The following is a 106557-nucleotide window of genomic DNA, read 5'->3' as shown; positions in this document are numbered from 1 at the left end:
GGTTCGTTTTTGAATGAAAAAAAAAAAGGTTCCATTCACAATAGCAACAATCGCAACAACAACAACAAAAATAACGTAACTAGGAAAAACTCTTAACAAGAAAGATGTAGGATTTATATGTAGAAAACTACAGAGTCATAAAGAAGCATATCCACGTAGGATGAAATTAGACTTCAAATAATGGAGAGGCTTACCATGATCCTGGGTGAAAAGAGGAAAAATTGTAAAGATGTCAGTTTCTCCCAAATTAAATGAATAGACCCAACTCAGGTCTACCCAAAAATTCTACTGGGAACAAAGCTGTGAAGAATGGAAAGGTGTTTTCAAGGCTGCGTGTAAGATTACACCAATTCCTGCAGACATAGTAATAACATCTGCAGGAATTGTAAAAGGCGAGAAATAGAATTTTTTAGACTATCTCAACACCTATAAATCTGTGTTGCAGAATCTCAGAGCGAAAGCGAAGAGAGCAAAAACCAGATACAAAGATGGTCTAGCCGGGCGTGGTGGCTCATGCCTGTAATCCTAGCACTTTGGGAGGCTGAGGTGGGCGGATCACCTGAGGTAGGGAGTTCGAGACCAGCCTGACCAACATGGAGAAACCCTGTCTCTACTAAAAAAATACAAAATTAGCCGGGCATGGTGGTGCATGCCTGTAATCTCAGCTACTTGGGAGGCTGAGGCAGGAGAATCGCTTGAGCTGAGGAAGCGGAGGTTGCTGTGAGCTGAGATCGCGCCATTGCACTCCAGCCTGGGCAACAAGAGTGAAACTCTGTCTCAAAAAAAAAAAAAAAAAAAAAAAAAGATGGTCTAAAGACAACCTGAAAGACAATCTTCCAAAAACTCTCAACATAATACCAAACATAAACTCTTTATTTAGCTTGAGTGAATCACTGAAAACAAAGCTAATACACTGAATTCTGTTGGGTGTGTGTGTGTGGTGGGAGAACTGTGAGAAGATTGTGTCAGTGCATCACTTGAGTAACATGCAAAGAGTTGACCTTTCTTCCATCTTAGCAACCCAGATCTTCACCTCTCTCAGGAGGTGAATGTGAATGGAAAGTGGAGCAGCAAGGCATCCTTCAGAAGGAAGAGCTTCTGTTCTCAAATAGAAATGTAGTTATGTTTCTCTTAACTTTGTATTGAAGTATAACGAATATACAGAAAATTACATGTCAAAAGACAAAATTACAACAAATTTAATTTAAAGATCTTAATTAACTTTTACCTGCTATTCTAGAATCAGGCAACATCTCATTCTATAAAGCAGAAACAGTGTTCCAACAAGCAGAACAATCGGGATGATTTCATAGACAGAAAAGAAACGCAGAGGCCGGGCGCGGTGGTGGCTCACTCCTGTAATGCCAACACTCTGGGAGGCTGAGGCAGGTGGATCAGGAAGTCAGGAAATCGAGACCAGCCTGGCCAACATGGTGAAACCCCATCCCTACTAAAAAAAAATTAGCCAGGCATGGTGGCACTCACCTGTAATCCCAGCTACTCAGGAGGCTGAGGCAGGAAAATCACTTGAACCCAGGAGGCAGAGGTTACAGTGAGCTGAGATCGTGCCACTGCACTCCAGCCTGGGTGACAGAGCGAGATTCCATCTCAATTTAAAAAAAAAGAGAGAGAGAGAGAGAGAAACAGAAAACTAAAAGTAGATTGATTGTTTCAAAGTTTCTTTTCTTGGCCGGGCGCGGTGGCTCAAGCCTGTAATCCCAGCACTTTGGGAGGCCGAGACGGGCGGATCACGAGGTCAGGAGATCGAGACCATCCTGGCTAACACGGTGAAACCCCGTCTCTACTAAAAAATACAAAAAAACTAGCCGGGCGTGGTGGCGGCGCCTGTAGTCCCAGCTACTCGGGAGGCTGAGGCAGGAGAATGGCGTAAACCCGGGAGGCGGAGCTTGCAGTGAGCTGAGATCCGGCCACTGCACTCCAGCCTGGGCGACAGAGCCAGACTCCGTCTCAAAAAAAAAAAAAAACAAACAAAGTTTCTTTTCTTATAAGGTTAAAGCAGAGAGGACTTCTTTATCATGCTGGCTAAAAATGGACTGTTTGCAGACTTGGTTATTATTTCTCTCTCTCCTGGTTTATTGAATGGGCAGATAAAGATTTTAATTTTGGCATGGTGGTGTGGAACTGCAGCATCAATAAACTCCATTTTGGTTTGTTCTGTTGGGCCCAATGCAGTTTAGTCTAAACCCAAGACTTGCTATAAATTTTATTTAATACATGTCTTAAGTATACAGCACAGTAAATTTTCACAAGCCAATCACACTTGTGAAATCAGCACCCAGATCAGGAAGCCAACCCAGAAATCCTAGTTAGTTGTGTTTTTAACATTTTGGGCTAACATTATCTTTTGAAAAATGTATAAATTTAGGCCGGGCATGGTGGCTCATGCCTGTAACCCCAGCACTTTGGGAGGCCAAGGCAGGCGGATCACTTGAGGTCAGGAGTTCAAGACCAGCCTGACCAACATGATGAAACCCCATCTCTACTAAAAATACAAAAATTAGCTGGGTGTGGTGGCACATGCTTGTAATCCCAGCTACTCAGGAGGCTGAGGCAGGAGAATTGCTTGAACCCGGGTGGTGGAGGTTGCAGTGAGCTGAGATCATGCTACTGCACTCCAGCCTGGTCAACAGAGCAAGACTCCGTCTCAAAAACAAAGGAAAAAAAAAATATATATATATATACACACACACACACACACGTGGGGTTTCACCATGTTGGCCAGGCTTGTCTTGAACTCCTGGGCTCAAGTGATCCACCCGTCTCGGCCTCTGAAAGTGCTGGGATTACAGATGTGAGCCACCACGCCTGGCTGGCATCATATTTAATGGTGAAAAGTTGTAAGTTTTCCCACTAAGATCAAGTACAGACGTCCACTATCATTGTAGCTGTTATGAGTCGAATATATTGAAGTTCTAGCACCCAGTACTACGGAGTGTGAACTCATTTGGAAATCAGGTAGTTACAGATGTAATTAGTTAAGATCAGGTCACGTTGGAGTAGAGTAGGCCCCAAATCCAATTTATCTGATATCCTTAAAATAAGATGGTCATGTGAAGACACGGAGACAGAGGGAGAACACCACGTGATGATGAAGGCAGAGACTGGGATTCTGGGATTATGCTGCTACAAGACAAGGAAATCCCAAGATTGGCTACAAACCACCAGAAGCTAAGAAGAAGCTGGAAATAATTCACCTACAGGTTTCAGAGGGAGCATGACCCTGCCAATATCATGATTTCAGACTTCTAGTCTCTAGGACTGTGAAGAATACATTTCTGTTGTTTTAAGGCACCCAGTTTGTGGTGCTTTGTTACAGCAGCCTTAGGAAACTAATACAATATCTATCAGCATTGTAATGCAGGCCCTACTGATGCAATGGGTATAAAAAGAAAGAAAGGAAAAGGAAAAGAGGGAGGGAAGAAGGGAGAAAGGAAGGAGGGATGGAATGAAGGAAGGATGGAAGGAAGGAAGGAAGGAAGGAAGGAAGGAAGGAAGGAAGGAAGGAAGGAAGGAAATAAGTATTGGAGAGGAAGAAACAAAATCATCACTGTTTACTTGTGTTGTGTACCTTCAAAATCCAAAATAATCTATAGGTAAATTATGGGAATTAAAAGATTGCTGGGCATAAAGCCAATATACAAATAAACATGTACATATATAATCTATACAAAGATACCTTTCATAAAGAAACTGAGAAACTACAGAGTACAAGCAAATATTTGTGATGCATTTAACCTGCAAAGGACTCATTTAGACAATGTAGAGAAATCCCACAAATCAATTTGAAAAAGACAACTTATAGGAGAAAAATGAGACGTGAAGGTATTTCACATAAAATAAAAGCTAAATTATCAATACACATGAAAGGAATTCAACCTCAGAAACCAGGGTTATGTGAACTAAAGCCAAAATGAGATACCAGTATATATACAACACATCAACATGGCTAAATTATGAGATGTAATATTGAAGGTTGGCAAGACTGTGAAACAAATGAAATTCTCATACACTGCTGGTGGGAATGTAAATTGGGATGATTACTCTGAAATACTGTCTGGTAGTATCTACCAAAGCCGAACAGACTCATAGCCCATGACCCAGGAATCCTACTCTAAGGCATATAACCAATAGAAATGCATAGATATGTTCACCAGGAGACATAAATAAGAATGTTCATACTGGCAGTATTCGTTCATTTTTGTTTTTGAGACGGAGTCTCGCCGTGTCACCCAGGCTGGAGTGATCACATTGTTCAACGTTTTAATGAAGAAACATTTATTAAATCATAGCATATAAAAAAGTGCACAGGCTGGGCATGGTGGCTCACTCCTGTAATCCCAGCACTTTGGGAAGCCAAGGCGGGCAGATCACTTGAGATCACCAGTTTGAGACCAGCCTGGTCAAAATGGTGAAACCCTGTCTCTACCAAAAATAGAAAAATTAGCCAGGCATGGTGGCACACACTTGTAATCCCAGCTACTGGGGAGGCTGATGCAGAAGAATCACTTGAACCCAAGTGGCAGAGGTTGCAGTGACCTGTAAGCTGAGACAGCGCCACTGCACTCCAGCCTGGGCGACAGAGTGAGTGAACTCCATCTCAAAAAAAAAAAAAAAAAAAAAAGAAGGCACAAATCATAAGTGGTAGAGCTTGATGAATTTTTCGCAAACAGAATGCATCTATTTAACTATCACCCAGATCAAGAAAGGAAGCATAGCCAGAAGTCCTCTTCGCGCCCCTTCTAGTCATTATCCTCTCCCACTACTATCCTGAGTTCTAACAGTGCACAAATATGCTATTTATTTATTATTTATTTATTTATTATTATTATTTGAGATGGAGTCTCCCTCTGTCACCAGGCTGGAGTGCAGTGGCATGATCTCGGCTCACTACAACCTCTGCCTCCCAGGTTCAAGCAATTCTGTCTCAGCCTCCTGAGTAACTGGGATTATGGGCACACACCACCATGGCCGGCTAATTTTTATATTTTTAGCAGAGACATGGTTTCACCATGTTGGTCAGGATGGTCTCCATCTCTTGACCTCGTGATCTGCCCACCTCAGCCTTCCTAAGTGCTGGGATTACAGGCATGAGCCACTGCATCCGGCCACAGATATACTATTTATATACAAGCAAATAGTAGCATGATCACAACTCACTGTGGCCTCAATCTCACTGGCCCAAGTGATCCTCTCGCCTCATCCTCCCAGGTAGCTGGGACTACTACTTACTGTGCACGGCAAGAAGCACAGCTAATTTTTGTATTTTTTGTAGAGGCAGAGTTTCACCATGTTGCTCAGGCTGGTCTCAAACTTCTGAACTCAGATGATCTGCCTGCCTAGGCCTCCCAATTTGCTGGGACTACAGGTGTAAGGTACTATGTCTGCCCATACTGGCAGTATTTGTAATAGTTGAAAATGGAAAAAAACAACCCAAATATACACCCCCACTAGAATGAATTGTCAAATTGTGGTACATTTATACAATGGAATACAAAACAGCAATGAGAATGAGTTATCTACAACTATGTGCAACAATGCAGATGAACCTCACAAATAATAATGAGCAAGAAAAGCTAGAAAGAAAAGAGTTTATACTGTATATGTTCACGTATATAAGGTAAAACAATAAAACTGATTTATACTGTTAGAACTCAGGATAGTAGCTACTCTTGGGAGAGAGGGATAGTGACTAGAAAGAGGAACAAAGGGGACTTCTGACAATGCTCCATTTCTTGATCTGCATGCTAGTTACATAGATACATTCAGTTTGTGAAAAATTCGTCAAGCTGTACCACTTATGATTTGTGCATTTTTCCATGTGATATAATTTAATAAATGTACCTTCATGAAAATGTTGAACAACAGTAGTTCAAAATAATATTTATTATGCAATTAACTTTACATATATTTCAAAAATAAGCAAACAAATTAAAATGTTAGAAGTGAGGGTAGTAGTTGCCTTTGGGAAGAAGGGAAAGAATAGGCCTGGTAGCAAGAGACCTGAGTGGGTTTCTAGGGTGCTGACAATGTTCTATTCCTTTTTACTTTTATTTATTTATTTATTTATTTATTTATTTTTATTTTTATTTTTTTTGAGACGGAGTCTCGCGCTCTCTCCCAGGCTGGAGTGCAGTGGCCGGATCTCAGCTCACTACAAGCTCCGCCTCCCGGGTTTACGCCATTCTCCCGCCTCAGCCTCCCGAGTAGCTGGGACTACAGGCGCCCGCCACCTCGCCCGGCTAGTTTTTTGTATTTTTTTTAGTAGAGACGGGGTTTCATCGTGTTAGCCAGGATGGTCTCGATCTCCTGACCTCGTGATCCGCCCATCCCGGCCTCCCAAAGTGCTGGGATTACAGGCTTGAGCCACCGCGCCGGCGGCGGTTACTTTTATTTATTTTTTTGAAACGGAGTCTAGCACTGTCATCCAGGCTGGAGTACAGTGGCACATTCTCGGCTCACTGCAACCTGCACCTCCTGGATTCAAGTGATTCTCCTGCCTAAGCCTCCTGAGTAGCTGGGATTACAGTGCCCACTACCATGTCTGGCTAATTTTTGTATTTTTAGCAGACATGGGGTTTCACCGCGTTAGCCAGGCTGGTCTTGAACTCCTGATCTCAGGTGATCCACCCACCTTGGCCTCCCAAAAATGTTAGAATTACAGGTGTGAGCCACTGCACCCAGCCGATTTCTTGAACTAAGTGGTAATTTCACAAATATTTTCTTTGTTAAAACTTATAGAGCTGTACATTTATCCCTTGTGCTTTCCTGTCTGTGTACTGTATGTTACAATTTAAAAAAAAATTTTAAACTGGGTGCAGTGGCTCACACCTGTGATCCCAGCACTTTGGGAGACCGAGATGGGCCAATTACTTGAGCTTACAAGTTCAAGACCAGCCTGGGGAACATGGCAAAACCCCGTCTCTACAAAAAATACAAAAATTAGCCAGCCATAGTGGTGCATGCCTGTAGTTCCCGCTATTCCGGAGGCTGAGGTGGGAGGATGGCTTGAGCCCAGGAGGCAGAAGTTCCAATGAACTGAGATTACACCACTGCACTCCAACCTGGGCAACAGAGTGAGAACCTGTATCGAGAAAAAAAAAAAAAAAGTTTTGAAAAAACAAGGTGGGAAATACAAAAAAAAAGGTGATGGTAGTGGAAGACACAGAAAGATAAGATTAGGTGGAGGTGGGTGTAAACTCTTCTCTTTACCTTTTCCTTTCCCATCTGGCCTGATAGCTTACGACTCACAGGTGCTCTAACCAGATCCCTGCCCTGGACACAAAGGGTCTTTCAGCACCTAGTTGGGAGACAGCACCACTGTTGAAACAGGCCCTTTCACATTCCCGTCATTGTTTCAAGATAAAGTTAGGCATTGTGCTAGATGCCATGGGGATCCTATCCCCTAGATTCTTACTCTTTTTTTTTTTTTTTTTTTGAAACGGAGTCTCGCTCTGTCGCCCAGGCTGGAGTGCAGTGGCCGGATCTCGGCTCACTACAAGCTCCGCCTCCCGGGTTCACGCCATTCTCCTGCCTCAGCCTCCCGAGTAGCTGGGACTACAGGCACCCGCCACCTCGCCCAGCTAGTTTTTTGTATTTTTTAGTAGAGACGGGGTTTCACTGTATTAGCCAGGATGGTCTCGATCTCCTGACCTCGTGATCTGCCCGTCTTGGCCTCCCAAAGTGCTGGGATTACAGGCTTGAGCCACCGCACCCGGCCAAATTTGTTCATTTTTAATTTTTTTTTGTTTGTTTGAGATGGAGTCTGGCTCTGTTGCCCAGGCTGCAGTGCAGTGACTCAATCTCGGCTAACTGCAACCTCTGCCTCCTGAGTTCAAGCGATTCTCTTGCCTCAGCCTCCTGGGTAGCTAGGATTACAGGTGTGCATCACCATGCTCAGCTAATTTTTGTATTTTTAGTAGAGATGGGGTTTCACCATGTTGGCCAGGCTGGTATCAAACTCCTGACCTCAAGTGATTCACCTGCCTTGGCCTCCCAAAGTGCTAGGAGCCACTGTGCCAGGTAATTTTAAAAAATTAATTATTATTATTATTATTTTTTGAGATGGAGTCTTGCTCTGTTGCCCAGGTTGGAGTCCAGTGGCACGATCTCGGCTCACAGCAACCTCCGCCCCCCGGGTTCAAGCGATTCTGTTGCCTCAGCATCCCGAGTAGCTGGGATTACAGGCATGAGCCACCTTGCCCGGCTAATTTTTGCTTTTTGTTTTGTTTTGAAGAGTCCCACTCTGTTGCCCAAGTTGGAGTGCAGTGGCACAATCTCAGCTCACTGCAACCTCCACCTCCCGGGTTCAAGCGATTCTCCTGCCTCAGCCTCCCAAGTAGCTGGGATTACAGGCATGTGCCACCACACCCAGCTATTTTTTGTAGTTTTAGTACAGACAGGGTTTCACAATGTTGGCTGGGCTGGTCTCAAACTCCTGACCTCAGGTGATCCACCCTCCTCAGCCTCCCAAAGTGCTGGGATTACAGGCTTGAGCCACCACGCCCAACCAATTTTTGCATTTATAGTAGAGACGGGGTTTCACCATGTTACCCAGGCTGATCACGAACTCTTGATGTTAGGCGATCAGTCTCCCAAAGTACTGAGATTACAAGCATGAGTCACCGCACCCAACCTCCCTTTTAAATTTTTTTAGAGACAGGAGCTCACTCTGTCACCTAAGCTGGAGTACAGTGGTACAATCACAGCCACTGCAGCCTTGACCTCCTGGGCTCAAGCGATCCCACAGCCTTAGCCTCCAGAGTAGCTGGAACTACAGGCATTCGCCACTATTCCTGGCTAATTTTTTAACTTTTTACTTTTTGGTGGACATAGGGTCTCACTCTTTGCCCAGACTGGTCTCAGACTCTTGGCTCCAAGGAATGCTCCTGCCTTGGCCTCCCAAATTGCTGGGATTACAGGTGTGAATGACCACATCCAGCCCAAAAAATTCTTTAAAGGAAGCCTCATTGTTGGTATAATGGTCTCCTCACGACAGCTTAGTAACGTCGACTTCACATTATAAAGACCAACCTAGCCCAGTTTTCAGAGATTAATTTCACCAATTCAGAATGCAAAAAGTAAAGAACAATAAAAATATAAAGTGCTCTGACTCAGAATGGTCTAAAAGATGAGTTAAAGCACAAATACACAGAAGGATTTGTGTGGGAGACCCCAGAGAAGTCAGCTGCTAATTGTCAGCGCTGTCAAAGTCAACTACCATGAGTCTCCTCCAGACTAGGTTTATAACCCAGCTGCATTTCTTACTTGTTACATTTCATTCTTGGGGTTACTAGAGTGATTTGAATGAGGCCTCCAGGAGGACGTGACATTTTATTAGCTAGTGATTTGAGGACATATTCTGATTGGCTCGTGGTTTACATACCATTCTGTGGAATAAAACCTCTGCTAGCTCTTGTAGCTTATGCAATTGGAAACAACAGGATCTAGATGGAGATTAAATGCTATGGGGTCTATCCTTAGGCAGGCATTTCACCAGGATTCTCAATGGATTGTGTCCAGACTCAGAGTAACCTGGTCATATATAACCTTGGCAATATTCATGCTGTGCTTCTTCCCTTCCACCATCAAGGCTCTGGATGCTGGAAGAAACAAGGTTCAACTCTTTTTTTTTCTCCCTAAGCCACTCAATGCCTTTTTAGATATATGGGATGATGGTGAGAGAAAGGTTCTGAAAGAAAGAGCCTTCAGTGCTTCCCTTCAGTTTCTATAGGGAAAGGGCTGGGCACTCTGATCTAGATTCTACTACTATATTGAGGAAAATGTAACATTTCAAGAAAAAAATAAAATTAGGTACTATTAGGAAGAAGGAGTGGATGTAGGCAAGCAAAAACAATAAATATTCACTATCCTGGGGAAGGGGCCTTCATTGTCAGGCAAATGTGTTCAAATACAGGGACATAAAAAGGAATTTGGAAGTATAGACCAAATACAAAAAGAACAGAATCAAAAAGATCTCGAGTTTGGGGAGCATACCTTCTAAGGAGCATACTTCCTAAGGTCATGACCCAGAAGTGATGCATATTACTTTCAGCCACATCATCTTGTCTATGATTTGGTTGGGCAGGCCTAGCTGCAATCCAGGTGAAACTCATCAAATCTGTTATTAAAGGAAGAAGGGGAAAGTAGATCCTGGGACAACTGGCAGTATCTCACACTGACAATACCAAGTTCTAATGAGGCTGTGTAGAACTGAAATTCACATATAGTGTTGATGGGAGTATAAATATATACTTAGAGTAATTTAAACCGGGTGCAGTGGCTCACGCCTGTAATCCCAGCACTTTGGAAGGCTGAGGCAGGCATATCACCTAAGATCAGGAGTTGGAAACCAGTCTGGCCAACATGGTGAAATCCCACCTCTATTAAAAATACAAAAATTAGCTGGGCGTGGTGGTGCATGCCTGTAGTCACAGCTACTCGGGAGCCTGAGGCAGGAGAATCACTAGAACCTGGGAGGTGAAGGTTGCAGTGAGCTGAGATCACACCACTGCAGTCCAGTCTGGGCAATAGAGCAACACTCCATCTCCCCTCTCCTCTCCTCCCCTCCCCTCCCCTCCCCTCCCCTCCCCTCTCCTCCCCTCCCCTCCCCTCCCCTCCCCTCCCCTCCCCTCCCCTCTCCTCTCCTCTCCTCCTCTCTCTCTTTCTTTCTTGATAGAGTCTTGCTCTGTTGCCCAGGCTGGAGTGCAGTGGCACGATCTTGGCTCACTGCAAGCTCCTCCTCCCAGGTTCACGCAATTCTGCCTCAGCCTCCTGAGTAGCTGGGACTAGAGGCGCCCGCCACCATGCCCGGCTAATTTTTTGTATTTTTAGTAGAGATAGGGTTTCACTGTGTTAGCCAGGATGGTCTTGATCTCCTGAGCTCGTGGTCCGCCCACCTCAGCCTCATTACAGGCATGAGCCACCACGCCCAGCCTTACATGCTTTATTTCTTTAGCTAATTAATCCAGATTTTTTCCTCTCAATCATGTTAATTTTTTAGTAGTAGTATTAATAAATTATTACTTACAAGTACATTGATAACAGAAATTGCACTGAGAAACAAAACAGACACAGGCCAAGTTTTTTGAATTTCAAATATGTTTATATTAACATATTCTATTTTAGAAAAGCAGCACAAAGAATATGTCTTCAGTGGTTTATGTAATAAAAAGTCATCTATGGGTCAGTCCGTTATACTTATTAAAGTGTATCTCCCACTTTTAAATTTCTAGAGTGAGCGAACATATTGTGTAATATTTGTGGTGTAACTTATAATACACAATATATAATACACACAATACACACAGTATATAATACACAATAATAATTCAGAGACTATTTAATGATGACCTATTACGAGCTTAGATACCTCAGATTAAAATTTCTAGGGCATTAACATTTTCCTTTTGAAGATGTATTTGCTGTGATAAACTACAGTGACCACTTGGAATACATAGAACTGTGTGTGTCAAGGAACACATAGCATTACATATGAAATAAAGCATAAGTATTTATACATACCTGCAACCTGTGTTTTGTTTGATTGCATCACGTAAAGCCCAATCTTCAAATAATATTGAAAACAGCCTTTAAAATAAAGCTTAGGGAAGACATGGTGTCTCATGCCTGTAATCCCAGTACTTTGGGGGGCTGAGGTGGGCGATCGCTTGAGCTCAGGAGTTTGAGACCAACCTAGGCAACATGGCGAAACTCCATCTCTACAATAAATACAAAAATTAGCTGGGTGTGGTGTCCCAGATACTTGGGAGGCTGAGGTGGAAGGATGGCTTGAGCCAAGGAGGCAGAAGTTGCAGTGAGCTGAGATCATGCCACTGCACTCCAGTCTGGGTGACAGAGCCAGACCCTGCCTCAAAAGCAAGCAAACAAACAAACAAACAAAAACCAATAAAACAACCTTAAATGGATATGATGTTCAGAGCAACAGTTCCTTTGATAATTAAACTTTCATTTCCCACTGTGCATTGCTTTGATCTACATATCTATATTTACTTTTGTGTTTTTTTTAAAAAGATAACATTAAATTTACCATCTGCTATGATTTGAATGTCTCTTCTCCAAAATCTACATGATGTCACTGTGATAGTATTAAGAGGTGGCATTTTTGTTTTTTATTTTGAGATAGAGTTTCACTCTTGTTGCTTAGACTGGAGTGCAATGGTATGATCTTGGCTCACTGCAACCTCCACCTCCCAGGTTTAAGCAATTCTCCAGCCTTAACCTCCTGAGTAGCTAGGATTACAAGCATGTGCTACCATGCCCAGCTAATTTTTTTGTATTTTTAGTAGAGGTGGGGTTTCACCATGTTGGCCAGGCTGGTCTCGAACTCCTGACCTCAGGTGATCCATCTGCCTTGGCCTCCCATAGTACTGGGATTACAGGCATGAGTCATGGCACCTGGCCAAGAGGTGGGATCTTTAAGAGGTAATTAGGCCCGTAGGGCTCCTCCCTCATTAACAGGATTAAGGCCCTTACAAAAGAAGCTTTATGCCACCTTCGACTAGCTTGTCATCTGTTTTCCATGTGAGGACACAGCAAAAAGGCCCTCACCAGATGCCAGTGCCTTCATCTTGGACTTCCCTTACACTCCAGAACTGTGAAAAAATAAATTTCTGGGTTTTTTTTTGAGACAGAGTTTTGCTCTTGTTGCTCAAGCTGGAGTGCAATGGTGCAATCTTGGCTCACTGCAACCTCCACCTCCCAGGTTCAAGCGATTCTCCTGCCTCAGCCTCCCGAGTAGCTGGGATTACAGGCATAAGCCACCACACCCGGCTAATTTTGTATTTTTAGTAGAGATGAGGTTTCAACATGTTGGTCAGGCTGGTCTCGAACTCCCGACCTCAGGTGATCCGCCCACCTTGGCCTGCAAAAGTGCTGGGATTACAGGTGTGAGCCACCAAACTCCCAGTTTATTCCAGGAATTTTATAGTTTTAGGCCTTACATTTAGGTCTTTAATCCATTTTGAGTTAATTTTTGTATATGGTATAAGGTCCAACTTCATTATTTTGCATGTGGACATCCAACTTTCTCAACATAATTTGTTAAAGGGACTGCTCTTTCCCCAGTATTACCCTTGTTGAAAATCATTTGGCCAAATATCCAAGGGTTTATTTCTGGGGTCTCTATTCTGTTCCATTGGTCTACATACCTGTCTTTATGCCAGTACCATGCTTTCTTGATTACTGCTGCTTTGTAGTATGCAATCAGAAATTGTGAGACCTCCAACTTTAGTCTTCTTTTTCAAGATTTTTTTTTTTTTTTTTGCTATATGGGGTCTCTTGAGATTTTATATGAATTTTAGGATGGCTTTTTCTATTTCTGCAAAGAGTGTCATTGGGATTTCTTTTCTTTGTTTTTTTCTTTTTATTTTCTTTTTCTGAGATGGAGTCTTGCTATGTTGCCCAGGCTGGGGTGTAGTGGCGTGATCTTGGCTCACTGCAATCTCCATCTCCCAGGTTCAAGCAATTCTCCTGCCTCAGCCTCCCAAGTAGCTGGGACTACAAGCACGCACCACCACGCCTGGGTAATTTTTGTATTTTTTAGTAGAGATGGGGTTTCACCATGTTGGTTGGGCTGGTCTTGAACTCCTGACCTAGTGATCCGCCCACCTCGGCCTCTCAAAGTGCTGGGATTACAGGCATGAGCCACTGTGACCCGCCTGCCATTGGAATTTTCATAGGGATTACATTGAACTTGTAGATTGCTTTGGGTAGTATAGACATTTTAATGATACGAGGTCTTCTAATTCATGAGTGTGGGATGTCTTTCTATATTTTTTATCTTTTCAAAAAAAATTCTTTTAGCAATGTTCTATAATTTTCAGTGTACAAGTCGGTCACCTCTTTGGTTAGTTTTACTCTAAGTATTTTATCCTTTTTGATGTATAGCAAATGGGATTGGTTTCTTACTTTCTTTTTCAGATCAGTCATGTGATTATTACTATATAAAATGCTACTGATTTTTGTGTGTTGATTTTGTATCCTGAAACTGTGCTGAAATCATTTATTCATTGTAACAGTGTTTTGTGAATTCTTTAGGTATTTTGACATATAAGATCACATCATCTGTGAATAGAGATCATTTTACTTCCTTTCCAATTTGGATATCTTTTACTTGTTTTTCTTTTCTAACTGCTCCAACTCCAACTTTTTAACATATACTTTATCAGTTGGTATAGGCCAAGGTCATGCTGCAGTAATAAAAGCAAACAAACAACAACCCAAATATCAGTGGCTTAAAACAAGAAATGCGGCCGGGCGCGGTGGCTCAAGCCTGTAATCCCAGCACTTTGGGAGGCCGAGACGGGCGGATTACGAGGTCAGGAGATCGAGACCATCCTGGCTAACACGGTGAAACCCCGTCTCTACTAAAAATACAAAAAACTAGCCGGGCGAGGTGGCGGGCGCCTGTAGTCCCAGTTACTCCGGAGGCTGAGGCAGGAGAATGGCGTAAACCCGGGAGGCGGAGCTTGCAGTGAGCTGAGATCCGGCCACTGCAGTCCAGCCCGGGCTACAGAGCAAGACTCCGTCTCAAAAAAAAAAAAAAAAAAAAACAAGAAATGCTTACTTATCATTCACCCTAATGTTACCACCATGAACTGGCTAAGATGTTCTGTGGGAGCCAGGCCAAGTTAAGTTCCATTTCCAGGCTTTCATGATTACCAACTCAGGGCAAAGGGGGCACAGCTGATCACACAATGACTTAAAGCTTCTGTCAAGAAATGATATGTCATCTTCACTTACATTTCATTGGCCAAAGCAAGTCAACTTGCCACACCTGACTTTAAAGGTGGTGGGGAAGAGCAATGCTACCTTGGTCCATAAAGTAGAAAGCCAGAAATACTTGGTGACCAGCACAAGCCATTGCTACACTCTACCCTTCTGTTTACCAAATGTTGAACTCACTTTCCCAATCACAGGCAACGTATACACAATTCCCTCACCCACAGAGACAATCTTAAAGTCCTGTCCAGTAATGGCATCATGCTCAAGGACCACCACATCTAGGTGATGCAGAGTAGAGGTATATGTAGGTGATGCAAGCAAGGGGTATATGTAGTAGTTTCTATATCAGGAGGTGTGGCTTCACTTGATCTAGAGACCTATGCGCCAAAAGGACAAATAATCTGCCTTCAAACATCACATATACAATGGCAGAATAGGAACAGAACATCCACAGTGAACACTCCCATTTTAAAAAAGAAAAAAATCTGGGTGTGGTGGCTCATGCCTGTAATCCCAACACTTTTGGGGGGCTGAGGCGGGAGGATCACTTGAGGTCAGGAGTTCAAGACCAGCCTAGGCAACATGGCGAAACCCTGAGTGCTAAAAAAAAAAAAAAAAAAAAAAAAAAAAATACAAAAATTAGCCAGGTGTGGTGGTGCATAACTATAGTCCCAGCTACTCCAGAGGCTGAGGCAGGAGAATTGCTTGAACCCGAGAGGCAGAGTCTGCAGTGAGCCAAGATCACCCCATTGCACTCCAGCCTGGGTGACAGAGGGAGATTCCTCAAAAAAAAAAAAAAAAAAAAAAAAAAAAGAAGAATAAGAAGCAGCAGCCAGGCGCAGTGGCTCATGCCTGTAATCCCAGCACTTGGGAAGCTGAGGCATGTGGATCAAGAGGTCAGGAGATCAAGACCATCCTGGCCAACATGGTGAAACCTCATCTCTACTAAAAATACAAAAATTAGCTGGGTGTGTTGACGCATGCCTGTAATCCCAGCTACTCGAGAGTGAGGCAGGAGAATCCCTTGAACCTGGGAGGCAGAGGTTGCAGTGAGCTGAGATTGCACCACTGCACTCCAGACTGGTGACAAAGTGAGACTCTGTCTCAAAAAAAAAAAAAAAAAAAAAGAAAAAGAAAACAACGGACACACAGCAGTGACTAGTCTGGAGCACCCTACTTTGGGGATAATGAATTTAGAAAAGGTAAAAATAAAAAGATGGACAAAATATATCAGGCAAATGCAATACAAAAAGAAAAAGAAAAAGAAAGCAGAAGTCCTGTTCTTAATATCAGAAAAAGTAGAATTTAGGCCAAAAATCATTAAATGAGGCAAAAGGATATATTATAATGCCTGATATGGTTTGACTGTGTCCCTACCCAAATATCATCCTGAATTGTAGCTCCCATAATTCCCATGTATTGTGGGAGAGACCCGGTGAGAGTGCATTAAATCATGAGGGCAATTTCCCCCATACTGTTCTCGTGGTAGTGAATAAGTCTCACGAGATCTGATGGTTTTTTGGTTTTTGTGGGTTTTTTTGTTTGTTTGTTTTTGAGACGGAGTCTTGCTCTGCCGCTCAGGCTGGAATGTGGTGGTGCAATCTAGGCTCACTGTAAGCTCTGCCTCCTGGGTTCACGCCATTCTCCTGCCTCAGCCTCCCGAGTAGCTGGGACTACCGGCGCTCACCACCACGCCCGGCTAATTTTTTGTATTTTCAGTAGAGACGGGGTTTCACCATGTTAGCCAGGATGGTCTCGATCTCCTGACCTTGTGATCTGCCCGCCTCAGCCTCCCAAAGTGCTGGGATTAGATCTGATGGTTTTATAAGGAGTTTCCCTTTTCACTTGGCTCTCATTCTCTCCTCTGCCGCCATGTAAGACATGCCTTTCACTTTGCATCATGAGTGTGAAGCCTCCCTGGCCACATGGAACTGTGAGTCCATTAAACCTTTTTCTTTATAAATTACCAAGTCTCTGATATGTCTTTATCAGCAGCATGCAAATGGACTAGTACAACGCCAAAGGCTACAATTAGGAAGAACTATATCAGTTATAAGTATCCATGCACAAAACAATACAGTAGCAACTTTCATGAAATGGAAACACTAAGTAGTAAAAAAAAAAAAAAAAAAAACCAAAAAAACAAAAGGCCGGGTGTGGTGGCTCACACCTGTAATCCCAGCACTTTGGGAGGCTGAGGTGGGCAGATCATGAGGTCAGGAGTTCGAGACCAGCCTGGCCAACATGGTGAAACCCCGTCTCCACTAAAGATACAAAAAATTAGCCAGGCATGGTGGCGTACGCCTGTAATCCTAGCTACTTGAGAGGCTAAGGCAGGAGAATCGCTTGAACCCAGGAGGCAGAGGTTGCAGTGAGCTGAGATTGTGCCATTGTACTCCAGCCTGGGTGACAGGGCAAGACTCTGTCTCAAAAAGAAGGAAAAAAAAAACAAAAAAGAATGCACGAGTATTAGGACACTCTAATGTATTTTTCTGCTTTTGACTTCTGAGTCAAAAATAAAAAGTATAAGCATAGACTGGGCATGGGTGGGTAATCCCAGCACTTTGGGAGGCTGAGGTGGGTGGATCACCTGACGTCAGGGGTTCAAAACTAGCTTGGACAACATGGCAAAACCCCATCTCTACTAAAAATACAAAATTAGCCGAGCATGGTGGTGCATGCCTGTAATCCCAGCTACTTGGGAGACTGAAGCAGGAGAATCGCTTGAACCTGGGTGGTGGAGGTTGCAGTGAGCCGAAATCACACAATCGCACTCTAGCCTGGGCAATAAGAGTAAAACTCCATCTCAAAAAAAAAAAAAAAAAAAAAGTATAAGCATACAGAAGACCTAAATAATTAGGTAGATCTTATGGATAAATATTAAACCTACAAAACAGAGAGCGCACCTCCTTTTCAAGTGTACATTGTACTTTCATGACATTTTCCATGTGTTAGCCCACAAATAAAACCTCAATATTTTCCACTGAAAATATTCAAACAGCATATTCAAACAACATATTCTTTTTCCATTTTTTTCTTCTTTTTTTGAGACAGGGTCTCACTCTGTTGTTCAGGCGGGAGTTTAGTGGCGCGATCACAGCTCACTGTAGCCTCGACCTCCTCGGCTCAAGCGATCTTTCTGCCTCAGCCTCCCTAGTAGCTGGGACTATACAATTGCACCACGACATCCAGCAAATTTTTAAATTTTTTGTAGAGACAGAGTTTCGCCATGTTGCCCAGGCTGGTCTGAAACTCCTAGGCTCAAGTGATCCGCCCACTCAGCCTCCCAAAGTGCTGGGATTATAGTAATGAGCCTGGCCTATCTTTTCTGTTGTGTGTCCTTTTCCATCTTTTAATTAATGAAGTAAATTTACACACAATAAAATGCAATCATTTTGTGTGCATTTTGATTTGTTTTGACAAATCAATATATCAAGCAATCATCACAACAATCAAAATAGATAATTTTTGGAAACAATGAATTCCCCTCCCCACTAATTCCATTGTGCCTGTACCCAGCCAATACCCTACCTCCACCTCAGGTGAACAATGTTTACTTTCTTCTTTTCTTTTTCTTTTTTTTTTTCATGGACACCACTAATACCATAACAACGATTTACTTTTTATCATTATAGATTAGATTTGTCTTTTCTAGAGTTTCATGTAAATGGAATCATACAGTGTGTAGATGCTTCTTGACTTATGATGGAGCTACATCCCAATAAACCTTCTTTTTATTTTATTTTTTATAGAGATGGGGTCTCCCTATGTTGCCCAGGCTGGTCTCAAACTCCTGGGCATAAGTGATCCTCCTGCCTTGGCCTCCCAAAGTGCTGGATTACAGGCATGAGCCCACCATGCCCAGCCCCAATAAATCTTGTGTAAATCAAAATACTGTAAGCTGAAAATGCATACCCTAGTAAACCCATTGTAAAGTAAAAAAATCCTAAGTCAAACCATCCTAAGTCAGGCACCATCTGTATATTTTATATCTGGCTTCTTTCGCTTGACTCGGTTTTGCGATTCATGTACGTTGTTCTATCGGTGGTTTATACCTTTTATCGCTGAACAGTAGTATTCCATTGTGTGAATGCATCACATTTTGTTTATCCATTTATCTGGTTATGCAGGGGTCCCCAACCCATGGGCCACGAATCACTAGTGGCCAGTGGCCTGTTAGGAACTGGACCACATAGCAGGAGATGAATGGTGGGCAGGCAAGTGAAGCTTCATCTGTATTTACGGCCACTACCCATCGCTCACATTACCGCCTGAGCTCCTGTCAGATCAGCGGCGACGTTAAGAGTTTCATAGGAGCGTGAACCTTAATGTGAACTGCACAGGTAAGGGATCTAGGATGTGTGCTCCTTATGAGAAGCTAATGCCTGATGATCTGTCCCTGCCTCCCATCAACCCCAGATGGGACTGTCTAGTTACAGGAAAACAAACTCAGGGGTCCCACTGATTCTACATTATGGTGAGTTGTATAACTATTTCATTATGTATTACAATGTAATAATAATAGAAATAAAGTGCACAATAAATGTGATGTGCTCAAATCATCCAGAAACCATGCCCTACTGCCATCTGTGGAAAAACTGTCTTCCACAGTCCCTGGTGCCAAAAACATTGGGGACCACTGTGTTTATGGTTGCTTGGTTTGTTTCCACATTTGTTTAGTATGAAAAAAATAATATGAGCGGCTGGGTACGGTGGCTCACACTTGTAATCCCAGCACTTTGGGAGGCTGAAGTGGGCGGATCACGAGGTCAGGAGATCGAGACCATCCTGGCTAACACGGTGAAACCCCATCTCTACTAAAAATACAAAAAAATTAGCTGGGCGTGGTGGCATGTACCTGTAATTCCAGCTACTCAGGAGGCTGAGGCAGGAGAATCACTTGAACCAGGGAGGCAGAGGTTGCAGTGAGCTGAGATCGCACCACTGCACTCCAGCCTGGTGACAGAGTGAGACTCTGTCTCAAAAAAATAAAATAATAAAAAAATAATAATATGAGCATTTGTGTCCAAGTCTTTGTATGGACATGTATTTTCCTCTCTCTTGGGTAGATACCTAGTAGAGGAATTGTTGAGTTGTATGGTAAGTTTATTTTTCCCTTCTCTTTATTTCCAGCTATTCTGTGCTGTTGTGTTCTAGCTATGTCTGTAAATAAAGTACAGCCACAAGATTAAAAAAAAAAAAATACAACCTGAGTATCTGTCTTTTAATAAGGCTATTTAACCCAGTCACCTTCATCATGACTACTGCATGTAGTCATGTCATTATTCCCAAGGTAGTCATTGTCCTTATTTTAATAAAGCTATTCAACCCAGTCACATTCATCATGACTACTGCATGTAGTCATGTCATTATTCCCACTATCTTACTCTTTTTTTTTTTTTGAGACAGAGCCTCACTCTGTCGCCCAGGCTGGAGTGCAGTGGCGCAATCTCGGCTCACTGCAAGCTCCGCTTCCCAGGTTTGTGCCATTCTCCTGCCTCAGCCTCCCAAGTTGCTGGGACTACGGGCACCCGCCACCATGCCCAGCTAATTTTTTTTGTATGTTTTTAGTAGAGACGGGGTTTCACCATGCTAGCTAGGATGGTCTCAATCTCCTGACCTCGTGATCCACCCGCCTCGGCCTCCCAAAGTGCTGGATGACAGGTGAGAGCCACCGCGCCCAGTCCCTATCTTCCTTTGTTTTGTATTTACCACTGCTGCTGCTTCCCTCTCCTCTTCTGCATTTCTTTTTCCTTTTAGTTTTTAAAAAATTTACACATAATGAAACATACAGTTTGTAATGGTGCAATTCCATACATTTTGACAAATTCTGCTTTTTTAATGAGCTGAATTTCTCTTTTCTGTTGTCTCTTGGTTTAGGAGACATACATTCCATATTAATTACTATTGGGTATGGCTATGTAAAGTAAAACCCAGGTAGGCACTTCCAATGTGTTAGTAAATATGGTCTTTCAATTTTATTTTCTTTTATTTATTTATTTATTTATTTTTTTGAGACGGAGTCTTGCTCTGTCGCCCGGGCTGGAGTGCAGTGGCCGGATCTCTGCTCACTGCAAGCTCCGCCTCCCGGGTTTACGCCATTCTCCTGCCTCAGCCTCCCGAGTAGCGGGGACTACAGGCGCCCGCCACCCCGCCCGGCTAGTTTTTTGTGTGTTTTTTTTTAGTAGAGACGGGGTTTCACTGTGTTAGCCAGGATGGTCTCGATCTCCTGACCTCGTGATCCGCCCGTCTCGGCCTCCCAAAGTGCTGGGATTACAGGCTTGAGCCACCGCGCCCGGCCCAATTTTAAAGCTTATATTTAAAACTTTGAACAGTTCTCCCACAGAAAGAGCGTAACTCTCCAGTGAAAGCTCTGGTTACAACTAATTGGCTTGTCTTTGATATTCAGGTTTGAAATAATCACAATGGCAATGGGAATAAGAATATCATAATTGGCCTATCCAGGATGATTCCACCCATATTATTGGGGTGGGGGCAGCAAGAGGAGTGAGCCACAATCCAGTCCTATAACTTTTTTTTGAGAAAGAGTCTCACTCTGTAGTCCAAGCTGGAGTGCAGTGGTGTGATCTCGGCTCACTGCAACCTCTGCCTCCCGGGCTCAAGCGATTCTCATGCCTTAGCCTCCTGAGTAGCTGGGACTACAGGTGCGTGCCACCACGCGTGGCTCATTTTTTGTATTTTAGTAGAGACGGGGTTTCACCATGTTGTCCAGGGTGGTCTCAAACTCTTAAGCTCAGGCAATTCACCTGCCTCGGCCTCCCAAAGTGCTGGGATTACAGGCGTAAGCCACCACGCCCAGCCTGACGTTAATTTATTTAAGGAATTCTATACCAGTGATGAAGGAAGAGAAAGAATTATCTTCAGACCTTTTTCTTTCTATCTATTGTATATTTCTAAATAAACAATATTTTTGTGATATTAAAACTTAAAACCAATATCACACTGTACCTGTTCTACAATTTACTTTCTCTTAATAATAAATAGGTCATAGTTATTTCCATTTAAGTGATATAGCTCAATCTCATTTATATTATTTATGGTAAAAGACACATAACAGAAAATTTACCATCTTAACCATTTTATTTATTTTGAGATGGAGTTCTTCTCTGTCACCTAGGCTGGAGTACAGTGGCACAATCTCGGCTCACTGCAACCTCCACCTCCCAGGTTCAAGTGATTCTCCTGCCTCAGCCTCCTGAGTAGCTGGGATTATAGGTGCGTGCTGCCACACCCAGCTAATTTTTTTGTATTTTTAGTAGATACTGGGTTTTGCCATGTTGACCAGGCTGGTCTTGAACTCCTGACCTCAGGTGATCCGCCTGCCTTGTCCTCCCAAAGTGCTGGGATTTCAGGCATGAGCCACCCTGCCCAGCCATCTTACCCATTTTAAAGCATACAGTTCAATGGCTTTAGTGCATTCATACTGTTGTACAACCAATCTCCAGAACTCTTTTCATCTTGCAAAACTGAAACTCCACACCCATTAAACAACTGTCTATTCCCCAATCCCCATAGCCACTGGCAACCACCACACTACTTTCCATCTCCGTGAATTTGACTACTCTAGATACCTCATATAAGCGGAATCATACAGTACGTGTCTTTTTGTGACTGGCTTATTTCACTTCGCACAATGGCTTCAAGGTTCATCGATGTTACAGCATGTGTCAGAATTTCTTTCCTTTGTAAGGGTGACTCATATTCCATTGTATGTACAGAGCACATTTTGTTGATCTATTCATCTGTTGATGGACACTTGAGTTGCTTCCACCTCTTGGCTATTGTAAATAATGCTGTGATGAATATGGGTGTGCAAATACTCTCTTTAAGATCTTTCTTTTGATTCTTTTGAATACATGTCAAGAAGTGGAATTGCCGGAATCATGTGGTAATTCCATTTTTAACTTTTTGAGGAACTGCCATATTCTTTGTGGCTATATCATTTTACATTTCCATGAACCGTGCACAAGAGTTCGAATTTGCTTCTTTTAGAGACAGTGTCTTGCTCTGTTGCCCAGGCTGGAGTGCAGTGGCACAAGCATAGCTCACAGCAGCCTCGAATTCCTGGGCACAGGCCTCTCACCTCAGCCTCCAGAGTAGCTGGAACTATGGGCATGTGCAGTGCACAGCTAAGGGTTACAATTCCTACATATCCTCACAAATACTTTTCAATAACTATTGCTTCTTTCTTTTAATAGTGGCTAAGGGGTGTGAGGTAGCATCTCATTGTGGTTTTAATTTGTATTTCCCTAATGATTAGTGATACTGACCATCTTTTCACATGTTTCTTGGCCATTTGTGTACCTTCTTTGGAGAAATGTTTAAGTCCTTTGCCCATTTTAAACCTCCCTCATTTTTTGTAGATGTTCATGACATTCCATAGGTAAGACCTCCCCACCGATTTTTTTTTTTTTTTTTTTGAGACGGAATCTATCTTTGTCTTCAGGCTGGAGTGCAGTGGTACGATCTCGGCTCACTGTAACCCCTGTCTCCTGGGCTCAAGCAATTCTTGTGCCTCAGCCTCCTGAGTAGCTGGGACTACAGGTGTGCACCACTACACCCGGCTAATTTTTTGTTTTTTAGTAGAGAGAGGTTTTCTCCATGTTGCCCAGGGTGGTCTTGAACTCCTGAGGTCAAGAAATCCACCCACCTCAGCCTTCCAAGGTGCTAGGATTACAGGTGTGAGTCACCATGCCTGGCTATAGTTAAGATCCTTTTGATGGACATTTAGTTTAAGTTTTTCTCTTTTATAAGCAGCAGTGCAGTAAACATCCTTCTGCCTGCTTCCTTGTACACATGTGAATGTTTCTTCACATACATATCACATTGTCCATGCAGAGGTATTTTAAAGTAAATCACCTGTATGATACTATTAAGTAACCAAAACAATAGAATTGGGCTCACAGGTATCCGCAATTTTTATTTTAGTGGATCTTGCCAACAGCTGTAAAAAATGGTCATAAATATTTGTACTTCTGTCAGCATGACATCAGTACTCATTTCTCCAAACCCTTGTTATATGTATTGGAAAATCTGATCAGTCACTTGTTTTTTAGGGGAGGGGAGTGTCTTGCACAGAAATCTGTAATTTTAATATATTCAAACTTTTCAATCTTTTTAGATTCTGCTTAACAATTCTATCCAAAGGCGATAAACACATTTTTCTTCATATTTATTTTCCTAATGCTTCCATAGCTTAGAAATAAGTTTAGGCTGGGTGCAGTGGCTCATGCCCATAATCCCAACACTTTAGAAGGCCAAGGTGGGCAATATGGCAAAATCCCATCTCTATAAGAAATACAAAAATCCTAGCTCCTTGAGAGGCTGGGGTGGATCATTAGGGCCTGGGAAGGTCAAGGATGCAGTGAGCCGTGATTGTGCCAACGTACTGCTGCCTGGTGACAGAGTGAGAAACTGTCTCAAAAAAAAAAAAAAAAAAAAAAAAAAAAGTAGGTCTTTGATCCACTTGGAATATTTTTATGAATCACGTGAAGTAGGAATCAATTTTTTTTTTTTTTTTTTTTTTTTGAGACAGAGTGTCACTCTTGCCAAGGCTGGAGTGCAATGGCATGATCTCGGCTCATCGCAACCTCCATCTCCCAGGTTCAAGTGATTCTTCTACCTCAGGCTCCTGAGTAGCTGGGATTACAGGCATTCGCCACCATGCCTGCCTAATTTTTTTTGTATTTTTAGTAGAGATGGGGTTTCTCCATGTTGGTCAGGCTGGTCTCCGCCTCCCGACCTCAGGTGATCTGCCCGCCTTGGCCTCCCAAAGTGTTGGGATTACAGGCGTGAGCCACTGCGCCCAGCCTAATTTTTTTTTTCAAATGGATAGCCACCTTGCCATGGTGTAATAATCAGTAACATTTACTGAACAACACTTCCTTGGGCCAGGTACTATTCAATTTAATCTCACTTTATCAGGTTTGCTTTGAGGATTAAGCATTTTAAAGAGGAAACAAGGAAGGCAACATCATGGTTATATGGTTTGTCCAATTCATACAGATACTAACTGGTGGAATTAGTATTCTAACACTAACGGAATGACTCCAGACTATTTGGCCTTTTAAGAAAATTTCCTTTTCCCACAGAAATGAAATACCACCTTAATAGTATACCAAATTCCCACAAATACATAGGTTTTTTTGTTTGTTTGTTTTTGAGACAGTGTTTCACTCTGTCACCCAGGCTGGAATACAGTGGTGCAATCTCAGCTCACTGCAACCTCTGCCTCCCTGGTTCAAGCGATTCGCCTGCCTCAGCCTCCCAAGTAGTTGGGACTACAGGCATGCACCACCACGCCCAGTTAATTCTGGAAATTTTTAGTAGAGATGGGGTTTACACCATGTTGGCCAGGCTGGTCTCAAACTCCTGACCTCAAGTGATCTGCCTGCCTCAGTCTCCCAAAGTGCTGGGATTTAAAAAAATTATTTATTTATTTTTTTGAGACGGAGTCTCGCTCTGTTGCCCAGGCTGGAGTGCAGTGGCGTGATCTTGGCTCACTGCAAGCTCCGCCTCCTGGGTTCACGCAATTCTGCCTCAGTTTCCCGAGTAGCTGGGACTACAGGTGCCCACCACCATGCCCGGCTAATTTTTTGTATTTTTAGTAGAAACAGGGTTTCACCGTGTTAGCCAGGATGGTCTCCATCTCCTGACCTCGTGATTCTCCCGCCTCGGCCTCCCAAAGTGCTGGGATTACAGGCTTGAGCCACAGCACCCAGCCAGTGCTGGGATTATATATAGGTTTGTTAATGGATTTTCTGTGTTGTTTCAATGATCTATTTGTTTATTCTATTTATTTATTTTTTATTTTTGAGACAGTTTCACTGTCGTTACCCAGGCTGGAGTGTAATGGTGTGATCTCGGCTCACCACAGCCTCTGCCTCATAGGTTCAAGAAATTCTCCTGCCTCAGCCTCCTGAGTAGCTGGGATTACAGGCATGTGCCACCACACCTGGCTAATTTTGTATTTTTAGTAGAAATGGGGTTTCTTCATGTTGGTCACGCTGGTCTCCAACTCCCTACCTCAGCTGCCTGCCTCAGCCTCCCAAAGTGCTGGGATTACAGGCATGAGGCACCGCGCCCAACTATTTGTTTATTCTTACACTACCTGTGATCATTTAAAAAATCTAATCTGGGCTGCAGATTAATCTAAAGTGGCTCACGCCTGCAATCCCAGCATTCTGGGAGGCCGAGGCAGGAGGATAGCTTGAGCCCAGGAGTTCGAGACCAGCCTGGGCAACATAGGGTGAAACCCTGTCTCTACAAAAATATAAAATAATTAGCTGGGAGTAGTGGCACATGCCTATAGTCCTTGCTACTCCAGAGTGAGGCAGGAGGATGACTTGAGCCCAGGAGATTGAGGCTGCAGTGAGCTGTGATTCCATCACTGCACTCCAACCTGGGCAACAGAGACAGATCCTGTCCCTAAAAAAGAAAAACCAACAACCCCACCCCCCACCCAATCTGATCATGTTATCCATTCTGCTTGAAATTTTAATAGCACCTCATTTATTTATTTATTTATTTTGAGACGGAATTTCACTCTGGTTGCCCAGGCTGGAGTGCAATGGCGTGGTCTCGGCTCACCGCAACCTCCGCCTCCCAGGTTCAAGAGATTCTCCTGCCTCAGCCTTCCAAGTAGCTGGGATTACAGGTTTCTGCCACCACGCCCGGCTAATTTTTGTATTTTTAATTGAGATGAGGTTTCACCATGTTGGCCAGGCTGGTCTCTAACTTCTGACCTCAGGTGATCCGCTCACCCCGGCCTCCCAAAGTGCTAGGATTATAGGCATGAGCCACCATGCCCGGCCAATAGCACCCTATTGACCTATGGATTAAGTCCAGACCCTTTGGCATGTCATGTAAGACCCTCTCCTTCCTCTGGAGTCTCATGTGGGTACAGAACCCTTCCCTGATGAGATTCCCTATATTCTAGTCATAAAAACCTTCTGGTAGCTATCTGAACAGGCCAAGCACATTCACTCTGAGTAACACTGTACGTCCTTGCTTTTGTTCATATTGTTTCCTATGCTTCATCTTCTATTCCTAATTTATTGGAGAAGCACCTATTCATTTTCAAGATTAGCTCACACTACATGACCACTGGCCTTTCCTCCCTCCCCATCCCAACCAGTAGAAAAAAATCATTCCACCTTTATGTGCCCATGACATGCTTCTGAAACTTTTACCCTAACACTGCTATTTTACGGTATTTATTCATTTACATGTTTTTCTCTCCCACCATAATGAGTGTCTTGAGGGCAGGACCATATCTTATTAAGCACCTAATATACATTTAATAAATGTTTATTGAGTAAGTCAGTATAAAACAATGACCATCAAATTATGTGAGCAATCATCAGAATATCTGATTTCTAAAAAGATGCAACAAAATTTTTTTATTGTAAATTGACAGTTTATAATTGTACAAATTTATGAGTTACAAAGTGATGTCATAAATTGTGGATAGAATATGGAATAGTTAAATCAAGCTAGTTAACATATCCAATACTTCAAATACATTTCTGTGATGAGAATATCAATTTTGAAATGTATAATGCTCCATTAAGTATAATGCGCCACACTGTACAACAGAACTCAAAAAAAGTATAAAACATATTCTTCTTGTCTGAGATTTTATACCCTTTGACCAGCATTAATTTTTTTTTTTGATGAGAACATCAATTTTGAAATGTATAATACTCCGTTAAGTATAATGCGCCACACTGTACAACAGAACTCAAAAAAAGTATAAAACATATTCTTCTTGTCTGAGATTTTATACCCTTTGACCAGCATTAATTTTTTTTTTTGATGAGAACATCAATTTTGAAATGTATAATACTCCATTAAGTATAATGCGCTACACTGTACAACAGAACTCAAAAAAAGTATAAAACATATTCTTCTTGTCTGAGATTTTATACCCTTTGACCAGCATTAATTTTTTTTGTTGTTTTTTTGAGACAGTCTCACTCTGTCACCCAGGCTGGAATGCAGTGGTGCAATCTCAGCTCACTGCAACCTCCGCCTCCTGGGTTCAAGAGGTTCTCCTGCCTCGGCCTCCCCAGTAGCTGGGATTATAGGCACGTGACACCACACCCAGCTAATTTTTTTGTAGTTTTAGTAGAGATGGGGTTTTGCCATGTTGTCCAGGCTGGTCTCGAACTCCTGACCTCAGGTGATCCACCCACCTTGGCCTCCCAAAGTGCTGGGATTACAGGTGTGAGCCACCGTGCCTGGCCTAATTTTTATGAGACAAAATATCAATTTCAGAACAGCATCAGTGACCAGGCACAGTGGCTCATGCCTGTAATCCCAGCACTTTGGGAGGCTGAGGTGGGCAGATCATGAGGTCAAGAGACCAAGACCATCCTGGCCCACATGGTGAAACCCTGTCTCTACTAAAAATACAAAAATTAGCTGGGCGTGGTGGCATGCACCTGTAGTCCCAGCTACTCCACAGGCTGAGGCATGAAAATCGCTTGAACCTGGGAGGCAGAGGTTGCGGTGAGCCGAGATCGCGCCACTGCACTCCAGCCTGGTGACAGAGCGAGACTCCGTCTCAAAACAAACAAACATACAAACAAACAACAAAAAAGCAGCATCAGAAAGTGAGCAGACCAGGCACGGTGGCTCACGCCTGTAATTCCAGCACTTTGGGGGTCCGAGGCATATTTTTCTGTATTGAAAATACGAAAGTATTTGTCTCTAATAAAAAAAAAAAAAAAATTAGTTGGGCACGGTGGCATGTACTTGTAATCCCAGCTACTCAGGAGGCTGAGGCAGGAGAATCAATTGAACCTGGGAGGCAGGGGTTGCAGTAAGCCCAGATTGCGCCACTGCACTCCAGCCTGGTGACAGAGCAAAACTTCGTCTCAAGAAAAAAAAAAAAAAAAGAGTGAGCATATCTAACTACCCTCAGCTCATAATAGGGCAAATGGGTCAACAGAATAATAATTCATGCTATTGCACTGGAAAAGGAATTAAAAGAAATTTAAAAACGTGTAAGCACAAACTCAGTTGTATGTAAGAGAACCCAATTCCCTGTGAGAAAGAGAAAGAGCTGGAGTCCTTTAAAAATTAACTGCCTGTTTTCTGTGGCTAGTGAGCCTTACCTCTCCTCCTTTCCCAGGCATTGTAAATACCCTGTTTCTCTAGCTGTGCAGCTGCAAGGTAACTATACAGATAAACTCAAGTCATAAAACATGTTTTTCCTTGAAAAGAAAGAAATGATGTAATGCATGTCTCAATTAATTGTCTTTCTCACTTCTATAATATGCTTCTCCCTGCACAGATCCTGCCCCGCCACCCCACAACATGCTTAAAAGGTAACTTAACTCTTTGTTCAGGGCTCAGTCCTTTGGATGTTAATCCAACTGGTCCAGTGCACCTAAATAATAAATATCTTCCTGAACTCCCATCGGTCTGATTCCTTAAAAATCCCGCTACATTTCGTGTAATGAACTGGCAACAAGAGAAAGCTGGTTGAAGAAAGGCAGAGGAATTGTGTCTTATAAGAATTAGAATCGAGGGGCTCCATAATCATCTGGCATCCGTTCGATGTTGTATCTGACCAGGACAAAAAATTAACACTGGTAAGAAAGATGGGAAGAGAACCCATCTAAAAACCCATCCTTTACAGACTGCAATACTCTCACCCCCACTCTGAATCCTTTTTGTCAGTGGGAACAATTTAGGGGAGCATCATAATGAATGATTCACAGCAAAATGCTGACTATAATACAGTATGATTGTTTTTTCAAAGTCACACAAGTCAGCAAGAGGGGAACCGAGGATCTGAGATCAGTAAGTCCAACTTCTTAGTCCATAGATTTCCTACCACATTGTGCTCTCCCCAAGCTGAAAAGCTGGAAAATAAGTCTGAGGACTGACATAAATTAGCCAAGAAGGATAATAGCTTTTTTTTTTTTTTAAATAAGCTTTCCATTTCTCAGATGAGGTGTTAATAAAAAAAAATCTTTCAAAATAGGTATTTCTGGCCAAAAAGATTAGCTTGATTTAAATTATTGCTTTTGTTTAAAACAATACATCTATTTCTTCCAGTAATCTTATTCTAACAATTTAAATGTTTGCCTCATTCCTTAAATCCTCTCTCTTTTGCCCTAGCTCTTGCTTTGTCTCATTTTTTCAAACATAACTATGTAAACATTTGACACAACAATTTCTTTCAAATCCTTTATAACCTTATCACTTGTCCTCATTTTCAATTGATATCAATTATATATTTCTATTCCCTTCCCCAAGAGAAATCTCTCACCTGTGGTTAGAAATGTACATGATAGGAACTCCAGGAATCTTACGGATTCTTCTTTTAAGGTCCCGGTCAACTGTGGCCACAATGTAACACTTATGCTGTAAGAGACATGGAGTGATGTTCACACTGAGGTCATTGAGCACGCTTAGTGACTACTGGATAATGGCACAACCACTGACTAATCTAAGAATAGTTCATTTTCACAGTAAGTAGCGAAGGGCAGGCTGTAACAATTTGTTGAGTAGCTACTATGATCTAGGAGCTCTTAATCTTGTTATATAAAATAAACAAGTTGCCTGGGCTGAATGCAGCATTAAGAATCTTGAGGAGGAGAAGGTTGAAAAGCATTCACAAGCTACAAACTGTTTTCTGCTCATAAATGAAAGGGACTTTCACGCTTGGGGCAGACAATTCTTTAGTTTTGGGAAAATGCTCCGAGGAACTCCATGGAGATAAAAAGTGCCTTAATTTGGAGGCCATAGCTCCCTCCTTTCCCTAGATCTTGGGGCTTGGGTGTGCTCTGGGCCTACTGATGTTAGAGGTAGGCTACCCCTGAAACAGGAAGCCTAAATAGGATTTTCAGGGCCTGAAACTAGAGCCTAGCGGTTATAAAAGCAGTAACATTTAGCTGTCAGGTGAAAGCTATTTTGTAGGAAGCTTCATTTCTGTCATGTCTGACTCTCCTACTGAGTTTTATATAAAGTGGCAGAGTGGTGTCAGCTGTGCTGTGGGAAATACTGGTCCCACCTATGGGTTGAAGTGACTAAAGGGATGGCTCTGTGGTCAGCAGATGAAGATTATCATCAGCAAAGAGAGGCCCTTATAAAATCACTCAGTAGCAGAAGTCCTTGTGGTGCTTAATGAAGGAATTAAAAACCTACTTATTCTAGGGTATGTGTGAAATAGCACCTTGGGAGACTCTCAGATATAACTAAGAAGCACTTTTGGATTAGGCATCATGAAGAGAAACAAAATTCCTACATCAAAAGTAAATGGGTTCCACATTAACTCACTTAAAATCATTTTACAGAGATTTGTGAGATAAAGAATCAGTTAAATGTCCCAAATCACATAGCCAGTAAATGCAGGTGCTGAGATGTGAAACCCGTGTCTCCTCCCCAAGCCTGTGCTCTTTTCATTATGGTTAGAGTATACATTTTCAATCCACTTTCTCAAGTAAATGAAGACACCTATGCTTTTTACGAAGGAATGCTATGCCATTTTTTTTTAAACCACAATGTATATTCCTAGATGCTTTACTGACCATGAACATTCAGAAGACAATAGTTTACATTGTTTTTTTAAAGCACAAAGTAAACAGTTATGAACTGATAATACCTGAGTTACTCTCTGTACTAAGCAGTCATCTGCATAAGTCCCTTTGTGTGTACATGGTAATCGTTCAAATCTTGGATCCTTGGCGATCCTGTAGGTGGATTAAAGAAAACGTTCAATCAACTGGATAACTTTCTGAGTTTTAATCAGTGCAATAAAAGTAACATGATCTACGCAGAGATTTTAAGGCACTACTCTCCTGAAGTTTATCCTCTCACTGGAAAGACAATTCACGGGGCAGGGAATGAAGGCTTCCTGCCTGACAGCTGGTGTGCTTTGGATCATTTAATCATCACAAAATTCTGAGTTATTATATATCTATTCTACAGACGAGGAAGCAGGCTTAGAGAGATTAAATTACTTTATTCAAAGCTATACAGCTGGGAAAAGCCAGGATTCAAAAACAAAACCCATTTTAACCTAACCATTACACTTTTAAGAAGCTGTCTTACACACAAATGAACAAGAATATAGGCACAAGGATGATCCCTCAGCACAGTTTACAGTAAGTGAAAAAATCAAAATATCCATTAGAAAGGTAAAAGTTAAACATATTCTGGTGACCTTATCCTATTAAAAAAAAAAATGAGGTATAGCTGTACGTACCAATGTGGAAGGACCTACGCTAAATTGTTGAATAAACAAAGCAGGGCATATGCATGCATATATATATATATATAATTTAATTAATAAAATACAAATCCTTCTTTCCGATACTCTTTATCTAGATTTGCATTTGCACAGAAAAAGGTCTGGAAAAATATATTAACCTTTCTCAGTTGTCACTCTTGGGGTATTAGAATGGACGAAGTATGAATGTAGAGGCAGACTTTTACCTTTTACTATATGTATATGCTTATATTGTTTGCCATAAATCATTCAAACATGTATTATTTCCATACATATTTGAAAAAGAAAAACCCCAACTCTGTGTGACTCTGAGAGCCATGCTCTTTCTATTAACAATGATGATGAGTCACTGAAACGAAGAAAAATACAAGACAGCACATATGTATCAAGTACAACACAAATACTACTCCGTATTGCAGTAGTTCAGTGCTAGGTCAATGTGGGTTGGGAATATTTAGAAAAAAATGACATAGGGGTGAAATAAGATTAAAGAATGTGCCAAGCAATGTGAGGGTACCAAATAGGACACCAGACAACTGTAAAATGGTTTCTTGGTGTTTGGGGAAGAGTAAACACATCTTTCTGGCTGGGGGAAGAGTGTTTGTGGAGAGAAAAATGAAATGGGGCTAGAAAGAGTCTCCAGTGCTAGGCTGAGAAGTGTGATGACACAGGTAATGAGGAGTCATTAAAGATTTCTGGGGGACAAAGTGGTAAGAACAAAGCTCTGTCTTGGAAAAACTAAGCAGGCTGTGCTGGGGAGGATATGCTAGAGGGAGGATGGACTGGTTGCTGACAAACTAGGTGGGCAACAGTCTAGGACTATGCTCTTTCGGTTATCTCTTTACTCCTGAAATCACTTATCTCCTCTCTACTAGCTCTTTCCCAGAAACATACTAACATGCTGTCGTATATTCTCTGTCTTAAAAAAAAGAAAAATAATCTTTTTACCTATACCCCCCTCCAGCTAACACCCCATTTCTGCATCTCTTGACAGCCAAACTTAGTGTTTCCACTTGGTGCCTCTACTTTCTCTCCTCTCATTCCTTGTTTTTATTGTTTTAAAAATTGCCAGGCTGGGTGTGGAGGATCATGACTATAATCTCAGCACTCTGGGAGGCCAAAGCAGGAAGATCACTTGAGACCAGGAGTTTGAGACCAGCTGGGCAACATAGTGAGACCCTATCTCTACCAAAAAAAATTTTTTTTTCCCAGAGATGGAGTCTCACTCTGTCACCCAGACTGGAGTGCAGTGGCACGATCCTAGCTCACTGCAACCTCTGCCTCCCAGATTCAAGTGATTCTCCTGCTTCAGCCTCCTGAGTAGCTGGGATTATGGGCATGTTAGCCAAGCTGGTCTGGAACTCCCGACCTCAGATGATCTGCCTACCTCAGCCTCCCAAAGTGCTGGGATTATAGGTGTGAGCCACCATGCCCAGCCTTTTTGAGATGGAGTCTTGCTCTGTTGCCTAGGCTGGAGTGCAGTGGCATGATCTTGGCTCACTGCAGCCTCTGCCTCCTAGGCTCAAGCAATTCTCCTGCCTCAGCATCCCTAGTAGCTGGGATTATAGGTGCCTGCCACTATGCCCAGCTAATTTTTGTGTTTTTAGCAGAGATGAGGTTTCACCACATTGGTCAGGCTGGTCTTGAACTCCTAGTCTCAGGTGATCTGCCCGCCACAGCCTTCCTAAGTGCCAGGATTACAGGCATGAACCACCATGCCCGGCCTCTACCAAGCAAATTTTTAAAAAATTAGCCATGCAAAAGGAAAAAAAAAAAATCAGACACGCATAGTGGTATGTACCTGTAGTCCCAGCTACTTGGGAGGCCGAAGCAGGAGGATCACTTGAGCCAGAGAGGTTAAGGCTGTAGTGAGCTGTGATAGCATCACTGCACTCCAGCCTGGGCGACACAGTGAGAATGTGTCTTTAAAAAAAAAAAAAAAAAAAGCATATACACATATCTATAAACAATGCAGAATTGGTTTGCATGTTTTTAGACTTTAGATAAATGGTGTACTCCACATATGTTCTTGCTTTTTTTTTTTTTTTTTAAGAGACTGCAGTCTTGTTGTCTAGGCTGGCTTGAAACTCCTAGGCTCAGGTGATCCTTCTGCCTCAGCTTCCCAAGTAACTGGAACTAGAGGTGTGTGTAACAGTGCTCAGCATTGCTCTTTTTCTTTTTTTTTAAGACAGGGTCTTGCTGTCTCCCAGGCTAGAGTGCAGTGGTATGATCTCAAACCTCCCTGGCTCAAACAATCCTTCTACCTCAGCCTCCCAAGTAGCTGGGAATACAAGTACCTGCCACCATGCCTAACTAATTTGAAAATGTTTCATAGACATTGGGTCTCACTATGTTGCCCAGGCTGGTCTCAAATTCCTGGGCTCAAAGAATCCTCCCACTTCGGGCTCCCAATACTGCTGGGATTACAGGAGTGAGCCACAGTGCCTGACTGCTGCTTTTTTTTATATATATTTTATATTGTTTTTGAGATTCATCCATATTGACACATAACTCTAGTTCACTCATCTTCACTCTTGTATAGTATTTTATTAACAAGCATTCCACAGCTTACCTATTCTTTTCTTTCTTTTTTAAAGAGACAAGGTCTCACTTTGTTTTCGGGGCTGGAGTGGAGTGGTGTGATCATAGCTCACTGCAACCTCGAACTCCTGGGCTCAAGCAATTCTCTTGGCTCAACCGCCACAGTAGCTATGACTACAGGCATATGCCACCACGCCTGGCTAATTTTTTAAAATTTGTAGAGCCAGGGTCTCATTATGTTGGCCAGGCTGGTCTTAAACTCCTGGGCTCAAGCAATCCTCTCCACTTGGCCTCACAAAGTGTTGGGATTATACGTCAGCCTCTGTACCCAGTCCTATTTTTTTTTTTTTTGGAGACAGAGTCTTGCTCTGTAGCCCAGGCTGGAGTACAGTGGCACGACCTTGGCTCACTGAAACCTCTGCCTCCTGGGTTCAAATGATTCTCCTGCCTCAGCCTCCAGAGTAGCTGGGATTACAGGTGCCCGCCACCATGCCTGGCTAATTTTTGTATTTTAGTAGAGACAGGGTTTCACCATGTTCAGGATCACTCCTGATCTCAAATGATCTGCCTGCCTCGGCCTCCCAAAGTGCTGGGATTACAGGCATGAGCCACCATGCCTGGCCATCCTTTATTTCCTTAATGGCTTAAGAAAAGTCATTTCTTTTGGCTGCCTGCAATTTTTTGCTATTATATACATAAAAAGATGCCAATATTTGACTCCAATAGTAGGTGAACTTCTCTATAGCAATCTTTTTTTCTTTTTTCTTTTCTTTTTTTACCAGAACCCATAGCATTAGATTTTATCTAGCATACAGTATGTGCACATATACATATACACACATATAACAGCAAAAAAACTTTTGTGAAGCAGTACCCAATTTTTTCTACATATTCATGCTAATATTTTATAATTTCTTTCTTTCTTTTTTTTTTTTTTTGAGACAGAGTCTCACTCTATCACCCAGGCTAAAGTGCAGTGGTACCATCTCAGCTCACTGCTACCTCTGCCTCCTGGGCTCAAGCAATCTTCCCACCTCAGCCTCCCGAGTAGCTGAGACTACAGGTGTGTGCCACCATGCCTGGTTAATTTTTTTACTTTTTGGAGAGACAGGGTTTCACCATGATGCCCAGGCTGGACTGGAAATCCTGGGCTCAAACAATCTGTTCGCCTCAGCCTCCCAAGGTGTTGGGATTACAGTCATGAGCCACCATGCCCAGCCTAGTTTCTTCTATTACACTAAAAAATATACTCAGGGGTCGGGCGTGGTGGCTTATGCCTATAATCCCAGCACTTTGAGAGGCCAAGGTGGGAGGATCACTTGAGCCCACGACTTCAAGACTAGTCTGGGCAACATGGTGAGACCTCGTCTCTACTGAAATTTTAAAAAACTGGCCATGTAAGGTGTTGCATGCCTGTAGTCCCAGCTACTTGAGGGTGCTGAGGCAGGACGACTGCTTAAGCCCAGGAGGTCGAGGCTGCAGTGAGCCCTGATTGTGCCACTGCACTCCAGCCTGGGTGACAGAGCAATACCTTGCTTCAAAAACAAAACAAAACAAAAACAAAACAAAACAAACACAAAAAAACCCCCAAACCCACCATGCATCGTGATCCTTTAAACTAATTTAATTACCTATAGACTGTGATCTCCAGGTTAAAAGACTGTTGTTAAGAGTATGAACAACCTGGATTTTACCAGATATTGTCAAATTGCTCTCCAAAGTGATGACCAATTTATTATACCCTTAGTAGTTAAGTATGAGAATTTCCATTGCTTCACGGCCTTAACTATTCTTGGCATTGTCAAGCTCATTAAAAAATTTTTGCCAACCTAATGGGCATTAAATGACAACTCATTGTGAATTTAAGAATTGTGTTTTTCTTATGGATGTGAAGTTCTTTATGCATTTTGAAAATAAGCCCTTTGTTGATTATGTATGTCTGTTTACTTTGTTAATGATAAGTTTTGCTATACACAAATATTCAATTTCATTAAGATACTCTTTTTTTTTTGTTTTTTTTTTGAGACAGTTTTGCTCTTGTTGCCCAGGCTGGAGTGCAATGGCACAATCTAGGCTCATGCAACCTCCGCCTACTGGGTTCAAGCGATTCTCCTGCTTCAGCCTCCCGAGTAGCTGGGATTACAGGCACCCGCCACCACGGCCGACTAATTTTGTATTTTTAGAAGAGATAGGGTTTCTCCATGTTGGTCAGGCTGGTATCAAACTCCTGACCTCAGGTGATCCGCCTGCCTCGGCCTCCCAAAGTACTGGGATTACAGGCCACTGAACATGACCAAGATATTCTCTGTATTTTCTATTAAAAGTTTAGATACTTACTCTAACTGGAACTGATTTTTGTGTGAGAGAAAGACCAAAACAACTTCCCCAAAAATGATAGTTTTACACGATTTTCACTTAAACTAACTGGCCAAGAAATCTTTAAACAGCAAACAGATGACTCTTCAGTATACTAATCTAGAACAGATCTAGTCTACCTCCTTCCTACCTTAGAGCCACTCGATACTTCTGCCCCAATTTCTCAATTTCAGCCATTACACAGTCAGTTATACAAGGGATACCTGCCAGGGAAAAAAATTCACATTAAGGACAGAACTTGTAAAGAAATTATCCCTGAATTATATCCCAGCTCAGAGTTTTAAAAAGACGCAGGACACGGCCGGGCGCGGTGGCTCACGCCTGTAATCCCAGCACTTTGGGAGGCCGAGGCGGGTGGATCACGAGATCAGGAGATCGAGACCATCCTGGCTAACACGGTGAAACCCCATCTCTACTAAAAATGCAAAAAATTAGCCGGGCGTGGTGGTGGGCGCCTGTAGTCCCACCTACTTGGGAGGCTGAGGCAGGAGAATGGCATGAACCCTGGAGGCGGAGCTTGCAGTGAGCCGAGATCGCGCCACTGCACTCCAGCCTGGGCGACGGAGCGAGACTCCGTCTCAAAAAAAAAAAAAAAAAAGAAATCCCTAAGAAACTAAGACTGTCCCAACCCCAAAACGCAGATTCCCTGTTATAAACATATCTGGGGAAAAAAAAACTAAGCTGAACTCCATCATTATTTTTATATTAATGTAAGTTTCTGATGGGAAAAAAATTATTTATTTTATTTTTTTGAGACAGAGTCTTGCTCTGTTGCCCAGGTTGGAGTGCAGTGGCACGATCTCAGCTTACTGCAGCCTCGACCTCCTGGGTTCTAGTGATCCTCCTGGGTTCTAATGATCCTCCCACCTCAGCCTCCCAAGTAGCTAGGACCACAGGTACACACCACTATGACCAGCTAATTAAAAAAAAAACCATTTTTTTTTTTTTTTTGTAGAGATGGGGCTTTGCCATGTTGCCCAGGCTATCTTGAACTCCTGGGATTAATCACTCCTCCTGTCTTGGGCTCCCAAAGTGCTGGGATTACAGGCATGAGCTACTGTGCCTGGCTTAGATGAAATCCAATTTAAATGTGAACCACAAGAAACCATGAAATTAGCCAGATAACGTAACCTTTCACATGTAATGTAATCTGATCACATAAAAAGAAAGCCATATAATAAGTTAAAAAAAAAATCATCATCCCTATTTTAGAAGTGAGGAACCTGAGACACAAAGAAGTTAACTAAATAGATAGCAAATGGTAAAGCCAACATTTGAACTGAGTCTGTTGGGCCAAAGAGTGGGAAGAGTGGCACCTAGAAGAGTGGCAAAGATTAAACAGATGAAAATACCCAATATTGGCCAGGCATAGTGGCTCACGTCTATAATCCCAGCACTTTGGGAGGCTGAGGCAGGCAGATCACCTGAGGTCAGGAGTTCGAGACCAGCCTGGCCAACACAGTGAAACCCGTCTCTACTAAAAATAAAAAAAATAGCTGGGCATGTGTTGGGCACCTGTAATCCCAGTTACTTGGGAGGCTGAGGCAGGAGAATCAGTTGAACCCAGGAGATGGAGGTTGCAATGAGCCAAGATCGTGCCATTGCACTCTAGCCTGAGTGTCAAGAGCAAAACTCCATCTCAAAAAAAAAAAAAAAAAAGAAAAAAGAAAATACCCAATATTGAGCAAACAAGTATTCTCATGCTAAGTTTGTAGGTATATACATTAGTATAACTATTTGAGAGCAAATTTGCAATACCTATTAAAAATACACAAATCCCTTTATATAATACAGCTTCTAGACAATGTATCCTAAAGAAATACACTCTTACGGAGACATATTCATAAGGATATTTACTATAGACTTGTTAATTGGGTAGAACCTGGAAATAATCCAAATACCTAATAAGATACTGGGTTTAAAAAATTATGTATTTAAACAATAGAATAGTATGGAACTTTACACTTGATCTTAGCCAAAAGGCCGAGAAGCGATTATAGTATGTAACTTTATTCATTTTTTATTTTGTTTTGAGAGGAAGTCTCAAGTCTCGTTTTGTTGCCCAGGCTGGAGTGCAGTGGCGTGATCTCTGCCTCCCAGGTTCAAGCGATTCTCCTGCCTCAGCCTCCCGAGTAGCTGGGATTACAGGCATCCTCCACCACGCCCAATTAATTTTTGTAGTTTTAGTAGAGACGGGGTTTCACCGTGTTGGTCAGGCTGGTTTTGAACTCCTGACCTGAAGCAATCCACCTGCCTTGAACTCCCAAAATGCTGGGATTATAGGCGTGAGCCATCGCGCCTGGCCATATGTGACTCTAAAAAAGAATTCCTGGCCAACATGGCAAAACCCCATCTCTACTAAAAATATAAAAATTAGGGCTGGGCACAGTGGCTCACGCCTGTAATCCCAGCACTTTGGAAGGCTGAGGCAAGCGGGTCACCTGAGGTCAGGAGTTCGACACCAGTCTGGTCAACATGGTGAAACCCCGTCTCTACTAAAAATACAAAATGGCGGCGCATGCCTGTAATCCCAGCTACTTGGGAAGCTGAGGCAGGAGAATCACTTGAAGCCTGGAGGCAGAGGTTGCAGTGAGCCGAGATTGCGCCACTGCACTCCAGCCCGGGTGACAGAGTGAGGCTCTGCCACAAAAAATAAATAAATAAATAAATTAGGTGGGTGTGGTGGTACACACCTGCAATCCCGGCTACTGGGAGGCTGAGGCATGAGAATTGCTTGAATCCGGGAAACAGAGGCTGTAGTGAGCTGAGATCACACCACTGTACTCCAGCCTGGGTGACAGAGTTAAGATCCTGTCTTTAAAAAAAAAAAAACAGGGCCGGGCGCGGTGGCTCAAGCCTGTAATCCCAGCACTTTGGGAGGCCGAGACGGGCGGATCACGAGGTCAGGAGATCGAGACCATCCTGGCTAACACAGTGAAACCCCGTCTCTATTAAAAAATACAAAAAACTAGCCGGGCGAGGTGGCGGGCGCCTGTAGTCCCAGCTACTCGGGAGGCTGAGGCAGGAGAATGGCGGGAACCCGGGAGGCGGAGCTTGCAGTGAGCTGAGATCCGGCCACAGCACTCCAGCCTGGGCCACAGAGCGAGACTCCGTCTCAAAAAAAAAAAAAAACAAAAAACAAAAAACAAAAAAAAACAAAAACAAAACCTTGAGCAACATGATTGATACCTTGTTTCTACAAAACATAAATAAATAAAATAGCCAGGCATAGTGGCTCTTTCCAGTAGTCTCAGCTACTTGGGAGACTGTGGCTGGAGGATCACTTGAGACCTGGAGGTTGAGGCTGCCGTGAGCTATTGGCTCAGACCAGTGCATTCCAGCCTGGTTGACAGAGCAAGACCCCAACTCAAAATGAAAGAATGAGGCTCATTTATGTATACATGCCATGGAAAAATGTTCAAGATATATAGTTCAATGTAAGAAGCAAGTAGAAATGATTAAAATGTGATCTATCCATATAGTGGAATGTTATTCAGTAATAAAAAGAAATGAAGCACTGATACAAGCTGTAATATAAATGATCCTTGAAAATAGTATGCTAAATGAAAGAGGACCAAATATTGTAAGATTCTATTTTTATTAAATGTCCAGAATAGGGAAATTTATAGCAACAGAAAGTAGATTAGTGGTTGCCTAGAAATAGAGAGAATGGTGAGGGTTGCAGGGTGATGGCTAAGGGTCTCCAGGTTTCTTCCTGGGATAATGGAAGTTCTAAAATTGACTATGGTGATGGATGATGCACAACTAGAAATCACTGAACTGTACACTTTAAAGGGATGAACTGTATAGTTGTAAAGGGAGTCAATTATATTTCAGTAAATCTGTTTTATAAAGAAAAAAATAATATATGATTCATTTTCTTTTTTGAGATGGAGTTTCGCTCTTGCTGCCTGGGCTGCAGTGCAATGGTATGATCTTGGCTCACTGAAATTTCTGCTTCTGGGGTTCAAGTAATTTTCCTGCATCAGCCTCCCGAGTAGCTGGAATTATAGGGGCCTGCCACCATGCCTGGCTAATTTTTTTTGGAGTAGAGAGAGAGTTTTGCCATGTTGGCCACGCTGGTCTTGAACTCCAGACCTCAGGTAGTCCACGTGCCTCGGCCTCCCAAAGTGCTGGGATTACAGGCCATTTTCATCAATAAATAAAATTAACCCTTCCTCTCCCACAGTTATTTATGACTTTTTGTAATTGCCCCTTTGAGGAAATGCATTATAAGGAACTTTCTTCCTCCACTCCGTTTTGAGACAGGTTCTTGTTCTGTCACCCAGGCTGGAGGGCAGTGACATGGACATGGCTCAGTGCAGCCTCGACCTCCCAGGCTCAAGTGATCCTCCCACCTCAGCCTCCCAAGCAGCTGGGACCATAGACATGCTTCACCACGCTCAGCTAATTTTTGTGGTTTCTTTTGGTAGAGACAGGGTTTTGCCATGTTGCCCAGGCTGGTCTCAAACTCCTGGGCTCAAGTGATCCACCCACCTTGGCCTCCCAAAGTGTTAGGATTACAGGCATGAGCCACTATGCCTGGCCTGATTTAAAAAAAAAATTTTTTTGTACAGATGCGGTCACACCATGTTGCCTGGGCTGGTCTTGAACTCCTGAGTTCAAGCCCAGAATTCCTCCCACCTCGGCCTCCCAACCTGCAGGGACTACAGGTGTGAAGGATCTTGCCCATCCCAACTTTCTTTTCTTCTTCTTTCTTTTTTTTTTTTAAAGACAGGGTCTCACTCTGTTGACTGGGCTGGAGTGTAGTGGCATAATCACAATTCACTGTAGCCTCGGCCTCCCAGGCTCAAGTGATCCTCCCACCTCAACATCTGTAGCTAGGACCACAGGTGCATGCCACCATGCCTGGCTTTCTTTTTTTTTTTTTTTTTTTTGAGACAGAGTCTCGCTCTGTCACCCAGGCTGGAGTGCAGTGGCACGATCTCAGCTCACTGAGGCCTCTGCCTCCCAGGTTCCAGCGATTCTCCTACCTCAGCCTCCCAGGTAGCTGGAATTATAGGCACATGCCACTGTGCCTGGCTGATTTTTGTATTTTTAGTAGAGGTGGCGTTTCACCATGTTGGCCAGTCTGGTCTTGAACTCCTGATCTCAGGTGATCTGCCTGCCTCGGCTTCCCAAAGTGCTAGGATTACAGGTGTGAGCCACCACACTCGGCCTCCTGGCTAATTTTTAAATTTTGTGTAGACATGGGGTCTCGCTATGTTGCCCAGGCTTCAACTTTAATTTTTTATGCTAGAATTTTTTAGAAGTACATTAATATTGGCCAGGTGTGGTGGCTCATGCCTATAATTCCCGCACTTTGGGAGGCCGAGGTGGGCAGAATGCTTGAGCTCAGGAGTTCGATACCAGCCTGGCCAACATAGAGAAACTCCGTCTCTACTTTACACAAAAATTAGCTGGGTATGGCAGCACACACCTATAATCCCAGCTACTCGGGAGGCTGAGGCAGGAGAATCATTTGAACCTGGGAGGCAGAGGTTGCAGTGAGCAGAGATCACGCCACTGTACTCCAGCCTAGGCCACAGAGTGAAACTTCGTCTCAAAATATATGTATATGTTTTAGTACTGAGATCATGAAAAAAGGCAATGTGTTCTTTAAGAGGACCAATTTCAGAGCCATGTAGCAGTGAAGTAAGCAAAGGCTTGCAACTGAAGTCAGGAAGCAGGCTCAGGAAAACCACTATAAGGAAAGGGAAAGTAACAGCCTCAGGACTCACAGGCAGAAGAGAAAGCTGATGGGAAGCAAATTATCCTTCCTTGTTGGGACTATAAAGTGGAAATGGAAGAGACCAGGAACTATGAAAAGATCAAAGAGGCCTTTTCAAGGTAAGAGGAAGATAAAGGCCTTCCTTTAAGTATAAGGGCAAGCAAGGCCAGGCACGGTGGCTCACGCCTGCAATCCCAACACTTTGGGAGGCCAAGGTGGGTGGACCACCTGAGGTCAGGAGGTCGAGACCAGCCTGACCAATATGGTGAAACCCATCTCTACTAAAAATACAAAAATTAGATAGGCATGGTGGCATGTCCTAGCTACTCGGGTGGCTGAGGCAGGAGAATTGCTTGAACCTGGGAGGCAGACGTCGCAATGAGCTGAGATCACGCCACTGTACTCCAGCCTGGGTGACAGAGCGAGACTGTCTCAAAAAAAAAAAGAGCATACATATTTAAAGAAAGCCTAACCATAAGACTAAAGCGATCCTGACGAAAGCTCTAACAGTCACCATCTAGATATTACTGGTGGAGGTATAGAGTCAAGGAAGCAATTCACCAAGGAAGCAAAGGGCCATGCTTTGACCCTCTATCCGTTTCATTGATAAGTAGGTCACAGCACTCCTGGAAAAGCAGCTCAATTAGAAATATCATGAGAAATACAAAGAGACTACCAAGTTTAGTGTCTTCCCCCATACAGGGTTACCCAAGCCTCATTCTTACAGGCCTGGTAGCACCTCAACTTTAAATTATTTCTAAAAGATTTATTTAAAAAGTATATGTATATAGCTTTAAAAAATAATACAGAAAGGCCTATATGAAAAAACAACGGTCCCCTGACCATTCCTACCCAATCAATTCTGATCTGTAGAGAAGACTATTTTATTCCATTAGCTCCATTTTTTTCTCATCTGGTGGCTACCTTCACATCTTAATATACACAGCTAATAAATGTATGCAGCCATTCTCTTTTTTTTTTTTTAGACGGAGTCTCTCTCCGTCGCCAGACTGGAGTGCAGTGGCGCGATCTCGGCTTACTGCAACCTCCACCTCCCAGGTTCTAGCAATTCTTCTGCCTCAGCCTCCCAAGTAGCTGGGACTACAGGCACGCACAACCACATCCAGCTAATATTTGTATTTTTAGGAGAGATGGGGTTTCACCTTGTTGGCCAGGATGGTCTCGATCTCGACTTCATGATCCACCTGCTTTGGCCTCCCAAAGTGCTGGCATTACAGGCGTGAGCTACCGCGAGTGCTGGGATTACAGGTGTGAGCCACTGTGCCTGGCGGGAGCCATTCTTAACTAATTTTAGGCATCTAAAGAATCTGCTTTCATACCTCCTTCACACATTCCTTACCCCCATCTTCTCACCTTGCTCATTATAATAAATCAGTAAGCAACATTTACATTTCTATCACTCTGTAACTGTTGTTCATTATATAGTAGTCTTTAAAACTTAAAAAGGGAGGTACAAATTTTTCCCTTTGATTTCAATAATTTTTCCTCTACGGCAAAGTTTAAGTCTAATTTTCATTCATACCTCTAACCGGGTGACTAAAAAATATATAAATATAAACCTGCTACAAATGGGACAGATCTTACTATGATAGGCCTCATACATGGCCTTAGTTTTCTTTTTCCTCTTCATGGTAGTGAAGGAAGATCATTTAAAGGAGGGGATATATAAATACACAAGGGAAATCTATTAATGGTAAATTACATACCTAGGTATAAACAAACTACCTCAGATCCTCTGTACTACGAATAAATACCAAACTGAATAAACTTAGGAATTGACCATCTATCTAACTTCTAGGGCTGTGATCATAAATGGCAGAATATCGTATTTAGTGTTTCAACACTGGGGCAGAAGGGAGAACATATCCTTGTTAACATAAAAGAATACAGATACTGAAAAACAGATCTTTCATTTATCCAGATTTTTAAAATCTAGAATTCGAAAACAGAAAATTCCCCTATGTTCAAAATTGATGTCCATAATGATACTCGAAGCATTCTAAGTGTTTTCTGAATTGTGAAAGTTTAATTTTTTCCAGTCGAGTTTGCATTATACTTCATTAAACATGGTCATTGCTATGGTGACCACAGTAAATTAAATGGCCAGCAATTCAGTTAATAAGAACCCCATCTCCCTCTTTTCTTTCTTTTTTTTTTGAGACAGAGCCTCGCTTTGTCATCTAGGCTGGAATGCAGTGGCACAATCTCGGCTCACTGCAAGCTCCGCTTCCCAGGTTCACGCCATTCTCCTGCCTCTGCCTCCCGAGTAGCTGGGACTACAGGCGCCCGCCACCGTGCCCGGCAAATTTTTTTGTATTTTTAGTAGAGACGGGGTTTCACCGTGTTAGCCAGGATGGTCTCAATCTCCTGACCTCGTGATCTGCCCATCTCAGCCTCCCAAAGTGCTGGGATTACAGGCATGAGCCACCGCGCCCGGCCTCTCCCTCTTTTCGTGTATTTGTATAAATATAATTATTCTGTACAAATGTCACGGAAACATAAAAGTATGATACTCACACTTGGCATACAGACAGTCCATCATTGACTGCACTAAGTCCAGTTTGGCTTTTATGGAAAAATTGATAAAGTTGGTATCAACGAGGATGTGGTAAGGTGGGCCCAGCTGTGTATTATATTGGAAAAATAAGCAGGAAGGGTGTTGGGGACTGAAGGAAAAAGAAAACAAGAACAAAGTAAAATTTACATTGATACCCTAGTATTAACAAAAAACAAAATAGAACTCTCTGCTTGGGACTGTTTGCTGTAAACTCTTTTGTACATGTTCATTGGAAATAAATCCTAAAAAGGAAGGCAACGAAGAAAGTAACATCATTATCTTAATCTCAGCTCCCCTGGCAACTTTTGTCACCAACTTTTAAAAAGCAATTATCAAAAACAAACAAACAAAAAAAGCAATTATCCATTCCAGCTCTTCCTCTAGCAAGAGTAGAGTCGCCATGGGCACAGGGAGGTAGAATACAGGTATGATTAGAATGATACTTCAACACATTTGTCATTCTTATAGGATTCTAAAACTGTTGTTATGGAATGTGATAGAGAACAGTTTATCTAGTGTTAGGATTATACACTACAGCAGGACCTGTATCACTCCTAGCCCAAGTTGTCTGGGTTGAATATGACAGTGATTCCAAATGCTAGGCCACGGACCAGTATCTACCTGTGATGATATATCCATTACCAATCCAGGGCAAAATTAGAAAAATAAGGAAAATGTGGTAAAGTTTTCATAAAGTTAAATGTATTTACTCAAAAGGAATGAAATACCTTTATATCTTTATATAAAGGTTTTATATCTCTATATACATATCTTTATTCTGAAAATATATTTTATTTTATTTTATTTTATTTTTTTTGAGACAGAGTCTGGCTCTGTCGCCCAGGCTGGAGTGCAGTGGCCGGATCTCAGCTCACTGCAAGCTCCGCCTCCCGGGTTCCCGCCATTCTCCTGCCTCAGCCTCCCAAGTAGCTGGGACTACAGGCGCCCGCCACCTCGCCCGGCTAGGTTTTTTTTTTGTATTTTTTAGTAGAGACGGGGTTTCACTGTGTTAGCCAGGATGGTCTCGATCTCCTGACCTCGTGATCCGCCCGTCTCGGCCTCCCAAAGTGCTGGGATTACAGGCTTGAGCCACCGCGCCCGGCCTGAAAATATATTTTAAATATTTTTTGGTGATACAGTCTCTCTTTTATGAAATGCTAGTGTGTTAAACAATGGCAATTATGTCTCTTAAAAGATCCCTGGCAAAGAAAAAGTTGATAATCCTAGATAATATCTCCTGGATTTTAGGGGAAATTTTACTGCTCCATAAAATCCAAAAACCTTCAAACCACTGGAATTGATACATGATCATCAATATCACTTTCATCTACATAGTTGTGGTAGACTTACTAACAAATAAGTTAGCAAACCAGCTCAGGGAAAGCCTGGATTTCTAAGCGGTCTATGGTTTTAAAGGAGAACTTCAAATGTTTGATTACTCACACTTCTCTTTCCTTTAACGCACTGGGATCCTTCTTTTCTTTCTTTTTAGGTTTTAATCTATCCTTTTCTTTACTAGGAAGAAAAAAGTAAATTATATCCAAGGGAGAAGAAAAACCACAGCAGTTAAAATCTCAAAAATCTAAAGTTCTATTTTTTTTGGTCTACAGAAGAAATCCTACTTTGTGACTTCTCCATGTTAATATCAGCATACTCTTTCTGAGCAAATAACCAGTGCAAAGTACAGTACCTGGAAGTATCAGAATTAATCAGTAATGCCAATAACGCATAAGAATTGTTAATGAGTAAATAAAAGCTGATATTTCTTTCTTACAATCTCTCATATCAAGAATCAAAATCCACTTCCAAGCAATGGGTAAAAGGGTGACAGTTATCTTCTGAAGATCCAGAAGCTTTAACAGTAGGGGGAAAGTATTATCCCATATGCTTCTTATAAAGGGCCAAAATGTAAAAACACATATACAGAACTTAACCCCTAACTAGAAATTATTATTAATGGAGTGTCACTCCTAAAAATTACACAATACATCCACACTAAAGGCTGAGAATAATTCTGAAGGTTTTAACGACCACTCTCTTATTCTGAGACTTATTTTTGTATTTTTAGTGGAGACGGGGTTTCACCATGTTGGCCAGGCTGCTTTCGAACTCCTCACCTCAGGTAATCCATTCGCCTCAGCCGCACAAAGTGCTGGGATTACAGGCGTCAGCCACTGCGCCTGGCTTTCTGAGACTCTTAAACTCATTGAAGATCAGTCTTTATTTAATAGCTATGCTTATTCTACACTTAAGCAGGGACACTGCTTTGATCCTCTTCATACTAGGGAATATCGCTTCACTTTCTTCTTCCACAGTGATTTGGATTCTTATATTAGTAAGACTTATAAAATGGAGATATCTTGGAGTTTTCCCATTTTCTCTGACAAAAAATATTTGAGTACCAGGCACTGGAGACACAAGACAAACACGGTCTCTAACCTTGCCATCTTTCAACAAGAAACACTCCCCCCACCCCACCCCAGAGGAATGTAGTAGTGTAATGGTAAAAACATAAAGAGAATTATACGGACTTCACCGAACTGACATGAGGTTTAAATGCGATATGGCAGACAAAGCATATAACGGTAGAAAAAGGGAACACTTAAATGTTTAATTCCCATAGCCTTTCCCAGTGTGAGCGCTCAGCAGCCAAATTACTGTTAAACACTGGTTATCTCATGCTATATAAATCGAAGACACAGTATTATAAGTAAAAAACTAAATAGTAACAAAAATTTTTACTACTTATCCTCTCTAGACTCTTATTAGACTATCCTTGGGCAGTTAATTTCAGATACTCACAGCCTCTGATCTCTGAGACTAAGCATTCGCTTCATGGTCGCATACTTCCTTGTTTTCTTTTGCTTCCCCTTGAAACAGAAATTTTAGAATTAAAAGAGTTGGAAACATATGGCATCTCTTAAAGTCTCTTCTTTTCTCTTGTCCATTGCCTTCCCTTCTTGCCTCAAATACCCAGACCCTCTTCCCCACTCTGTAAAGCATAACAGGCACCGCTCGGAGAAGTTTAAGAGCTAAGACCAGAATGAAAATATGCAAGGACAATGTGTCAGAAATTTGGCCACGGTCTGACTCCCTCCTTCTCCACCCGAAAAGTGGCCTGATAACATCCCTTCTTGGACCCTCTTCTCTCACCATGGTCACGCCACACTCCTGGTTCTTCCGTAATCACCAACGGCGCAATACTTCTACGTCATTCACATACTGCTTCCGGCAAAGGATAGCCCGGAAGCGGAAGCTCCTTGGGGAAACGGCAAACCCCCGAGCCGGTTCCCAGGCCGGGTAGAGACCAACTCTGGGGTCTCTTGGTGGGAGGGTGGAGAGCCCGTCTTCTGCTGAGTGCTGCCGCCCCCTCCCAGGAGAGGAGAGCTGGAACTTCGTCGCGCTGCAACCCCCGGCTCGGGTAACGTTTCTCTGCAGCCCGAGGCAGAGCCCAGAAGACCTGCCTTCACCAGAGTTCCAGAGGGAGGGAGGACAAGGGTAGGGGGGTCAGACTCCAGGTTTGCCCAGTAGTTTGGGGGAACACATTCTCCTCACCCTGCGGCGTTGGGGCATCCGGTGTCTACGGTCCAACCCTGAGGCTGTGGTTCCTACTTGGTGTTCCTAGCCGATATGGTGCTTTGTGCAGCTAGGTGGATGATACTCCTCGAGTATATACCGTGTACTCGTCTCAGTGAAAAGAGAAATGAAGCAGTGTTTGAGGGCTTAGACTTATTGCTAGAGAACTGGGGCATAAGCTTGCATGTTACTGCTTACCCAAGCCAGGAAAATGGTGAGAAACAATGGACCTTTATTGTGAAGCCTTGGTGTGTCATCCTTAAATAAAAAGGGAGAATTTGTGAGAACAAGGAGGAAAAAGTAGCTTTTTTATTTGAGTACCTGCTATGTATTCCAGTGGTTCTTAACCTTTTGGAGATAACTTATTTCTTGAAAGTTTATGGAAAGCCAGGAACAATTCTTTAAAAAAGGGCACACATACAGTTTGTAATACACTTTTTATGAGATTCGTGGACTCTGAAGCCCATCTGTGGACCCTTTGGATGTCTGTAAACTTTAGATTAAAACCGTCATCCTGTATACCGTACTTGGCACTTTATTCATATTGCCTTCTTTGACCATCTCAATAACATAAATACTCTCGTTTTACATATGGGGAAACTGAGCTACAGACTTTTTTCAGGGGTCTGAGTCTCTTGATTCCATAGTCTGTACCTTTATTTATTTATTTATTTATTTTTTACCCTTTGTCTTCCATTCTCCGGCTACTGAGCAAGCTGGGAATGGAATGGGTACCTCTGTCATACTTTTCTTATTGCATGATGCTGTCCTAGAATTGGAAGTGAAAAATGTTATCAGGTTTTTTTAAAAAAAGGTGACCGTTGTATAACCCTTATGATGAAACACGGTTTGTTGTTTAACACGAACTTTGGAGTCTGACTGATGGGGTTAAAATCCTTGCTCTGCCTCATAACTTGCCATGACATTGGGTTCGTTAATCTATCTGCGTCTCAGTTTCTTTATCTGTAAAATGGAGATAATCATAATAGCACTCTTTTACTGGGATGTTTTCAGGACTTATATTTATTCATAGTAAACATGCGAGGTCCCTAGAAGAGTGTAAACCAGACCATCCAGAGTGTTTTCTGTTGTTACCATTGTGTGTCTTCCAACTTGAGGATATGTGGCAGGGTTGGAACTTTATGCCTATGTTATGTTATGTTATGTTATGTTATTTTATTTTTGAGATGGAGTCTCCCTCTGCTGCCCAGGTTGGAGTGCGGTGGCACTATCTTGGCTCACAGCAACCTCCACCTCCCAGGGTCAAGCAATTCTCCTGCCTCAGCCTCCCGAATAGCCAGGACTGCAGGCGTGTGTGTGCCACCACACCTTGCTAATTTTTGTATTTTTAGTAGAGATGGGGTTTAAGCGATTCTCCTGCCTCAGCCTCCCGAGTAGCTGGGATTACAGATGTGTGCCAACACACCCGGATTATTTTGTATTTTTAGTAGAGACGGGGTTTCTCCATATTGGTCAGGCTGGTCTCAAACTCCCGACCTCAGGTGGTCCGTCCACCTTGGCCTCCCAAAGTGCTGGGATTACAGGCGTGAGCCACCGCACCCGGCACCAGCCCCATTTTATTTTAACATAGTTGCACTAGAACTTGAATGTGTTCATAAACCTCAAAAACCTTATTAAGTTTTCAGGTCCTGGGATGCTCAATCGCATGGTGATTTCTTCTCTTGATTTGGGCGTAAACTGTTTTTCTGCTTCTCCTTTCTCTTTCAGGCACACATTCATTTAGATAGCTTGGTAGTTTACATATCTGTGGGCTCGGAATTTTTGATGTAGAAATAGTAGCTACAGATACTGTATGTGCCTTCTGCTTTACCCCATTTGTGGTTACTAGAAGTTCCTAATCTTTCTGGAGCAGGTTGTCTCTGTCAAGCTGTCATTCATGTGTAGAGCTAATAGCAACCAGTTTTTTTATGTATCTTTTGGTGATTAGACAATAAGCTTTTTATTGTCTAAAAGCTAAAATAACATGGTCAGTTATTCTTCTTAAACATTTGACTGATTAGTATTATATATAGGTTCTGAGGGAAAATTACATATCATTAAATAGTAATTTGCATTTAAATTCAGGCACTGACAGAAAAACAGTCTTCTAGTAATGTGTACTTTGAATTTTGGAATCCATGAACAATAACAACTTAAAAAAAGGCCATTTGTAATTTCTGTTGTAACCTCTATTGAGAGTGTTCTGATTTCCTTGATTGTTAATACCTAACAGGGAGCTAAATTAGTGTAGGAACACCATGGGGGATAAGAACATGCTTAGAAAAATTTGTTTTTGTTGCGTTGTAATTTTATTGCAATCTGAGGTTCTTATAGCTTATTGAAATGAAAGTGGTCAGGTACTCTACAGCATTCTTTGATGGGGATGGAAAGTGGGGGATGGGAAGCCGGGAGGTGGTGTTGATTTGTGATGGATGGGAGCAGAAAGTAATTGCTTTTGGGCACATACTTGTGAGGAAAAGAAATGATTTTAGTCCTTCTCAGCAGTCAAGAGGGTTGTTTTGCATTTTTTTGCAGTCTTGAAGAGAAAAAATTGCCCAAGGCATTGGACACACAGTTTGAACACATAATTGGGCTTGGACTTCATTCCATTCACTAATTGGTCTAACTTACTAATTTAAGTTGGTATCAAATTTCTTTATAAAATTATTCTGGATAATGAAAGACTCCTTAAAGAATATCTTGTATTTCAATGTTAGAAAGTTATAAGTAGATTCACTTTTTTGCCCATTTTCAAGCTATAGTTTTTACATTTATTTTTCTGACCTACATGATAGGACTTTTTTTCTCCCAACAAACATTAGTCACTGTTAATTATTTTTCAATTAACTTGCCAGCCCCTAAATATGGTTGCATGGCATACAGCATGTTCTGCTTCTGAGGTCTTGATATTGAATTGGTTTTGTAAGAATACCTCAGAGATAGATTACTGCTGCTTGCTCATTCATTCAGAAAGCATTTATTGAGGACCCATTCTGTCCTGGGCAATCTCACCACAGTCCTGTGTTAGAGAGAGAATTGTAAACAGATAAAGTATGGTTGGTGGCTGAATAGAGATGTGGGAGTTGAAATATTTTAGAGGAATTACTCTACCTGTTCATCTTTCTGGAAGTCGTCCAGGTCAGAGTACTGTTGTGTAATGTTTATTTACTACTATCAACATATTAGTACCATGTAATAGATCAGATTTTATTACCTTAATGGACTCTAGTGTATCATTTTACCTTTTATTTATTATTTATTAGGTCTTGCTATGTTGCCCAGGCTGATCTTGAACTCCTGGCCTCAAGACATCCTCCCACCTCAGCTTCCTGAGTAGCTGGGACAAGAGGCATGAGCCACTGTGCCTTACCGTTTTACCTTTTAAATGACTTTAGCTATTAACTAACTTGGGTTTAAATTTCAGTTATTTTTATTTGGTTTCTTTTTCTTTGAAGTAGTGGATGGTAGTAGAGGCAGAGTTAGCTTTTAAGCATACTTCCATGTATACTTAAAGTATGGAAGTATAACTACGTAATTATTTACTTGTCTGTCTTCTTTACTAAGCTTTTGTATTTCTAAGGGGTTGAGGATATTTTACTCACTCTGGAATCCTTAGGGTCCAACATATTGCTTGGCATGTAGTTGCTTCTGAAGGGTTCTGAATGCTTAGCCTTCACTAGTGTTCTTTCATATAGTAGTTTTCAAACTTTGGAGGTTGTTTAACCTTATTGCAGTTTGTGTATGTGTATGTGTGTGTACACACGTGCATGCCGGAGCCATTGATGTGGTGTTACAGCACCATAATGATGTTTTCCTGATGGCTCTTTTGAAAACTGTTCTACAGGATAGAGTTTATAAAGATGGGTATTCACTTAGCTTTTAGAAACTAAATAGTCATGGTAGATACATGTTTTGTCATTTAGTCTCATTGAACGGTTCCATATGATTTTATGAGTTTTTGTTACCTTGAACAGTTGAGCAATTTGCATCATGTTTTTCAGAGCAAAGGCATTTATTTCGGTGCAGCTTGTTACTGTTGAGATGCTAATAGTTAACATCTGTTAATTGATGTTCTGTATATTGTACTTTTTGGCCAGAGATTAGATAATCTATTAATATACAACATATTTTCTGTAATGTCCCCTTGCTTTTATCCAGAGACCCAGAGCATGTTATTTTAACCCCTCTCTTGTCCAGTTTGGGAAGTTCAAATTCAAGGTACTCCCGGTATATATGGTAAACATATTAGGAACAGAAAACAGTTAAAACTTCCCAAGTGTGATCTAGTTTTTCATGTCTTGGTAAAGAAGAAATCCCAGGTGGGCTGTGCAAACAGTTCATAGAAAGGGGTTAAAAAAGATACTTAAAAAGTTTTAGGCCAGCATTACCTGAACTGGGGCAATGATTAGGGAGACATGATTAGAATCCTAAGGGGGAGTGAGAATGTAAAGGGGAGCACCATATGTAATTAAATTTTTTAAAATTGTGGAATAATTTTAAATTTATAAAAGAGTTGCAAAGATAGTACAGAGTATTCCTGTATACCTTTCACCCAGCTTCTCCTAATGTTAACTTCTTATATAACCATGGCACATACTGTCACATTTAAGAAATTAACATTGGTTCCTCAAGGATCTAGAACTAGATGTACCATATGACCCAGCCATCCCATTACTGGGTATATACCCAAAGGATTATAAATTATGCTGCTATAAGGACACATGCACACGTATGTTTATTGCAGCACTATTCACAATAGCAAAGACTTGGAATCAACCCAAATGTCCATCATTGACAGATTGGATTAAGAAAATGTGGCACATATACACCATGGAATACTATGCAGCCATAAAAAAGGATGAGTTTGTGTCCTTTGTAGGGACATGGATGCAGCTGGAATCCATCATTCTTAGCAAACTATCACAAGAACAGAAAACCAAACACCGCATGTTCTCACTCGTAGGTGGGAACTGAACAATGAGATCACTTGGACTCGGGAAGGGGAACATCACACACCGGGGCCTATCATGGGGAGGGGGGAGGGGGGAGGGATTGCATTGGGAGTTATACCTGATGTAAATGACGAGTTGATGGGTGCAGCACACCAACATGGCACAAGTATACATATGTAGCAAACCTGCACGTTGTGCACATGTACCCTACAACTTGAAGTTTAATAATAATAAATTAAAAAAAAAAAAAAGAAATTAACATTGGTACAATACTATTACTAAACTATAGACTTTATTTGGGTTTCACAAGTTTCTCCACTGATTTCCTTTTTCTGTCCCCAAACTGAATCCAAAATACCACATTCCAGTTAGATCATGTGTAATTTCTTTTTTTTTGAGATGGAGTCCCACTCTGTCACCCAGGCTGGAGTGCAGTGGCGCGATCTCAGCTCACTGCAAGCTCCACCTCCCAGGTTCACACAATTCTCCTGCCTCAGCCTCCCAAGTAGCTGCGACTACAGGCACCCGCCACCACGCCTGGCTAATTGTTTGTATTTTTAGTAGAGATGGGATTTCACCCTGTTGGCCAGGATTGTCTCGATCTCCTGACCTCGTGATCCACCTACCTCAGCCTCCTAAAGTGCTGGGATTACAGGCGTGAGCCACTGCGCCTGTCCTCTTTTTTTTTTAATGGAGTTTTGCTCTTGTCACCCAGGCTGGAGAGCAGTGGTGCCATTTTGGCTCACTGCCACTTCTGCCTCCTGGGTTCAAACAATTCTCCTGCCTCAGCCTCCCGAGTAGCTGGGATTACAGGTGCCCGCTACCAAGCCTGGCTAAATTTTGTATTTTTAATGGAGATGGGATTTCACCATGTTGGCCAGGCTGGTGTCGAAATCCTGACCTCAGGTGATCTGCTCGCCTCGGCCTCCCAAAGTGCTGGGATTACAGGTGTGAGCCACTGTGCCCCATCAGATCGTGTGTCATTTTGATAAATAAGTTGGTATTTCCTGTGAGTGCTTTTTCTATGCTATGTATGTGGTCCAAGAAGCCCCTCTGACCAGAGTCAATGACCCTGAGAATAAGTAATACTTCATAGGTAGTGTTTTGTATTCCTTGACCCCCAACGCATTGTTAACTCTATGAAAGAGTTGACTTTGCTTCCAGGAGCGTGGTGTGAACTTTCCTGAGACACTAAGAGCTGATCTTGATTAAGGTATCCATCCATACACTCCATGCTCACCTCATAGATTTTACTACATGGAAGTATAACTACGTAATTATTGACTTGTCTGTCTTCTTTACTAAGCTTTTGTATATCTAAGGGGTTGAGGATATTTTACTCATTCTGGAATCCTTAGGGTCCAACATATTGCTTGGCATGTAGTCGCTTCTTTTTTTTTTTTTTTAGTCGCTTCTTAATATGCATTTGAAGAAATTAATATACCTTTCTTTGGTAAAATTAATTATTAGGTCAACAGAAATTTTGTTTTGAATAGGTAAGTGTTGAGTTTCTCCTTTAAATCAAGCTATCTTAGGGTACCATTTCTGTGGCTAGTTGAGTTTTTCTTCTTAGAATCTTAACTGTAAAATGCTCATTTAAATAACATTGTTTTTCCTTTCAATTATATAAATAATTTATTTTCCTTAAAGATAAGCACAGAATTGAAAGTAGTGGATGGTAGTAGAGGCAGAGTTAGCTTTTAAGTATACATGTGACCATTCCAGTTCCACCCGACTGGGCTGCAGATCTGGCTGTGTGCCTGCCACTTCAGGCACAGTTAATGGAATAATAGCTTCCTAGACTTATTGAGGGAGACGGCTTGTCAGATTCAGAGAATTACTTTTAAAATCTTCCTGTTATAGCCAAGATTCAGTGGTCCAAGGTCACCTAAGCATAAAAGCTGCCATGAGATGGGAACATGGGGGCCTGTCCTTTGTGGCTCAGGCATAGTAGAGTCGGTTTTGTATATAGAAAACACATCAGGATAGGATGGAATAGGAAACTGAAGCTAGTATTTTCCAGATAATAGGGTTAAGAATGGGACAGTGACATAGATGAGCCAGTTTTCTCTCTTGTTTTTCTCCCCATGAGGATACAAAATGAGCAATGATAAATTCTCACTTCTTGTTTTCCCTGTTACACTCACATTAGCTTTGAATCCCTTTTTCCTGCTTTCTCTAAACTGTGCTGAGAACGAATGGGAAACAACCCCAGGGACAGCTGAATCTAAGCTATGCCTTTGTATATACTATACAAAAAGAAATAAGGGTCTGAAGAACTCTGGCTTATTTTAGAGAGAATGGTGCGATAGAGAGAATCCAAATTGATTTAAGAAATGCAGAATTGGCCAGGCGCGGTGGCTCAAGCCTGTAATCCCAGCACTTTGGGAGGCCGAGACAGGCGGATCACGAGGTCAGGAGATCGAGACCATCCTGGCGAACACGGCGAAACCCCGTCTCTACTAAAAAATACAAAAAACTAGCCTGGCGAGGTGGCAGGCGCCTGTAGTCCCAGCTACTTGGGAGGCTGAGGCAGGAGAATGGCGTAAACCCGGGAGGCGGAGCTTGCAGTGAGCTGAGATCTGGCCACTGCACTCCAGCCTGGGCGACAGAGCCAGACTCCGTCTCAAAAAAAAAAAAAAAAAAATGCAGAATTACTTTTATCTTGGTTAGCTTAATCTTAATAAGCCAAAATTTTAATTTAACCAGTGAGTGATTTATAGGACAACTTTTTCCAGTCTCATCACAGGTTAGAGCGACTCAGTAAGGTGGGAATGATCTCATAAAAGACTCTCTTTAAAGCCAGAAGGGTAACTAGTTTATTGCCCCTGGCTTAACCTCAAGGTGCATGTTCTGGGTTGTGGAATTTAGTTGTTGTTTTAAGAACCAGTATCAGGGGTGCAGAGGTCTTACGTGGCTTTGGAGAGAAGTGAAGGACTAAAACCTTGGCTAAATTTAAGCATTCCATTTACTAGATTGAAGAGAAGAAAAATCTGTTAAAATATTAAAATCTTTCCAAATTCAGAAATAGACTATAACTGGGGCCGGGCGTGGTTGCTCACGCCTGTAATCCCAGCACTTAGGGAGGCTGAGGTGGGCAGATCACCTGAGGTCAGGAGTTCGAGACCAGCCTGATGGGCATGGAGAAACCCCGTCTCTACTAAAAATACAAAATTAGCCAGGCATGGTGGCGCATGCCTGTAATCCCAACTACTCGGGAGACTGAGGCAGGAGAATCACTTGAACCTGGGAGGCGGAGGTTGCAGTGAGCCGAGATCGTGCCATTGCACTTCAGCCTGGGCAATAAGAGCCAAACTCCGTCTCAAAAAAAAAAAAAAAAAAAGAAAGAAATAGACTATAGCTTAAATAGTGTATGGTAATGTGTGGCATTGAATTTGAAAGAAACAAAGGGAATAAAACTTAATAACTATGAGATAAATGGAATGCAGGAGTTTTAAAAAGTTTTGTTAAAAAATTTGATGAGAGAATTTTCTCTTGTGAAACTTTTAGATAAACCTCTAGAAAAAAACCAGGAGAAAATCTTTGTGACCTTGAGCTAGGCGGAGTTTTAAAAAATAGAACACAAAAACCACAAACTATGAACAAAAAATTTATGTTGGCTTTCATCAAAGTTAGAAACTTTTACTCTTTAAGAAGTGTATTTTCTGTTAAGAAAATGAAGAGGCAAACCACAGAAAATATTTGCAAAATGTTTATCTAATAAAGGACTTGTATTTATGTGAAAGGAAAATAAGTCTTGGGGCCCCAGAATCACTAAGCTAAAGGGAAAAGTGAAGCTGGGAACTGCTTAGGGCAAATCTGCCTCCCATTCTATTGAAAGTTGTCCCTCTGCTTACTGAGATAGATGCATATCTGATTGCCTCCTTTGGAAGGGCTAATCAGAAACTCAAAATAATATAATCATTTTTCTCACCTGGAAGCCCCCCTCCCTACTTCAAGTTGTCCTGTCTTTCTGGACTAAGCCAATAAACATCTTGATTGATGTCTCATGTCTCCCTAAAATGTATAAAAGCAAGCTGTGCCCCGACCACCTTGGGCACATGTCGTCAGGACCTCATGAGGCCGTGTCCTGGGTGCGCGTCTTCAACCTTGGCAAAATAAACTTTCTAAATTAACTGAGACCTGTCTCAGATATTTGGGGTTCGCATTTAGAATGTATGAAGAACTCTTACAACTCAATAGTAAGAAGACAAACAGCTTGATTTTTAAAAAAGAAGATTTGAATAGATACTTCAAAGAAACTAATACAAATAACCAATAAACACATGAAAAAATACTCAATATTGTTAGTTCTTAGGGAAATGCAAATTAAAACCACAATGAACTATCACTTCACACCTGTTAGAATGGGTAAAATTAAAAGATGGTACCAAATGTTGGTGGATGTAGAGCAACCTGCCTCTTGTGCATTGCTGGTGGAAATGCAAAGTGGTCCAGCCGCTTTGGTAAACAGTTTGGCAGTTTCTTGTAAGTTAAATATATACTTCCATATGACCCAGCAGTCCCATTCTTATATGTTTATCCAAGAGAAATGAAAGCATGTGTCTACCGATTTGTAGCTTAATGTTCATAGCAGCTTTATCCACGATACCACCAAACTGGATATAACCCAAATGTCCTTCATCTGGTGAATAAACAAATCGCTGTATGTCCATTTAATGGAGTACTACTCTGCAGGAAAAAGGAGTGAACTACTGAAACATGTAACACCATGTATGAATCTAAGAACCTATGCTAAGTGAAAAAATGCTACACACGAAGGACTACATTTTGCATGTGATGCAAATGTATAAGGCATTCTGTAAAAGGCAAAACTACAGTGATAGCGTATCAGTGGTTGTGCAGGGGCTTGTGGGAGGAGGACTGACTGCAAAGAGCATAAGGGAACTTTTGGGGATGATGAAGTGTTTTGTGTCATGACTACACTTTATATAATAAGCTTACACAGTTGTCAAAAGTAATTGTACATTTCAAATTGATGTTTATTTATACCTCAGTAAAACTGATTTTTAAAAACTTAGGAGTTTTTTGGCCAGTGATTTATACAGGATAGGCGGGGGTCCCTAATCCCTGGGCCACAGACCTTCAGCAGTCCATGGCCTGTTAGGAACAGGACTGCACAGCAGGAGGTGATGGCGGGTGAGCAAGCAAAGCTTTTTCTGTATTTACAGCCCCTCCCCATCACTTGCGTTACCACCTGAGCTCCACCTCCTGTCAGATCAGCAGCGGCATTAGATTATCATAGGAGGATGAACCTTACTGTGAACTGTGGGTGTGAGGGATCTAGGTTGTGTGCTCCTTATGAGAATGTAATGTCTGATGATCTGAGGTGGAACAATTTCATCCTGATATCACCCTCCCACCTGCTGTCCATGCAAAAATTGTCTGCCACAAAACTGGTCCCTGGTACCAAAAAGGTTGCGGACTGCTGAGATTGACAGTGGATTCAGATTAGTTTAGATATGAATTTGTTATAGGCATTAAAATGATTTTGAAATAATAATTAGTATTACTGAATTGAGTTGCAAAGAGTTTACTAATTATCAGCGTCAGGTCAAGTTTAGCTTAGTATTCTCTTATTAATGAGATAGAAATAAGACATAAATGTATTGAAGAAGTTACTAGATCAGAAAATGAGTGTCACAGATAATTCAGGAAGAAAACTTGGGGGCTGATTTTGAGTCCCCCCTTTGGCAGAAATCTTTACTGGATCTGATATTGTTTATGACCAATTTCTAGAAATCATCACTTTCTTTTGCCTCTGATAAACTACTTTTACAATTTTTCTCCTCCTGTCCTCTTTTTCCTTCTCATTTGTTGGCTCCTTTTTTTTTTTTTTTTTTTTCTTCAAGGTTGATCCCCTCAGGGTTCTATGATTGGTTTTTTGTTGGTTGGTTGGTTGGTCTCTGCTTTTTATGGTGGTCTTTGCCATTTTCCGTGTCTTCAGGATATTGGCATCTCTCTAGCTTCATGTGCTTATTTCTATGTACCTTTTGAATATATTCACCTGGATATCCTGTAGACACTCCAAACTTAACATGTTTAATTCTCTACTCCTTATCTTTTGGTATGGTTTGGGTGTCCCCACCCAAATCTCACCTTGAATTTTAGCTCCCATAATTCCCATTGTTGTGGGAGGGACCTGGTGGGAGATAATTGAATCATGGGGTAGTTTTCCCCATACTGTTCTCACGGTAGTGAATAAGTCTCACAATATCTGATGATCTTATAAGGAGTTTCCCTTTTCACTTGGCTCTCATCCTCTCTTGCCTGCTGCCATGTAAGACATGACTTTTGCCTTCTGACAGGATTGTGAGGCCTCCCAGCCATGTGGAACTATAAGTCCATTCAACCTTTTTTTCTTTATAATTTACCCAGTCTCTGGTATGTCTTTATCAGCAGTGTGAAAATGGACTAATACAGTTAAATTGGTACTGGAAGTGAGGCAGTGCTGTAAAGATACCTGAAAATGTGGAAGCAACTTTGGAACTGGGTAACAGGCAGAGGTTAGAATAGTTTGGAGGGCTCAGAGGAAGACAGGAAAATATGGGAAAGTTTGAAACTTCTGGAGACTTGTTGAATGACTTTGAACAAAATGGTGATAATAATATGGACAATGAAATCCAGGCTGAGGTGGTCTCAGATGGAGATGAGCAACTTGTTGGGGACTGGAGCAAAGGTCACTCTTGTTATGCTTTAGCAAAGAGACTGGAAGCATTTTGCTCCTGCCTAGAACTCTGGAACTTTGGACTTGAGAGAAATGATCTGAAATTGGAACTTACGTTTAAAAGGGAAGCAGAGCGTAAAGGTTTGGAAAATTTGCAGCCTGACAGTGGCGATAGAAAAGAAAAACCCATTTTTTGAGGAGAAATTCAAGCTGGCTACAGAAATTTGCGTAAGTAAAGAGGAGCCTAATCACCAAGACAATGGGGAAAATGTCGCCAGGGCATGTCAGAGGTTTTCACAGCAGCCACTCCCATCACAGACCTGGAGGCCCAGGAGGAAAAAATGGTTTCGAAGGCTGGGCCCAGGTCCCCCGTGCTGTGTGCAGTGTAGGGGACTTGGTGCCCTGTGCCCCAGTTGCTCCAGCTGTGGCTAAAAGGAGCCAAGGTACAGCTTGGGCCGTCGCTTCAGAAGGTGCAAGCCCTAAGCCTTGGCAGCTTACACATGATGTTGAGCCTGTGGGTGCACAGAAGTCAAGAATTGAGGTTTGAGAACCTCCACCTGGATTTCAGAGGACGTATGGAAAACTCCTGAATGTTCGGGCAGAAGTCAGCTATGGTGCAGGACCCTCATGGAGAACCTCTACTAGGGCAACGTGGGAGGGAAATGTGGGGTTGAAGCTTCCACACAGAGTCCCTGCGGCACTGTCTAGTGGAGCTGTAAGAAGAGGGCCACTGTCTTCCAGACCCCAGAGTGGTAGATTCATTGACAGCTTGCACCATGTGCCTGGAAAAGCCTCAGACACTCAGTGCTAGCCCGTGAAAGCAGCTGCAGAGGAGGCTGTACCCTGCAAAGCCACAGGGGTGGAGCTGCCCCAGACCATGGGAACCCACCTCTTGCATCAGCGTGACCTGGATGTGAGACTTGGAGTCAAAGAAGATCATTTTGGAGCTTTGAGATTTGACTGCGCTGCTGGATTTTGGACTTGCATGGGCCCTGTAGCCCCTTTGTTTTGGCCAGTTTCTCCCATTTGGAACAGGTATATTTACCCATTGCCTGTAGTCCCATTGTATCTAGAAAGTAACTAACTTGATTTTGATTTTACAGGGTCATAGGTGGAAGGGACTTGCTTTGTCTCAGATGAGACTTTGGATTGTGAACTTTGAGTTAATACTGAAATGAGTTGGAGGACTGTTGGGAAGGCATGATTGGTTTTGAAATGTGAGGACATGAGATTTGGGAGGGGCTGGGGTGGGATGATATGGTTTGGCTGTGTCCCCATCCAAATCTCATCTTGAATTATAGTTCCCATAATTCTCATGTGTTATGGGAGGGATCCAGTGGGAGATAATTGAATCACAGAGACAGTTTCGCTCATACTGTTCTTGTGGTAGTGAATAAGTCTCACAAGATCTGATGATTTTGTAAGGGGTTTCTCTTTTTGCTTGGCTCTCATTCTCTCTTGCCTGCCACCATGTAAGACATGCCTTTCACCTTCCACCGTGATTGTGAGGCCTCCCCAGCCACATGGAACTGTGGGTCCATTAAACCTCTTTTTCTTTATAAATTACCCAGTCTCTGGTATGTCTTTATCAGCAGCATGAAAATGGACTAATACATCTTTTCTTTCATGTTTGCTTTGCCTCCTTAGTTCTTCTTCATTTATCCAGGCTCCCAACAATAGAAAATTTGCCTTTGTCCTTGGGTTCTTCCTTTCCTTTATCCATTTGACCTCACAGGTCATTGATCCTGTTGCTTCTGAGAGCATAAAGCAGGAGAGCAACCCATCCAGGGCCTGGTTCCCTAGGCCCTGGCCACCCTCAACCAATGTGACTAATGAGGGTCTACGTTGGACCCTGTCTATATTGTGGCCAGTGTGTAGCTACTCCATTGAACCAGTAGCCCCTTATCCTGTGTTCATTAATGGGCCTGTCCCCCTTTCACATTGTCCCCAGAGTTTCTTCATTTAAAATGTGTGATCCTTTTTCTCTCTTGGTTAAAAAACATCTTTTGTTTTTTGTTGCTTAAAGTCAAAATGAAGTCATATTCCTTTTTTTTTTTTTTTTTTTTCTGAGAGGGACCCTCGCTCTGTTGCCCAGGCTGGAGTGCAGTGGTGTGATCTCAGCTCACTGCAACCTCCGCCTCCTGGTTTCAACCAATTCTCCTGCCTTAGCCTCCCTAGTAGCTGGGAATACAGGTGCCCGCCACCACGCCTGGCTAATTTTTTTGTATTTTTAGTCGAGACAGGGTTTCACCGATTTAGCCAGGATGGTCTTGATTTCCTAAGCTCCTGATCCGCCCGCCTCGGCCTCCCAAAGTGCTGGAATTACAGGTGTGAGCCACCACACCCAGCTAAAATTTCAAATTAAATATTTCTGAGCTTAATTCTTCCTATCCCAAGAATAATATATTTTTTCTCCCCTTCTGGAAGTTCTTTTTGATACATCAGTATTCCCAGTTAAGAGTAAAGAGAGAGTGTAAGCTCTGGAATCACATTGCTTGACTCCTTCACTTATAAACTGGATGGCTATAGGCAAGTTATTTTAGCTTCCTGTGCCTCTGTTTCCTAATCTATAAAATATGGATAAAGTATGCTTTCCTCATATGGTTGATGTGAGGGTTAAATGAGATAATATAGATGAAGCACTTCAGTGCTTGGCACATAGTAAGTTCTCAATAAAGGTTGATTCTTGTTATCGTCATCCTTGAGAGAACACTGGAAAATCCATTATTTTGGATTGTTTCCGTGGTTATTTCTACATGGAATCTCTCTGGAAAACCAATGAGTCCTTCAGGTAGATTCAAGCCATCTTCCTCACTTACTGTGGGTTGGGCTGTTGTGGCCTGGCACAAACCACCCTCATAACCTGGCAACCCAGCAGCCTGGTCTGTAGATAGAGCCTTGTCCCCCAAGGCACTCCATGTCACCTGGGTGTAAAGTTTCAGTCTCAACCAATTCTCCTTTTCCTTATTCTCCAAGTCTTGTTCTCCAAGAGCAGCTGGATTCCTTCCTTTTCTCGGTGCATCTCCATTTTACATATGAGGCAACTGAAGAGAAGTTTAAGTACAGCAAGTCCTCACTTGATGTCGATAGGTTCTTGGAAACTTCTACTTCAAACAGAATGATGTATATTGAAACCAGTTTTACCATAGGCTAATTGATATAAATAAGAATTAAGTTCCTATGGCATATTTCTGGTCACAAAAATATCACCAAACTATTTTAAATAAAGAGCAGAACATAATATACATATTGAAATAAATGAGAGCAGTATGTATAAGAAAGATTGATAAAATCAAGTTAGATAATTGTAACATTTACCCAATTATTCCAGTCCACGGTTGAGGGTGGCCAGGGCTTAGGGTGCAAGTTGGGAACCAACGCTGGATGGGACGCCATTCTATTGCAGGGCTCTGGTTCTCTCGCTCGTGCGCTCTCTCTCTCTCTCTCTTGCTCGTGTTCTCTCTCTCTCTCTCTCTCACACACACACACACACACACACACACACACACACACACACACATATCCCTCACCCTCACTTAGACTGGGACACTTTAGACATACCAGTTAACTTTGAAGTGCACATCTTTGGGATGTGGGAGGAAATCCAAGTATCCAGAGAAAACCCACACAGAGAATGTGTGAACTCCACACATTGGTGCCTGCCAGGAGTCAATTTTTTTACTTCTCAAAATTATAAGAAAACAGTGTTGAATGAAACTGATGTTGTTTGAGGACCTGCTGTAACTTGTCTAAGATCATTCAGTAGTAAGATTCATGCTCTTAACCACTACATGGTAGTCATCCCAGTTTAGCCCCAGGTAGTCTTTCTAAACACTTTGCTTTTCTTTGGAGACAGGGTCTTGCTCTTCACCTGGGCGGAAGTGTAGTGGAGCAATCAGGGCTAACTGCAGCCTCAGCCTCCTGGGCTCAAATGATCCTCCCACCTCAGTCTCCTGAGTAGCTGGGACCATAGGTGCATACCGCTACACCCAACTTTTTTTTTTTTTTTTAGAGATGGGATCTCACTATGTTACCTAGATTAGTCTTGAACTCCTGGGCGCAAGCCATCCTCCCACCTCAGCCTCCAAAGTGCTGGGATTACAGGTATGAACCACTATGCCCAACCTGCTTACTCATCCTTAAGTAATCAGCTCTGTTGTCTCTGCTTTTCCACTTGCACATGCAGTTACCTCTCCTTCCTCTGCCCTCCATACTTTGCTTATTCCTCTTTTATGGCACTTGCAACATTGCATTGTCCTTCTCCCGTGGTGAACCAAGTTCATTGAGGTTAAGAAAGCACCCTGTCTTATTTATCCTTGTGACTTTAGCTTTTAGCACACAGCCCAACATATAGCAAATGCTCAAGAATTGTGAAATGAATGAAGAATGAACGATGCAGAGGAACCTATAGATGTTGGTAGTCTGTGAATTATAGAGTCAATTAGACTGTAACCCCATTTCATGCCTCCCAGATTTGGGCATCAGGGCATGCAAGAATGTTCTAGAAGCCAGACAATAAATGACATGTGTTCCTGCAGCAAATGATTTTAGGCAAAGAGAAAATAGATATAGATATCCAGGATGGGGAAACATAGCAGAAAAATATCATTTAAAATGTGAGTATATGGGATGAGTGGTAATGCACAGTAGATCAGAAGTTGAGTGAGGGTTTTGGCTCAATTACCTCTAGTGGTAAAGGACATGTTAACTCCTTGGTGCTAGGAGCAGAGCCCCAAGCAGCCTTTCTGCTTCAAGTTCAGAATATCTGTTAATATATTCAACATACCCCTGTTTTATCTTTAGAAATTCATGCAAATATTGCATTCTATTTTATTATCTATGAGTTTGATTTAGCGTGAACTTTTTTTTCTCTCCCCAGTCACTCATCCTCTAGTGAAATAGATGCCGTGGGAACATGTGTCATTTATCCTCTGGCTTCTAGCACATTCTAGCATGCCCCGATGTCCACATCTGGGAGTTATAGAATGGGGTACAGTCTAATATGGCGGCACATTAGATTTCTGTGATTTGGGGGATTGCCTACTCAGGAGTATTATGTCATAGAACTGAGGAGAGTGAGTTCATCCTGTTCTGACTAATGAGGCTGTCCCTGGAAGGCCGCATTCATTTGGAGGCACCTCATTACCGGATTGTTGGGGACCAGCTGGAGAGAGTTCACAGAAGACCCACAGGATGATTAAGAGACTAGAGGGGCTGACGGATGAAGAAAGTATAAATGAAAACCGTATAACTTGTCTAAACCACGATAGCAGAAATAGACAACTGTATAAATATCTCAAGAGTATAAACTTGATGGAGGAGGGTAATATTTTATGGTGGGATTTAGGGTTGGGGAGTATAAACCAAGAGTGGAATTAAGCCATAGTAAATGTAAACTAATAATCCAAAGTGTCTGATATATTCTTGGAACCTGCTTAGTTAGACTACCCTAACCTATGCGCTTTTTGATAATTGGATGATTTGTTTTTTTAAGTTCATGTCCCTGGACTCATGGCTGGTGCTTCTCTGTGGAGAATGCTGGAGATTACATCTTACAAAGCAAACACCTTTCTTTTGTCTTGTCATTTGGTGGACATCAGTAGGTGATATCAGAACTTCTGTGTGCTGCCACTAGCTCTGTATGCACCAAAATTTTGAAATGGACTTTTATATCATGTTTTTCATGGCTCTCTCTCTCTCTCTCTCTCTCTCTGTGTGTGTGATCACAGCTCATGGCAGCCTCAAACTTCTGGGCTTAGGAGATCCTTCTGCCTTAGCTTCCGAGTAGCTAGGACAACAGGGGCATATGTGAAAGTGTGGTCTAGGAGACCAGCAGCATCAGCATTACCTGTGAACCTGTTAGAGATACAGAATGTTGAGCCCCTTCTCATACTGACTGCTCTAGAGTCTAAACCATGTTTCTCAAACTTCAGCATGCATAGGACTCACCTGGGGATCTTGTGAAAGTAGACTCTGAAATAGCAGGGCTGAACACCATACTAGCCATGGGGAGGCAATGATATGACCTGGTCAGTGTTCCTTGGGGAGTCCACAATCTATTAGGAGGACTGCTATATAAACAAATAATTTCAATACAGACTAATAAATGCTATTACAGAGGTATCTTCAGCAGAGAAGTACCACAAAGGAGGAAGTGGTTGATTCTATCTGGTATGGGTAGAGTCCTCAGAGAGGCCTTGGAGCAGGACCAGAGAAGGGGGAGTGCTTGAGTTGAGTTTTGAAGCTCAGTAGAGATGCTGAAGCATTGGGGTGAGCATGGTAGCTCATGGTAGGGACAGTAAAGCTTACATTAGAACTAGGAGTTATTTGATTTAATAATCAAATAGCTGATTACAGGGTTGGAAACCTACTAAGATCATAGTGAATAGAAATAAAAGTTCAGGCCGGGTGTGGTGGCTCATGCCTGTAATCCTAGCACTTTGGGAAGCTGAGGCGGGCAAATCACCTGTGGTCAGGAGTTCAAGACCAGCCTGGCCAACATGGTGAAACCCTGTCTCTACCAAAAATACAAAAACTAGCCGGACATAGTAGTGCGCACCTGTAGTCCCAGCTACTAGGGAGGCTGAGGCAGGAGAATAGCTTGAACCCAGGAGGTGGAGGTTGTAGTGAGGCGGTGAGCCAAGATCATGCCACTGCACTGTAGCCTGGGCAATAGAACGAGACTCTATCTCAAAAACAAAAACAAAGAAAAGTTCAGTACAATCTGTTATCTTAATTTCTTTATACCATTTTCTTATTTCAGAAAGGATAACTTGCCCATTCTCTTGCTTATTTAAGGAAAATCAGTCCCCCCCAAAAATGTGTTCTCCAGAAATAGAAACTTTTTACATGTTCTTGCAACATTAAGAATTTGAAAAACACTGAAAGGTACAATACAGGTAGAAAATAAAAATTATTTATAATTCCATATACCAAGAAATGATCACTATTAATATTTTTCTATTTTTCCTTTCAGTCTTCTTTATGTAATGTTATATTTCTAAATGTGGGCTTGTGCTACATAAACAGTTTTGTGCCTGCTTTTTTATTCAACATTTTGTTTGTGAGCATTTCCCTATGTTGTTTATTCCCTAAAAGTGTCATTTAAAAATTCCTCATATAGTATTCTACATAGGGATCTCTTACAGCTTATGTATATAGTCTGTTGTTTGTGGATCCTTTAAGCTGGTTCCAGTTGCCAGTTGACCCAGGTTTTGGCTCTTGTACTTGGCAAGTCTGTTGGCTTTATTTATTTATTTATTTATTTATTTATTTGAGACTGGATCTGGCTCTGTTGCTCAGGCTGGAGTGCAGTGGCATGATCTCAGCTCACTACAACCTCTGCCTCCTGGGCTCAAGCCAACCCCGACCTCAGCCTGCAAGTAGCTGGGACCACAGGTGCCTGCCACCATGCCTGGCTAATTTTTGTATTTTTTGTAGAGATGGGGTTTTGTTATGTTGCCCAGGCTGGTCTTGAACTCTTGGGCTCAAGTGATCTGCCTGCCTTGGCCTCCCAAAGTACTGGGATTACAGGCGTGAACTACCGTGCCCGGCCATGTTGCTGTATTTTAAACTAGATACATATACTTACTTATTTTTAATGATAAAAGTTTGCCAACTTAATTTCATTTGCTAGTCTTCACTCATTCTGTTCTTTTAGCATTTTGTGCTTTCTTCCTTAGTTTTCCATAGTAGAGAGGCAGTAGGGTAGTCATTAAAAGCATGGATCCTGGGTCCGGGTTGTCTGAGTTTGACTCAGCTCCACTACTCACTGTGTGTTTTCCTGGAAAAGGACTTTAACCTTTTTGTGTCCCAGTTTCCTCATCTGTAAAATAGGGATAATTGTATCTGTGTTAAAATAGGGATAATTGTATCTGTGAGTTTGTATGTATGAAGTACTGAGAACAGTTCCTGCCATATGGTAAGACTGTCTCTGCATTTACTAATTAGTAGTCTCTTCTCATTTGTCTTATGGTGGCTGTTTGTATATGCATTGCCATAAACCCCCTTTCTGCTACATTTTTGGTTCATGAATATCTTTGAGAGTTATAAACTGACTTCACTGCACTTTATTTAGTGACTTTATTTTGAAAGTTCACGGATTTTCCCCTGACTCGTAGTAGCAGGTTTTACTGTTTTAAATATAAAATCAACTTTATTTAAGCATGTGTTGGAAATGCATATGTGGGCACGAAGGGAGCAGACTGCATAGGCTGATAGATTGGGCTTTAAAGCTCTTTGGAGGTTTCTCCTTTCCAGCTGAATATTGTCTCAATTCCTTATCATGGCATATAAGGCCCTCCGTAACCCAGTTCTGTCTGTGCTTTCATCTCACTTGTCTTTGTGGTTGCTCCAGACCCTGTGCTGCAGCCCCATTATATTCAAACTGGGTATGTGGTTGTGCTGAAGGTTACTCTTTAAGTCTGTGGCCTAGTTTGCTTCTACTGAAGAATGGACTTACACCTGTAATCCCAGCACTTTGGGAGGCCAAGGCAGGAGGATCTCTTGAGCTCAGGAGTTAGAGACCAGCCTGAGCAACATGGCAAAACCCCGTCTCTACAAAAAATACAAATAAAAAATTAGCCAGGTGTGGTAGTGCATGCCTGCAGTCCCAGCTACTTGGGAGGCTGAGGCGGGAGGATCACTTGAGCCCAGGAGGTCAAGGCTGTAGTGAGCTGTAATCATGCCACTGCACTCCAACCTGGGTGACGGAGAAAGACCCTGTCAAAAAAAAAAAAAAAAAAAACCTGTGTCTAATTCTGAAGCTCAGTGCTCTTAACCTCTATGCTGAATCATGAAAAAGAATAAAATCATAAGGATAGGGAAGTATTTGGGGACACTGAACTGAAAGAAGCTCTGGCACTTCTCAGCTGAAGAAATAGTTATAGACAGTGAGTTTGCCAGTTGACTTTTCTTGTGGAGTCAGAGGCCTCAAGGAAACTATGTGGAGTTTTAATTGAGAATGCTTGGTCAGAGTTGACTAATTCTTGGTTATTTTTAGTGTCTCGATTTCCACTGCCTGTTGTACCTTCTCTTTGTTTTTTTTCTGGGGAATCTTTTTCGCAAATAAAAACCTGTTCCAACTAACCCTATTTTCTTTTTTGGACAGGATCCTGGGGCATCCTTTGGCAGCCGATTGCACCCTGCACTAGAGAGAAGTCCAGGAATGATATATTCTTGGGCTGTATTTCTCTACCCTGGAATTCATCCAGTTCATCCCAGAAACACTGACCTGGTTACTGTGACAAAGTCTGATGGATAGACCCTTTCTGTTGACCTTGCGGCGTTTTTCTTTCATGTGGAAGTTGGAAGACAAGGTGAAAGGGGCCAAAAGTGACCTGCCTTGGTGAATAGGAGTGCTCTACTTGGTTCTCAGAACATGGGCCCTCGTTTAAAGGTAAGGTAATAGACTGACTTGAGCTTTAGTTATTGGGATGTAGAACATGGATCCAGTGAGCAGTTCCTAAGCCTTTTTAGCAAGGGATAGCTGTTGAAGTATACAGTTGCAGTGAGAATTGACTTTGTCCCCAGCAGAGCATTTTTAAATATGAAGAAACCAGTTCTCCATTTTTGGGAAACGACTTTTTCACAACTGATATTCAATGTTGGGGCTAAAATTTAGTTGCTATTGTAATTAAAAATCTTTATGCTCCGAAAAAGCAGAGGATTTTAAAATATGTATGTTAATCAACTTTCTAACAGTCCCTTGAGACAGATATTTTCAAGTATTTTTCCCCTTTTGTAGGTAATGTGAGCCAAAATGCTATAGTATTAAGCAACCAGACCAGGATCCTTCGTAAGCAAGTGATATTTCTGCACTAGAGAATTGGCATTGCATTCCACTTTTCTTTGTCATGCTTTATTTATATTTCAAAAGATTAAAAAAAGAGCCATAGGAGTTTATCTTTCTAATTTTAGCTTTGCTATGAGATTCGTCACAGTAAGATTGGATAGTGTTTCTCATACTTTGTTTTACCTGTTTTCGTAAATCTTTTTTTCCCCAAATACTTCACTATCCTTATGACTTTATTCTTTTTCATGATTCACTATAGAGGTTAAGTGCATTGAGCTTCAGAGTTAGACACAGCCTTTTTTTTTTTTTTTTTTTGGGAGACTGGGTCTTTCTCTGTCTCCAGGCTGGAGTTCTGTAGCACAATCATGGCTCACTGCAGCCTTGACCTCCTGGGCTCAAGCAGTCCTCCCGCCTCAGCCTCCCAAGTGGCTGGGACTACAGGCGTGCACTATGACATCCTGACTAATTTTTTATTTGTATTTTTTGTAGAAACGGGGTTTTGCCATGTTGCTCAGGCTGGTTCCGAACTCTTGAGCTCAAGAGATCCTCCTGCCTTGGCCTCCCAAAGTGCTGGGATTACAGGTATGAGCTGCCATGCCCTGTTAGGCTTTCCCAGCCAGGCTTGAATCTCAACTCTGTCACTTATTCCAATGTGAGATATTCAGCAACTTTAAGCCCAGCTTAAAAAAAAAAATCCATAAAACGAGAATGATAGTATTCATCTTACCAAGTTGTTGTGGTGGCAATTACTTAGGCTAACATATGTAAAGCACTGAAGGCAGTGTTCGGCCTGTGATAAGTGACTCGATAAGCAGGTAGAAAGTTGTTAATTTACTACTGTCACATTTTTCTTCTAGCTTAAAGTATCACAATATGCCATATTTATAAAGGTCAAGGACACTAAAGAGAGGAACTTGAAAACACACAAAATACTCTTAACAATTGGATGAAATAGTACAGTAGAGCCTTACATACTTGTTTGTGCTGGAATTAGACTTGGGAAAGTTCCAAAATAATTTCATACAGAAAAATATGAATAGCAAAAAGTAAAGGGTGCCATAGAAACTGCTGTAAAAAATACCATGCATGGGAATCTGCAACCCCAGTGGTGGGCATTTGATACCTGCTCGTTGAACTGAATTAAATTGGCAACTTTTAGGTTGAGGAACTTATAACCCATGGCTCAAGTGAGTACACTGTTAATCAGAGAAATCCTTTCAAGCTCTGTCTACAAGGAAGATCCCATATGGAAAATTCCTGATCCTTAGGCATTCTGGACAAAGAAAAGGACAGACATTTGATCTTATTCATATTTATTGAAGTTACTATATGCAATTATGTTGGTTTCTTTGGAGCATTTTTTTTTTGGAGACAGGGTCTCACTCTGTTGCCCAGGTTGGAGTGCAGTGGTGCCACCAGGGCTCACTGCAGCCTCAACCTCCTGGGCTCAAGAAATCCTCCTGCCTCAAGCCCCCTCCCTGCCTCCAGTAGCTGGATATAGGTGTGCACTAGCACGCCCAGCTAATTTGTTTTCAAATTTTAGTAGAGATGAGGTCCCACTGGTCTCAAACTCCTGAGCTCAAGTGATCTTCCCGCCTTAGCCTCCCAAAGTGCTGGGATTACAGACATGAGCCACCATGCCCAGCCTGGAGGATTTTTAAGACTACTCATAACCACTCTAAAATGAAAAAACGAGACTAAAAGAATAAAAGTGCTAGGCCGAGCATGGTGGCTCACGCCTGTAATCCCAGCACTTTGGGAGGCTGAGGCGGGCGGATCACCTGAGGTCAGGAGTTTGAGACCAGCCAGACCAACATGGAGAAACCCCATCTCTACTAAAAATACAAAATTAGCTGGGCGTGGTGGTGCATGCCTGTAATCCCAGGTACTTGGGAGGCTGAGGCAGGAGAATCGCTTGAACCTTGGAGGCAAAGGTTGCAATGAGCCGAGATGGTGCCATTGCACTCCAGCCTGGGCAACAAGAGTGAAACTCCGTCCCAAAAAAAAAAAAAAAAAAGAATAAAAGTGCTATAAGATAAATAAAAACAATGTTCTATGGAAATTCACAAGAGGAAAAGAATTTCTAAATTTAGTATTAGGGAAGATTTTGGAGAAAGTGGATAAGATTTTTCCTAGACCTTAGGATCAGGAGATGTTCCATGTGTAGAGAATAAAAGGGAAGAGGATATTCTAGGCAGAGGAGATGAGTTTTCAAAAGGAATGGAGAGGAGACATTTCAGAGCTGTATGTAAAAGTGTAAAGGATTTAATTTGGATAGATCATAGGATGAATAACGAGGTATTGTAGCAACTGAGGCCAAATAGAATAGTGTGGGGTAGGGATAGCAGTAGATACAGGGCAGAGAGAGCCCCCGACAGGAGAACATGCTTTCAGAAAATGCTTCAGAACAGACGTAAAATCTGGAATAAAAGTGATTTAAGTGACAAAAGTAGAGAAGCCTGGCTGGACGTGATGACTCACGCTTGTAATCCCAACACTTTGGGAAGCCAAGACAGGTGGATCACTTGAGGTCAGGAGTTCAAGACCAGCCTGGCTGACATGTTGAAACCCCATCTCTACAAAAAACAAAACAAAAAAAATTACAAAAAATTAGCCGAGCATGGTGGCGGGCACCTGTAATCCCAGCTACTCGGGAGGCTGAGGCAGGAGAATTGCTTGAACCCGGGAGGTGGAGGTTGCGGAGAGCTGAGATTGTTACACTGCACTCCAGCCTGGGCAACAGAGCAAGACTCTGTCTCAAAAAAAAAAAAAGAAAAAAATAGAAGGGCTTTCGAGATAATTCAGGAAGAACCAGAAAGGGGGAAAATGTAGAAAGAAGGCAAATTCAGAATGTGACCATGGGTGAAACTGGGAGGTGGGTAAATACTGTGGGGGTGGGGAGTGGTTTGAGAGCCGTTGTAGAGCAGTGGGACATTTCGTAAAGTTAATATCAGTGAGTGAGGAATTGATAGAGCTAACTCCCTGGTCATGAGGAGGTTTCAAGAAGAAAGTTGTTTGGGGAAAAAGTAGTAATTGGTGTGTTGAGTTTTAAATGATGAAGAGAGGTGGGGCAGAAATGTAGAGTTGACTTATTGGAGAAGGTTTAGGTGATCTTGAAAATCAATAGTGATGATTTGATTGAGAAATAAGTGACAAGGGAAAAATGGCCGAGGACTCCACAAGGTAAAGCTCATTACTGCCAGCTTCGTGATAACTGGACTGTGGCTCTCGTGTTCTACTTTGTTCCCCCTATACCTGACACATTAAATAAGTACTCAGTATTTGTTGGACGAATTATTTTAGGATGAGTTTTTAACCCTTTATTGTAAAATTTTTTAGTCTTATAATTAGAATAGTATAAAGAACTCCCATGCAGACTGTTTAGGGACAGTAATAGAAGCCATGCCTTTTGGAGTTCAGATGCATTTCTCTTTGAAGAAAGTGTGGGCCAGTAGAGAGGAGTTTCCTATCAGCTTTGAAGTAAAGGAGTAGTGATACTGGTGCTACTATTGATAATAATTGTAATAATCATTAAAACTTTGAGAACTCACTGTGTGCCAGGCAGTACTATAGGCTGCTTGTATGTGTTAACTCATTTAATCCTCACAGCACTCTATGAGGTATATATAAGGAAACTGGCACCCCTTTACAAAGATTGAATGACTTGTCCAGGGTCACATTATGAATGGTGGGGCATAGATTTGAAGCCAGGTAACCTAACTCTAGAGTCTGTCACCTTATCCTCTATCTTATACTATTTGTTATGCTGTTTGACTAGAGCTTTGATTGCTGTGGGGAGTTGCATTGAAATCATATCATACTAAAGGGGATGATACCATATAAATTATTATATTTCAGCTCTTTTTACAGCAGTGAGATTCTGAAGCCTAGATAGGTCACACAGTTTGCCGTCCTGGGATTGTTCTCTAGGCTTCTAAATTACTGCATGTCAGCTGTCTCTCACAGAAAGGGTTGTTATAGTTGTCAGAGATAGTAGGGGGGAATTTTTCCAGCCCTCATGACTCAAGCCATACATTTAGCACTGCTTTTATTCCTCTAAGAAGACCACAAGTCTGTAACACCAGCCACATATATATACGTCATTTCTTTGCTGAGTGCTGTAACTTCCCTGAGGACCAGAAGTTTCACATCTAGGGTCTGATTGAATGGCATCCTGCTGAGGAAGTATTTAAGGCAGTTAAACTGCCAGTTTTGGTCCCACCAAGTCATCTAGTGCATCCTGTAAGATGCAGACAGATGCTTTTTGAGAGGTGGTAGCAGCTTTTTGAGATGATAGCTGTTGGGTCCCCAGCTAATTCAGCATAGGGTCCCAAGAGATGAGATACTTGTTTGGGAAGGAGGTTCAGTAGTTATGATCCCAAATTTTGGCTCTTTATATTGTCTGTAATAGACCCTTTTGGGAGCACCTTAATCCATGTGACAATTATAATGTTCCCGTGTGGATTTCTTTTCTAGTAGGACTTTAGATAATCACTCTAAGTAGGATTTCTATGAAACTTTTGACAGTCATTCCTCAAATTACCTATTCTCTGTGGGTTCCACTGGATATATTGTTATCAGAGGAACTAAGCAAACACAATCAGATGTAAAAACATACCCTGAAAAAAAAATTGTTTTGGGCCCTCCCAGATCTGAACCTAGAAATTTTTAGCTGTCTTGTCTCTACATAATATTCTAGTGCTGATAAAAGGTGCTAGGTGAAGAAACATTGACAGCCTTAGTGTATACTGACTTGAAAAGAAAGAGTGAATTCAGTGCGTTGTAAAATAGAATATACAACCTGTGCTAAGGTCAGACTCAGTGATAAGATATGAACATTAGCATACATTGCGTTTTTCCTTGGCAGTACTTTCATTGGTTCAAATGATCAAATGAGTAATTAAGATTGAAGTGTTATTCTGGAAACAAGTTTAACAACGGTGAAAGTCTTCCCTCAAACTCCTACCTTGACAGGCATGACTAAGGATGAGAAGTACAGTCTCCTTTTGTTCCTCTCCTTGGTCTTTCTGCTGAGCTCATCTTCCAGAGGGCCCATTAGTTTGCCTGATTGGTAACAGCATAAATGACTTCCCTTTCAGACCCACTGCTTATTATTGGGATGACCCAGAGTTCATTTTAATTACATAATGCCAACAGGATGATAATGATACTTGCTTTAAAAAAAAAAAAATTCTACATTTTATATAGCTATTTCTACGTAGCTGAATTACTTCCAGAAGGCAAACATAAGGTGAAAGTGACTCCATTATCCTCTTTGCATGTGTTAATTAGCCCCACTTTGCATGAGGGAGGGAAACTGTCTTGGGAACTATGGATCTAAGAAGATGAAGGCCGTGTTACTGCATTTTGAAATTAGCAATAAAGCAAGTGGCTGTTTGTGGTATTCCTAGAGTGGTCAGTAGATTGGAAGTCTTCAAGGGGAATGATACAGTCTCTGTTTCTCTGAAATATATTATAGGGCACCTGTCAAGCTAGAAAGAGGACAGGAATAGTAAGGCTCTAGATTCGAGAGAGTTGTCTGGCTCACGCCATACACTCTGTCTTACTGTGAGATAGCTACAAGGCAGAGTTGGAGAAAAAAAACTAAACAAGTTTTCTTTTAACAGCTGCAGCTGTGATCCTCGGCTGTCTGTTGGCATTGAAGGGACCTGATGTTTTACGTTATTGGTACGTTATGGAAAGAACTAACTCTATTATATTTTTGTTAAGGTTGCTTGGGTTCTTTTTCCTTTTCTGCCTATTCCTTTCCCTTTGAAAATGGAGCTGGAAATATTTCTAGTCATGCCAGAATGTACCTTCACAGAGTTGGCATTGGAATTCGTTCATTTGGGTTTATTGAGCAATTATAGTCAATGCCAGACACTGTTTACTGTGGAGTCTAAAGTTGAATAAGATGAAAATCTGCCTTCAAGGAGTACTCATTCATAACATAAAGAGGAATGGTCAAGGAGGAGGAAAGTTATACCAGATGAATGTGCAGGAGTTTGAAGGAGCCCAGAAAAGGGAACTGCTAACTCTGGTGGGGATTGGGGAACACTTTTGCCAAGCACACAAGGGAGGGGAGGGCTCCCAAATAATGCATTATTTTAAGAAAGAAATGGTGGGAACCAAAGGCACATCCTTTTTACTGCTTCTGTGGGGGGCCCAGCAAGTGCAGGAAAGTGGGGAGCAGGGCGGACATTATATGCAGCTCGTATAGAGCAAGAGTTTGCAAACTTTTTCTATAAAAGGCCAGAGAGTAAATATTTTTGGTTCCAAAGGCTCATTTCAATAACTCAACTCTGCCAGTGTGGGGCAAAAAGTAGCCATAGACAACTTATAAATGATGGGTGTGGCTATATCCCAATGGAACTTTATTTACCGAAATAAGCAGTGGGTGGACTTTGGCCTGAGGACTGTAGTTGCTGACCCCTGGTGTAGAAGTTCCTTTCTTATCCACAGAGGTAGTACCCAGTGCAGTGTTTCTTTGGCAGCCTTACAGTCTCATCCTGACTTCCTTTAATTTTTGAGAAATGGTTGGCCTGTTCCTTAATGAAAAGCTATAATGTGTAACTGGCAGGCGGTTTGTGTGTTCTCTCTTTTGCATAGGTGGAATCACAGTGTCTGTGGTTGCATTCTTCTTCACAATTAAGTTCCTCTTTGAGCTTGCCGCACGTGTAGTCAGCTTCCTCCAGAATGAGGACCGCGAGCGCCGAGGAGACCGGACTATTTATGACTACGTGCGAGGAAATTACCTGGATCCCCGGTCTTGCAAAGTCTCCTGGGATTGGAAGGACCCCTATGAGGTGGGCCACAGCATGGCCTTCCGAGTGCATGTAAGGGAATGTTTCTGTCTCCATACCCATTGGGGTTTCTGAGTAACTTGCTTTCCAGAGCCCAGTTCAACACTATCAGGTGCTGGCCTGGAATGTTAACATTTTCTCTTGTTTTTCAACCCCTTCCAGGAACTAGTGAATTGCTGCTATCGGAAGAGTCACAAATTTCTCTGTCATTTTGATTTAATAGGTCCTTAGCTTTGAAGAAGTTTAAGCCTTAATGTTACCTTTTCAAAATAAAAATATTACAGAAAAGAATAAGTAATAGTACTTACTCTTCGGGTTAGCAAATCAGGCCCACCTTCAGTTTCTTTAAATACGTTTGTCTTGGAACACAGCCACACCCATTCATCATGTATTGACTATGGCTGTTTTCACACCTGAGTAGTTATGACAGTTGAGTAGTTGTGTACGGCCCACAAAGCCAAAACATTTATTCTCTGGCACTTTACAGAAAAAATTTCCCAACTCTTGCATTGACTTCTTCACTGTAGCATTAAGCTTGGCTTGAGAGCCCGAACCCCTCCTACCTTTGTCTGGTAACGCTTTAGTTCACTCATTGCCAGTGCTGCCGGCTAACTTACCTTTAAATCTGGGTTAGCATTGATAATATAAAGGGATGGTAAGACCAAGGAGGCAGCATTGGTGGTTCAGAAGTGGCAAGTTAAAATGCACATTTTCTTGATTTAGTGGTAAATTCTACCCTTGTCCTCTGAACAGGTTAAGAATTTGCTCATGACTTAATGGTTTTCTTTGGAGTATTGATGGGATTTGTTTTTCTCTGTGTTTTTGTGAGCAGGACTGTGAGGAACAGGGTAGGTATTGGGATTTACCAGTGTGATCTCTGCCAGCTACTTCCTCTCTCCCCACTCACTCTACACAGGAAATGTTCTTTTCCTCTGCTTGCTAACGGGTGTCCTTCTTTCCATGGCAGTTATTCTATAAGAACGGGCAGCCTTTCCCTGCACATCGGCCTGTGGGACTAAGAGTTCACATCTCTCATGTCGAGCTAGCAGTGGAAATTCCAGTGACCCAGGAAGTCCTTCAGGAGCCCAATTCCAATGTGGTAAAAGTGGCCTTCACTGTGCGCAAGGCTGGGCGTTATGAAATCACAGTGAAGCTTGGTGGATTAAATGTGGCATATAGTCCCTACTACAAAATTTTTCAACCTGGTAGGTTCTTTTTTCCTTTCTTTTTCCCTTTGTCTCCTTCCCTCTCTCTCCTTCCATCCCATCTTTCCTTTTTAAAAATAATACCTTTATTGAGATTTAATTCACATGCCATAAAATTCATCCTTTTAAAGTATACAGTTTAATGGTTCTTTAAATGGAGCCATCTTCACAGTTGATTTTAGAGCATTTTCATAACCTCAGAAAGAAACCCCATTCATATTAGTAGTCACTTTCTCTCCAAATCCCCCAGACCTAGGCAGCCACTCATCTACTGTCTCTGTCGATTTGCCTACTGTGTTTGGCTGCTTTTGTCTTGCTGTAAAGAAATACCTGAGACTGGGTAATTTATAAAGAAAAGAGGTTTATTTGGCTCACGGTTCTGCAAGCTGTACAAAAAGTGTAGCACCAGCATCTGCTTCTGGTGAGGCCTTGCGAAGTGTCTACTCATGGTGGAAGGCGAAGCGGGAGCAGGAGTGTCACATGGTGAGAGAGGGAGCAAGAGAGAGAGGGAGGAGGTGCTGGGCTTTTCTAAACAAACAGATTTTGCATGAACTCAGAACAAGAGCTTATTCATTACCATGAGGAGGAGACCAAGCCATTCATGAGGGATCCTCCTCTATGACCCCATCACCTCCCACCAGGCCCCAGCTCCAACATTGGGAATCACATTTCAGTGTGCAATTTGGAGGGTACAAATATCTAAACCAGTTTCAGTCATGCTGTAGCGTGAATCTGTACTTCATTTCTTTTTATTGACAAATAATATTCCATTGTGTGTATATGCTGCATTTTATTTATCTTTTCATCAGTTGGTGGTCGAGTTGTTTCTACTTTTGGGTACTGTAGGCAATGCTGCTGTGAACATTTGTGTACAAGTTTTTGTGTTGACGTGTTTTTATTACTCTGGGGGTAAAATTGCTGAGTCATTAGTTTGGTTAGTTCTTAAGGGCTAAGGGCTGTGGTATCCACAGAAATAATAGGACCTGGAGTCCCTAGGTAACTTTTGAAGTGAAACCTTACTGAGTGGGGCCTTAAGATTTGTGTATCTTTGCTTAACTAGTCCTCAGTTTTCTTTCTCTGATAGCAGAGTAAGGCTCTGGGCAAAATGGCTCCCAAGCCATCTCTTTCTCCGTGTATCCTCTCCTTTGCTTAAGTGCCTCACTCAGAGACTCCTTTTCACATGAATTATCATCACCCACCTCCTTGCCGCCAGTGGAGAACAGCTCATATTCTTATATGTACCAGCCTTTTTTAAAAAATTAAACTTTTAATATTTTGATAGTTGTATATTCATATGCATTTGTAAGAAATAACTCAGAGATCTGGTATACCATTTTCCCAGTTTCCTGCAATGGTAACATCTTCCAAAACTACTAGTACAATATAACAGCCAGGGTATTGACATTGATACAGCCAAGGTACAGAACATTTCCATGGTCAAAAGGATCCCTCATGTTGCCCTTTTACAGCCACACCCATCCCCTCCCAACCTGTTTGTTTGTGTCTTTTTTTTTTTTTTTTTTTTTGACGAAGTCTTGCTTTGTCACCAGGCTGGAGCGCAGTGGCGCAATCTTGGCTCACTGCAACCTCTGATTCCCTGGTTCAGCGGATTCTCCTGCCTCACCCTGAGTAGCTGGGATTACATGCACGTGCCACCACGCCCAGCTAATTTTTGTATTTTTAGTAGAGACAGGATTTCACCGTGTTAACCAGGATGGTCTCGATCTCCTGACCTCATGCACCACTAGCCTTGGCCTCCCATAGTGCTGGAATTACAAGCATGAGCCACCGTGCCTGCCCCTCTGCCCCACCTGCTGCCAACCTGTTTCTTAACCTCTGGCAACCCATGAATCTATTCCCCATTTCTATAATTTTGTCATTTGTAGAATATTATATAACTAAAATCATATAGTATATAACCTGTTGGAGTTGACTTTTCCTCACTCAGCATAATTTTCCGGCAATTCATCCAGGTTACTGAGTGTATCAGTAGTTGGTTCCTTTTTTTTTTTTTTTTGAGACGGAGTCTGGCTGTGTCGCCCAGGCTAGAGTGCAGTGGCCGGATCTCAGCTCACTGCAAGCTCCGCCTCCTGGGTTTTATGCCATTCTTCTGCCTCAGCCTCCCAAGTAGCTGGGACTACAGGCACCCACCACCTCGCCCGGCTAGTTTTTTGTATTTTTTAGTAGAGGCGGGGTTTCACCGTGTTAGCCAGGATGGTCTCGATCCCCTGACCTCGTGATTTGCCTGTCTCAGCCTTCCAAAGTGCTGGGATTACAGGCTTGAGCCACCGCGCCCGGCCAGTTGGTTCCTTTTTACTGCTGAGTAGTACAGATTGAGTATTCTTCATCCAAAATGCTTGGGACCAGAAGTGTGGTTTTGTGGTTTTTTTCTCTCCAAACATGGTGTAGGAATGTTTTGTAGTTCTTGAGACAGGGCCTTGCTCTGTCACCCAGGCTGGAATGCAGTGGCAGGATCATGGCTCACTGTAGCCTTGACCTGCTGGGCTCCTTCCACCTTAGCCTCCCAAGTAGCTGGGACTACGAGTGTGCACCACCGCGCTCGGGTAATTTTTTGATTTTTTGTTCTGTAGAGAGAGAGTCTCATTATGTTAACCAAGCTGGTTTCCTAACTCCTGGCCTCAAGCGATCCTCCTGCCTCGGCCTCCCACGGTGCTGGGATTACAAGCATGAGCCACTGTGCCTGCCTAGAAGTGTCTTGGATTTCAGATTTTTGGGGGTTTTGGAATATTGGCAGTATACTTATTTACCACTTCAGCATCCCTAGTCCAAAAATCTGAAACCCTAAATGCTTCAGTGAGCATTTCCTTTGAGTATCCTGTGGGTATGCAAAATGTTTTGGATTTTGGAGCATTTTGGATTTCTGGTTTTTGGATTAGGGATACTCTACCTATAGTCTGTGGTCTGAATGTACCACTTTGTTTATTCACCTGTTAAAAGATATCTGGGTTGTTTCCATTTGGGGGCTATTATGAATAAAGCTGCTATAAATATTCATCTACAGGTTTCATGTGAACGTAAGTTTTCATTTCTCTAGTATGCAGTAGCTGAGATGTATTGCAGTTGTATGCTTAGTTTCTTTTAAATTGCCACATTCTTTTCCAGAGTGGCTGTAGCATTTTACATTCCCACTAGCAATGTATGAATGATCCATTTTTTTTCACATCCTTGCTAACATTTAATGCTGTCATCATTTTTTATTTTAGCCATTGTGATAAGTGTGTGGTGGTATCTCACTGTGCTTTTAATTTGCATTTCTTAAATGGTTAATGCTGTTGAACATCTTTTCGTGTGCCTGTCATCTGTGTATCCTCTTTGGTGAAACGTCTCTTCATGTCTTTTGTCCATTTTCTTTTCCTCTCCTCCCCTCCCCTCCCCTCCCCTTCCCTTCCCTTTCATTTCATTTCATTTCATTTCATTTCCTTCTTTTTTTTTTTTTTTTTAAGACGGCCTTGCTCTGTTGCCCAGGCTGGAGTGCAGTAGTGCTACCTTGGCTCACTGCAGCCTCCTCTTCCTGGGTTCAGGCAATTCTCCTTTGTCAACCTCCTGGGTAGCTGGGATTACAGGCACACACCACCACTCCCGGCTAAGTTTTGTACATTTTGTAGAGACAGGGTTTTGCCATGTTGGCCAGGTGGGTCTCGAACTCCTGAGCTCAAGCGATCCACCCCCATGGCCCTGCAAAGTGCTGGGATTACAGGCGTGAGCCACCACACTGGTCCTTTTGCCCATTATCTAATGGGATTATTATTATTATTTATTTATTTTTCTTTTCTTTTTTTTTGAGATGGAGTCTCGTTCTGACACCCAAGCTGGAGTGCAATGGCACAATCTGGGCTCACTGCAACCTCTGCCTCCCAGGGTCAAGCAATTCTCCTGCCTCAGCCTCCCAAGTAGCTGGGATTACAGGCATCTGCTATCATGCCCAGCTAATTTTTTCTATTTTTAGTAGAGATGAGGTTTTGCCCTGTTGGCCAGGCTGGTCTCAAACTCCTGACCTCAGGTGATCCATCCGCCTTGGCCTCCCGCAGTGCTGGGATTACAGGCATGAGCCACTGTGCCTGGCCCATTTTGGTTTTTTACTGTTGACTTTTGAGAGTTCTGTATATATTCTGTATGCTAGTCCTTTGTTAAACATATGGTCTGCAAATATTTTCTCCCCATTTGTAGCTTTTCTTTCTTTCTTTTTGGAGACAGGGTATCACTCTGTAACCCATGCTGGAGTGCGGTAGCACAGTCACGGCTCACTGCAGCCTTGACCTCTCCGGGCTTAGGTGATCTCCCACCTCAGCATCCCAAGTTGCTGGGACTATGGCACGTGCCACCACACCTGGGTCATTTTTGTATTTTTTTGTAGAGATGGGGCTTTGCCATGTTGCCCAGGCTGAGCTTTTCTTCTTATTCCCTTAACAGAGTCATTCACAGAGCACATGTTTTCAATTTTGATGAAATCCACTTTCTAAGGTAGGAGAATCACTTGAGCCCAGGAGTTCAAGACCGGCCTGGACAACATAGTGAGACCTCATCTCTATAAACAATTTATAAATTAGCTGGGCGTGATGGCGTGCACCTGTAGTCCCAGCTACTGGGGAGTAGGTTGGAGCAGGGAGATGGGAGGATAGCTTAAGCCCAGGAGATTGAGGCTGCAGTGAGCTGTGATCATGCCACTACACTCCAGCCTGGTCAACAAAGTGAGACCCTGTCTCAAAAAAGAAAGAAAGAAATCCAGTGTATCCATTTTTTTTCTTTTATGGTCAAACTGTTAGCGTCTAAGAAATCTTTGGTCCCAGATCCTCTCTCTCTCTCTCTTTTTTTTTTTTTACCCCCAAAAGTTTTTACAGTTTGAAATTTTGTATTTAGGGTCATGATCTATTTTTAGTTAATGTTAATATGTGAGACTTGGGTCAAGGTCCTTTTTTTTTTTTCTTTTTTTTTTTTTTTTTTGCTTATGCATGTCTATTTACTCCAGCATCATTTGTTGAAAAGGTGATCTTTCTTCTATTTACATTGCTTCCGTACCTTTATCAAAAAGCAGTTGGACATATTTGTGGGGGCTTATTTCATTAATCTATATACCTATCCCTCCGCCAGTACCACAGAATCGTGATTACTGTAGCTCTCTCTTCTTTTTTTTTTTTTTTGAGACAGGGTCTCACTCTGTCACCCAGGCTGAGTGCAGTGGTGCGATCATGATTCACCGCAGCCTTGGCCTCCTGGGTTCAAGCGATCCTCCCGCCTCAGCCTCCTGAGTAGCTGGGACTGCAGGCATGTACCACCATGCTTAGCTAATTTTTTATCTTTTTTGTAGAGATAGGGTCTCACTATGTTGCCCAGGGTGGTCTTGAACTCCTGGACGCAAGTGATCTCCCTGCTTTGGCCTTCCAAAGTGTTGGGATTACAGGTGTGAGCCAAGTCGCACAGCCTGATTACTGTAGCTCTTATAAGTCTTGAAATTGGTAAGCTGACTCCACTTTATTCTTCTTTTTCAAAATTGTTTTAGCTATTCTAGTTCCTTTGCCTTTCCATTTAAATTTTAGAATAATCTTAACTAAATCTATAAATAATCTTGCTAGAATTTTAATAAGAATTGTGTTAAAACTGTGTATCAATTTGGGGAAAATTGACATCTGTACTGTGTTGGATCTTCCATAAACATGTCTCCATTTGTTTAGTTGTTTGTTGGTTTTTTTGTTTTGTTTTATTTCTTCCAAGTTTTTTTCATTTTGCTTAGGGTTTGCAGTGGTTAAGAATTTGTAAAAATGAGCCGCCAAATTCATTTGAATTTCTCTAGTTCTGTTTTTTCCTCTTTTCTTTTTTTTTTTTTTTTTTAATAAGGAGACAGGGTTGCCTGGCACAGTGGCTCACGCCTGTAGTCCCAGCACTTTGGGAGGCTGAGGCAGGCAGATTACAAGGTCAGGAGTCTGAGACCAGCCTGGCCAATATACCGAAACCCTGTCTCTACTAAAACATACAAAAATTAGCTGGGTGTGGTGGCAGGTGCCTGTAGTCCCAGCTATTCAGCCAAGGCAGGAGAATCGCTTGAACCTGATAGGCGGAGGTTGCAGTGAGCCGAGATCATGCCTCTGCATTACAGCTTGGGCAACAGAGCATGACTCCGTCTCAAAAAAAAAAAAAAAAAAGAGACAGGGTCTTCCTTTGTCACACAGGGGCTAGAATGCAATGGTGTGGTCACAGCTCACTGTAGCCTTTACCTCCTGGGCTAAAGTGATCCTCTTGCCTTAGCCTCCTGAGTAGCTGGGACACAGGCATGAACCAGCTACTACATGAACGCTCGGCTAATTTTTATTTTTTGTAGAGACAGTCTTGCTATGTTGCTCAGGCTGGTCTTGAACTTCTTAAGGGATCCTTAAGGGATTCTCTGGCTTCGGCCTCCCAAAGTGCTGGGATTGCAGGTGTGAGCCACTGCACCTGGCCTCTCTTCCTCTTGATAGTGTTACTTATCCCTAGGAATTGGGAGGAAACCTAGCTTTTAGGACCCACTGAGCAGATCTTTGTGCCCTGAAGAGCACCTTTAAATGTTAGATTCCATTATCTTTGTTCCAGGAATGGTGGTTCCTTCTAAGACCAAAATTGTGTGCCACTTTTCTACTCTTGTATTGACCTGTGGGCAGCCGCACACTCTTCAAATAGTACCCCGAGATGAGTATGATAATCCCACCAACAATTCCATGTCCTTGAGAGATGAGCACAATTACACCTTGTCCATTCATGAGGTAAGCAGCCTCCCTTCTTTATCTGTGTGCTAGAGAGAGCTGGCTGCTTTCTCTGTCATTCTCACACCTTCTAATTCACTTCCATCTCTGTTTCCTTCTCCCTGACTTCTGTGCTGTCTGTATCTTCATCTGACAATACCTGTCTCATAAGTAATTTTGTGATTTAGATTAGATCGTAGATAGGAAAGCTCTTTGTAAAGAGTAAAGTGCCTTGTAAACGGGGAAGATACTATATGTTATGTGATGCTCTGTTGTCTTCCTATAGCTCGGCCCTCAAGAAGAAGAGAGTACTGGTGTCTCATTTGAGAAGTCAGTGACATCCAACAGGCAGACTTTCCAGGTGTTCTTGCGACTCACCCTGCATTCTCGAGGCTGCTTCCATGCCTGCATTTCATACCAAAATCAGCCAATCAATAATGGCGAATTTGACATTATTGTCCTAAGTGGTAAGTTGAAAGAAAAGTATGATTTAGTGCTGTTCTTCAGCCACTTCTTTGCCTGTCTGCACTCTTTTGTCTGACCTCACAATCATTTGATATTTGGGCCATATTTGGCTTGTCCTGTGGAGTGAAAGCCTAGTGATAGGTAATTTTTTTCTCCCCTGACTTCTACTCCTTATTATACTTCAGAGGATGAGAAGAATATCGTCGAACGCAATGTGTCCACTTCAGGTGTGAGCATTTACTTTGAGGCCTATCTTTATAATGCTACCAACTGTAGCAGCACTCCATGGCACCTGCCACCCATGCACATGACCTCTTCCCAGCGCCGGCCATCCACTGCTGTTGACGAGGAAGATGAAGACTCGCCCTCTGAGTGCCACACCCCTGAGAAGGTGAAGAAACCGAAGAAGGTGTACTGCTATGTGTCACCAAAGGTCGGAACTTCCATTCTTGACATAAAATCCCCCTGCTTGAACCTGTGTGTAATTGGTATTTGGTAGCAGAAAACACAAAGTAACAGTCTGAGAATCAGGGCAAGATTGTTAACTAGTTGTATAGAAAGCTATTTTCAACCGTTAAAAATTTCTTGCTAGCATAAAAATTACTGTTGGCTGCTTGTGCTGTGTCAAAACAATTTGATCTTTTATTCTGTGATTCATGAAACCACGGTAAATGGATGTCACTATCAGGCTACAGGATTGGAGTAAAGACATTTTGGCAGAGGAAAGAAGGTGAATTTCCCAAGCCCCTGAGCTAAGAAGCACTTTGTGTTAGTTTCTCATTCAGTCCTCATAAAAATGAGACTCTGTGCAACATCCCATTACATCTCTTTAATCTCATAACCAAAACTGAGTTATAATTCTGTTCTACTTCAGAACACTTTGCTGTGTACCATTCTTCATTTAAAAATCTAGCCTTAATTTGGACTAGGGGTGATGGTAATGAAGGAAATGGGTAAGTGAATAAATGAAACAAGATTGGCTATGAATTGATAATTGTTGAAGCAGCTGATAGTTTCATTATACTGCTTTGTCTTCTTTAGTATGTGTTTGAAATTTTCTTTAAACTTTTTTTTTTAATCAAGAAAACAACTGACCTGCATATTCAGATAAAAGGGTTTTTTTAAGATTAAATAATTATTGCATCATCTTTTCCTCTTTTGTATGAACTTTTTTGTGTGAGGACCTTCCCTTATACCACCAACATATTCCACTCCAGCCCACCCCATCTTCCTGTCTCCCTTCCCTGGCAGATCCTTGGCACCATTCAAATAGGGATAAAGCAGTGTATGTGGGTTGCTGGTGTTTGCTGTCCAATAACTTGGAGGAAGTCATTCTGAGCAGCATGGCGCTGAGCAGAAGGAGATTTTGATTGTTTCTAGGTGAAATACTCTGTTCTCATGAAGTGAGGACCTGATCCCAGATATTTAGAAAGACTTGAGTATTATAATTATGAAATATCTCTTTGTGAAACTGCATTGTCAGAGTGATTTTTTTTTTTGTTTATTTGTTTATTTTATTTTTTGAGATAGGGTCTCACTTTGTCACCCATGCTGGAGTGCCATTGTCAAATCTCACTGCACCCTCTGCCTCCTGGGTTCAAGCGATTCTCGTGCCTCAGCCTCCCAAGTACTTGGGATTATAGGCATGAGCTACCGCACCCAGCTAATTTTTTTGTATTTTTAGTAGAGACCGAGTTTTGCCATGTTGGCCAGGCTGGTCTTGAACTCCTGGCCTCAAGTGATCTGCCTCCCTTGGCCTCCCAAAGTGCTGGGATTTCAGGTGTGAGCCATTCACACTTGGTCATCAGAGTAATATTTTTAATTTGTCTTTTTAAATAGAGAGTTAATGTATTTATTTGACTTTAGTGCTCACTAAATTATTATTATTTTTGTCCATGGAGAGGAAAGGTTATGAGAAATGTAAATAGGGACTATGATATTTGAATAAGAATACCCAAATAGAGCTTTTTTATCTATCATTCACTTCATTTCCTGTCTCTTGGTCCTCCAGCAATTCTCAGTGAAGGAGTTCTACCTGAAGATCATCCCCTGGCGCCTTTACACCTTCCGAGTGTGTCCAGGAACAAAAGTAAGCTGAACCTTATGTCTGGTTCACATCAAGCATGCTTCATCTCTGGACTGTCAGCCTTTTATTTTTTCTCAGAAGCACTTTTAATGTTTCTGCAAGATCTCACAGTGTACACAGGATTCGTTGCCAAATAAAGCATCATTATCTCCTCACTAAATGGCATGAAGAATATATAAAATCTGGAAGGACACATACCTACAGAAACAGTTATTAGCAGCAACTCAGAATACTTCAACAGTGATCCTTTGCCTTCAAGACTTAAGTTAATAGAGAAGATGTTTGTAACTCTGGCCCAAGCTTGGTCTCCCAGTGTGCTGAAGCTAATTCCTTTAGAAGCAGCTCTCTCATATATTAAAATACATTGTTTGTTTGTTTTTAACTTTTCTGGGCTTCTAGAATCTAAACTTTTGCCCAAAGGCTAGACTATGCCATTTTATAAAAATAATTTTCATCTGATCAGTTTGGAGTAGTCATTTATTGCTATTTAATGTATCCTTACTATTGCTATTTAATATATCACCATATTACCATTTATTGCTATTTAATATATCACCCTTCCTATATTTTATGTTGGAAGGTCTGTAGTTTTGCCGGTGGTCCTAACTAAAGGCAGTCTCTGTGACTAAAATAATTTAAAATGTTGAAATGTAAATCACTGAAGGGAAAAATAATGAAATGTATTCCTGGTAGGTCCTCATTTGAAGAAAACAAGCCTAACTTCTTGTTATTGGTTGGTACAGAGGGTAGAGCTGTGGAGGATTTTTACTGGGCTTGAGGGTTTTACAGATTAATTTCTTTCTTTTTCTTTACCAGTTTTCATACCTTGGTCCTGACCCTGTCCATAAGCTCCTCACACTGGTGGTGGATGATGGCATTCAACCTCCTGTGGAGCTCAGCTGTAAGGAGAGGAACATTCTGGCTGCCACTTTTATCCGCTCCCTGCATAAGAACATAGGTGAGGTTACACAGGGATTCTATAGGGAGGGTAGTGAGCCCAGCCACATCCATGAGGGTGGAGAGGCAGGACTGCACAGATGGCTTGTAATGAGGCTGTAATGATGGATCTTGCTGCTCCCCAGGAGGCTCTGAGACCTTTCAGGACAAGGTGAACTTTTTCCAGCGAGAGCTTCGGCAGGTCCACATGAAAAGACCACATTCCAAAGTTACCCTGAAGGTCAGCAGGCATGCCTTATTGGAATCGGTAGGTAAAATTTCATCTCTGTCAGCAGATGCCAGAGTTTTCCAATTGAGCATCTATATTCTGCAGGTTACCTTTTTTTGTTTTTTGTTTTGTTTTGTTTTGTTTTTGTTTTTGTTTTTGGAGACAGGGTCTCACTCTGTTGCCCAGGCTGGGTTGCAGTGGTGCGATCATGACTCACTGCAGCCTCGATCTCCCCAGGCTGTGATGCTCCCAATTCAGCCTCCCAAGTAGCTGGGACTATAGGTGTGTGTCACCATGCCTGGCTAATTTTTGTATTTTTTTATAGAGATGGGATTTTGCCATGTTGCTCAGGCTGGTCTCTAACTCCTGGACTCAAGTGATACACCTGCCTCAGCCTCCCAAAGTGTTGGGATTACAGGCATGAGCTACCATGCCTGATCTGGTTATCTTTTTCATGAAACTTAAATTTCTCTTTTTTAAGTATATCTGTAAAAGACAAATATGCTAAATTCTGAAACCTACATTTTTCTCTTTGCGTATGTCTATTCTTCTACTTGATCCTACCAAATTTGGGGCAGATTTGTTGGAGGTATGTTATTGAGGGGAGAGGAGTTTACTTACTGGCCTTCAAATCTACTGAATGGGTTCCTGAACAGTCCCATGGAACTCCTATGTAGGGCAGGTGTAAATAGTGATTACAGAAGAAACTTCTTGTTATTGAATCCCTGGAATAGAAGAGCTCTTGTTGAATTAAAAGGAAATGATTTTGTTGTCACTTTGGTCTGATGGAAAAGGAACACCTGATGTGTGTCTGTCTCCACTGCACAGACACTGGCATAGTTCTCACATTCCCCAGGAATGAGAAGGCTTGGTTCCTGTCCAGAAAGTGTTTGTGATGTTTGGCTCTGGTAGGTGTGACTGGAAACCCCTTTTCTCAGCCATATTCTCCGTGTGGCATGGCTCACTGTCTGAATCTAGCCTTGTGGATAAAGATGTCTAGAGGATACACCATGCTTTGCTGAAAACCAGGATTCCTTGGTTGTTTTGCTTACAGCTTACTGACTTGAGTCATTTTTTACTTCTTTATGCAAGAATGTTTTCATTACTAAAATAAGGATTGTTTAAAACAAAAGAAAAAGAAAAAAACAACTTCAACTTTCCAACAAAGTGATGATGTAAAGACAAATCAGATTATTTTTAAAAACTTTAAATCTGGCCGGGCGCGGTGGCTCACGCCTGTAATCCCAGCACTTTGGGAGGCTGAGGCGGGCGGATCACGAGGTCAGGAGATCGAGACCATCCTGGCTAACACGGTGAAACCCCGTCTCTACTAAAAATGCAAAAAATTAGCTGGGCGTGGTGGTGGGCGCCTGTAGTCCCAGCTACTTCAGAGGCTGAGGCAGGAGAATGGCGTGAACCCAGGAGGCGGAGCTTGCAGTGAGCCGAGATTGCGCCACTGCACTCCAGCCTGGGCGACTGAGCGAGAGACTCCGTCTCAAAAAAAAAAAAAAAAAAGAAAAAACTTTAAATTTGAAGTTAGGTGCATAAATGTCAGGTGGTATCATTAAAGCTTGTTTATGAGTAACATGTCTCCTTCAGGTAGTTGTAGTTAGTCCAACAGACAATGGCAGTGCTCTTGTGTTGTTGTCTTTAACATCCAGAGGATACCAGCCAGTGTTCTGACAATTCCCTTCCTTTCACTGCTTTTCAGTCTCTGAAAGCCACTCGGAATTTCTCCATCTCAGATTGGAGCAAGAACTTTGAGGTTGTTTTCCAGGATGAAGAAGGTCAGTTTTGAAATTTTATATTCATCTTTTTGAACTCTTCTCCCCACTCTCCCACCTTCTCTTACTCCCTCTCCACAAAAAAAAAAACAAACACCCTAGGGTTTTTTTTTGGTTTGTTCCCCCCCCCACCCGCCCCCAGGGAAAGAAAACCGTGAGTCAAGAGAAAAAGGGTAGTATTTACTGGGCAGGATAGCATGGAGGAGCTTGTGGAGCACAGACATACAGAGACTTGGAGGGAGGGTTCTAAGAGCCTGAACCTTGGTTACCTTGAGAGAAATGTCCATTTCCTGGGATCTCCGACCTCTGGCGTTTCCATACTAGGGGGCATTTCCTTAGTGATCAGAATACCATTAATCCTACAAAAAAGGGTGGGATTTCAAAAGGACCACAGTTTAGATGAGTTGCAACAGAGAAACACCAGGGTAATACAATAGAGGGAATGTGGAGAATATAAAATGATGACTCAATAAACAAAAGTGGTAAGAGGAGGTAGGGCAGAGTCATTTGTTATTTTCATTATGCTTTTCAGCTCTGGACTGGGGAGGGCCTCGCCGGGAATGGTTTGAGCTCATCTGCAAAGCGCTGTTTGATACCACCAATCAGCTCTTCACCCGGTTCAGTGACAACAACCAAGCACTAGTGAGTCGGTGACGGGTGGGTGGAAGATGTGGATTGTGTTATCATGGGTAGACTAACTGGGATTTGAAATTATGAAACTGATCTGGGAACCTGAGAACCTGTGTCCTATTCTTTATTTTGCTGCTTAAAATATGAGCTAATCAAATTGTCTTCCTCCTCTTTGCTTTTATTATTTCATCTGTAAGAGAAGCAAAAATGCAGACAGCTGAATATTTGACTAAAAAGCATAATAGTACAATGTCTACTCTGCTAGTTATAATAATTAAGCCTCTTTCTCAAAACATATCTGAAGCAAATGATTCCTGTACTGGATCTTTGACTAGACAAAGGTGTCAGTAGAGAAGTACGCTTTGGCTGAAAGAAGTTCTGGTTTAGGGAAAAGGCATCACATCATCTGCTGATTAACCACAAACTTAATATAAGATTCTTAAGCCCACCTTTGCCCTTTATCTTCCAGTCACTTGGAATTACTCAATGGTGGCTACCAAAAAACTAACATTTGGATGGGCTCTGATCCTCGGAGTGAAGTTCTTGTTCCTTTGGCATGGGGTTGGGGAAGAAGGGTCTTTCCAGAACTGGGCTTGAAGAAAAATGGCTCAGGGCCTTTCAGCCTCTTTCTTGAACAGGTGCATCCCAACCCTAATCGCCCCGCTCATCTGCGCCTGAAAATGTATGAGTTTGCCGGACGGCTCGTGGGTAAGTGTCTCTACGAGTCCTCTCTAGGAGGAGCCTACAAGCAGTTGGTTCGAGCTCGCTTCACCCGCTCTTTCCTGGCCCAAATCATAGGACTGCGTATGCATTACAAGGTAACGTCTTGGGTGTGCATTTTCTACTAAGGCCCCTGGCCATTAACCCTGAAATCTCTCCTCCTGGGGTTGTAAATAATAATTTTTAAGGTCGAGGGGATAAGTGGTTTTAAGCAGTTAAAACTTTCCTTTCAGGGCAAGAGTATTCATGTTCTGTTCTGTGTCTTTCCGCCTCCTCAGTACTTTGAAACAGATGACCCAGAATTCTACAAATCTAAAGTTTGTTTTATCCTCAACAATGACATGAGTGAGATGGAGCTGGTCTTTGCAGAAGAGAAATATAATAAATCAGGTCAATTGGATAAGGTGAGAAAGAGTACCAAAGCCTCTGGGTCCCATGTTCTTCAGTTTTCTATAGAGCAGGACTGTCGAAGATAACTTTCTGCAGTGGTGGAGATGTTCCGCATTTGTGTTGTCTATTACATTTGAGTGAAGCAAAAGACACATATCTCCCATCTGTCCCACCGAGTCCTACTTCTAATTGAAAATAACTGAATGATGATGAAGGGTCACTGTGCAAGCATATTTGGAAGAGATGGCAGTGTCTGTGTCAACATTCGCAGTAGTGATGTAGGTGATTTCTATTTTAACACAATGCCTGTATATTTTTAAACTTTTTGGCTGGGCACAGTGGCTCATGGCCTGTAATTTCAACACTGTGGGAGGCTGAGGCAGGAGTTCGAGACCAGCCTGGGCAACTTTGGCAAGACCCTGTCTTTACAAAAACTTGAAAAAATCTAGCTGGGTATGATGGCATGTGCCTGTGGTCCTAGCTACGGGGGGAGTGTGGAAGGAAGTGGGTGCTGAAGCTGGAACATCGCTTGAGCCCAGGAGGTTAAGGCTGCAGGGAGCTATGATTGCACCACTGCACTCCAGCCTGGGTGACACAGCAAAACCCTGTCTCAAAATAATAAAACCAAAACTTTTTATTAGAAAACGATGAGCCAGAGATATTTTTGATGCATGTCCTTCTATTTACATTGTGGTGTTAAACAGCATCAAATGATAATGATGAAGCTAAAGTTGCAGTAAATTTAAAGTTAAAAGCAGAATAGGAATGATTGAAAAATTGTGACCATTGTTACCACTATACTGATAATCAAATATCCTTTCTGAAAATTATGGGATTCCCAGCTGTCTGCCTTTGTACACATGGGATTAGACCTGACTTCCTGAGCTGGCATGATAAGGCAGCTAGAGTCAATAGGACACTGAATTAGGGTCCTCAGACCCAAGGTATTGCTCATTTTAATTGTGTTTAATATGAATACTAAATCTTAATAATTTATTTCTTAGGCTCCTAGATAGAAATTAAAAAAAAAAAAAGATCTGGGATTATACATACCAACAGAAAAAACATTTTAAATTTTTAGATCCATTGAGAATCCCTGCTGTGGAGTAGCGTGCTATTGCTACCATGCTGTTGTCTTAAATCTTCATTCACCTGTGGAAACAGCCTTGGTCACGCTACACAAATATTCCTGGATGATGGTTTTAAGCTGTGCTTCAGGGCTCTTTCAAGGTTCCCTTAGTAGTTTATTGGGGGTTACCAATTCTGTTTGAGAGTCATACAGTTTGTTCATGTTTTCTTTGCAGATAGGAAAATTAGGGCCAAATAATTGCCCTAAGGTCTGGAGGGGCAATTAACCAAAGGTCTATAGCAAGCTAGCATCAGGGCTGAGATTAGAATCCAGGATCTTCAAGTATCAAACTTGGCTTGTTCTGTTGACTCAGAGATAAAAGAATGTGTGGGAACAATTGTTCCCATCTTGGAATTTCTGAGACATAAAAAGACTCCTTTACTGCTTATCTGACTTTACTCTTAGTTGCTTAGAGAAAAGGTCAGTAGTGGTTTCATTTTGGATCATAGATTAAAACACTGCTAACAAGGAGCCATAATATCTTCTGTTGCATCACTACTACTTGACTGAGTCAGAGAAGACCTTGCCCAGACAGCCATTTCTGAAATAGTAGCTAGTATACAGCAATAGTGGTAGGAACCCTGAAGCTTAGGAACTAAATTAAACCAAGTGTGTTGAAAAGTTAAATGCACGGCAGAAACTTGTGACTGTTAGTGATGGAGGTCAGTAATTCTGTGTCTGTAAAACATACAGGCAGATGTCATCTTAAAAATTTCCATCCACAGCTTCTTGTCTGTCTTTTGCCGCCTGTTACAGGTTGTAGAACTCATGACAGGTGGAGCTCAAACTCCAGTCACCAATGCGAATAAAATCTTCTATTTAAATTTGCTGGCCCAATATCGGCTGGCCAGTCAAGTGAAAGAGGAGGTGGAACATTTCCTAAAAGGTGGGATCCTGTATGTTCTTGGCTTTGAAGTTAAAACACCTGTATCCATAGTGTGGTTATGTATGACTTTAACTTGCCTACTTTGTTTCAGGCCTGAATGAATTGGTCCCTGAGAACCTTTTGGCTATTTTTGATGAGAATGAGCTTGAGGTAAGTGCTTGCAATTCAGACTCCCATTCTTAACTTGGCATTTTTGTGCCTTACAGGAACCAGCTTGGTGTACCTTCTCTTATGAGATGCAGCTGGAAAGCCATTTATGCAAGAGGTGGTTCCACTTTTGTCGCTCCTCCATTCGTTGACCCTACTGCGGAGAGAGTAACGAATAAGACAAAGTTCCAGCCCTCAGGGGCTACATTCTAATGAAGTGAAGGAAACAAACCAAAAGATGTGATCATATTTCAAAAGCATTAGACTGCAACAGTATATAGTATTGGCCGGGCGCGGTGGCTCAAGCCTGTAATCCCAGCACTTTGGGAGGCCGAGACGGGTGGATCACGAGGTCAGGAGATTGAGACCATCCTGGCTAACACGATGAAACCCCGTCTCTACTAAAAAATACAAAAAACTAGCCGGGCGATGTGGCGGACGCCTGTAGTCCCAGCTACTCGGGAGGCTGAGGCGGGAGAATGGCGGGAACCCGGGAGGCGGAGCTTGCAGTGAGCTGAGATCCGGCCACTGCACTCCAGCCTGGGCGACAGAGCAAGACTCCGTCTCAAAAAAAAAAAAAAATATATATTTTTATTTATATAGCAAATTCATTCCTATTTCAGATCCTGTAACAACTAAAATGTTACAACTAAATGATGTAACAACTAAAATGTAACAACTAAAATGATGGCTCTAAGATGGTAAATACTGTTGTATAATTAGCAGAATTGAAGTCCGTATCAGGTGTGGGCAAAGAATAACATGAGTCTGTTGTGGCTTGTTGCTCACAGATGAGACGTCTGTACAAGATGGTGCGGTGCAAGTTATTAGTTCTAAATTCCCATAGTTTCTGTGAGGAGTGTCTTTCTACAAACTGTTTCTTTAGGGAGGAAGGTTTTCTTTTAAAATGGGGGGAAAAAGTAGTTTTAGGTGGTCTTGCCCGATTCTTTATTAACTGAAGTGGATTTGAGAACAAGAATCAAAATCTGTAATTTTCATGTTTTATATCTTCAGATGTGAAATCCAAACAAAATGAACTCTCCACGGCTCAGCCTAAAGTTTCTGATAAACCTGTTACCTAGCACTGTTAGTTTTTGGGCTGAGGAGTAGCTATGGGCAAATTTTGTTTTATTTTGAAGCAAAGCATTTGTAACAATTTGTAGAAGTGAGTAGAAAGGAAGGATGTGGTGTCTTACAGTTGTTCCACATCCTGCTCTTAGTTCCTCATCAGCTTAGCAAGTTCTCTTTGAAGGAGCCAAGGCTTCTCAGGCTTAGTTTGGGTTTTTCTTGTCTCTTGGTTAGGATGTATTATTCTTTATAGCTATTGGATGAGTACTTGCAGTCTGCTAAGTAACATGCTGGATCCTGAACCAAATTAGGACATCAACAAGATGTTTAGGGCTCTGATGTCATTAATGTTCTCATTTTTTGGCATACTTTTAAATTTATCTGATCAAGTAGAGACAGAGCCGAAGGGAAGGTAGTAAAAGTTCAATCCACAAAAGAATGCATCCTAAGAAAAAGGAAAGGCCATCCAACAAATTCATAAATGGGACTGGGGATTTTGGGGAAACAGCTTGCCTTTTCTCCTTGTTATTCACAGGTTAAGTTTAGACCAGACTCTCAGGAAACACTTAGTTTTTGTGTGTGTGGTTTTGTTGTCCTTTGTTTCAATTAAAAATAATCCATAGCAGCAGTTCTTAATTAGGGTGTTCATCAGAAATACCTCGCCTGTAATCCCAGCTACTCAGGAGAGGAGTACTGCTGAGGCAGGAGAATCTCTTGAACATGCAAGGTGGAGAGGTGGAGGTTGCAGTGAGCCGAGACAGAGTGAGACTGTGTCTCAAAAAAAAAAGAAGAAAGAAATACCTGGGCAATTTTTTTTCTTCCTGCATAAGCTCATAGCCTGTTCCAAGAGATTCAGATTTAGAGGTCCAAGGTAGGGCCACCAACACTTGTACAAATATATATTTTAAAAGCCATGTGATTCTTTTTTTACCCACTGGTTAGCAACTATTGCCCTATTGTATGTAACTGATCTTCCTAAAGCAGTATTCTGGCATTATGATCTCACCTTCAGTCTTTTTCCTAGTAATGTTTTCTTGATTCTACATTTTGCCTGTTAACTTAGGTAATTTTGACCTTATATTGGGTCTTTGTCTCGTGACTGTCATAGTAACACCTTACCATCTTTTTCCAGCTTCTGATGTGTGGGACTGGAGACATCAGTGTGTCTGACTTCAAAGCTCATGCGGTAGTTGTTGGTGGCTCATGGCATTTCAGAGAAAAGGTAAATGGACCAAACTTCTTCGGTTGGATTTGTGCCATGTTATAAGGAAAAAGTTTCAGAAGGAAAAAGTAGAGGAGGCTGGGTGCAGTGGCTCATGCCTGGAATCCCAGCACTTTGGGAGGCTGAGGCAGGCGGATCACAAGATCAGGAGTTTGAGACCAGCCAGCCAGCATGGTGAAAGCCCAACTCTACTAAAAATACAAAAAAAAAAAAAAAAATTAGCTGGGCATACTGGCACATGCCTGTAGTCCCAGCTACTTGGGAGGCTGAGGCAGGAGAATCGCTTGAACCCAGGAGGTGGAGTGAGCTGAGATCACGCCACTGCATTGCAGCCTGGGCGACAGAGCGAGACTCTGTCTCAAAAGAAAAAGAAAAAAGAAAAAAAAGTAGAGGAGTCAAAGCAGTTGACATGTTTTCTGGGGAAAAGAAAATGATATATGGGGAAAGACAGGTGATTGTCCAGGCAGAAGGGAGCCCTGATCCCTAGGGGCTATCATGCTGACTGCCACAGGAGTAGTAAATTGGAGATGGCAAAGAAAGAGAACCAACAGTCAGTGACTACCCTCCTAATGGTGTGACAATGTAAATTCTTGAAGTGCTTGTCAAACTGTTCCTATCCTGTGTCCTCATAGAATGGTAACTGGGGCAGAGCCCCACTTCAGTGTATCTTGTTCCTTTCACAGGGATCTAACCCTAGGCTGTTTACCATGTGTGATCCCAGCCCTGTGCTCTCCCTGCCAGGTCATGAGGTGGTTTTGGACTGTGGTTTCCAGTCTGACCCAGGAGGAGCTGGCTCGGCTTCTTCAGTTCACAACAGGCTCCTCTCAGCTACCACCTGGAGGCTTTGCCGCCCTCTGTCCCTCATTTCAGATTATTGCCGCTCCGACCCATAGCACGCTGCCTACTGCACACACATGGTAGGTATCTGCCCGCCTGATGCATGTCCAGTGTTTGGTGGTATGAGTTAATCACTTCTCCCTTGCCCTTCCAGTTTTAACCAGCTGTGCCTCCCTACATATGACTCCTATGAAGAGGTGCACAGGATGCTGCAGCTGGCCATCAGCGAGGGTTGCGAGGGCTTTGGCATGCTCTGACCGCTCTCCTGTCATCCACTTGGCTCCCATGCTCTCTGGAGCTTCTGGGCACAAGTTACAGACATCATAACCACTGATCCTAACATAACCATCAGCCAGAAGATGCCGCATGCTCCCCTGTGTCTGGAGGATTGTGTCACCTACAAGCCTTGTCTTTACCTCACCTGCTCCCTGCCCATATCTACCACAGGCCACTTTGGCATGGTATGTAAGCTGAGCTCTTCATTCTGTCATGAGAAGAGGACCATGCTGCTGTCATTTATTTGGTCCTTTGAAGATCTCAGTAGCTGAGGGAGATGGCACACGGGGCTCAGCCCTGTTGGGAAACTAGTGTGGAGACCCTTAAATCCACACTGCTCCAAAACTCCCTCTGCTGATACTCCTTGGAGACACCCTCTTTGGCCCTCACTACTTGACCAGACTGGTACTTGAGTCCTTCTCATGGGTGGGGTGATTGCCTCTTCTCATCAGGAGTCAGGAGAGAGGGACAGATAGGAGGTGGCCCATAGGAGCAGTCCCTCTGCACAATGGTAGGCATAGGCCATGGCACTGGACTGCCTCTAATGAGGACTGATAAAAAGAATCTCTTTTTGTGGTGTCAGAACTGGAAAAAGCACTTTCCCTTCGGGCATTTCTGGAAACGATTATTAATCCACAAAGAAGAACTCTCTAAGCTTTTTCTTGAATTGTAGCCAGTGAGAAAAGCAGATAGACTGAAGAATATGAAGGATAGCTGAGCTGTAGCCTCCAGAGTGGGGCATGCCTAGGCGTGTGGCTGGCTTGGAGACTACTGATGCTTTTCCCTGAGTTGGTTATTGGCACTGAAGTATGGCCGGCTTGGGCCACTGACTTACCCATTATGTAGTCTGCTAAAAGCTGGGGATTCTTTAGCGTTCTACTGAAGAAAATTTTGTAGCAAAAGATTAGAACAGTAAGAATAGTATGCCAGCAATCCCTGATTCTCTGTCTGCTTGGTGTTCTCTGGCAGCACTAAGACAAAGGACCAGGGACTAGGAGTTTACGTGCTTATCACAGGTCCTTGGGGTCAGGACACTAGGGACGAACATGGAGGTGATATGTTACACAGTAAACACCTGCCAACCCCTATACTCCCCTTTGCTCCATCAGTTACCAGGAAGGAGAACTAAGGAGGGAGGAAGCTTATTAGGTTCACTGTTGAATGATGATTGAAGAGTACCTGCTGCTGTCTCTTGGAAGATGACAACATCCTTTTTCATTACTATTTGAGAACAATTTCAAGATTCAAAATCTCATTGACTTCCCAAATTTGTGTTTTTAAGAAGGCTTTGCTGCAAGCTATCATTCCCAATGGGGCAGTCAACTCTGAGAATATTACAAGCCATCCTTATTGCCAAAACCAGCAAGTACACAGAGTCCTGAGACAAGGCAGGACTTTGGCAATGCCTTGGCCTCCTGGAAGCATGTCTGAGCCCTCCTGTTCCCAGGGATCATGAGGAACAAGCCCTCCTGAGCTGCTACAGTTCCTGCCTGACCTCACTCTTTCGCAGTCATCATTTGTCCTTTCTTGGCACATGGGTGCTGACCTCACTCATCCTTGGGGTCTGGGATCCAGCATCAGGGTCTCTGTACCCCAGGATCCTCCATGCCACATGGTCACTGCTCTCCTCAGGGACCAGGACAAGGTGCTGCTGCTTGCCCAAATGTTTTCCCATGGGATATGTACAGGAAGGTTTATCATCACCCTGGGAAACATGATGCTGCCCCTTGGGCCCAGAAAGGGGTTTCCAGCTGGGGGCACGTGGACTGGTTCTGCTGTTTTTGGCAGTTGCTTTTCTGAATTCTCCCCTCCGGCAGCCTTCCAGAGACTGATCCTGGAGACTGAGTTGATTGTCTTGGCTAGATCTGTCATTTTAAGCTCTAGTCATAGCACTTTTTCAGAGCATCTTAGGCACCATTGCAACCCAACCAGGGCAGCTGCATCCCTGTGGTGGTCCTTAGGCACCAGTCTTTGTTAAACAAAACCCTTTGGTACTGTTGTGGTTTTCTGTTCTTCCAGTTTACTCTCTCTCTCCTAACTTTATTCAAAAGTATCTTTGCTCTCTTGGGCCTTTTCTTTTACCGTTTTTTTGTTTTGTTTTGTTTTTTTCTAATCCTGCTTTCATACTAGCCAGTGTGGGGAAAAGGTACAATATGTCAAAGAGATGAGAGTGTGTTATTTCTTGGGCAATTTTCTATTAGTGTTTCTTATTTTGTACAGTTATTTTATTTATGTCCTTGTGACCCAGGTACTTGGGGGGCCAGCTACCCTTCTGGCCTTTTAGCGTCTTTGAAGGAGACCAGACATGAGTGAATACCTAGGAGAGTGTCAGCATGTTTCTGGAAAATTGGCAGAGACCAAGCCCCGCTGCAGATTGCTCAGGCCAGGTGAAAGGGCCAGGCAGTTGCAGCTGATGATGTAAATATTTTGTATAGTAAATAAATAAATGTTTAAAAGCACTAAGGAGTGAGTGGCTGCTTCAAATGGAGATTCATGGCTTGACTGGAAGGTGGGGAAGGAAAAGATTTGGAAATGATTTTGCATTTCCCCAGTAATTCCTCCTGAAGTGGTTGGCTCGGGGTAGAGTGTACACCTGAAGCCCAGGCCTGCCCCGCTCTTGCCCTTTCACCCTTCCCTGATTGCTGTCCATGGTGCCAGGCAGGGCCACTGTCTCAGCCATGGGGAGACGAGGACAAGTGTTTATGCTCAGCTTCTGAAGAAGGAACCAGTTAATCAGTCTTTAAACATTAATTCATTGTTGTTTTACTACCTAGAAATTCAATATAGAAAATTTGGAAATAAGAAAAAGAACAAGGGAAATAGGTAAGTTGCTATCCAGAGGCAATCACTGTTAACGCTTCGATAAATAGCCTTTTGATTTTCATATTTAAGCACACATTTGTCTCCCAACGTCTCCCTAACCCACAAGGGGTTTACAAAGGTAAGCTTGGAAGAGAAGAAAAAAAAACAGACCTCTGATTTGGGCCTAGAAGGAAAAGTATTAAGGACCCTGACTTTCTTGGGAAAATAATTATGATGTCTTCCCAATCTGGAAAATTAAAAAAAAAAATTCCCTTTTGAATTTAAAAACAAAACAGATTCTTGCCCCCACCCCAAACATGCATTCTCCTCTTACCTCACCAAGCTCCTGAGTGATATGAGATGTCTTAAAGGGCCAGGCACAGTGGCTCACACGTATAATCCCAGGCTGCAAGGCAGGAGAGTCACTTGAGCCCAGGAGATCGAGGCTGCAGTCAGCTATGCCTGTGTCACTGTGCTCTAACCTGGGTGACAGAGCAAGACACTGTCTCTCTCTTTTTTTTTGAAAAGATGGGGTTTTGGCATGTTTCCCAGGCTGGTCTTGAACTCCTGGGCTCGAGTGATCCACCCACCTCCAAAGTGCTGGGATTAGCATAAGCCACTGTGCCTGGCTAAGACACTGTCTCTTAAAAAAAAAAAAAGTCTTAAAATTCAGTCCTTCTAACTGTGTATTTTAAGGTTATGTACAGTCCTGAATCTTATACACTTGCTGTTGTGGCTTTGAATAGGTCACTGTGAACATTGACCATTGAGTGATTTTAGCCCATCAAGTCATTCTTATGACTCCATAAATACTAGCTTCAGCTTCTTGTACACTGTTGCCTCTGAGCCATTGTAGATAGAGCTTTGAAACCTCTCTCCAGCTCCACTTCTCTCAGCACCACAGCAAGGTTCTCCAGCAAGTAGCTTGAACCCTAAGGGCTCCTTCCCTCTACTCTGGCTTCACATAGACCTTCAAGCATAGTAAACCAGTTCCAGATAATGTGAAATAGTAAAAGTATTACAGGATACTAAAATTCCTTTTTTCTTTTATTTAGAGATGCAATATGTATAAAAAAGGTATTAACATGTGTAAGTTATGAGTAATTATAGGAAATGCACAAATAGCCACCATCCAGGTCAAGAAATAAAACATTGCAGCACTGCAGAGCACACTGTCATCCCATCCCACTAAAGGTAACTACTGTCCTGACTTATGATCATTATTTACCAGGCCCCTTTTCAAACAGCCTGTCCTCACGTTAATGGTGGGGAGGGGCGGCCAGGTGCAGTTGCTCAAGCCTGTAATACCAGCACTTTGAGAGGCTGAGGTAGGTGGATCACAAGGTCAGGAGATCGAGACCATCCTGGCTAACATGGTGAAACCCCGTCTCTACTAAAAATACAAAAAAATTAGTTGGTCGTGGTGGCGGGCGCCTGTAGTCCCAGCTACTCGAGAGGCTGAGGCAGGAGAATGGCGTGAACCTGGGAGGCGGAACTTGCCATGAGCCAAGATCGTGCCACTGCACTCCAGCCTGGGCAACAGAGCGAGACTCCATCTCAAAAAAAAAAGGGTAGGGGGAGGGGCAAAAACAGCCCACGTGTGTCATGATAAGAAGCTAACCAACGTCCATTTCTCCATGGTAATTTCTAGACCTCATAATTGGTTTAAAAAGTCTTCTGAGACCATCATTGCCCTGTGAGAATCTAGTCTGGATTCCTGATGCTGAATCTGATTAATTATTCCAAGACTACCATCATTGCCCTGTGAGAATCTAGTCTGGATTCCTGATGCTGAATCTGATTAATTATTCCAAGACTACCATCATTGCCCTGTGAGAATCTAGTCTGGATTCCTGATGCTGAATCTGATTAATTATTCCAAGACTATAAGGTCTATTATTTCTGTAAAGATTTTTCCTCCAGATACTCCAAATTGGATACTCCTTTGCTTTTTATACCCTCAACAGGTTTTGTAGGCTGGGCAGCAGGAAATTGTTGAGTATCGTATATGTGTAGTAGTATTAAAAATGACTCAGCACTAACATGTCTCAAAAATTGTGGAATAGGCCAGTATTTCTGACTCAGAATACTGACTGCACACCACCTAACAGAAAGCTATCCCAAAGTTATTGGTGAGCTTAGTTTTTTGTGTTTTTGGTTTTTAGCTTTTATTTGGAGTACTAGAGGATGGATTTAGAGATCTGCAGGTCATGTTGACCTTGGTTTGTATCCAATAGAGTGGTGCTGCCTAGAGTTCAGATATACCTTGTTATAAATATCCCTTTTTTCCCCTCCCAAATTAAATTCAATTTGCTTTAATTTTGCCTATATAAGGACATTTTGTGATAGCCACAGCAGGGACCTGGTTCTCTGGAGTTAATTCAGGTGTGGTCTCTACAACATGGGCAGTTAATTCCTGGAAGGAGATGTGGAGAACACAGTCTCTTTCCAGAAGTCAAGGAATGATACCTGTAGGTTTTTCAATATGCTATCGGAGGTGGCTTTAGCAAAGTTGTTCAGGCTGTTGATATAGTCCTGGCTTGTCAATACTAGCCAGCAGTAGCAGCTTCTTAAACATGGGATAGTGACAATGTTGGTACCTCTAGGGACAGGGATCAGACACACCAGCACAGAATCATAGCATCCAGTCACCTTGCAAGAACAGAGTGGGACTCCCCATCTAGTTCCCCTTGTAGCCTCCCTTCAGGGAGATGATGAATAGTTTATCCAGATGAGGCCTGTGTTGCTATTTCTCTGGAATACCCAATAATAAGCAGGCCACCATGACTTTTGTAGTCTGTGATGGCTGTGAATGCCTGAGACCAGGTTCATCTGGCAAACAAGGCAAATTTCCAAGTGAGATTTTAGGAGTTATCTTTTAGGTATGACTCTAGGAAGAAGCGTTGGACTACATAAGGAGGTAGGAGAGGAGGCTTCTTTGTAAACCTCATTATGTCCTCTACCAGGTGACCATCCTGTTGACAGGAATTTACTTGTAGCCTGTGTTTCTGACTCTAGGGGCCCTGGGCCTCCAGCACTCCTTGCAGGATAGGCATCTCATGTCACTGGGTGTTTTCTCAAAGAAGATACCCCTGGACACATTTGTATCACATGTGCAACATGGGACCCTCAAAGGATAGAAAACCATGAACTGATGGGCTTGATTTTTTATTTTATTTTATTTTATTTTATTTTTTTTTGAGACAAAGTCTCACTTTGTCACCTAGGCTGGAGTGCAGTGGCGTAATCTCAGCTCACTGCAACCTTCACCTCCCAGGTTCATGCTATTCTCCTGCCTCAGCCTCCCGAGTAACAGGTGTGTGCCACCATGTCTGGATAATTTTTGTGTTTTTAGTAGAGACGGGGTTTCACCATGTTGTCTAGGCTGGTCTTGAACTCCTGACGTCAGGTATTCCACCTACGTCAGTCTCCCAAAGTGCTGGGATTACAAGCATGAGCCGCTGGGCTCAGCCAGATGTTCATATTTTTAACTCCCATGGTTCAACTTTGGGCAAGACAACCTTCTTTCAGTATCAGTTGCCTGACCTGCAAAATGATGCTATTAACCAATTAAGAAAATTGACTAATAACGTGGAGTTCTTGGGGAAAAAAATTTTTCCTATGTATAGTATATGTGTTACCATACTGACTATGACTTAGGGCCCTGGTAATTTCTGTAGCAGGAGGCTGTATGGGTCTGGGGGCAGTTGAGAGTGCTAGAGTAGATGACTGGTGTGGAAATTCCCAGAGGGCAGTGACTCTGTTTTTCACCTTGCCATGTCCAGGCGGGCCAGAGAGAATGAGTACTGAAGACACCTAGTGCAAACATTCATGAAGAAGACCCCAAGTCAGAAGAGACTTCTTCCTCCTTTGCATGATCCTGTAAGGATGGAAGAGGTATTTGAGGGAGCTGTATCTCAAGCCTATGTCGTGTGGTAGGAACCTTGACTTCCTTTAATTCACCTGATTACTCAATCATGATATAGCTACCATTTTTTTTTAGCTCTTCCCATATGCTAGGAGCTCTAGTATTTATTGTCTCATTCACAACAACCCTGCAAGGTACGTCTTGTTTTCTCCATTTTACACAAAACACAGTTGAGGCACACAGAGGATAAGTAATTGCCAAGGTTTCTTAGCTGGCGAGTGGTAGAGCTGTATTTGAACATGGGTCTGTTTTGTGTCAAAGTCCAAACTCCACATTTCTGGTTTGTCTCTAGCAGATTAGTTTAGACTAAGAAACAGCCCAGGCACTGGGCCACTGTGTTCGCTGACTCTGCCTCGTTCACTTGGTGATGCTGTGTGTGACAGATTAACACTTTATACCTTGGCTTACCTATCAGTCACTTGGGGATTTGGGATTCATGGGAAAAGGTCCTACTCATGCAGGATAGAGAGATTTTAAGAGATACAGCTATTAATAATGGCTTTAGAATCTTTTGCATGGGCCGGGTGCGGTGGCTCAAGCCTGTAATCCCAGCACTTTGGGAGGCCGAGACGGGCGGATCACGAGGTCAGGAGATCGAGACCATCCTGGCTAACACGGTGAAACCCCATCTCTACTAAAAAAATACAAAAAACTAGCCAGACGAGGTGGCGGGCGCCTGTAGTCCCAGCTACTGGGGAGGCTGAGGCAGGAGAATGGCGTGAACCCGGGAGGCGGAGCTAGCAGTGAGCTGAGATCCGGCCACTGCACTCCAGCCTGGGTGACAGAGCGAGACTCCGTCTCAAAAAAAAAAAAAAAAAAAAAAGAATCTTTTGCATGTAGAAAGTTCCTTAGACTACCAACTAATGAGCGAAGTGACTTCCAAGTTTAAGTGAATTCTATATAAAGAATACAAGACACCCTTGAGGACATAACTGAGAAAAAAGGCCCTGAAATTTTAATATCCCTGCTTTGGTGGAAAATCAATAGGTATCAAATGAAAGAATGAGGTCAGATATGTTACACAATACCCTGATGTTTATCTCTGGTAATTAAGTCTGCAGAAAAAGACTTATTTGAATAAATCTTTTGTCTCTAAACTCTGCTTATATGAAATAGCACCATTTGGCAAAGGCCAAATTCCTGGTGGGTATCTCACTGAGGAAGCAAACATTTTCAAGAATGCCAGAGTTAAAGGGAGATTACACACACCCTAAACAAGACTGTGAAGATACTGTGAAATTATTCTCTTGAAACTAGAAGCATAGTATCTTCTCCAGGGTGAGGGGTTTCTGTACCTCTCTTGAGTGAAGTCACTCTTTCTGCAGCCCCCCACTTCACCTGCATTATGGATTTGCACATAAAGGAATTTTTCTGAATCTTCCCGTCTTCTGCAGACCAACAATGTTCCCTCTTTCCTCAGAACTCCCACTTGAAGGAGTTGCCAAGACATTCCTCTGTTTGCCCATTAGCAGAGTCAGGGATATCAGAGTATTTGCAAGCCAGCTAGAGAGCCTTTGATGGCTTTTATGTTATGTTGAAAACAAAATGTTGTGTTATTGTGCAAGAGGAAGATTATGTGTGTGTCATCGTTTTGTGCTTGGTCTCCTACGTCCAATCCTGCTCTAAGTTGTCATTTCATTTCCTAACCTCCTCCTCTCCCCAGTTGGGTATTTCTGTTCCATCCCTGAGTTTGTAGCCTCCCTTTTTTTTTTTTCTTGAGTTCTGTGCAGCTCCGCATTTCAGCAGACATTTCCTATGTATCAGGCACTGTGCGGGGAGCTAGGGACACACAAGATAGAATGTGATCCTGGCCTCTGAGCAGCTTACAATCTTGGGAGACAGACATAAACAATCTATTTTCCTTAGCGTTTCCTTCTCATGAAGCTTGGGCACCCAAACCCATCACCACTGCCCCCCTCCCAATAGTTTCTCCTGTTTACTTGGTGGGGAGCATTTCTTTTTATATATTTGGAGACTTTCTCTAGTACAGAGTTGCTGTTGCTACAAGTGAAATTAGTC

At 42.4% G+C, this 106557-nt stretch overlaps 2 protein-coding genes and 1 pseudogene across 7 annotated transcripts; 1 reads left to right on the top strand and 2 right to left on the bottom strand.

The window, feature by feature from the left end:
* Positions 1-27158: 27158 nt before the first annotated feature.
* Positions 27159-48484, bottom strand: FCF1 (FCF1 rRNA-processing protein). 3 transcript variants are annotated; one of them, XM_007987276.3, is made up of 8 exons: positions 48409-48484; positions 48058-48125; positions 46699-46770; positions 45216-45364; positions 37077-37149; positions 31403-31490; positions 30068-30162; positions 27159-29358 (listed from the first exon to the last, which is right to left on the bottom strand). In XM_007987276.3, exons 1-8 carry the CDS (start codon positions 48409-48411, stop codon positions 29310-29312), a joined length of 597 nt encoding a protein of 198 aa, XP_007985467.1. In that variant the 5' UTR covers positions 48412-48484; the 3' UTR covers positions 27159-29309. The 3 variants fall into 3 exon arrangements, with proteins under 3 accessions (XP_007985467.1, XP_007985468.1, XP_072867258.1); XM_007987277.3 differs by lacking the exon at positions 46699-46770; XM_073011157.1 differs by lacking the exon at positions 48409-48484 and having other exon boundaries at positions 48058-48400.
* On the bottom strand, positions 38795-38941 carry LOC119619204 (U2 spliceosomal RNA; annotated as a pseudogene).
* A 22-nt stretch (positions 48485-48506) lies between the features above and the next one.
* AREL1 (apoptosis resistant E3 ubiquitin protein ligase 1) lies at positions 48507-100267 on the top strand. 4 transcript variants are annotated; one of them, XM_037984244.2, is made up of 21 exons: positions 48508-48676; positions 69581-69868; positions 70754-70846; positions 75892-75952; positions 76874-77100; positions 78035-78272; positions 84855-85024; positions 85290-85470; positions 85654-85901; positions 87480-87557; positions 88371-88512; positions 88637-88758; positions 90431-90506; positions 91036-91145; positions 91772-91951; positions 92132-92257; positions 94129-94258; positions 94350-94408; positions 96606-96695; positions 97437-97612; positions 97687-100267. In XM_037984244.2, exons 4-21 carry the CDS (start codon positions 75937-75939, stop codon positions 97787-97789), a joined length of 2472 nt encoding a protein of 823 aa, XP_037840172.1. In that variant the 5' UTR covers positions 48508-48676; positions 69581-69868; positions 70754-70846; positions 75892-75936; the 3' UTR covers positions 97790-100267. The 4 variants fall into 4 exon arrangements, with proteins under 4 accessions (XP_037840174.1, XP_037840172.1, XP_037840173.1 ...); XM_037984246.2 differs by lacking the exon at positions 70754-70846 and having other exon boundaries at positions 48507-48676; positions 97379-97612; positions 97687-97793; XM_037984245.2 differs by lacking the exon at positions 70754-70846 and having other exon boundaries at positions 76874-77070.
* Positions 100268-106557: the final 6290 nt, after the last annotated feature.

Source organism: Chlorocebus sabaeus, chromosome 24, assembly GCF_047675955.1.
Source record: "Chlorocebus sabaeus isolate Y175 chromosome 24, mChlSab1.0.hap1, whole genome shotgun sequence".
Classification (NCBI taxonomy): domain Eukaryota; kingdom Metazoa; phylum Chordata; class Mammalia; order Primates; family Cercopithecidae; genus Chlorocebus; species Chlorocebus sabaeus.
This window is presented reverse-complemented; position numbering and strand designations above follow the sequence as displayed.

What these genes read in the sequence shown, in the direction of transcription:
- FCF1 (XM_007987276.3), bottom strand. An exon ending in GGACTGTCTGTATGCCAAGT is followed by an intron (nt 37,150 to 45,215) that starts GTGAGTATCATA and finishes TTTCCCTGGCAG; the next exon opens with GTATCCCTTGTATAACTGAC. An exon ending in AAGTATCGAGTGGCTCTAAG is followed by an intron (nt 31,491 to 37,076) that starts GTAGGAAGGAGG and finishes ATCCACCTACAG; the next exon opens with GATCGCCAAGGATCCAAGAT.
- AREL1 (XM_037984243.2), top strand. An exon ending in GTGACAACAACCAAGCACTA is followed by an intron (nt 91,146 to 91,771) that starts GTGAGTCGGTGA and finishes TTTCTTGAACAG; the next exon opens with GTGCATCCCAACCCTAATCG. An exon ending in CATGGCATTTCAGAGAAAAG is followed by an intron (nt 96,696 to 97,436) that starts GTAAATGGACCA and finishes TCTCCCTGCCAG; the next exon opens with GTCATGAGGTGGTTTTGGAC.